The sequence below is a fragment of the Lacerta agilis genome, chromosome 14 (assembly GCF_009819535.1).
Source record: "Lacerta agilis isolate rLacAgi1 chromosome 14, rLacAgi1.pri, whole genome shotgun sequence".
NCBI lineage: Eukaryota > Metazoa > Chordata > Lepidosauria > Squamata > Lacertidae > Lacerta > Lacerta agilis.
In genome coordinates this window covers 37,573,242-37,699,773 of record NC_046325.1, presented here as the reverse complement: position 1 = coordinate 37,699,773, position 126,532 = coordinate 37,573,242, and the positions used below count along the sequence as shown (strand labels likewise).

The window sequence follows — 126,532 nt, the reverse complement described above, 5'->3', positions numbered from 1 at the left end:
TGCAACCCAGGAGGTGAAATCTCTCTCGCTCTCCTGCCAGCCAGCATGCAATCTCTCTCTCTCTCTCAATTTGGCGAGGAGCAGCAGCAAAAAGAGGCGGCAGCTGCTGCTGCAGGAGGAGGAGGAGAACCGCACGGCTTTTGCAAAGGCAGCGAAGATGGGTAGATCGCCAAAGCTGGGGGGAAAGAGGAGGCGGCGGCAGGAGGAGGAGGAGGAGGAGGAGAGGAAAACGCAGCGGCTCGCCCATGCCCAATTGCAATAGCCATGGCCTGAGGGAGAGAGGCGAGGGCGACGCGGAAGGCGAAGGAAATAGCAGAGTCACCTGCTAGCTGGAGAAACGAGGAGCAGCGGCGGCGGCGCCTGGTTAGGATTGGGAGCGCGAGGCCGGCGGAGCGCTTTCTGGGTCTCAAAGCCCCCTGGCTTTCGGTTTCGTGCTGCCATGGCTACTTACTTAATCGGAAAAGGGGCTCGATTTTCCCAAACGGGAACGATTTCTAGATCTATGGGTGGTCAAATGTCATGGTTGCTGGAGCTGAGATTCCTGCATTGCAGGGGGTTGGACTAGATGACCCGCGGGGGTCCCTTCCAGATGTGATTTTCTAGGTTGCTCAGGAGCGCTTAGATATTACAGTTTGGCACAGGGAGGGATCCGGAATCGGGTTCTGCCAGCCAGGACCGAGCCCGGGGGGGGGGGGCGAAATTCAGAGGCCTTGCGCGGTGGGGACGAGGGAGGCGCAGCATCAATGCAATTTTCAGCTATAATCGTTCTCTTTCCGGGTGGGTGGAGGTGGCGGGTGGGTGGGTGCGTGCGTGGGGAATCACGTGGGTTTAGGGAGAGAGAGGGCCGCATGTCCCCAAAAACCTGTCAATGAATGGAGGAGAGCCGCACCGACATTTGGAGGATGCGCGGTTGCTTGCTGGGTGGCGTGCTTGGTCCGGGCGCGACCCCCCCCCCCCCACCTTCCCGCCCCAAATCGTCACCCCACTCCTGCAGGATCCAGATAATGCACCACGGCGGCTCCCTCGAGATGATCGTTTGACCGGCTTCTCCTCGTCCATCCTGAACTTGCTGCGAGAGGCATGGGATCGAGATCGGAGACTGACCCCCAGGAAGAGGGAGAAGAAGAAGCCAATGTTAAGAGGTGTTGCCAAACCGATTTGCATCGGATGCAGCCGACGCATCTGCTGAAGTCCACCAGGGGAGAGCCGTGCTCCCTCTCGTGGCTGCTGGGAGGGATCTCTCTCTTTTCACCAAACTGGAAACAAGCTTCTGAGTCACACAGGAGTCTTCTTCTTAAAAGAGATTTCGACTAAGCATCAGGGGGGGGGGGACTTTCTGTTCGACAAAAGATCGGTCTCCCTCGGGAGGTTGTGGGCTCTCCTTCCTTGGAGGTTTTTAAGCAGTTTGGATGGCCATCTGTCATGGATGCTTGAGCTGAGATTCCTGCATTGCAGGGGGCCGGACTAGATGACCTTTGGGATCCCTTCCAACTCTGCCTTACGAGTTTCCAAGTACTGAAGCTTGCCTTTGTTACGCTAACGCAGGGTCTCCCAAACTTGGGTCTCCAGCTGCTTTTGGACTACAGTTCCCATCATCCCTGACCACTGGTCCTGCTAGCTAAGGGATGATGGGAGTTGTAGTCTAAAAACAGCTGGTGACCCAATTGTGGGAACCCCTGCACTAATGCTTGTTTGCCGGGGAACAAAAGCCCCAAGAGGAGAGGGGGTTGTTTGGTCGCTCGGAGTCTTGCTGGCCAGATTAAAGTAGAGGCATAGTCCTCTAGTTGTTTTCGGTCTACAACTCCCATCAACATTGGCCATGCCTCTGGTACTGATGGGAGCTGGAGTCCACATGGGGAGCAGCAAATTCCCCGGCCACAATTAAATAAACCGTTTTTTTTACTTCGATAGATCCTGTTTTGATGAATCCTGGGGTGTAAGGGGAAGGGTAGTACTTTTGGTGGGGGACACGCTGTGCTCCTTTTTGGGGTAGTTTGCCTACCTTTGGTCCCCCCACCCTGCACTCAGCTCTCACCTGTCAGCATGCAACAGCAGCCACGCCCCAGAAAAGCAGCTTCAGCAGGACGGCTAAACCAGGTGAGGGTAGCCAATGGGTCTCAAAACCCTCAGTGAGTTAAGATACTTGCCCTCCATGCAAAGACTGGCTGCGGCAGATTGAATGGACCAGTTGTGGGTCCGACAGTCAAGAAAGTGGTTTCTGCACATGCTGTGTTGAGGAAAGTGAGGGGCAGATGGGGCTCATCGACCCAGGAAGGTAGCTCTTCTAGGAGAAGGAAGACCCTGATCCTAAACCTCCGCTGCCTTGCGGGATATCCTCAGAAGAAAAGGCCAAGGAGTAAACCCCACACAAATCTGGACTGGAGCCCCTAAGACGGTTAGATGGCGCCTTGTACACCTCCTTCCAGCAACTCCTGCAGCCAAACTGGTGCCAAATGTATTGAAGGGGCATGGATAATGGGGAATGGGTGAACAAATATATTTACCTTTCTGAGTGTAGCCTGAACAGCACCCCATGACTCCCTTTCAAGGTTAACTAGATCCCCTTAATAAAATAAAAAAATCCTTCCAGTAGCACCTTGGAGACCAACTGTTTGTTCTTGGTATGAGCTTTCGTGTGCATGCACACTTCAGATACCACTTCTTCAGACATACTATCTGAAGAAGTGTGCATGCACACGAAAGCTCATACCAAGAACAAACAGTTGGTCTCTAAGGTGCTACTGGAAGGAATTTTTTATTTTATTTTGTTTTGACTATGGCAGACCAACACGGCTACCTACCTGTAACTAGACCCCCTTAAGAAGAGTACAGTACAGAAATGCAGGGCAGTATTTCACTGCAGCTCCCACTTAATAAATTTCTAGCCTTTATGGCTGCGGTGATTGACAATGCTTGGGGTATCACTTTATCTCACAAAGCAACTTACAGCAGCACACATTGTTTGTTGCTTCCCTGGGGGATGATTAAGAAACGGAGCCAAAGTGGAAACAGCTTAATGCCTTCTGAAAACTTTCTGATGTTAGGAAGGTAGAAGAATAAGGCTTCAATATTATATGAAGCTCTTTGATCAGGAGAAAAGGGGGGAGGGAGACTAGAATTGTGGCAAAAAATAAATTGCAAATTATGGGAACTATGTGCATTGGCACATGTGCATAGTGACTAACCTAGACAGCATCTTAAAAAGCAAAGACATCACCTTGCCGACAAAGGTCCGTATAGTTAAAGCTATGGTTTTCCCAGTAGTAATGTACGGAAGTGAGAGCTGGACCATCAAGAAGGCTGATCGCCGAAGAATTGATGCTTTTGAATTATGGTGCTGGAGGAGAGTCTTGAGAGTCCCATGAACTGCAAAAAGATCAAACTTATCAATCTTTAAAGAAATCAGCCCCGAGTGTTCACTGGAAGGGCAGATCCTGAAGTTGAGGCTCCAGTACTTTGGCCACCTCATGAGAAGAGAAGACTCCCTGGAAAAGACCCTGATGTTGGGAAAGATGGAGGGCACAAGGAGAAGGGGACGACAGAGGACGAGATGGTTGGACAGTGTTCTTGAAGTTACTAACATGAGTTTGGCCAAACTGCGAGAGGCAGTGAAGGATAGGCGTGCCTGGCATGCTCTGGTCCATGGGGTCACGAAGATTCGGACACGACTGAACAACAACAACAAATGTGCATTGGCATAATCTGTACAGGTAGCAGAATCCAATATTTGATATAAAATTTCAGGCTACCAATACATGTTAATTTTCATTTTTTAGTGTAAATACATTCATTCCTTGGTGTGTCTCTGGAACAACAAAACACCAGGTAATGTCCAAGTACTGAAGATGCTTTTCGCCCATCAGCGTGCAACATGCAATTCTGTACTTGGTGGGATTTCTTTGGCTCTCACAACTGTGGCTTCCAGGGCCAAACCCTTGTTACAAAACAGTTCCTACTGTTTTGTCTTGTACAGTACTAGTAAAGCTGCAGAGTGAGAACACCACAATTTTTCCTTGGGACATGGTGGTGGGGAGGATGTGTGTGTGTGTGTGTACACACACAAAGCTGTTAAGGGTTTTTTCCACTGTCGTCCAAGGATCAGATATAAAAGGGAGAGCAGAGTGTCATGTCACCCGCAATATTGATGACTCTGCAGCCCAAAACTCTGAATAGTTTTGTGTAGATGTTGTTAGCAGCGTAGAGGGCAAGATGAAATCCTGAACCCACAGAGATTAAGGAGAAGAGCAGTCATCCCCTTTTACCACCTTTTCGGTCCTATCTCCTGGGAATGAGCAGTGCCAACTCAGCGCCCCCATACCTATTCTGCGAGGCACCCCAGGAGGAGTCGGTTCTCTTAAATGCGGCTGAGAGGTCCAGTAGAATCAACAGGCTCGCGCTCCTTCCCACAATGTCTCCTGGTACAAGACATCCTCTAGGGCAACCAAGAAAGTTTCCTGAACCCAGACTGGAATGGATCTAAAGGTTTTCTACCCAGAATCTTCACTGCCACCTGCTCACTTCCCTTGTCCAAAAAGAAAATATTTGACACATGGCGCTGGGCGACAGATATTCAAATCGGAGGGGTCCAGTTATTCTACAACCCACCCCAATGATGGGGTGTAGGAACAATACCCTCCGTAGAAGCACTCCCCACTTCGCTAACTTTTAAGCCCAACCGAGCCAATTTCACAAGTCAAGACAGGCAAGACACGAACAGAAAGTTACGCCTTTGCACTTCTCCAAGAATTCAGCCCACGCCATCATGCTGAAAAATATCCCATAAAATCCAATTAGAAGACTCAATATTGTCTTCCATGACTGCCACCAAATAACCCAGAGTCCAAGTCAGGGTGATTATATGCAAAGTGTGTCGCAAATTGGTCACAGCAGACTTCCAAAGACTCCACTGCCAAGGGCCAAGCTGGAACAGATCCTTCACAACATGGAAAAGCTCCAAAGGATGGCAGATTTAATGTTGCTGGAAAGGCAAGCTTTCGTTCCCCGTCGCCACCACAAAATAGGCCCTAAGCTACGCTTAATCATATTCGTTTTCAGTTTTTCTCTAGTCGTTTGCGATTTCAGTGCTCCTAGAGCCTGCGTAAACAAAGGAGCTCTCCGATCTTTAGCACCCATAGGATGGCTTGTACCGCTCTCAAGGACTTTCTTATTAAAGCAGGGATTTTCAGGAAGATAAATTACAGGCAACTTGCAAGCATTTAAATTGTGCGCATTCAGCTTTATGCACTTGGTAATTTTTTTGTTTTTTTTTAAGGGAGCAGAAAGAGGACAGGCACCCAGGGGGAGAAACTTTGGCAATCCCACCCACCATTGCGGTCAATGTGTTTCGGCAATACGCAATTTTGGCTCGATGCACAATCCCCGCATCGTAACCCCTGCGTAAATAAGAGTCTTGCCTATATATACACATTGCCACATTTGGTACTTTTCCTGCACTCTCGCAGAATATACAATCCGGGATACAGATCCTTGCCACAACTGAAGTTGCAGGCCAATTCTGGAACCACACGTCCTTACACAGTGGGTCTGGAAGACGCCTGTGCGTGAATTTGTTTTATGTGTGTAGATCAGTGCACACTGACCAATGCAGTGTCTCCGCAGTAGGGCTCTGTTCCGATGACATGAAGTAGTCATGACGAACCGGTAGATTCCTATCTGCTGCAGCCTTCATCCGCCTTCACAGCCGTTGTAACATACCGCTTGTTATCATCCGCCTGTTCTGCCGTTGAGGACTTCTTGGATCATTCTTTGTCTAGCTCCTTCCCTTTGACCTTACCGCCTTGGGTGACCCTGCTGGGAGTACAAATTCCCCGACGGCTTCGCTCACAAGGGTCATAGGAACGTGCAAGGTCATCATCACACAAGGTGATGATCAAAAGCAGGGCACATGAGACTGTTGGATAGGAGAGTTAAGAGTAGGGAGCAAACACTTGAATCCAGGCCTGCCGTCCCCAACCCACCCCAGCTTTTGCTTCTAATGCACACTTCATTCTTGCCATTAGTTCCTGCATTTACAATACAGTGGAAGCAAAAAATGCAAACAAGGCACGCACTTAATGGACTTTTGCAACCATCTTTGAATCCCCTGCCAAGTGCTGGCTGCTGAGAAGCAAATTGCTACTTAATCGTGATGTGCAGAAATCCCAACAAGAAGCAGTTAGGAAGGAAGAGGGGCGTGGGGTTGTACGTTTGCAACCCAGAAGGGATGGCGGTGGCTCACTCCCGATAGCCAAGAACTCTTTAACAGCAGAGGAAAAAGCGCTGATGGCTACCAACTGGGCTCCTGCGTGTCCACACGTGTTCAAGGTCAAATCAATGGCAAACTGGACGACGAGGTAAAGAATTTCGTTCCGTTGACTGTACCAAGACAGAATGATACTTGGTAGGCAAGCCTGCTGACATTTTGTCCTGTTATCAAAATGTGTCAGAAATTTAACCTACCATATCTTCTTCATTTCTGCATTTGTATTTGAAAAGACAGATTTGTTATCGGTGTTTTAAAGAACAGCAGCTGGGACTTCAGAGGAGTGTACACTTCAAAACACTCAGTACGGTATCGTTTTGAGCATATAAAGCGTTTCACACGTGCTGTCAATCATCTTTCCAGCCCTTATGAAGATACCCACCCTATTATTCCGATAGGGTGCAAGGCTGAGGCACAGCAGCTTCCCAAAAGCCCACACAGTGAGCTTATGGCACAGATGAGATTGAGAGTGGAGTCTTCCTACCATGTTCTCAGCTGCTATACCAGCACTGTTGCCTGTTAATGCTGCTTCAACTGCAGAGCTGGATAAAAAAGTGCCTGCAGAAGACCGCTCTGCTGTTCCCAGGCAGCCACTAAACAGTTCCCTATGGGCCATTGTCTGAACACGGGACGAGAGTCAATAGCAGCTTGACTCTCAAGGAGGCCATCACTAAGGAATACTGTTGTGAGGAAGTGCAAGGAAGACTTCCTGCTGTGTAGGGAAGACCAGCTACAGGGGATAGCCAACAAAGTCACATCATGCTGTAGATGTTGGGCTTATGTTGCGCCTCTGCAGCTGAAGACAAGAGACGAGTCTTTTTGAAAAAGGTTTTTTTATTTTATTTGTATGCCATCTGAACATCAGATATACCTGGTGTGTGTTAGCGTGAACCATTTGTACATTTGAATTCATGGTGCCAAAACCCTCCCCAAGACCAAAAAAAAAAAAAAAAAATCAGTTCCCCAGAACTTCGGGACTGACTGAGACGGAGAGGAGGATTATAGAGTGCAGGAAGGACAAAATAAAGGGAGAACATTGGGGGGCGAGGGGGAGGAAGATTCAGCCAGTTGTGAGAGATTTCATGCGAATGCAAAAAATATTTTGTGGCATGGGAGTATCGTTTTGCAAAATGGGGGGGAAAAAGTGTGAGAAAGCACAGAAAGGAAATGGGAGATGCAAGACGGTTGCACTACTCAGATGCCGGTTAACACCTTAAATATACTTCATCGTTCAATGACATGCCAGGGTTGATAGCCCCCTGCCTCTTCCACACAAGAACACCACCCTCATGTTCCCCTGGACTTGGAACAAAATTGTGACGTTGGCACTACACTGTTTAGACCTGCCGTGAAAATGCCAGTTAAGTGATGCTGAAGGGGCAAGTTCTGCCACCTGGTCTAGGGTTAGTAACTAGCTTTCCTGGAAGATCACTTTGGCATGGTGATAAAGAGTGGCAAGCCAAGATCTCTCTCTTTCAATCATTCCCCACAGTGGACTGCCACAGACACTGCTTCCTCTACGCACACCCTCTTCCAGGCTGGCAAGCTTTTGGCCCTGGGACCACCACAATTGCTGATCTAGTTTTAAGAGTGCTCACCACATTGCAATCTCCCCATCCCCAGTCCACACCACTGAGTGCAGTGGTGGGGAAACCCTAAGTAACCACACTTGAGTCTTGCGGCAAATCCTCCTAGATCTCAATATATGGATGTGGGAAAGCTGCTATGGTAATATGCAGCATTTGATGGCATCCCCACGGCTGGTGTCATGTGCAGCCCTGACCTCTGCCAAGAACGGCTCATCCGTCTCATTTTGGATGTTCAAGGGGTGGAAAACAGTTTTAAAAGCCTCTGGGTGGCCTAAAGACGGCCAGCTGAAAATAAGACCCATCTGCAGTTTTTTTGTTTTGTTTAAAAAAAGGTTAATATCGTACAGAAGTTCAGTTCTTTCCAACAGCATATCTTCTTGTGAAGTTAAAAGGCAAGTACATTTCTAGCCTTTTTAAAAAAAACAATAATAACAAAGGACAAACGGCATGCAGTACAGAACCAGGAAACCTTCGGGGCCACCGTTCAAAAGTGACTTGGGCCATCTCTTGCTCTTTTTATGACCGTGGGAAAATGTATTTAAGCGGGCTCCTACCTGTTAAGGCCTCAGAATTTAAGAGGGAGTTTTTAAGGTGGCTGGAGGCCTAAAATTATTTTCACTGACATTTCAGCAGTTGTGGTTGTTGTGGATTAGCAAACTGGTCTTGCTTTGGCTGCCTGAAATCTCTGTATTCTGGACACAAGGTTAAGATAACTCCCGCTTTCTAACTGGCCACTTCACAGATGACAAAATTCCTACATGGAATGCAAGACTACGGAGAGAGTTTGTGGGGGAAACCCACACACACAGCTTTTTCTTTTTCTTTTTTTTGCTGTGCGTGCTCATGCTGAGAAGCTGCAATCAGCCATGGCTTCCCAGGGCATGTACACGTGTATAATCATGTTATGCTACGGTGTACATGGAAAACGCCTTCTGTGTAGGAATTTTGTGGATGTATGGAGCTGCCTTTGGCGGCTGGGTTCCTACCAGTGACAAAAGACTTGGCCCACCCTTCTGCCGCCCTCAAGAAAATGGGAAGCACTTCTTTTTTGTTTTTTTAAGGTAGCATAAGCCTCTCTCCTTTTATTTAGGATACTGCCGCTGCTCCCTTCCCCCCACCCCCAAGAAACTCTCCTTTTTATTATTTTAAACATTATTATTTCCCCATCCCAGTACAAAGTTCAGCAGGTAAAAGGTTACATGGAAACTGGAACACACAATCGTATAGACAAGATGGATCAGATGAGGAAGTCTTAAAACTTTCCAAGTGAGAAGTAAGAGCAAAAGGGGGGGTGGGGAACAAAAAACACCCCACCAGTCTTCTAGCCTTTTGTCCCACCCACCCCCCAAAAGGTTTCACGCACCAACTCTCCAAAGCAACAGCCAACAGTTCCCAACTCTGCAAGAAAAAAAAGAAAGAAAGATGGAGCCACGTCATTCAACTGAACGACCCTCTCGGAGGGATGCAAAATCTGTCACAGCTCACACTGTAAAGAGCCCCTCACCTATGTTAGCTTTTTGGCTTTGTTGTATAACGAATCCACTACTTTACTCATATTCTGAATGGTCTCCAGAGCAGCTTCGTACGTTTTGTCTACAGGCGGTTCATCAAAAATAATCAGGACGCCTTCGCCTTGGTCGAGGATCCCTGGCGAAAGAGAAAAGTCCCCATTAGGCCTCTTGAGTAATGTGGCACAAACTGATCTAACCCTCGAGTGGCCGTTCCCCCCCAAGAAAAGCATAAACGCCTTATTTTCCCGTGTATAACAAGCCCCCGTGTATAAGACTACTCCTATTTTTGAGGACTCCCAATTTAAGAAAATGGGGCGAGATGGCAAAGAGTTGGGGAGGATGATTGCCCAGCGTTGTTGAGCTTTTTTGGGGGGGGGGGTGCCGAAAACCATTCACATGACTGAAAGACGCCGACAATCGAAACCGCCTGCCCCCTCGCCACCAGCAGCAAGCAATCGCACGCACAACTGCCACAGCAGCAGCCCATCCTAAGCAGCCCTTGCCGCAGCCACCAGATCACCGCATAGAAGCTCCTGCTTGCGGCTGCAACCAATTGCCTGTCCCCCCTCTGCACTATCCGTGTATAAGATGACCCCCCCATTTTTACATTATTTTACAGTAAAAAACCCGTACATAGAAAAGTACGGTAAGCCAGATATGGAAGGTGCCAGCCTCAACCAGCAGATGTTTTTAAAGATATGGATAATGAAGAACCCCCAAGGGTGTGAAGCTCCTCAGGTCTAATACAACCCCCCTTTTGTTTGTCCTCTGGCACATTTAAGCTGTAGTTCATACGCAGCATGTTCCGGGGAGGGGGGGCGCAAGTCAGGACAAGCAACCCAAGACTGTGGTGGGCCTAACTCTTTCACATTTGGCAAAGGGAAAGGGGTTTACCGTGGAATTTCTTGTCCAGGATCATCTGAGAGAGTTTCCTTTCCACATCGGCCTGAAACAGAACCAGGAGACGATCAGCTTCTTGGAGCCAACGACGGACCGGCTGGTTTTGCCAGCCTGAAGTTTTGAGGTTCCTGGGATAGTAATCTTGAGATAAACCACCTAGAGCAGTGGTTCTCAACCTTGGGTCCCCAGATGTCTTTGGCCTACAACTCCTATCAACCCTAGCTAGCAAGGCTAGTGGTCAGGGATGATGGGAGTTGTAGTCCAACAACATCTGGGGACCCAAGGTTGAGAAAGGCTGACGTAGGTTGCTTCAGTGAGTCACATATGCTCTAGTGACAGCAAGAGTTGCTGCTCTTTTCTCCACACAAAAAACCCCATGTCTCTCACACACTCTTAGCACTGAATTGAACAACAAACGCAAAAGACATTACATATTTCATTCTAATATACACATTCATGACACGCATCTAAACCACACAGTAAGACTGTTAGTTTATGTCTAAATATATTTTCTAAGGCTTAAGGCTCTATATATAAGCTACTGATTATAACAGAAGTAAAAAAGGTTTTAAACAATTCAAGTTTATGTTCTTGTTCCATGTGTTTTATAAAGGGAAGGGGGGATTATCAAATTGTATTCCTTTCCTTAAATGTACCATTTCAATTAATGCTGCCATTGTGGCAAGGTATCAGATTTTATTAAACCATTCTCATTCTGTTAGCACTATGACTGTTTGGCAACAGTTTAATTTTTTTTTGACTAAAATTATGATGTTCTGACCTCACATGTTCTTCCACATGTGCCAAACTTATTATTCAAGGGTTCCTTGGTATGGGGTATCCAGTTATTTCTTGCATACGCTATCTCCCTCCAAAAACACTCAAATCTTTTTGCATGTCCATAAAAGTTACATAATCTGTGACTTGCTCCCACATTTTCTGCATGTTCCACTAATTTATGGGTGTATCTTTGTTAAGCATGGTTAAATACCAGCTGCACAACACACACACACACACACACACACGGTAATAAAGCTGTATTTGTCATAAATATTTATTTTCACTTTTTGCCTGTCACACTTCTAATCTTTTCCCCCACTTCTGTTTCTTTATTGTCTTCATATATATGATAACAGATGTTTATTTTTCCTTTGTGTAATTATTTCTCCATCAATTCAATTTTGATTCTACTTTCTCTTAAGATTTTGTACTGTTATTTGTACACTTCAGCTGAAAATACTGGTGTTATGGAGGCTTACTGGCTTCCAGGCGGTTTGACAATTTATCAAGTGTTAAACAATGACCATTTTATTATGTTGCTTATTATGCCATAAATCTATTATAATCTGGCAACTGGAATGTCACATTATATAGAATAGGTTGAATTTATGACACCCTCAGATGACAGGACTTTCTAATAAATGTCTCATTCCCAGCACTGACTGAATAATTTGATTTATTAAATTTAAGACTCTTGGGATTATTTCCTCCCTATGAAATTATGCGTGGAGGTCATAGCATCATTACAAGTGTCAGTTTTTGTCACATTCACAAACAACCGATTACGCAAGTTTAACAAAACTTTAAATGCAGTTTAATGCCTGCTCTGCTCTCTCGTCCCTGAACTTTATGACAGCAGGTAGGCCTCTTCTTTTTAGCAGCTCCTAACTATTAACAGGAACATCCAGAGCTGTTCATGTACATGCAAGCTTACGTAGTCTGCTGCATCTATGCTCTTACCTTTGACAGCTTGATAAGGCTAGATATGTGTTCAATCTGCAAAAGAAATTGAGAACGAGTGCCAACATGGTTGGAAAGGAGCAAATACACGTGCGATGGTTTTCATTTGCTACACTTAGCTGAAGAGGCAGTCAGCATGCAACAGCTGTGTAGATTCTGACACCTTTTAGGACAGTCTCATGCCAGCAGCCGTTTATACTCATTTTAACTTAACACACAGTCCAAGTCACTCGCACTATCCACTTATTTCCATAGACCTCTTGATTAAATCTGCATTACCTTCTCCAAAATGCAATACTAGATATAACCTAAAGTCCAGTATAAGCCCAGCATCATCCACAGTAAGTGCTTTAAAAAAAAAAATTCAAAATTTTGTTCTTAACATGAAGAATTGTCAGCCAAGGTCTCCAACCCACTCTACGGCCCTCAAATTACCCAACCTGTTTATCAGCAAACCATCTTACACAAGTCATACAAACAGGCTTAGTCAATTCTTAAAATGTAGGGATCTGCCAATTTCAACCATTACCTTTAATAAGAAATGTCACTGGAGAATTTGGAAGCAGCAGAAGTAATCCAGGACCCCTGGAACTATCAATCAATGACTCACCTGAGGTCTCAAACCACTGTTCCCCACTTAGAGTTCTCCCATCTCTCTTTTTGTGCCCTGCAATTCCAGTTATACTACTAACCAATAGTGTAAGAGAATGTTCTACCACACTTTCAAGAAATGCAAGGGAAAGATCTGCACACAGGGTTTTAAAAACAGCCTGCTGTAACTGCCAATAGTTTTGGCACTGGACATGGTAATGGTTGTTTTGAAAATTTAACTGGGAAATTTGAGTAGATGACCGCCAACCTCATGGAGGCCGAAAAGATGAGAAAGGAAGCTCTTCTAGTGCTTCTTACCTGAACTCTGGAGAAAGGCTCAATGACCCGGATCAGGTTTTGTTCCAATAAGTTATCATAGAGTTTGCCCAGATGTGTGTTGATGATGGGGTCATCCCTGAGTTCCACTTTATAATCTTTCAGAGCCTGTGAAAAATTGGATTAAGTCAGCAATGAGCACAGACGACCAGGCTGCAACCATTCTTAAGCCAAGGGAGTGAAGGCTCCTTGGAATCATTCTGAGACTATTTGTGTCTAATATTATATGGGGTTGTGTTTATGCTGCATTTAATAGCACCAAGACACCTGTTTCAAGAAAAGAAGAATTGTGCAAATTTGCAGGTGCTTTGGCAATGTACATTTTTTTAAAAAATGTCTACTAATCTTAGGTGAGAGTGGAAGCTATGCAGAGGCCTGAAACTCCAGTCCTTGACCTTTGGGAATACCATTCACCCTCTGTGCAAGTTTCTTCACAACTAATTTGGACCAAAACGAAATAAAATAAACACACAGCTTGCTCTTCATCCCCCCATGTTTTTACACATCCTTAGCCCAGTTACTGGAAACGTCAGGGAGCAGTTGCCAAGGGAATATCTGGAACTCTTAACACAAAAGAAATGTTTTCACCAAGCAAAAATGTTCCTGTTTAACTAGGCCTTCAGCTGATTTACATGTTACCCTTTTAAAATGTGTTGTGGAAGGAGGAATTATTAGGTTGTTTCTATTATGCATTTACTGTTTTTTATATTGTGATTTTATGTTGTGAACCACCCTGAGATCTACAGAAATAATAATAATAATACAGTGGTGCCTCGCTAGACGAATGCCTCGCTAGACGAACTGCATTCGTCTAGTGGAAGCTGCCCCGCAAGACGAAAAAGTCAATGAGGCTGCTTCGCAAGACAATTTTTTTTTTTAGCGCGAAAACCTCCGCGCTCCATTGCCGCTTCACTAGACGAAAAATTCGCTCTACGAAAAAACTCGTAGAACGAATTATTTTCATCTAGCGGGGCACCACTGTAATAATAATAATAATAATAATTTTAAAAACCTAAATTCCACTCATGCAAAATCCAATCCACCACAAACAACACTACTCTGGATATTTCCACTCTTCCTATTTTCAAGAAGCAAGAAACAAAGCAGAAAAGGTTGAAACTCTACATCCACTTTCCTGAGAGCAGGCACTAACTGAACTCAGTGGAACAGCTGGGTGAACATGACTGGATGAGGCCACAGCCTTTCTTTGTCCAACAGTGGCCAGTCAGATATTCCCAGGAATCTCACAAGCAAGGCCGAGTGAAAATGCCCTTCCCCTCATTCTCCCCAAGTATGCAGAGATCTGCCTCTCCATGTGAAAGTTCAATTTTTTAAGCCTATTAATCAACCATCTAGTCGAAGAATAATTAGCCCATTCCCCATCCTGCCTACTCACCTTTTTGAAGTCATCCAGTGATCTATTCTTACTAGCCTGTGCCACACATTTCAGAGCTTCTGTCTGCGAGGGAGAGAGAAGAGCCAACATTAGCATTTTCTGGGCCACGTGAACGGCAGGTTGCGTTTGCGGCACTCACGCTTGAGGAAAATACTCTCCCACAGCCAGAGCAAAGGACATCAACAAGAACCCTAAGTATCCGTTCTAATTCCATCCTCACTCAAAGCAAAACAGCTGCTGTATCACAGAAAGAAGCAGACTATGCCGCTCTAAAGAACAAGCGATCGAGACAGAAGAACCCCCAGCTTGGACAGCAGAGACCCTCAAGATGCAATTGTGGAGCACCTCGAGTCTCCCAAGCGCTCCCTACTGCAGAGACCCATCTGCAAGGCAGCCCAGTTCACTGAAAAACTACCAGTGGGAGATGGGATCAAAAGACTCGAGGACAAAAAAAGGTAGATCAGTATTTCTGTACCTGTCTGCCTGCATACCGCAGTGCAAGCTTCCCGCTCACCAAGGCCTGCACATCTTCAGGCCTGAAAAGAATATAAAACAAGAGAGATGTTGATTCATCATGTCCCTGGCTATTAGCAGAGCTCATTATAAGCAAGGCACTTATACATCCATTCAGTTAGAAAAACTCTAGTGGACTTTTCACCCTCCCAAGGATCTTCTTCCTTTCAAATGAAGGGAAGCACTGCGTAGCCTCCATAAAGACTAAGAAGGTTTAAGAAATCCAGGCTGCCTTCTTGTGGCAGTGCCATTTCCATGTACCACGGAGGCCTGAGCGAGACTTACAGCAGAGAGAGGCAATGACAAGTATGCTGCTTATCTCCACCCCTCCTATGACCCTTAATCCTTCTTTCTTTCCACTGCCCCCTGCATTCTTGTCTCCCCTCAGCAAGCTTTGACTCTCATGAATTATGGCAGCTAAGGATCTAATACCGGAGCACGCGTCTCGGCCCAAATGACTGCTGAAAAAAGGGGGAGGGCACAAGGGGCTATTTGCGTTCCTTTTGCGATATAATTAGGCACATACAAGTTCAGCATGATCTTGCACAGCAGCATGTATTTCAACGCCGTGATAGCTTTGGGGCTGTCGATGGAATCGTAACCCTCAAATGCCTCGTAAAAATAGGAATATGCCGTCTTCCAGTCCTTTTCTTCCGCTGCGTGAATGATGCCTGTTAGAAAGGGAAGGTAAACACAAGGAGCAGGTTAGAGCACCCGGTTTCGCCGGGAAGGATGGCTGCAAAGTCCTACTTGTCGGTCCTTATAGGGAGAGACTGCCTCAAAGGCTCATTTCTCCCCTGCCCCTCTCTTTCTGACAAAAGAAAACCAATGTTATCAAGAGGGCTGCATCAGTTCAGCCAATCCTCAAATTCTACACTAATGCAAGCTAATCGGCATCCGTTTCCCCTATGCATAATTTCAAGGGTTGCAACTGAACTGGTTTTAGCGGTTGCCCCAAGGTAAGAGGGGAGAGGCACAGCCATGAAAAACTAAAGGACTAACACAGGCACTGGGGAAAAGAGAGAATGTACATCAAAAGAAGCTACATTTGTAAAGGGGGGATGTCCTGATAGCTCTGATTGCTTCTGCATTTAATTACTTCAGCTTAACTCTGACAAAAGGAGAACCGAGGGGCTTTTCCAAAATCTACCAAGCTCTGGCCAGTTTTGCCTTCATCTTGCATGATATTCATCAGTTAAGACAGCAATTAAGACAAGAGCTCATCTGTTTTTGTTTTGTTAGATTTCCCCACTCCTGCATTTTGGGTTTCACCACGGAATCTCTAGAGTGAGAGTTGAAAGAGATCCCGCAGATTACCTAGCTCAGCCACATGGCCTAAGAACTTGTGGCTGCAACACCTAACCAAGCTTCTTTTTAAAACCTCCTAGGGGGAAGATTCTCTAAAGCTCCCTGGGTGGATTGTTCCAGTGTGGGATCTCTTTAATCGCATTTATCTTCTTCTTTCCTTCTGTGGCCTGTCCTATGAGAGACTACAAACTCGTGATCAAACAAGCACAGCGGCAGCATCTGATTTTCGCACAACACACCACGGCTAGTGTTTATTGCACGAGGCAAAGGATAATAATCCCAAACACAGCAAGCATGTATGACACAACTGCTGCCTGCATGGCTTACCTGACTGCATGTCCAGCGCCGCCTGCAGCTTGGGTGGGCAATAGATTGCATTGGCTGTGGTTCGGGCAGAGGTTAATGCTGCTCTTGCTTTTGGCAGGTTGCTCAAGGCATGGTAGGTCTTGCTCTCCAACAGCTGCACTTCCACTAGGAGGGCCTTGTCGTCCATCTTTTTCAACTCCCGCAAAAGCTGTGAGCCTGACAAAAGTCATACAGTGGAGCCGGATGTCTCGGAGAATCCCTTTCTGGAGCCCCCCCCCCCCCTTCTGAACTCTCCAATACTTAAAATTTGTCTTTGCTACTCAATAGAACTTGTGATATCAAGGGAAGGAATTCAGCACTGTGTTCTCCTGATCAATGCAAGACTTTCTGTTCGCCAGACAAAATACATGTGCTGTTCTGGATGCTCCAGAGCTGATCTGGAGGAACAAAAGCCCAGTTAGCTTCTGCTAGCACACCAGGTCAGCTGAATTGAGACTGGTCTGTGGAAAGCCAGTGGTATGCAACTATGTTTTACTCAAGAGTAGACCCACTGAAATTAATGGACCTGATTCATTTCAGTGGGTCTACTGTGAATAAAATATCACCCATAGTGTCCAGCTTTGATGGGAGAAGGCAGGTTCTACCCCCAGTTCCACTATGAAGCAAACTGGGCGTTCTGTCTCGTAGGATTAAGTGACACAACGCTATTAGAAGGCCGAGATAAGAGTTAGGTACATACAAAGCTAACGTATTAAGCATGAAAATGAATCCTGTGTTCTTTGACAACTAACGTGAAACAACACTGCCCTTCTTGCCTAATTAGGTCAGGGAAAATCAGCCGCCATATTAAGCCACTATATGTGCATGCCACCATTAATAAGACAGTTAAGTGACGCAACTCTGGGCATGTGGAGAGTTCAGTGGCGATCTCGGTCAGTTAATCCGAATGTCTCAGGGTCACTATGACACTGAGAAAAGAGGTATGACCTCGCTTGTTTTTAAAATTGAATCTAAAGCATGGATGGGGAATCCATCTAAAGCATGGATGGGGAGCTTTTCAAACTCCCATAATTCCTGATTTCTAGCCATGCTGGCTGGGGCTGATGGGAGTCCAACAACTTCTGGAGGGCAACAAATCAGCCAGGCTACCAAAGTCTTACCCCCTGGCAGTGATAGAAACTGAGTTACAAAAGCTAGGAGCAAAATTGCTCCTGGAACCTGGGTTACAGGAGCAAAAACAGAATGGTTAGCATCAATTTCCCCCCACCCAATGCAGCAGCACTTCCCCCCCCCCCCAAAAAAGCAGGAACTAATATGCAATTCACACCAGTGACATGTTGTTATTATCACATTTTTAATAGCAGTTTTGAATTGGACACCACAAACACCAATGGGGCTCAGCTCTTGCAATAGTTACAAAAACCATGTTATTTGAATAATTAATATTTACAGATACATGTATGGCAACACACACACACACAGAGAGAGAGAGAGAGAGAGAGAGAGCCATGAACACAAACACAAGAGACAGAACTGTGAACTCTGCAGAGAACCGGAAGGTGGGGAAAGGGGGAAACACAGCAAGTGGAATGTGCTGGATTGGGCTGCGATCAAGAGAAAATGACTATCTGGTAGAGAAACACAACTGAGGAGTGCTGCCCCCAATCCAACCCAGAAGCAGACCATTTCATGCCCCCCTCCTTCATGCAACAGTGAGAGAGAGAGAAACCAAACAAATATACAGGCACTTTCCCCTCTCTGTACTACCTGGGGAACTCTCGCCTTCAGGGGGCTCACCTTTCCTCTTCTGCCCCTCCATTCTCTCTGCATTGTATTCAAATGAATCAGGAAACTGCTCTTAAGTTTACTTTGGAGTCCTGCCGGTGGCTTTACTAGTCCTGCACCTTTAGCACCAGACCACAGAGAGAATGGAGAGAAAGGGAGGGAAGGAGGGAGAACAGCTGTTCTACTGCCTTGTGGGATGAGAAGGCCCTCGGGTTGGACGTGAACTCTAATGCAGGAGCTGTAGATGCTGGCGAAGCAGAACGAAAGGGTTGGATCGGGGTGAGGGAGCCTAACTCTTTGAAGTCCGGTCGGGCAGACACGGTCATTGCAATGATAGATAGATAGATAGACACCTTATTGTCATTGTACATAGTACAACAAACGTACAATGAGGCTTCCCTCTCGCAAAACGTGACTGTTTGCATTAAGAGTTTCGAACGCTGCCTCCAGGAAAGTATGCAAGGCGAAGGGTATGTCAAATGAAAACGGAGCACCTTCATAATTTTTATTTTTAACCAGAATCAGGTGAATCAAAGCTTCTATGAAGCAGGTTTAGAGTAAGATGCAAGTGAATACAGTAATACCCCTGCGAACGTCCGCCTTGTCTAGTATCCATTCCGGCAAACATCCACGGCAAACCCGGAAGTACCGAAACGGGTTACTTCCGGGTTTGCCGCTTCTGCATGTGCAGAAGCACTAAATCGTGCTTAGCGCATGCGCAGAAGCACAAACCGCACTTCACGCATGCGCAGAAGCGCAAACAGTTCCACAAGTGCACAGACGCAGTGCTTTGCCCCGTGCCCTTTTTGGCTAGCGGCTGGGGCTCCGGAACAGATCCTGGCCGCAAAACAAGGTACGACTGTATTAAGGAGCTCTATTCCTTCTAGCCAGTATGAAATCAAAACAGGGGCAAAGTGGTGCCCAGCTGGTAATCTACTTACCTAACTGCAATGCTTCTTGATACCGTTTAGTGTCAAAGTACAAAGAAACCAGCCTTGCCTAGGAGAGAGAAAGGAAAATGATGCATTTCAATGAAAAATAACTATGAATGTGAAATACTTACTGTATTTCCACCCTCCAGAACTTGTTGGAATTTAACTCCCATCAGCCCCAGCCAGTATGACCAGTGGTTAGTGATGATGGGAACTGGAGTGCGGCAATAGGTGGAGTGCCACAGACTGCTCGCTGCTGACTCGGGAAGCAATATGTGTGGACCATGGAAGAGGCAAGGCCTTTGCTGAGAGGAATTGCAAGTCTGGACAAGCACGACAATGCAGAGTAAAGTCGGACAGCAGAGAATGCATGGTTGTGCGGTAATAAGTTTGAAGGGGAAGCTGTTCCCAACATAGGAAGAGGCACAATAGGGGAGAAACATGAGCCAAGGAACAAAGGATGTAACCGCAGCTCATTTCCAAGCAACACAGAGCAGAAAGACCGAGAAGCAGAAATCCACAAATACAAGTGTATCTGCAGTCAAATACAAACTTCTCTGCATTGGCTAATCCAGATCATCTTCCATCCCCAAGATCCACAAAACAACATCAATGAATGCAGACAGCGTTGAAAGGCTGGGAAATTTTTTACCAGTCCTATATTACAAGCACAACCGTGGGTGTTAAGAGGGAACACATGTCAACTGTTTGCATCAAAGACAGGGGAGGGAAACTCCCAGAGATGCAAGTCTGCAAAAAGCTGGCATGGAACTATCACACCCAAAACCACCATTTGAGAAACCTGGTAACACATCAGCAATAACCCAAAGAAGCAATGCAACGGAATGTGAATAGATAACATTTGTCTGGGTTCAGTGCCCCGGCGGGTAGGAGGGCAGGCTTCCAAATCCGGGGAATAAACGAGAGACCAATGTGCACAACTTAGCTGTACACATGGATATGCAGCATACCTTACCTCCAGAGCTTGGCGCAGGAATGTCCTCTTCTCAGATTTGGCCCATTCAATGCATTCAAGACACAGGTCAACCTTAAAAGAAGAAAGAAACCACATTCAAATTGCATTTTTTCTGGCTCAGGATAACCTGACCACAGCTGCCCCATGCATTTATATCCTTGAAGGTTGTATTATTGCAAGTCGCTCTATACTTTCTAGAAACAACGGAAGAGATTTTTGTTTTGACAAGCTTTTCCTGATCAATGCATAGTTCTCTGCCTTAGATATGCCTTTTGTATTGATTTTAAGCATACAGTGGTACCTTGGGTTAAGAACTTAATTCGTTCTGGAGGTTCGTTCTTAACATAAAACTGTTCTTAACCTGAGGTACCACTGGGGCCTCCTGCTGCCGCCGCCACGCGATTTCTGTTCTCATCCTGAAGCAAAGTTCTTAACCCAAGGTACTATTTCTGGGTTAGTGAAGTCTGTAACCTGAAGCATCTGTAACCCAAGGTACCACTGTATTTTCAGTTAACTTCTATACTTTAAAAAACCTATTTCCACTTTTTAATATGGTGAATATTGTTTATTTCATTAACCTCATTTTACAAATATCACAAGAAAATTTACAGTACTTGCTCCAGCCCAACCGCCACCCTCTAAAGATTGTCTTTTGTATGAAGTTCTGCGTGCCTTCCTCTGAATAGGATCAGCTATAACAGAACATCTGAAAAGCAACTGCAGACACGTTTACAGTTTTGCTTGAATTTTAATTCTCACCTCTTGTCCTGTTGCTGCCTCCATGTCTAGGAAAAGATCTAGCAGAGACCGAACCAGGCGGGCTGCCTTTGCCTTGCTGATGGAGTTTAAGAAAGGGCGCACATACTTCAGAAGTCCTCCAAGTTCTGCATTAAGAACAAAGTTGTGGAGCACAGTTCAGCTACTGTAGCTGTACGAGAACACAAAACAGAAGCTTAACGGCTCATTCCTGAGGTGGCAACGACCACAGAGTTTAAAATCTAGTGCCAATTATTTCAGATAGAAGAGGAACATTCACACATACTAGCTCCAATTCTCATCATAGCTTTAGTACAATGGTACCTTGGTTTACGAACTGAATCCGTTCCAGTGGTCCATTCTTAAACCAAAGCGTTCTTAAACCGCAGTGTGCGCTTTCCCTAATGAGGCCTCCCACCGCCGGTGTTTGGCTTCTGTTCGTCTTCTGGGGCAAAGTTTGCTAACCAAAGCATTGTCTGAAGCGTTCATTAACAGGACTGTTCACGGACGGAGGTAAAGGTAAAAGGACCCCTGACGATTAGGTCCAGTCATGTCCGACTCTGGGGTTGCAGCGCTCATCTCGCGTTACTGGCCGAGGGAGCTGGCATACAGCTTCCGGGTCATGTGGCCAGCATGACTAAGCCATTCTGGTGAATCATTGCAGCGCACAGAAACGCTGTTTACCTTCCCGCCGGAGCGGTACCTATTTATCTACTTGCGCTTTGATGTGCTTTCGAACTGCTAGGTGGGCAGGAGCTGGGACCGAGCAACGGGAGCTCACCCCATCGCGGGGATTCGAACCACCAACCTTCTGATCGGGAAGCCCTAGGCTCTGTGGTTTAACCCACAGCGCCACCCGCGTCCCAGCGGACGGAGGTACCACTGTATTATTATTTGGGGGGGGATTACCTGTGTGCTCCCTTGTAGCATTTTTTCAGGACATTTTCCATCTTCTCTATGGTGCTAACTGCATGACAAGCGTTTGGGAGGGTATATTCCTTTTATTTATTAACGAACATGGGGGGGAGTTTAAATGCTTGCCCCATATGTCCTGTCCCCACCCCCAGCAGCTGCTTTTTAGTAAAGAAAAACAAGCACACACGGGCCAGCCTTGAGACTACATGTCTAGTTTGGTCTGTAGTGACCAAATCCAAAATTAGCATTCTTCTCTTGTCAAGATACTTTTCCACATGCCACAAATATGACATTAGAGCAGTAACTGTTCAGAGAGCAGTAACTTTTCTACGGGGACATTATATTCTTTTATTCTTTTTCTTATTCGTTATTCACTACCTTTCACCCTAAGGGTGCATGTTACACCATTAAAACACAGTACAGTATTAAAAACAGGTTAGGTGTTATTGAGCTGTTTTAAAAGCGGAATTTACCTTCCGCCTGCCCTGTCTTGGCCAAGAGACTCCCCAGTTCCAGGATGCTCTGCTCTTTGACTTGTACGGCCTCTTCATCATTCTCCTGCACATCACGCTTCACTGGAAAAACAAAAGGTTTTCGGAAGTTAAGACAAGCCTCTGCACCTAATCAAGGATTGAATGCATAATTCGGCTCAATCATTCTATAACCAGTTCTTGTGATCCCATAGCACCTGCCTCTCAGATTATGATTAGGAGTTTGTGACACAGAGTACAGTAGAGAAATTCAGTAACATGAGGCAGCTCAGGAAAAATAATACCTTATACTGTGTTTTGTGTCATCCAGCATATTTGGCATAATGCAATCACAGCAGCGATGTGGACACAGCTACAGCTGTGGAAAACCATCTTCATCGCTCTCTAGCGTGTCACCAGATACTGTAAACAAGCCTCTTCACAACACCAAGAAGAGTGGTTACATCACTAGTTTTAGTGCACTTGCATGAAAGAACAGGCACAAAAAATAGTGGTATTCAGAGAAACCAGCACCGTACCATTTCCTGCAGTATACAATTGCCAATATCTAAAACATCAAGGAATGAAAAACTACAAACCGCCTTTTAAGCATAAAAAAATTGGCTTCAGCAATACTTTTCTCTTTGCCAAAACTTAAAATTTCTAGGATAAAGAGGAATTCTCTTAGTTTAATTGTTCCCAACCCACGAGGAACAGTTTTATTTGACAGTTAACATATGGGAGGTTAACAAGAATCACTTCACTGAGTCAGAAATGTCATTTATTTCAAACAGTTCCCGTCAGCAAGAGTGAATTCCACCAAAACCTACAGAACTAGGTAATTTTGTGCATTTACATGGGACAATATCAAGTTTTCCTTTGCTGTACACATGTTCTGCTCCTACTGCCAATCTTAAGACAAGTGAATCTCCTCTACAGCAGGTGGTGTTCTCAGGCAAATTTTGTCTGGAGAAGGAAGAGAAGTGGTGTCTGGTGGCTTTTTTCATTTAATATGATCTACAGAAATGTAACTCAAGTCTTGAACTTGGAAAAGGAAAGAATATATTTTAAAATGTGGGGAGAAGGAAAGGAGAATTTTGGCAGGCCAAAACAGAGAGGCCCTCATGTTCCCTGGCACAACACCCAAATTATAAGGGCATTCCATTTCCTAAACTTTTTATAGTTGAAGCTTTGTTTCAAAGGGTGTACTGCAGCTAGTCTTCTTTCTGTCTCAGTTTGATTCCCTACTCCGCTCTTTGTGTGAAGTGCACTGAAGGAAGATGATCAACTCTCAGCTGCTATCAACACATGCAAACTGCAAACCTATATGAGAGCAACTTCAGTTGTTCTGACAGTAGGTAAAATGGATTACTACTTCCTGATCCCAAAACCCACCTTCCTAGTTATGCCTTTAGAAATCCCAAGCCATATTACAGTGGTGCCTCGCAAGACGAAAAACTCGCAAGACGAAAAACTCACTAGACGAAGGTATTCGTCTAGCGGAAGGCTGCCCCGCAAGACGAATTTGTCTATGGGGCTGCCTCGCAAGACGAAAAATTTTCGTCTTTTTTTTTTAGTTTAGCGAAAGCGCGGCTGTCATTGCCGCTTCGCTAGATGAAAAACCCGCTAGACGAAAATTTTCGCGGGACGAATAATTTTCGTCTAGCGGGGCACCACTGTACTTATTTGAACAAAGTCCAAATTGTAGAACATCATAAGAAAATCCCTCCTAGATATGAACATTGTCCACATAACCTAGCATTCTATTTCTCTCAGTGGCTACCCAGATGACTCTGAGAAGCCCACAAGCAGGCAGGATGGCAATAGCACTCTCCTGTTGTCGATCTCAGCATTTGGTATTCAGTGGCACATTGCCTCTGAACCTAGAAAAAGTACACATGGTCATTAAGCCTAGTAGCTACTATGACTTACCCATCACAATTTTTAGCAATACAGTTTTAAAGCCACCCAGAAACCATCGCATTTTGACTTGCACATAAACTGTCCTCCTTCCCCTAGTAAAGCAGATATGAAGTGGGGGGGGGGTGTACACAAAATGCCTTATTTCATAGCAAATATCAAGCATTAACCCCCTCACAAGAAGAAAGAAGTCAGACAAGCTCCTGGGGTGTTTTGCCAACAGCCTCACTACACAACCCATGCTGCTTTCCCATGCAATCTCTTCACCACTAACCCCTCTTCAGATTCATCACTCCCAGTTATCTTGCCAGCCTTTGTTCACGCCTACCCTCTTCTACCTCTTACTCCACAACAAACCTCCATCACGTCTTTCTCAAAACTCACTCACTCACACACACACACACACACAAAATAACATCTGTCAGGGAGATTGTCTGACCAAGCATGGGGTGTGGGAAACCTAGCCAGACTACGAGGAGAAGAACTGTGATCTCCCAGAACCAGCGTCACAAAGCATTCCCTTGTTAGCATCTCCACATCCAGTTTCTGTTAAAAGCATGGGAACCGGGATCCATGCAAAACCACCAGGAAGCTTATTGTTGGGCCAACTCCACCCCCCCACTCCCTCTCCTACCTTTACCACAGCCAGGATTCTCATGCCGTCAAATTGGGCACCCTCTCCAAACTTCTATCTTGTTGTTCCTTCTCTCCATTGGCACCACCCACCGAGACAAACCACTTTCAGAAGTCTATGCCAGTCTTTTCTCCCCCCCCCCCACCTCTCCTCCCAACAACTTATCCCTACCTTTCTGATTGAAATCAGATTTCGGGGAGGGGGAGGCGATAGGGTTTGATGGCTGCCTTGTCCCTAGGCTGAGATTTGGGATACACCTGACGAGCAGCTAGGAAAGATTAGGGAGACCTGGCAGCTCGGGAAACCCGAGTCCAGCGCTCTTGCCTCCCACGACAAAGAATAGGCTGGGGATGGGAGAGGGTCTGGGGAAGGAGAAGCCTGTCAGGGGAGCCCTCCCCACTCCGCTTGCCTAGGCCCTTCCGATGCCGACCCCTCGGCCGATTTCCGAGGGGGCCCGGACTCCCCCATTTCCACAAAGCCAGGCCTCCCACCCCCCGCCGCCGCCCCCCCCAAAACATCCCCGCTCCCCAACTCTCCTCCCCGCACCGGCTGCCTTCTCCCCCTTCACAGCCGCTCACGGTGAGTCAGCAGCGGCTCCGGCCGCGAGTCACCCCTGCTGCCGGCCTCCTGCGCCCGCCGGAGCCACCGGCAGCCGGTGGAGGCCGGACGACACTCCCTTCCCTCCGGCGCCTCACCTATGGAGTGCAGGATGCCAATGGAGGCCTCCCGGTCGGTGCTCAGCAAGGACTGGGCGCGCTGGAACTCCAAGCCCGCCGCAGCCGCCATCTTGGAAAAAAAAGCCCAAACTCGCTCACTCACGCCGGCCGGAACCACAGGGCCTCACTTCCGCCGGAAGCCGCTTGCCTCGCTTCCTTCTCTTGGTCTGTTTCCGAGAAACCATAGAGATACGAACGTGCTTTCTTTTTTCCTTCCTAGGTCTATGTCGCTGATTACGCAGCGGAGCGATGCTTGCTGGGAAATGTAGTACTCGATACTGCGCGGTTGCTATGAGACCGGAGGAGGCAGAATGGGGCAGCCTTCTGCTAACTCATGCAAATGGGTCCAGCCGTTGTTGGACGACACCTCCCATCATCCCTGACCACTGGTCCTGCTAACTAGGAATGATGGAAGTTGTAGTCCAACATTTGTTAAGGAGGAATCTATTTTTCCGACTATATTGGGTTTTTGTTGTTGTTATAAAGCCCTGGTGAGAAATGTAAAAGCAAGTGCAAAAAATGTCTCTGAGCATGCACAAAGTACAGCTTCCTCTTTCCCACCTCAGCCCACATATATCACAAGAGTATACTGTGTAACCTGAGCCCCAGCTGCTCTCTTTTCAGCAATGACATCGGAATCCTGTCCATTTCAATGGAAACATACCTGCTTTAAAGAGCAAGGGATCAACTGATCAAACCCTTACTGGGAAATTTCCCGGGGAAATCCGAAGCCTCCCATATTAAACAGTTTTGGGAAGACAGGTCAAATGATATTATATTGGCCGTGGCAACAGTGGCGTAGCAAGGGAGGGGCGTAGGGGGCGCTTCGCCCCGGGTTCCAGGGGAGGGGGGTGACACTTGGCGGTCCCTGCTGCCCAGCACCCCGTCTGTGCTGCTCCACGGACGGACGGGGCAGCCCCACGAGCCGCCGCTCGCCCGGCAGCTCCCCCCGCTGCCCACTCTGCCAATCGCTGCGGGAGCAGCGGCACCGGGCTGGATGGACTGCGCATGCATGACATTTCCACGCATGCGCAGCCCGTCGCAACGTGCATCGTGACATCGCGATGCCCCGCTCCCAGGGGGGTGCCTGCATGCCGCCTGGGGTGGCAGCATGGAGGCTTCCTCCGCCACTGCGTGGCAAAGTTTCTTTCGGAGGTTATAAAAAACAAATATCATTATGTCCTAGAAAACAAAATGACTGCCTTGGTTTCTTTCATCTGCCTGTCTGGTCATTTTAACTGTATCTAGTTTTCAAATTGTTTTGTGGGTCTTTGGACCGCAATGAAGTATTGATTGATACCTGCTTTAAAAGTCAGTGGCTCATAGCTGTGGCGTGAGACACACCACAGCCTACAGACCGCTTATTAAATACCAGTAGTGGGTGGACATAGCAGACGACACAGTGATTTTCAAGCAACTCTCTTTATTCTCAGGCTGGAACAGAACTGAACTGAAGGGCTGAGCCAGCCTGCTTATATAGTATTCAGTAACATGCAACAGTAACAACTCTCTCTCTCTAGCTACCCAAGCTGTGAGCGGCAATCTCAATCCTTCATTTGCATGTGCGGACCTGAGTGAGAACTGCAGCCACGGTAGGCAGAGTGAAACGATATACACGACACCCCTAGTGGCCTAGGGTGAGAACTTCAATACATAACACCGCTCCTCTTTTAAATTATTTCCACAGAAAGTGGCTGGATAACTCAGTTGATAGAGCACAAGGCTCTTAATCTCAGGTTCACGGGCCCACGTTGGGCAAAGGATTACTGAATTCCTGGGGGTTAGGCTAGGTGACCCGCATGACCCCTTCCAGCTCTACAATCCTATGATTCTGTGATTCCCTTTTTAGCGGTGTAAATCCAAGCTTCAGCCCACAGAAGCAAGGAGATATAATAAACAACGCTTCCCGTGCATTATCTCAGTAATTACAGCAGAATGGTGGTAAGTAGGTCAATATTATTAACCCTTGGGTTAAGAATTAAAGCCACCTAAATGAGTTTCAAACAGCATCCCTAATCTGATGTCCTCCAGGTGTTTTTAACTGAAGGAGCGTCTCCACCCACATCGTTCAGCCCAGACACTGAAGTCCAGCTCTGAGGGCCTTCTGGTGGGTTCCCTCACTGCGAGAACCAGGCAAAGGGCCTTCTTGGTTGTGGTGCCCGCCCTGTGAAACGCTCTCCCATCAGATGTCAAGGAAATAAACAACTATCTGACTTTAAGAAGACATCTGAAGGCAGCCCTGTTTAGGGAAGTTTTTCATATCTAATGTTTTACATTTTTTTAAATGCTGTAAGCCGCCCAGAGTGGCTGGGGAAGTCCAGTCAGATGGGCAGCATATAGATTATTATTATTATTATTATTATTATTATTATTATTATTATTATTATATCACCCACCACCCCTAGCTAACAGGACCAATGGTCAGGGATGATGGGAGTTATAGTCAATAACATCTAAAGGGCACCAGGTTAGATTAGGCTGATTCATTCAGTGAGCCGTGAACCAAGCGCTTCCTAGGTTACACACTACTTATCAGTGACAGTTTTGTATTCCACACCATATAGCAGGGATTCAAACAACCTGCTATATGCTTCCTTTCATCCCCGCCCATTGGCCATGCTGGCTGGGGCTGATGCGACTTGGGAGTCCAATTACAACTATTGGAGTCCCCGGCATACATAGTAGTGCCTATTCCAGTGTTTTTCAACCTTTTTTGGGCAAAGGCACACTTGTTTCATGAAAAAAATCACGAGGCACACCACCATTAGAAAATGTTAAAAAATTTAACTCTGTGCCTATATTGACTATATATAAAGTAATTCTCTTGAATAGGAATCAAATAAACACAAAGAAAGTATTTTATAATTACTTTTCAATTTTTCCCACGGCACACCAGGCAACATCTCGCGGCACACTAGTGTGCCACGGAACAGTGGTTGAAAAACACTGGCCTATTCCAAGTTTGCATTTCCAACAATGACATATTTAAAGTGACACACCACAAGGGGAGACTGCAGAATTCGCAGCTTCTGTTAGAATTCTGGTTTCCATGGTGATGCTTCCTCTTTCTTCCGCTGTAAAGCCTAATATTATCCAGAACATTCTTTAAACGACATCACAAAACTGCTCCGCTTTCTCAGTTTTTTTTTTTTAAATAACATATGACCTTGGGAAACACAGCTGTTCTCTAAAAGAGAGATCTATATGCAAATAGGCTCCTTAAAACACACAAACGCGTATTCAGTTCACAAACTATATATTTCCCCCCCTGTACAATGCAGCAGTAGCCTTTCAAGCTGCCTCGTAGCAACATCCCAAATACTGCAGTATGACCATCGCAGACTGCAGTAAACCGACTCTTTACTATAAAGCACAGGAGCAGAACACAGAATTATTGGTGCCATCATTCTACCCAAGCCTTGACCTTCACACACTCCTTTGCGGACTTCCAGGAGCATCTGTGTGGTTATGGCTGGAAAACAGACTGCTATAATAATTTAGAGATTGCGAGCCTGAGGGAAGAGACTTGGATTTTTTCATTTCTAGGCTCTATCTGTGTCGTACATTTAAAAGCATTATTATACCACTTTATAAACAGTCATGACTTCCTCAAAAGGATTTTGGGAGCTGTAGTTTGTTAAGGATGTAGCTGTTAGGAGAAGACCCCCTATTCCCCACGCAAAGCTAACAATTTTCAGATTGGTTTATTAACAACCAACCCCTTTCTCTAGATAACGCTGGGAAATGTAGTTCTGGAAGGGCAAAAAAGGTTTCTTAGCAGCACTCCTTCAGCACCCTTAACAAACTGCAGTTCCCATGATGTTTTGAGGGGAGCCGTGGCTGCTTAAAGTTGTGCAATACTCCTTTAAATTAATAGTGCAGATGGGGCCCTTATACAAATCAGGCATGATAATAAACTAAGATAATGACTGCACAGACCTTGATCAAAGCTCCTTGATCAACAGAACAGTTTGTGAAGGATAGATATTTTGTTGTTTCCATAGTACCTCTGCAGTGTATTTTATAACAATCATTTATTTTATTACATCTATGGTGGTAGTTGAAGGCGGTGTACGTGGTTCTCCTCCTGCCATTTTATTTTCACAACAATCTGGTGAGGTAGACAGTGACTAGCCCAGTGCGACCAGGAACACTTCGAGGGGCAGTGCCTGCCTTTGCTCCTCTCACTTCATACCCCTCCTGGTCCTGGAAGACCAGTGGGTGGGGGAAGAGGAGCTTGTTGCCGCAGGAGGGGGAGACACCCTGGCTTGTTCACCAGCCCAACTCATCTCTGCCTCTTGGCCTCTTTCCTCTGCTGCTCCAGCTTCTGCCTCTGATTCTGAACTGCTCTCTGCCACAGCCTCTTCCTGCTCACTAAACCCTGTTACTGCTTCAGCTTCTGACACCTCCTCCTCCCAATCTTCTCCCTGTGACTGCTCATCATTGTCCCACCACCAATCTCCAGGCTCTGAGCCTTCTTCCCTCGGGGGAATCCCCAACTGGTGCCTCCAGCCAGTCCATGACATAGGATCCGAATGCTGCACCTCTGCACCTGGTGCTGGTGACCTACGGTATATCCAAGAGGCAAGGCAAGGTGACTGCCTTGGGTGGCAGGATCCATAGGGACAGCTGATTTCATGGTAGATTTTTACCCGCCCCCCTTGTTCCTGATGTAGATCTTCTTTCACCTCTTCTTCCCTGGTGGGAAGGGGGGACACCATTTTGTGGTTTGCCAAAATGTATTGGGCCAGCCCTGCCTCTATCTGATCAGCCCCCTACCCACCCAAAGGTGCCTCCAGACTTTGGACCTGATCCTCTAGGGCAGGAGGGGAGGAATTGCTTGCCCTCCAAGTGCTGTTGGACTTCTGCTTCCATCTGTCCCCGCTGGCATGGCCAGTGGTCAAAGATGATGTCTAACAAATGAGGAACTAGGTAGATCTGCAATGTCCTTAGGATTTATTTATTTCTAAAAATTGTAATTGTGCTATTAAATATGTGTATTTAATGAATCTATTTAGTCAATAAATATATGTATGTAAGGAATCTAATGTGCTGCTTTGCTGTGGATCTATTAAACCAGTTATTAAATTGCCAAAAAAATAAAGGAAAATAAAATGCTGGATTGTTTTATTGATGTATATTGGCAACTTTCCCTACCTCCCTGGGGGACATTTAAAAATGGCTTCTCCTATCTGAACCTGGAAATCACTCACACACACACAAAGCCAGATGCGTCTCCCTGTGTAATTATTTTCTTATCTTTGTGGACCAGGCAGTGATTACTAGAGTATGATGTCATTCAGAACAACGGGGCTTGAATGGAAATAGGAGAGGAAGAATTGCTGGTAGTAACAACTGAGCAAGGAAACTGTGGTGCTAACAACAGAGATGAAGCCTGACTGTGTCAGCTGCTCCGTGCGCAAAGACACCAAAAGTGTGGTGAGCTACATACTTTGCATTTTTGCCGGAACAGAACTACAGATCCCATCATCCCTGATCATCCGCCACACAGACTAGGGCTTATGGGAGTGGGAGTCCTTCTTCTGTTGCTTGGGCAACAGGTGTCCTTTCCCCCACCCCATCCCCGGAACCCCCCAAAGAGAGGAGAAAATATAGCAGCAGAGACAGGAATCTCTCATCTAACTAACATTATAGTGTGATTTTGTTATTATAGTGTGATTTTGTTTCCGGAGGTATCCTCCATAGGCAATTTAAGCAGATTGACAGTGTGCAACCTAAGGGTTTGTTTTGTATTGAGCTTTTTTTGGCTGGAAATTTAAATCCAAGCCCGATCTCTGATTTGCAATATTAACAGTAAACTGCATTGCAGGGCTAGGGCTGTCATAAATCCATCTCTTCAGCAGGCCCCTCTTGCAATATACTGTTAGTATAAAAACAGTGGCCTACATTGCAGGGTTGTTGTACACTACATTCTGCAGACTGATATGGCAGGGATAGCGTATCTGAACTTCAGCCCCAACCTGTAATAGGTTCAGCAACTGGACTACGTATCAGGGTTGTTTTAAACCACGCAAGGAGCTTCAGCCTGATGTCCACCTTGCAATATTTAATGTGAGGATAATGGACTGCATTTGTATTGGAATATGCAGTGGCAAGTAAGGTTATTTTTTTAAAATGTTGGAAAACGGGAGCGACCTTCAGTTTTTTTGAGCAAAATGAAACTTAACTCTTAGATTTTACACTGTTTTAATTTTATGTTGGTTGCAATGTATGTGCTATTTTTGGCAAGTCGCTTTGAGTTCCCTTTTGTAAAAAGAAAAATGACTGAAAAGTGCAATTATTATTATTATTATATTATTATTATTATTTTGCACAATCACAGCTATGTCTTAGCTCTTGTATTCCCCTACTCAAAGGTCTGCCAGGATACATTTAAAAATGGCTTCTCTAATCTACACCCGGATGCAGCGTATAGAGAAAATGAGATAGCCGTCTTCAACTTTTTAATATCTCTGCCTCTCTGCGGACGTGTTTGAAGGCTATACTGTAGAGATGGAAAGGAAAAGAGTACCCAACCCTCACTTCTGGTTCTTATTGGAATGCCTCCACGTGCGGGGCAGTAACGCAGAGAAAGAGAAACGCGTCTCTTAAGGTCCACGAGTAAGCTTGCAATTCTATACTGCGCACCCTTACCTGGAAGTAAGATTCATTGAACCGAATGGGACTTACATTTAAGTAGAAGTAACCTTGGTTTTCAAGGTGCCGCTAGAATGCAGGGCTTTGTCTTGTCATAAGCCTGTTGCTACTCTTCGGAGTTCGGATACACTTGCAAGACACGATGGGTCATGGTTTATTAGACATTTCTGCGAAGCAACAGACAATTTAATTTTTTTAAAAAAATTTTTATTTAATACATACTCGTTGCTACGATTAATATATGCATTGTGCAAACGAGAAATTTCTTGTCACCCTGTCTAGTTTCCTTTGAAAATAAATAATAACCTCTAACGTGATACCTCTGCCCTTTTATTTGTTTGCATTCATTTTCCTCCTCCTCGCCTTTTGGTGTCCGCTCCCCAATATTTTAGACGGATTATCTCAGTTTTAGGATTTGCCTATCCAACTCATTGGGATTTTGATCGCACGTTGTTATATTTGGTGTGACCTTTTCTGTGAACCGCCCTCAGACCTCCGGTTATAGGGCGGTATATAAATTCATTAAATAATGATAATGATAATGAATGATAATAATAATAATGATGATGATGATGATGTTTACATTTTGCTTGGGGTTTTATCCCTGCAATTCGAGTGAACCCCCCTTAGCACACTTTTGTCTCCTTAAATACCAATTAACTATTAAAATTAAACAGGGAAATGCCCTTTTTTCCTCCTCCTCCTTGCTTCCTTGTTCGTGATTGCGCGCATCTCTCCTTCCCGCCGTTTAGGCTCAACCACAGCCGGCGCCGCATTGGACTCCCATGCGTGTATGCGGGCGGGTCCCTCTCGCGGCTCCCTTAACTCTTGAAGGCAGACGCGAGAACGAGGCAATTATAAAAGAGTCCGGAAGTGGGAGGGGCGAGTACAGGCCACACCCATCGCGCTCTGCGTGGCTCCGCCTCCTCCCAGCCGGCGGCTTTCCGCGCTCCGCATCTCGCATCTGTCAGTCGCTCCTTCGTCGCCGGCGGAACAAGATGGCGGCTCGGGTGAGTGGACGGCTGAATGACGGCGGCGGGGGGGGGGGGAAGATAGTGACGTGTCAGCTCGGCGGCTTCTGCCTCCCATTCATTCTTTTAGCAGCCCACCGCCCTTCCACCCAGCCCTGTTAGGGAGGCTTCCCTGTTCCCTATGACACTGCTGCGCATATGCCATACATTTTCAGCTCGTCCCACACCCCACCCCTTAAAAAACACCCCCTGGGAACTATAGCCTGTTAGGGATGCTGGGAACTAAGGTTCCCGGGATTCCTAGACCTGGGGATTATAGCCTGTTAAGGGTGCTGGGAACTACAGTTCTCAGGATTCTTAAACCTGGGGATTATCACTTGTTAAAGTGCTGGGAACTACGGTTCTGAGGATTCTCAAACCTGGGGATTATCACTTGTTAAGGGTGCTGGGTGCTACAGTTCCCAGGATTCTTTTGGGGTGTGCTCTTCAAATTCACGGCGTGTGTGCATTTAGGGGAGACCCGAGTGCAGATCCTCCGCCGCAGATCATTGAGGGATGCAGTGCTCTCCCCGTCAGGCTAGCCCACCTTGGCGGGTTGTTGCGAAGGGGCGCGCAGACAGCCTCTTTCTGCCTTCTGTTTATTCTCAGTGGGTCTGCTTGCTGAAAGATAAATGGGTCTGTTCAGCGTGCTGGAAAAAAAGAAATGCAGCACGCCGCTCTCGGAACACATTTCCTTTATGGGCCGTGGTGTATCGCACTGTGTCTCTCAGTCATCTGAGCATTGTAATTGAGACACTGGAGGACAGCTCGTTCTTTTTTGCATTCTTAATGTAAAATGGCTTTCCTCGAAGACGGCTTGGCAAAAATGTGCCTGCCCTTCTCTCTCCATCCCCCCCCCCCGTCCTGTTACTCTTAAATAGGACATTGCAGGAACAAGGGCAGCCTGAAGGGTTAATGCTGAAATTGTTTGCTGTGTCATAAATACTTCTGGGTGACCTGGAGTTAATAAGCTGTTACTGCGTTGCTTCCTCCCTTTGGAACAAGAGTGTCTGGTGGGTGAAAAAGCTAGGAGGATCAAGATGTTTATGCGGTGAGCACCTTTGCTGCAATGCACACTTGGCTCGCAGGCAGAAGACTCTGTCTTCGGGTTGCATATGGACCGAACTCATGGCGATGCTGCTGGTTGCAGCATCAGATTGCTGTCGCTTTATTTTCCCAGTGTCCCCAACATGTGCCTAGTACTTTGCGTCCTCTAGAATGACGGGTGCACTGCAGGCAGCAGGTTAGCAGTGGAGCAGTTGGGGAAAGGCTAATGGATGTACCTTTCTCAGGTTTGTTTATCTTCTGTTACGCAGATACTCCCCAACAACCAAAAAGGCTTATTGGCCTCATGCCACGAAGAATATCCATTTATAGAAGGACGAGTGTTGATTCAGGATCATTTAAAATGTTCTCCCTCCCTGCAGATCGTGGCAGATTAAGGAAGCTTCGGGAGGGATGATATATAGGGGAACAAACCAGGATGTAACCCAACAGGTGACTGGGGATTTTGGAAGCGTAATAGTGCTTTTTCCGCAAAAAGGCACCATCCAGAATTGTAGCAGGTTTGGTTATTCCACTGGCTTGTGGGAATGGTTCAATGAAAAACCCGTTGCCTGAGTTGTGAGAACAGCAGCGTATGCCTGTAGGATTTGGCTTAAAATGCAGAAACTAGCATTGAAATAAATGGCAGTGAGCTCCCTCCATTGGGACACTTCTCAATTAGAGTAAGGAGGAAGTGACAGTGGTCAGGTCTCAAAACGCTCGCGATAACTCTGACCGATAACTATAAAGAATTTTGTAGGCAGAATGCAAAAAGTATTTAAAAGCCCATCCATACTTATTGCTTTCTGGTTCAAGGAAGCAGGCATGGCGCAACAGAAAGTGAACCAAGGATTTAACTGGCCCTTTGTCATATTAACTGGTACATACTGGAAAAGATTTCCTAAGTAACCCCTTCCCATTAGTTGTGTTGATTCTGCTTAATTATTGGAGATGCTGAATGCACACTCTGGGGCGACAATGACATAGGCTCTCTATGTCCTTTCTAACTGCTGTAGTAGTATTATTAATTTATTGAATTTATATACTGCCCTATATCCGGAGGTCTCAGGGTGGTTCACAGAACAGAAGCAAAATATAAAACCACAAAATATATAATCAAAATAAAAACAACAACCTAAAAAAAAAAAAACATTTTAAAAGGGCATAGGATGTCAAATCAATCAAAGGCCTGTTTATAAAGGAATGCTTTTGCCTGGTGCCTAAAGGTGTATAATGAAGGCATCAGGCGAACCTCCCTGGGGAGAGCATTCCACAGACGGGGAGCCACTGCAGAGAAGGCCCCATTCTCGTGTTGCCACCCTCCGGACCTCTCAGTATACAAGACTGAGCAAATGGAGATTGCACACATGACACTATCCCTGTAACTGTGACCAGGCCAATGCTTGGGGTATCCCACACTAAGATTGGCGAGAGGTGAAACGAACAGCAACACCATGGTGAGGATTTAGAAGATGAGGAAGACTAGTCTCCGTGAGTGGAACACAAGGTGGGCAGTCACTCTCTCATATTTGCAGGCCCGGATGAGTGGCATAAACTTCTTGTCAGACACACATAGGCCATCTTTCCTGCAATGAATTATAGTACTGTGATAAATCACCCTCTGCGTTGCCCATCTTCACATTTCAGCAGACACTAAAAGTTGCTTCTTTCCCTTCGTACAAATCAAGGAAGAAGGCCTAATTTATCCATCGCTCATTCATAAGTGATCGCTGACATGCATCTCAGGCACATACATGCTCAGTGACCAATGAAACGCACAAATACCATTTTACAAAGAGTATCGTTTTGGTCTCCGTCTCTGGGTCAGTGGGTTCTCACAGTTGAACTGAGAGGTTCTGCTTGTCGTATGTGGCCAGGCAGGTCTGCGATTATGAGTCCCCTAAGTCAACACGGGTCCCCTAAGGGACGCGGTTGGCGCTGTGGGTTAAACCACAGAGCCTAGGGCTTGCCGATCAGAAGGTCGGCAGTTCGAATCCCTGCGATGGGGTGAGCTTCCATTGCTCAGTCCCTGCTCCTGCCAACCTAGCAGTTCGAAAGCACGTCAAAGTACAAGTAGATAAATAGGTACCACTCCGGCGGGAAGGTAAACGGCGTTTCCGTGCGCTGCTCTGGTTCGCCAGAATCGGCTTTGTCATGCTGGCCACATGACCCGGAAGCTGTACACCGGCTCCCTCGGCCAATAAAGCGAGATGAGCGCCGCAACCCCAGAGTCGTCTGTGACTAGACCTAATGGTCAGGGGTCCCTTTACCCTTTACCTTTAAGTTGACATAGAGTTCTCTGTTTATCTTGCTCCACCATAAACATGTGAATCACCCTGTGGGGTGCATGAGCTCTCAGAAGCATCTGTTGCCCTCAGCTGATATTTGGCCTTGTGTGTGGCAGAAATTATACCTCATGTAGAAGGTGCATGCTCTTAGCTGGGAAGCTATCTTCTTATATAACAATCTACAGCAAGGAGGGGATCCTTTAGCTGAAATTGCCAGGGCAATTTAAATCACCAGATTTCTGGCATCAACACCCTGTCAGCGTAGATGCTATTCATATGTTTTCCGTGGAGTTAACTTTTCTCGGTGGCCTCAAGAACTAGGGACAGGCAGGTATCTAATTCTAGCTCATCTTGTTTTTTCATATGTTCATTTGTGGCTTATCTCCACCCCATTTCTACCTTTATCTGCAACTTTTCTTTTCGTCCTCACAAAAACGTGCATGTAGATGTTAACTTAAATAAGTATCAAAAAATGTGTGTTCTCTCAAACCACACATTTCTAAACATATTTTGAGCGTCATAGTATTTGGGAAGTGTGAAAGGCAGTCCAGAAGTTGCAGATCAGGTCTGTTCTTACAGGAATTCACAATTAACAAATTCCAGACTCAAAGCTTGAGCGAAAAACAATCAAACACATTTCCTATTCAATATGTTTGAGAGTTTTGTTCACTCTTCTTAGGTGAGCATTGAAACCCAAATCAGATATGATTTGTTTGTTACCTGTGATGCCATTTGATACTGTGGATATTTACTGGGTCTTAGAAAGTCTCTCTTCTTGTCCCTGCACAAATGGTTTCCCTTGTTTTCATCTCCCTCTGAGGCACAAACGTGGTTTCATTAATAAATTGTCTTAAGCAGAATTGTTTTGGAAGTAAGGTAAAGGTAAAGGGACCCCCTGACAGTTAAGTGCAGTCGCGAACGACTTTGGGGTTGCTCATCTCGCTTTACTGGCCGAGGGAGCCGACGTTTGTCCGCAGACAGTTTTTCCAGGTCATGTGGCCAGCATGACTAAGCCGCTTCTGGCGAAACCAGAGCAGCGCACGGAAACGCCGTTTACCTTCCCACCGGAGCAGTACCTATTTATCTACTTGCACTTTGACGTGCTTTTGAACTGCTAGGTTGGCAGGAGAACTGTTAAAATCAGCAAGGTGTTTTCTCCCCGTTTCTGAGTAAATATGGATAGGCTTGGGCTGTGAGGAGAGTGAAGGTTGTACTGGTATCTAACTGTAACATTTGACACACAAATTACACAACTCTTGCATAAGGTTTTCTTCTGCAGAATAACAGTGCTTGAAGCTTCTCATTATGGTCACGTGAAGAGCTGTTGTCTTTAGGAAATGCTTCAAGTTCTCCCTTTCCCCCAGGATGCAGAAAAGGATAGATTTCCAGTAATAGAAATAGCCTGTATGTTCGCTCCTTGGGGAGAAAAAACCCAGATAATTCTCCCAAACCTAGGCTGGCGGGGTAGGGGCAAGGGTTTCAGCATCGCCGCAAAACTCTTTCCATGCCATATTGCAATCTGCTTGGAAATCCTTTTGCTTTCAAAGTTCCTTGCTAGGTGGAATGGACGATGGGAGGGCTCCCATTAAAATTACACAAACCAAGAGCCCTGTTTGGGTAACAAGATGGAACTCTGTAGGATGCCAGCAGGCAACTCACAATGGTAAAAAGGTAAAGGAGCCCTGGACGGTTAAGTCCAGTCAAAGGTGACTATGGGGCTGCGGCGCTCATCTCGCTTTCAGGCCGAGGGCGCTGGCGTTTGTCCACAGACAGCTTTCCGGGTCATGTGGCCAGCATGACTAAAGCGCACCTGGCACAACGGGACACCGTGACAGAAACCAGAGCGCATGGAAACACCGTTTACCTTCCCGCCACAGTGGTAGCTATTTATCTACTGGCACTGGCATGCTTTCGAACTGCTAGGTTGGCAGGAGCTGGGACAGAGCAACGGGAGCTCACTCCGTCGTGGGGATTCGAACCGCCAACCTTCTGATCGGCAAGCCCAAGAGGCTCAGTGGTTTAGACCACAGCGCCACCTGCGTCACATGGTGGCAAGCAGTAGCCCACCCATAACTACTCGCCGGCCTTGAAGGCAGGAGTGGCGCCATTGTAGCACAGCGCTCTCAGTCCCCAGCCCCTGGGGCCATGTCAGAAGGATGCTCTCGCCAATGGTATCAAAAGTCTTGGGAGAGGTCAAGGAGAACGAACAGGGTCACACTCCCTCACCTCTCTCCCAAGAAATGTCACCAGCCTGGGCGACCAAGGCAGGCTCAGTGCCAAGACTGGGCTTCACACTAAACTGAAATGCCCCACTTCAAACTGCATACTGTATTTTGCGTGATGGAATGCTCCTTCATACAAAAATAGGTGACTTACGGTTTTTGCCCAAACGTTCTTCGTTTCAGCAGCTTTTAGAAAGAGAGAGAGCTTTTGTTGTTGCTGCTGTTGTTGTTGCTGCTGTTGTTGTTAGTGAGTCACAAATCCTTTCTGTCAAGATGCAGGTTTTCAGATAGCTTCTGTCTACACCTGCTCTTCTGAATATGTGAGTTGGAAAACGCTGTCACCAGCACCAGAACAGTGGGGAAATGAGACAAGAGCAAAGGCAACAGGCACTCGGTTTTCTGCGAGGAAAAGACTATTAACTAGGGTTTTTGGATGGGGGAATGACTGGTTTTTCTCTGTTTTGGACACCTTTTGAATGTCATTCTACCGAGGAAACGGAACAACAGCTGTATAGTAGTTTTATCCCCCAAAACCTGCTATCTTCCTGTCAAACCCAAATTTCTGTGAGTACCTCCAACAGGTGTGGGGAACCTCTGGCGCATGGCCTGAATGTGCGCCCCCCCCGGCTTTCTGTTGGTACTCTCTTAAGAATGGGAAAATTCACAACCCGGGGGCCGGATGCGGCCCAATCGCCTTCTCAATCTGGCCCACGGGCGGTCTGGGAATCAGCATGTTTTTACATGAGTAGAATGTGTCTTTTTATTTAAAATGCATCTCTGGGTTATTTGTGGGGCCTGCCTGGTGTTTTTACATGAGTAGAATGTGTACTTTTATTTAAAATGAATCTCTGGGTTATTTGTGGGGCCTAGGAATTCGTTCATTTCCCCCCCTCCAAAATATAGTCTGGCCCCCCACAAGGTCTGAGGGACAGTGGACCGGCCTCCTGCTGAAAAAGTTTGCTAACCCCTGACTTAGGAGATACTGTTTTGCATTTATGTGTGTATGTGTGTGTGTGTATGTGTGTGTGATGCTCTTCATGTGACATAGGAAAAAGCTTAACTCTCTAATCCCTGCAGAGCAGGTTACAAAATAGCATTTAAATCTCCAAGAGATTTCGTGCCCCACCACTGCCGAACTGTGGCAGCCCTGGGTGACATTTGAAGGCTCTAGGCAGCTTTAAATAATGGGATGCTGATAATTTAGTTCCCTTTCTTCCCCAGGTTTGGCACATGCCGTATTTTTGGCACAACCTCTGGCTTTTGAGACAGTTGTGCTGATAAGCCCAAATTCTCTACCTTTACTTCCAGACTTTTCAAGGCAACCCACCCAAGTCCTTCTCCCCCCCCCCCCGCTGCCTGAGAAGCAGGTTTACAGGTTGACAAAACAATGCATCTGCTGAGGTCCAAAACGCCAGGGCAGAATCTGAGCAGGCCTCAGCACCAAAGGAGCCCAGAGCCCCTCTGCCTGGTGCTTTTTTCCCATTCAGCACCCAAGGCAGTTATTGAAACATAAACAAAGCATCAATGACGTAGCATAACTTAGGGCTGCATCTGCAGATCCTGTGCTTGATTTTTCAGAAGCTCTGTGTCTCATGTGGCAATTGCTAGATCTGCACATTATATAACATGTACCTGGCCAAGAACCGATGTTCATTGTGATTTATTGTACAGCTACAGTAGTGTTGTGATTGGTGGCATGAGAGCTTGGACATCTACCAGATTACTCAGACTATCGGCTTCTTTCTCTCTCTCTCTCTCTCTCTCTCTCAAATATTCTGGCTAAAGGCTGATAAGGTGGACCACAAGCTTTACATGAGTCAACGGTGTGATGCAGCAGCAAAAAAGGCAAATGCTATTCTAGGCTGCATCAGCAGAATAGTATCCAGCTCAAGGATAGCAATAGCACCACTCTTTTATTACTTGGTCAGACCCCACCTGGAATACTGTGTCCCATTCAAGGTGCCACAATTTAAGCAGATGGTGACAAGGTGAAACGTGTGCAGAGGAGGTCAACTAGGATGATCAAGGGTCTAGAAGCCAAGCCTTATGAGGAACGGTTGAAGGAGCTGGGTATATTTAGCCTGGAAAAGAGGAGGCTGAGAGGGGATAAGATAGCCATCTTCAGATATCTGAAGGGCTGTGACATGGAAGATGGAGCAAGCTTGTTTCCCCCTGCTGTGGAAGGTAGGACTTGAACCAACGGCTTTAAGCTAAGGGGAAGAGGATTCCGACTGAACATCAGGAAGAGCTTTCTGACAGTAAGTGCTGTTTGACAGTGGAACGGTCTCGCTAAGGAGGTTGTGGACTCTCCTTCCTTGGAGGTTTTTAAGCAGAGGTTGGATGGCCACCTGTCATGGATGCTTGAGCTGAGATTCCTGCATGGAAAGGAAACTAGATGACCCTTGGGGTCTCTTCCAGCTCTATGATTCTGTGATTCTAAGCTTGTGTAAGTGTGAGAGACAGACAGACAGACAGAGGAGTCCCATATTACAGCTGCTTCTCAGACTGACACCTCTCCAGTTCCCAGGTGGGGTGATGCTAGCATGGAAAAGGTTGGGGCGGGAGGCAGTAGACTAATATGACATACAAAGGTGTGATCGTGTGCGTATGGTCTGCAGTCAGCATGGGAGGCAAGGCTCAGTATGAGCCAGTGTGGTGTAGTGCTTAAGAACGGTAGACTCGTAATCTGGGGAACCGGGTTCGTGTCTCCACTCCTCCACATGCAACTGCTGGGTGACCTTGGGCTAGTCACACTTCTCTGAAGTCTCTCAGCCCCACTCACCTCACAGAGTGTTTGTTGTGGGGGAGGAAGGGAAAGTAGAATGTTAGCCGCTTTGAGACTCCTTCGGGTAGTGAAAAGCGGGCTATCAAATCCAAACTCTTCTTCACATTTCTCTTTATTCAAAACTGGGGTTCTCAAACGGTGGTCTGTAGACCACCAGCGGTCTGCAGGCTTCATTCAGGTGGCCCGCGGCAGGTCTGTGGATTTCTGGTTGAATATTCCACCACATGGCATATTCATAGTGATTTTTAGTTTTATGGCTGCTTTTAAATTGTAATACAATAAGATGCAATCTATGCGGAATAAAAGAAGCCATTAAAGACATCACAGAAACCCATTCAACATCTAGCACGGTGCGTCACCATTGCTAAAACAGGCAGAAAGATCATGATGTGTTCCACCGAGACCCCTCACCCATTTTCAGGTGCTCTGTGGGGAGGGTGGAGACATTTAATAACCCCTGATTGAAAAGCATTTATAATCTTCTTAATACTTTTAAATCTCTAAGCCCTATACAATACCTTTTTACGGCATCATTAAAAACAGAAATACAACCTGAAGCCAATAAAACCACAGGATGAAAGCATCTAAAAACAAATGCCTGGTTAGCCCACCATATATTTTATGTAATCTGAAGGAAATAAATAATAAACTAAACTAAACTGCGTCACTTAGCTTGCCTTCTGCGTTGCATTGTTTTGGAGAAGGCAGATTTACACTTTGCTTCCTGACTGCATGTGGAGATACTTCTTTGAAGAACCTGATGGATCTAACAGGACGAGCCATTAGCATTGTTCCCTTATTTATGTTCCCTACTGCACTTTTGAGGGCACTCTGTTCTTGGCCTCTTCTCTTTTTGGAAGAGAGCTTGAGGCACCCCACGTCCTCAGCCACAGCACGGATTTTCATATTGCTTTGGGTTCACCCGTTTTGCTCCCTGTCAGGCTTCAGATGACTCACAGATCATTTCTGCTGCGCACTCTTGCTCTCTTGTCTTGCGGCAGATCAGTGCCCAAGTTAATCTTGTCCTCTGTGTTGTGGAAATTAATGCCATGGGTTTGCATGCACAATATATGTCAGGACGTGAGGCTCTCCTGACTAGCGGTTCAGAGCCATTTTTAGATCGTAATCTGCTTGCGAAGCGCCAAATTGTCTTATTTTTGCTTGCGCAGCTACATAAGGCACCATGCATGTGGATAACCTGTGATAATTTCTCAGGTCCCAAATGCCTGACTTGTGGGCAGTGTTCGGAACTCTGATACATAAGCTACGTACCAAATGGCTCCTTAAACCAGAGTTAAAACGGAATGCTTAGTTGCCATTTTTGGACCAGACGGCTCAAAAGTCTTTATTTTTCGGTATGACTTGTTGGTTCCTGAAATTCACCCTGATTGCGCAGATAAAATATAATGGGTAGAATTCCACAGGATGTGTTGCTAGTATGTGAAAACAGTCAAGATCCAGGCATCCCCAGGCAGGCATCTCCAGATGGTGGAGATATCCCAGCCTGATCGTTCCCCACCAGCAGCATCCTTTATTAAGAGACCCTTTTTCAAAGACATCTCTGCCACTCTCAACTTGGCTGTGACTGTGTGTGTGTTTCTGTTGGTTGTGGAGGCGGGGTGGGGGTGGGGGTTAGAGACCCACCAGAGGAAGAGGGAGAGAAAGCTCTCTACGTCACCCCCACCCAAAAAAAGCCTCCCTCGCCGTCTCCTCCTGTCTCTGCCTGCTTTGCCCCCCCTCCTTCCCTGGATGAGCCATGCGGCTCTTGCTGTCCCTGCGAAGATGATGGGGGGCGATGGAGCGAGAAAGAGGCACGTGGGTGGGGTGGGGTGGGGTGGGAGTTAAAGGTCCAGGCGGCTTCACGGGCAACCCACGGAGCCCACTTCTCAGTGTTTTTTTCAGATCCAGGAGAACTTTTAAGGGTCTCCGACACGGCTCTCTCCTCACACTTGGCATGCGCTCGGCAGCCGGATGTTGAGGAACGTGGGGCAGGAAGTTTGGGAAGCATGGCTTCTTTCCCTAGCATGGTTCTCCAGCTGCGCGGGCGGGGAGGTGGGTGGGTGGTGGACTCTCCTCCTCTGGCTCCTCCTCCTCCCTCAGCGGCGCTCTAGGATTGCGGAGGGGGAGAAGTTCTGCTCTCCCCAGACTCCAACTCTCCTTCCCGGACACTCAGCTTGCCGCCCGGCCCTGGTTCCCCGTGCCACTGGCGCCACAGGGTAGAGACGTGCCTGGGGAAAGGAATATTCCCTTTCAATAAGGGAAATTTAAGGGATATAAAAAACAGGGATAGCAGCGGGAAACGGCTTGGAATAAGGGAGTTTCCCCGCAAAAAAAGGGAGACTTGACAGATATGATCAGGTGCCAACCTAGTGGTGCCTGGACATCTTCGCTTGGTCGCACGTAGCCGATAGCTAAATGCAAAACGTGCCTGGTGCCTGACAGATTTTGAGTGCTGCTTGTGGGATGTGTGTTGTGGGGGACTCAAGGGGACCCCTGTCTCAAAATTATCATGGTCTGGAGAGCTGATACAGAGCTTCAGAAAAAAGTATGGGGGTGCCTTTTCTTGACTTGTTCCACTAGAAATAACAGAAGCTAAGGAACTTGCGACTCTTCATTTGCCCGCTAAATATAGAAACATTATTCACTTCATCTACTCCAGTAGAACACCTAATAAAGCCACTTTCCATAAACCATTATCTTCAGTTATCCAAAAATAAAAAATAAAAATTCTTAGGCCAATGGGCTTTAGATGCTGCCTCCTGTATCTGTGATAGTTTTGGTTGCTCTTTAATTTGTTTTCTACCTAAGAGCATATATAAATCACCAACTGGCAAGACGAACAGCATGGCAGTGTGTGATAAAATAATTAAAACATAATAAAATCGTAAAATCATAACACGGGGCAAATAACCAACCCTGAATAAAACTCAACTCTCTGTCAAATTAACTCTCTAATTGTTAACGAGGTCTGTTTGTTGTATTTTGTAGCTTGTTCTTTTTGCCACAAAATTCTTTGAGGACTTGTTTTTCGGGGTTTTTTTAAAGATGTGATACAATTGTCTTAAGTAAAACCTCTACAGGATGTTATCTGGGCAGGTTGGGCAATATATTCTTCAACCAGGCCTTTGGCTGATATATATTCTACAGCCTTTAAAATGTGTTTGTGGGAGGAGACGTTGTTTTGTTCTGTTTTTTCTGTTTTAACTATTTAGTGTGTGCTTTTTATCTTGTATTTTTGTCTTGTGAACCAACCTGGGATCTTTTGACGAAGGGGGGGGGGTATAGAAATCTGAATAATAATAATAATAATAATAATAATAATAAAAATCAAAGGAAAGGTTGGCCTTTTTCTTTTCTTCCTTGATGTCCTGGCTCTCAATGTACAAGGACCCTTGTATGGTGAAGCCATACAGTCATGAGAGTCTCGTTCCAAAGCGACACAACCCAGCCAGATGGGCGGGGTATAAATAATAAAATTATTATTATTTATTATTACACAGCTTTGCTTCCTTTGTCTGATTGGTTTCCTTCCTCCTCTCTGTCATGAGTGTCCTCAGAAGCAGGTTCCCACATGCACAACTAACATGTTTGTTTTGCGGAGGTGTCCCTTTAGAGTACAGTGGTTCCTTGGTACTCGAACAGCTTGGCTCCTGAACAAATCGGCTCCTGAAAACCCGGAAGTACGTTTTCCAGTTTGCGTACATTTTCCGGAAGCCGAATGTCCGACTCGGTTTCCGCTTGAGTGCAGGAAGCTCCTGAAGCCAATCGGAAGCCGTGCCTTGGTTTTCGAACGGTTTCGGGAGTTGAACAGACTTCCGGAACGGATTAAGTTCGAGAACCAAGGTACCACTGTACAGTCATACCTCTGGTAGCGTTCGTCACAGGTTATGAACGCGCCGAACCCGGAAATACCGGAACAGGTTACTTCCGGGTTTGGCACGTCGCACATGCGCAGAAGCGTGAAATCGCGCTTTGTGCATGCGCAGAAGCGCCGAATTGTGCCGCGCACATGCGCAGACGCAGTGCTTCAGGTTGCGCGCTGCTCATGTTGCGAACTGGGCTCCGGAACGGATCCCGTTGGCAACCAGAGGTACCACTGTACTAGTATTCTGAATGCCAAGCGAGTGCAGCTGATTTGCCTTTCCCGTTCCCTCATGCTAATTAAAACGTGGACCTTAGAGAGCAAAGCCGTCTTGTATACATGTCCGATGATGTCTTGCTGCTCTGACCTTTCCTTGCGTCTTCTCTGATTCCATCCCAGACTATGCAAGCTGCGAGATGTCCCACGGACGAACTCTCCTTGAGCAACTGTGCGGTGGTCAACGAAAAGGACTTTCAGTCTGGCTTGTAAGTTTTGGTGGTTATCATTCCTCACACTCTAATGGAGAACTTGCCTTTCCTTGCGGTGACTGGGGGAAATAATTTACAGGGACCTGCTGTTTCCTAGAGCCTTTCGTAGCTCATCATCCCCAGAGTATTGCAGGACATTGTCTGGGCAGGTTGGGCAATAGATTGCTCCCAGGTTCCGATCCCCTAAAGGTGGAACGTTGCCAAAAAAGAGAGAAGTCATTCAAATGTTGTTGTTTTAGATTGCTTCTCTTACAGGAATAGAAGGCACTTCATGAAATAATGGCATAAATCTAAAACAATTACCTGCTCCAAGCAATAAACCAATGAAAAATGGAGCCTGAGCCTCATAAAAGTGGAGCACTCATAACCCGCCAGCCAGAGGGCGTAGTAAAAAGCTTTCAGGTGCGAATGTGTGTTTATGTTTCCTGAAAGTGAACAATTAGGCACTTGCAGTTTCATTAGTCTAAAGGTCTACTGCTCAGAACGACTCCAATCTCTTCTAGTGGAGATTTGAGGTGGCGCCTTCTGTTAGGAACGATTCTGCTTTGTAGAAGGCAATGCCACACCAAAAACATTCCCTGAGAAGCTTACAGTGCCTCTAACCCAGTTACCGGCTGCCTGTTTGGTGTGAGAATGTGGCTTGGAGGCACAGAGGATGCATGGACACAACGCTGCAAGTTTCACGAGTCTCGCCTCCTCCAAGGCCTCTGACCTTTATTGCCTAACAAGAAGAAGGGTGATGGGCACCAGCAGTATTCCCCCCCCCCCAAAAAAAACCCACAGAAGGTGAGAGCAGCCGAATTTCTCACCCCCAAAATGAGAAGAACTGTGTCTGCACGTTTTGTCTTGTACTTCAGGTTCTACAACAGTTAGAGACGTCTTTGTTTTTTTAAATGAAAGGTGAGAATCTGGGAATTACATTTCACCCCGGGGGGGGGGGACTGTCCTCCCTCAGCACCCAGCTCCTCCTTCTGTGGCGACAATGTGGTATCAGCCGGGACCTCATAACATCGACGATTGTGCAGCCACGTATGTTTATCAGTGCTGAGAAATGCATGCCGTTTTCCATCACATTCTCATTTGTAGCGACTACATGGATGGTTTTTCTTCAGCACCTGTCACATTTGGGATTAGAAAGGCCCGTGTGGAGGGAGCGTGGTGGCGGAAAAGACGAGGACGCTCCCATGGTAACCGGTGTAAGGGATGGGCAACTCTGCTTTCTCGGTACATTAGTGAGAGAACACTATTTATGTCACTTCCTTATGAGTCAGTGGAGACGTGTGTATGTACGTTTGCGGCTTCCTTTGCGTTCCCAATTTTTCTCTGCAACCGTGAAGGATGACATTCACATTTCATTTATACTGCAGACCAACCCTGGTAAAATCCCTGAAACGGATATTTTCCCTGCAGAAAACTGCCTGCTCAGGCATGCCCTAAAGCTGAAACGTGTGTAGATTGGATACAGATTATGGGCTCAACCATGATTCCACTTGTCCTGCGATTTCCAGTCACGGGTCCGAGAATTTTTAATCCTTTTTTTTGGTCCCACTGCTTTCCCCAGGAAAACCCGCTGTTTACTACTGAATCGAGGAAAAGATATGGATCAGGTTTTCCACAGATAGATGTTTGTCCTGATTCAGCAGTAACCAGCGGGTTTTCCCAGGGAAAAGTGGCGGAACAAGTTTGTTGCATTTTCTTCCCATTGAAATCGGTGGGGCTTAAGTTTGTCATGACTAACTTTTCTCATGGATTTTAATGGAGTCGCCGTGCAGAAAGTTTGGATCCCAGCCTTATACGCTATATGGAATTCTCTTATTCTTTCATGGATGTGTTGTGCATGTCCTCGAGGGAAAAGCTCTATAGCAGGAGCTGCCCCATCCTCCTGGACTAGACACCGTCACTTGTTCTGCTGCTAGATCTGATGGGAAGGGCCCTTGCCTGGCCATGTCCCTCCCCTCCCCGTAGAAGTAATGACACAGACACGTTATGCCAATTGTAACGGGCGTAAAGGCCACAACTTTATTGGTTACGGATGATGAGCGGTATTGGCTTAGGCATTGGACCCTATCGGCTATATCCGACCTCAACCCGTGTGTTGGGAGTCAGTGAAGGGTTAACCACCAGTAAGGAACCCCAGTGATGAACATCTCCCGGAATTCCCCCTGTGTTCACCGTAAGGGGCGTGCCTTAGGCCCTCAGCTCCCCTGGCTTTGGACAGGGCCATGCCCCCGGAAACCTTTACCGGAATCCCCTTCAATTGAGGGGCAGTTGATGGCGCTACCTCCCCTCCCCCTTTCATGTGGAAATTTCCAATGCCTAACCACCTACGCCGCGTGTTCGAGTCGTGACGCCCGCAAAGCCACCTCCTGAAGAACGGAAGTGGGATTCTGCGACGAACCTCCACTTCAGATTCTCCCCTCGTTACTAAGTGAATTTTTAATCAGGTGTTCTGGGTCAAATTACAATGCACCCCACCTGTCCCTCTGAGGTCCGTCTGTTATTTCACTTCCCTTTGATTAATAATCTGGGAATCTCTTAGTAACGGGAGTTTTCCTGTCCAGCGGCCGCGGCCGGTTATATCCTCTGCTCTGGGCTTCAGGGGTTAACCTCTCCTTTGCCTACAGTTCGGGGTCTCTCTTTATTAGATCCCCTCACTATATCAGTTAGCTAAGCCCTCTTAGCAGCTCTGTGGCAATACCAGGGTTTCCGCCCGCTAGCCCCTCCTGAGGGAACTCCAAGACACAAACTATCACCCTTCAGGTTAGTTTTGTCCTTTCCCTGAGTTCACCTCCTCAAGAGCCTATATAACTCGCTGGACCAAATGAACGACGATATTTTCTTAGCTCAACTATAAGAGGTCTTTATTTCTTACATAACATAACGGTTTCAGTGATGGTTCATAAGCTTAGTTTCATAACAGTGTAAACTCTTTCTTTCAGCAACATATACACATCTTCAACGATCCTAACCTAACCTAACCTAAACCTAACCTGGCCCCACACCCTCCTTCTTCCAGTCACCACTCTCCTCTCTAACGGCTGCTCCCTCCTTTTAAAGAGCGGAATGTCCCGCCTCCCAAGGGGTATCTGCCACTCAAACTGGGGAGCCCATTAACTCCTAAAACACCGTGGGTTTCTGAACATCCCCTAACTTAGATCTGATTCATTACAGCTTCCCACGAGGAATTGCTCTTTTATCAAGGGCAAGGCAGCCAGAACTGACACCGGTTGCTCTTCCTGACAGCCAGGATCTGCATGGGAAGAGCTATATAACTGTGGCTTGAAGAACTTGTTTTCTGAGGGTCTTTTTTTTTTTGCCAAGGGGAGCTGCTTTATACTGAATCAGACTGTTGGTCCAGTCAGCTCGATATCGCCTACATTGACTGACTTATCCTGGTTTCAGGTTTCTATCCCAGCCCTACCTGGGAGATGCCAAAGATTGAGGCCGAGACTTTCTGTACGGGGTGTAACAATCCTTGTTCATTTCTCTTCCCCCTTGCAGGCATGTACTTGTGAGGACCTCCCCGAACCACAAATACGTTTTTACGCTAAGAACTTACTCCTCCGTTGTCCCAGGGACCATCGCCTTCAGTTTACCGCAGGTATGTTTTGACTGTTGGTTGCCAAGGGCGAAATGGAACTTCATACTAAAAATTATGGCTGTTTTTGTTTGTCTGTTTTTAAAAATGCAAAACCCGCATATTAAAGTCGGCTTCCCAGGGTCATCTGGTCAGCCGCTGTTGGAATCGGAGCGTCGGACTTTAAAAAAACCTTTTGATCTGATGTGGCAAGGCAATTTAATTTACAGGAAAGTTATGCGGAAAGCAAGATTGCTTGAGAGTAGACAGCTGTGAAGTATCTCTTACCTCATTCCTCAGAAAGGATGGCTGCTGTCATGTGATGCATCCTATCAGTCAGCTGCTCCGAGACCATATAACACCAGTCCTGAAAGACCTACATTGGCTCCCAGTATGTTTCTGAGCACAATTCAAAGTGCTGGTGCTGATCTTTAAAGCCCTAAACAGTCTTGGCCCAGTATACCTGAAGGAGCGTCTCCTCCCCCATTGTTCAGCCCAGACACTGAGGTCCAGCTCCAAGGGCCTTCTGGCAGTTGCCTTCTTGGTGGTGGTGCCCGCCCTGTGGAATGCCCTCCCATCAGATGTCAAGGAAATAAACAACTATCTGACTTTTAGAAGACATCTGAAAGCAGGACTGTTTAGGGAAGTTTTTCATGTTTGATCTTTTATCGTGTTTTTAGTATTCTGTTGGGAGCTGCCCAGAGTGGGCAGGATATTAATAATAATAATAATAATAATAATAATAATAATAATAATGGCCTGCTGCTTGGATCCCTGCCATGGCTTCAGCCCTCTTAAACACAAGCCATGTGGAACATAAGGTTATAGCTTCCCTGGGAAAGCAGTGCTGCTGTTAAATAATCTCCCATTGGTCTGTTACTTGCAAATCTCGACACAGAAAAAAAATCTGTCAAAGGTAGCACCAGCATCACTGGATATTTAGCAGCAACACTTTGCAGAGTGTGATTAATCTCCTTGGCTTTCCTGAACCTCCTGCAGTGTCAGCAAAAACTTTGAACCTGTGAATCTAGCTTGGGAGTGAACTGCTAGATGAGATTTTTTTCCCCTCTCCTCTTTCAACAAAACAGCAAAGGCTGAATAGCCTACAGGGCTGTGAATTGCAAAAGAGGGTTTTCTCTCTGTTTTTTTTTCTTTTTTTATTCAACAACTATGTAATGGTGCTTGCTCCCAAGCTGCAAATCTTTGTTTCTGTCTCCGACTCATCTGGAGGTGTTAGGGAAAACCTCTGTTCCCCTGCCTTGAGGAGTGGAGAAGATAAAGATGATAGCTCTGCAGAACTACCATCAGAGATCATGTTCCTAATCAAAAGGCTTAGATGGGTCAGGCTAAATAGCAATCTGAATAAAACTACTAAGTTTCTAATACAGCTAGGCATTTTGCAAAAAAATTAAAGGGAGATCCTGTTCACACGCTTATGCTGGTAAGCAAAGCAATCAACAGAGAAGAAGAAAAAACCAGGAGAGGAAGCTAAAAATATATATTGCGTTGGCAAGTGCTAACTGAAACAAGTAAGTTTTGAGACACCTTCTTAAAGTGAGGGTGGCGTTGAACAGATTGGATCTCCCCATTTCAAATGTAGGGAACCACTGGAAAAAATGCACACAGTACAGAAACGGCAAGTGGAAATTTGTGGTTCAGAAAGCAGGAATGCAGAGTTTGCGGTGAGAACAAGTTGAAAGATAAGGACAGAGTTCACTTTAAAGTTAATTAGCAGTGCTTTAGACAGAATGAAGGGAAGACTCCCTGGAAAAGACCCTGATGTTGGGAAAGATTGAGGGCACAAGGAGAAGGGGACGACATAGCACGAGAAGGTTGGACAGTGTTCTCGAAGCTACTAACATGAGTCTGGCCAAACTGTGGGAGGCAGTGGAAGACAGGAGTGCCTGGCATGCTCTGGTCCATGGGGTCACGAAGAGTCAGAAATGACTAAGCAACAATAAACAGAATATGATAGGGGTTCAGCAGTCAGTGCAACAATGGAGCAGCGTAATCCGTGCTATGGATTTGCAAACCTAGTTGAACAAATGTGGCTACGAAATCGCTTGAGACCTACTTGCTTGCTTGGCATTGCTCTCTTCCTCAGCAGGCTAGAGGCAAAAACACTCCAAAAGGCAGGGGGGACCTGCACATAATACCTAGCTTTTATACCGCACTTTAGCGTATTCAAAACACATCGCATTATCTTTTCGTTTGTCCAAACAACAACCTTGTACGGTAGGCCAGTGGTGTCACCCCCCCCCCCCCGTTGCATATAGGGTGGTACATTTGGGAGATGGCAAAGTAAAGAGCTGAGACAGCGACTTCTTGACGTTAGCTCAAACTTTTAGCCACTATGCTGTCCGGACTCTCATATAGGCTATAGTCATGTGAGTGTCATGATCTTGTATAGAGGTTATGACTTGTAGCATGCTTGCGAAAAATTGCATATCCTTTTCCCCCTTTTGAATTTTTTTTTTTAAGTTGTGATGAAGAGATGTTTTTTCTCTAGCTCTTACATCTATCTGCCTGTCTGTCTGTCTGTCTGTCTATCTATCTATCTATCTATCTATGTATGTATCATCTGTCATCTATCTATCTATCTCTTTGTTCTCTTTCAGAGAAAATGGGCTGGACTTTCTATCGGGCAAGACATCGATGGTAAGTGTTTCCTGTTAAGTTTGTTCATGGTTTGGTTTCTTGACTGGACTGGCGTAAAAGAGAGCTCAGTTGGAACAAATGTCCGGTTAAATGGGGATGCTTTATGTACTTCTGGGGTGCATCTAATTATATAGCTTCTTTTTTCTAAGTTAGGTATTTGTATCAGTAGATTGCATTGAGTCAAAAGTAACTTAACTTGTCTTGCTCAAATCATTTCTATATTTTGTTTATGAAAGTGGCTTATAGCCTTGTTGCTGTTAATTTGGGGTACCTGATAACAGCTAAATATATAAGGCAATATATAAAATAAATAAATGATGGCCACCTGATGCTAGTGTGTGCTGAGTGAAACAAATAAGGCAGGCATAGGCAAACTCGGCCCTCCAGATGTTTTGAGACTACAATTCCCATCATCCCTGACCACTGGTCCTGTTAGCTAGGGGTGATGGGAGTTGTAGTCCCAAAACATCTAGAGGGTCGAGTTTGCCTGTGCCTGAAATAAGGCTTTAGGCTTTTGGGTTTTTTTTAATAGAAAAAACAGATCTAGCAGATTAAATCTTCCGTAGTGGTGCATTTCAAATACAGGCATGGGGGAAAGGATGCAATGCCGTCAAAACAGAATCTGTGGTTTTGAAATAGTGAAAACAAGGGAGAATGAAACAAAGAAACCAATGAATCAATACATTTTAAAGTTATTGACACGAATGGCAATCCTGTATCCATTTAAATAGGTGCAAGCCCAATTGAATGAAATAGGATTTCTGAGTAAAGGTGCGTAAGGTTGTACTGAAAAGCACCAAATGTGGAAATGATAGGACAATTAACAAAGATAAATGCATAATGGAATGATACGATCATATGAACAGGATAAATAAGTTGAGCAGAGCAACTAAGAACTGAAATAAAAGGTTGAAGATGAGACCAAGATTAAACCGACTAGTGAAGAATTAAAATAATCCAAATGAGAGAGAAACTAGGGACAAACTGAAAAACGAGCCAAATGAATTTGAAAAAGCAGTCCAAATCTTAGATTAAGCAGCAGGTAGCTACAGACTTTACCAAAAGTAGAAATATTCGAAGGAAAAGGAAGAGGAAAATCGGAACACCTAAATTATTAGGAGATGGTGGTGGAAGCAACAACAGATGAACGAGCAATAGGGGAGGAGGGTGAGAGGAAGGGAAATACAGTATTACCTTAAGGTTGAGCTATCAACCCAGAAGAAAAGGAAAAGACGTAGAGAGACCAGAAATTGAAAGATATAACCGAATGTTGTCAGTGTGAAAAAAGATAACTTCAAAGGACCAAATAAGAGGACTAAGAGGATGACGTTATAAAAAAGTATATCAGCAAAGAACTATGTGCAGAAATGCATGCAAAGTGTTCTTGGATAGGAATAAGCAGGGAACATCTGCTCAGAGCAATCCATATGCCTTATTCACTCTGTAGGTACTTAGTTCTGGTGCTGGGAAGCCATTTAACTTGCAGTGAAATAGTTGAATTTATTATCTTCCCACACGCTGAAATGCGCCCCAGCTTTGTGCGTATTCCTACAGAAAAACATAAATGTGCCCTGGAGACAGTTGTCAAACCTTCCCCTCTCCTGTCCCTTATCGTCTAAAACAGGGGTCAGCAAACTTTTTCAACAGGGGGCCGGTCCATTGTCCCTCAGACCTTGTGGGGGGGGGCAGACTATATTTTGAAAAAATATATGAACGAATTCCTATGCCCCGCAAATAACCCAGAGATGCGTTTTAAACAAAAGCACACATTCTACTCATGTAAAAACGCCAGGCAGGCCCCGCAAATAACCCAGAGATGCATTTTAAATAAAAGGGCACATTCAACTCATGTAAAAACACACTGATTCCCGGACCGTCCGTGGGCCACATTGAGAAGGCGATTGGGCCGCATCCGGCCCCCGGGCCGTAGTTTAGGGACCCCTGTTCTAAACGGTGCAATGTTAATAGTGATATTGCTGTGCACTGTCCAAGGTGCTGGAAAAGCAAGTTAATGGAAGCCTAGGCTGCAGTTGGTATAATTCTGGGGATGGGCAGGGGATATACATATGATGGTAAAGAAGCAGGAAGCTGTGGGTTTCCCTGCGTTGTGCAGTAAAAGTAAATTTGTACATTGCCCAGCAATATGAAACTAACAGCACTACAGGGCATTGTATATTGGTGTTTTAGACAAAGCTGTGCCGTCATTAATGATGCCTTGAGAGCGGTAATTACATAAGCTGCACCTTTGGCGTGGCTCTTAATTCTCATTCACTCTGAAAATGAGAACACAGAAGCCCCAGTTGGCATTGCGATGCCTCTCCAATAATTGGAATTTGCGACGAGAAACGGAAGATGGGTCCCAGCTTGCAATGTTTTATCTTTTTTGCTGAGAGCAGGAGAAGGCCAGGGAACTACTCACATAGGTGTAATGACTGTATTCTCTTCCCACTTAGAGGTTTCTTTCTGGAGGTTGGTGCCAGGAAGCAAATCCCCTGTAGGCAGCATGGAAATTGTCCCCTACAAATCAGATGCTTACAACATGTGCACATTATGGAGGTGGCATTATTCTTCTGAGGGCTGAATTATATATCAAGTAGATGCATGAATGTCAAATTCTTGTTTTTTTCACCCTTCAGTGTCCCCAAGAAACAGAAACCGGAGTGCCTCTCTTTTCTTCTCTAGCGGAGGCAACCAGGGCTCCCATCTGCTTTATTTTGTTGTCACAATATTACGGGGAAAATTGCAAAAATTAGACGGACGTAAAAACAAAACCCAAAATAGATTGACCGTGAGACTAGTTAATTTCGTCTCTGAAACAGCCTGATATATTGATTTCATGATTTTCACTCTCTTAATAGTCACCAACCATAAAATCTAATTCAAAGTTAATGGCTTTGGCGCTTTTGGGGGAAAAAATATAACCCCTGTTGCTCATTATGCTTTGATTTCTGCTTACCTCATAAATTTTGCTCCTTGTTCCTTCCCTGATTGTGAAGGGTTTCTGGAAGCCTTCCGCAAGAAATACCTCTGCTCAGTCAGAGATATGTTTACAGTCCTTTATTATATACATATATACAGGTCACAGCTCAGTGTTCACACGTCCGATCCATCGCTCTCAGATCCTGGAAATGGGGGTTTGTGAGTCTGCCTCCAGCAGAGCAACCTGGGTAGCCCCAGTCTCCTCCTCTCCTCCCGGTGTTTCCAGCCCCATCGCTCTTGAGCGGAAGGGAGTGGCATCCCCTGAGCTGAGGTGTTGCTGAAGCTCTTTGCTTGCATCAGAGACCCCTTCCTCCTCTGGGTTCCCTTCCGTTAACTCTTTCTCTCCTGTCTCTCTCCCTTCCTGCCTGCCGCTTTCTAAAGGCTCTTGCCCACTCAGCTCTGACCCCTCCCTCGGCTCCAAGCCGTTCCCTGGCAGCCCCGTGACACTAATGGAGGCACCAGAGCTTCTGCTTGGCTCAAGGTACAAGATAAAGGAGAGTTTCCTCCTCCTCCTCCTCCTCCTGCTCCTTATTATTATTATTCTCATTTTTATACCGCTTTATATTTTTAAGAAAAAAAATCTCAAAGCACTTTACAACACATTAAAAACATCAAGTAAAACAACCCAGAAGAAAACATTACTGTACCGAATAAAGTCAAATACGGTTGTATCTCGGAAGTCGAATGGAATCAGTTCTGGAAGTCCGTTCGACATCCAAAAAGTTCAGAAACCAAGGGATGTCGGCGAATGACCTGAGCTGAGATCCTTCAGCACTCCGCTGAAGTCTGTGGTTTCCCTGCCTCCCATACAGTTTCCGTGTATAACTTTGATAAGGCCAACCAGTGCGTCGGCACGATGACTATTGAGATAGACTTCCTGCAGAAGAAGAGCGTCGACTCCAACCCGTATGATTCTGACAAAATGGCAGCCGAGTTCATCCAGCAGTTCAACAACCAGGCGTTCACAGTGGGGCAGCAGGTTTGTGGTCTTTGTATGCGATTCTCACTTTGTATTGAAACCATTTCTCCCTTCTGAGGACTCCGATCTTGCAAATTGCCAACCGCAATTCACTAGAAAGCAAATCTTCACAAAGAGATCAATTGCACACTCTTTCTTTTAGACAGCAAATGATAAAAAGTTGTTTGTAGGTGGATGGCCAGTACATTTTTTGTAGACAGGACACTTTTGAGGATTTATTTGAAAAGAAGGGGTTTTTTATGACCAGCATTAGACAAGGCTCTTTTTTAGGAGTTCTTGACTCAGGATAATGAGCTTGTATATTCAGGCACAGTTTCTGCAACCACGGAAGGATAAAAAAAGAGAACCATGAAAGCTGAAAATCTGAGTTGCATTAAAAAAAGGTTCTGCACTTGTACCCTTGAGGCTGGAGAAAGCATATGCTCTTCATATGGTTTTATGGCACTCCCCACCCCCCGTCAGATGTTTGGCTTCCAAAAATAGTTTGTGAACCAGAACAGCCACTTTCGGGTTTGCAGCGTTTGGGAGCCAAAACGTTCGAGAACTAAGCTGTTCAAAAACCAAGGTAAGACTATAACAGTAATGTGAGAAATCTATATATGAATTAGCCCATATACCTACATATGCACATCTATATATGCATTAGCCCATATACCTTAGCCAATTGTTAAAAGCCCACCCAAAGAGAAATATCTTAAAGAAGTGCTGGTCGATATTAATAGTTGGACTTGGTCGGACTTGTGAAAGGAAAAGTGCCTTTGTCTGTCTTGGTCTAGTGCAGGCACCCCCAAACTCGGCCCTCCAGATGTTTTGGGACTACAACTCCCATCATCCCTAGCTAACAGGACCAGTGGTCAGGATGATGGGAATTGTAGTCCAAAAACATTTGGAGGGCCAAGTTTGGGGGTGCCTGGTCTAATGAAAGAGCCCATGGGGCAAACAGAGCCAGGAGTTTTAGGACCACGGAGAGCTCCAAGTGAGCCACTTGCTCCAGCAAAGGCTAGAGGTGCGACTGAGGCCTTTTGAGCTTCTGGGTCCAATCTACCGTGCCTAGGCTCCATTCCCTTTGTGAAAACTGCAGTCCTTGAAAGGGCTGGCCTGCAGGGAGGCATTGCCTCTTCTTGCTGTACTGTTGGACCGGTGAGATGGCTTAGGAAGGAGGAACCCAAATAAATGTTGAACTGGAGCTTCATTTGTTTGTTGGCTGCTGCTCTAGCCACGAAAATGCAGGCAAGTGTTTCAATAACCTTATTTTCCTTCACTTGATTTGCACAGCTTGTGTTCAGCTTTAACGACAAGCTTTTTGGCCTCCTGGTCAAGAACATTGAAGCAATGGATCCCAGCATCCTGAAAGGAGAGCCTGCCACAGGGAAAAAACAGAAGGTAAGAACTGGATCTCCCTTTCTGAGGTACCTCAATGAAAATTGCAATGATTGGAAACTGAATATGTGAATAGAGTCCACTATTGTGGACTTTCTGTGAGCACCTTGTCACTCAGTGCTGGACCAACTGTATCCTTGGCCGTATCCTAGCAAGGAGGTTCATCCTGGGTACAGTGATACAGGAATGCTGATCTGCATTGGCTTATTCACACATGCATTTCCCATCTTCATTAGTGGGGAACAAGCAACTGATTAATATCTCCTTTTCATTCTGCAAAATATACAAGCAAAGTCCCAACCCTGGGCTTTCAGGCTAGAATGATTCCGTAATCTCAACCCCACCAAGATAATCCTACTTAACAACCAAATCAATCCTTAAAATAAAAGAGGAGGAGAGAGGAAATGGGGGGCAGGAGACAATGGAAGACTGCTATACCTAGAGTTTAAAAAATGGGGTATGACTCACCAGAAGCTTCTAGGAATTAATCTGAAATCCTCCCAAATGTGTCAGGAGTATCCTTCTGCCAAAATGGGGAACATGCTGCTTTGAATCAGCTTTTAATTAACCAAGGTTCGTGCCAATTCCGCCCTCCCTGCCCTGAAGATCTGTGCTATTTCATAAAGAGGTAAATCTGTTTTACATCTTGGTTTTCGTTGTGCCCACTTTTATATATCGTGCCAGCACCCCGCTGATTTGAGCGAAACAGCATTTCTTCACCTGCCTTCTGTTCTGGCAGCTGATTTCCTTTCCCGGAGCCCTCAAGTCCAGGTCCTTTCCCCTGTTTTCACAGCTTGAGACGGGGGCGGATCGTCACAAATAGGTCTTCTTTGACCTTATGCCGCTAGGAATCTTGTTGAGGCTGCGCACCAGCTGTGCTGGGACGACTTCATATCATGCCGCCTGCTGGTTTCTGCTGCTGTGGAGCTTGTCTTAATGTAAAAATGGGCCCTCTCTTTCCTTCCTGAGGCTCTCCGGGGAGCACCGAGAACGAGTGTCTGTTACTATTCTTCAAGGCTTTTAATTGCGGTTTTCGTTCATTCAGATCGAAGTTGGTCTTGTCGTTGGCAACAGCCAGGTTGCGTTTGAAAAGGCCGAGAGCTCCTCCCTCACTCTCATTGGTAAGTGTGGCCCTCGGGAAGCATTTGCGCACTCCAAGCAGTCTGTTGTCTTCCTTATCGGCAAGTCCACGAAAATTACTAGCACAGGAGAGCCAGTGTGGTGTAGTGGTTAAGAGTGGTAAACTCGTAATCTGGGGAACCGGGTTCGTGTCTCCACTCCTCCACATGCAGCTGCTGGGTGACCTTGGGCTAGTCACACTTCTCTGAAGTCTCTCAGCCTCACTCACCTCACAGAGTGTTTGTTGTGGGGGAGGAAGGGAAAGGAGAATGTTAGCCGCTTTGAGACTCCTTCGGGTAGTGATAAAACGGGATATCAAATCCAAACTCTTCTACTCTTCTTCAAACTCTATTTGCTAGCCTGTCTGCCCTTGCGTCCTTATCTACACCAGTGTTCCTCAACCTTGGGTCCCCAGATGTTTTTGGCCTACAACTCCCATCATCCATAGCTAGCAGGACCAGTGGTCATGGATGATGGGAGTTGTAGGCCAAAAACATCTGGGGACCCAAGGTTGAGGAACACTGATCTACATGACTGTCAAACATAGACCTGGGTTCTTTGTTTGAGTTGCATCTTCTCCCCCTTCTTTATTTTTAGCTAGTTTATACAGTGGTACCTTGGTTCTCAAATTTAATCCATTCCAGAAGCCCGTTCCAAAACCAAAAGCGTTCCAAAGCCAACCAAGGCGCGCTTTCCCATAGAAAGTACAGTCGTACCTCGTGTTGCGTTCGCTGCGGGTTGTGAACGGCGTGGGTTACGAACACACCAAACCCAGAAGTACCGGAAAGGGTTACTTCTGGGTTTGGCGGTTCATGCATGCGCAGACGTGCAAAATGATGTCACGCGCATGCGCAGAAGCACCGAATCGCGACCCGCGCATGCGCAGAAGCGGCACTTCGGGTTGCAGACTGCTCATGATGCAAACGGGGCTCCGGAACAGATCCCATTGGCATCCACAGGTACCACTGTAATGCAAAACGGATTAATCCGTTCCAGACTTTAAAAAAGACAACCCCTCAAAACAGCAATTTAACATGAATTTTACTATCTAACGAGACCATTGATCTATAAAATGAAAGCAGTAATCAATGTACTGCACTATAAAATAAATAAGGCAGGATTGTAGATGATAAAAATTAAAATTAATTTTTTTTCTTACCTGCAGTGATGATAGTCATTGTTTGGATGTGGGGCTTTTATCCATTTCCACAGTCAATCAGTCAATCAATCAATCAGTAGCTGAACTGGGTTCCACACAGTCACAAAAACAAATCAACCAAAAAAGCCTCAAAAACAAAAACGAAAGCATTTCCATTCTTTTATAAAAGAGTCAAAGATAATCAAAGAAACATTTGAACATTTCAGTGTAGTATAGTATCATTTTTTTTTATTTGCATAATACGGATAGACACCTTTTCAACATGAAAGCAAGAGTGTCAAGTGTGAGGGAATTATTCACATTCTTACATATTTGCATTGTTTTATACTTTTTGGATATTATAAGATATCCAAATATTCTGCACTACAAATAGAACTTCTTAGCTTGTTTTTGTTTTCCAATGTATTTCTTACATATATATATCTGACATATTTCTTACATATATATATGTTATATATATGTTATATATATATAATTCTGAAAGTTTGGCCCTGAGGAAAAAAAAGTTAGAGAACCAAAGTTTGGTCTGTTCAGATTAATGGCAGTAGCTCTCCAAGGTCCTAGACAGAGACCTCTAGTTAAAATCCTGTTTAAATCTTGTGGATTCAACCTGCATTCTCCTCGGCCTTTCATTGTTAAGAAAGGAGACGGTGTTTTCATATGTGAGTGGGGTGGGTGGGTGTTTTGGATCAGGTTAGCCATATTGATCTGTATGCTGTTGGTGGATTTTTGTCATTGTCTTGTTGGGCAGTGTGTGTGATAACGGGGAGCCATACCGGGGTGAAGGCGTCTTCTTCTATTTGTCCCCGTGTCAGTTTCAGCTTATTGGTTAATTTTTCTAGTAAGGCTGTTTCCCATACATGAAAAACCACACCCTAGGCCGACCCCAACCTCTCTCACCACCAAAGGAACACGAGCGAACAACAGAGAACCTGCACAAGCAACGCTGACATCAAACCCTACATATATTAAAATAGAAACATCCCCCCACCCCCACCCCCGTCCACCTCTTTCCCCTTTTTCTTCCTAATGCCTCAGCAAATGAAACTGTTTTTTAAAAAGATACATGAAGAAGAAGAAGAAGAGGGGTTTGGATTTGATATCCCGCTTTTCACTACCCGAAGGAGTCTCAAAGCGGCTAACATTCTCCTTTCCCTTCCTCCCCCACAACAAACACTCTGTGAGGTGAGTGGGGCTGAGAGACTTCAAAGAAGTGCGACTAGCCCAAGGTCACCCAGCAGCTGCATGTGGAGGAGCGGGGACGCGAACCCGGTTCACCAGATTATGAGTCTACTGCTCTTAACCACTACACCACACTGGCTCTACATGGAAGAAATACGAGAGAGAGACATTGCACATACTTCTGTAAACCAAGAAATCTTTAATAAAAATACATCAAAGGCTTCCGCCAGCACAAAAAAAGAAAAGAAAGGAGATAGTGCCCCCATCACTGCAAGAGCTCAGTTGCGATTTGAGCACTCTCACCAGCCAACTTCGCCAGTTGTGGTTTTGTGTTGGCTGCCTCAAGTTTTATTCGTTCAGATATATAGGTAGCCAGCACAGTTAAAAAATCAACATGAGACTGCGCAAATGTTCAGCTCCGGAATCATAAATTAACTTCAAGAATTTCCAGACTGTAGGTGATACTCTACCCTTGAACAAAATACTATATAATAGCTTGCATCTACATCTGTCTGTCCATCTATCTAAAGGAATAAGGAATAATTTATTGGCCAAGTATCAATCATACTTGGAATTTTGCTTCGACTACATTGCAATGTAAGAAAATGTACCTCATGCAAACACTATTCCCCTCATGATACAACAGCCCAACAAAGGAACCCCATACCACCAACTGACCTCCCTTCCGCACACAACTACAAATTAACTCCTAAACAGTAAAACAATAAAACAATACCCTAAAAACACCCTTAAACTCTTTGAAAAAAAGCAGGTACTTTACAGAGCAGAAGCCGAGGCAACCCTTCTCGGCGCCATCTTGGACGATGGACAACAACAACTTCCTTCCTCCTTTATATTACAATTACTCCTCACTACAAATCTTCCTTCAGGCTCTATTTGCATTTGCCGAATTGATGAAACACTCAACGGGGGCATGCATGTTGCCCTTGAGTCCTTCTCTAACCATATTCAAATAATATTTAACTTTGTGTTCTTGCTAGAGCTTACCAAGCAGCCCTGGCTCTTAGCTCCATGGATTTCCCTCCCCTTAGTAGTTGCCTGGTGTTACTCTCTCGATGCTCCATTCCTTTCACACCGTGTAGGCAACAGGTGCTGCATGAAGCTGATAAAAGTGGGGCAGGATGGGGCCCAGAGGCAGGGCATTCATAAATAACATCATTTTTGATAACATCATTTACGCACATTTAAAACCGCACTCTTTAACAAGGCAGTATTGTAAAATCAGACTCTGGAATCAAGCGAAGAAAGTTTTTCTGAGCAAATGAATGGCCCCAGACATGTTGCCTTAAAATTTTAAAACAAAATAGAAAATTCTTTCCAGTAGCACCTTAGAGACCAACTGAGTTTGTTCTTGGTATGAGCTTTCGTGTGCATGCACACTTCTTCAGAAATTTTAAATTACCGCCCACAACCAGCATGTGGCAGCAGAGAATCAGGAAAGTAAAAGGTAAAATTAAGCAGTCGGAAGAGGCCAGCTAAGATGTCGTATGATTACAGCCATCCTGCAGGAAACCAAATAAATGAAAACACCAAAAGCCTGCAGACGAAGACTGGCTGAGCTCTTTAAATCAATACATGAAACTCGGTGTGTGCCTCTTTTGGGTCTGCCACCCCTCCTTAGTGTTGATGGATCACAAAGCTACACCCATATAGCAGCCGGAACCACAGCAGGCAGAATTAATATAATATAATAATCTTTATTGCCGTCCAACGACCCATAACATGGATTCAGGATAAAATACAGATTCATACAGACAACCCCCGCAGGGAAGGGAGACCGAAGCGTTATTTGTTTAGTCATGGGTGTGTTGATCTTTGGTTTGTATGACTACTGAAAGAAACTTTACCATGGCCAATGTGATATCGTTGGACTTGTCGTCCAGAAGATATTTGGCATAGTAGGCTTCAGAGTGACCTGGCCGATTTGCCTGTAGTGGTTTAATCAATAGTTCCCTAGCTTGGTCATATTGTCCACAATGCAAAAAAAATATATGCCTCATGCAGTTGACGTCCTGAGAGCGTACACAGATCCTGTTTGGAAAGGGATGCCTCTCAATCTGCCATTTAACACTTCTGATGGGAATACATTCAATCTGGCTTTGGTGGAAAGACGCCGATACGTCGGTACAGACAAATTTCTAAGGTATGCGGGTGTCTGAAAATCGAGCCCATAGTGAATTCCTACCGCTAAGGGGGCCACAGATCACATGAGATTGAGATCGGAGATCACTATGTGATATGTCCCAGAGCCTTTAGCAGGCAGAATTCACTTGTCCAAGTCTAGGCTCTAAACCGCTCTGTATGTGAAGCCTGTGGCCCTCCAGAGGCTAATGGGAATTGTAGTCCAACAACATGTGGAGGAGAATCGCAGGTTCCCCATTCCTGCTGCAAGTCAAGCAGTCCTAAGCCCACTTGGTTGCATGGCTCCCTGGCCCGCCCTCCCTCCCTCCCTCCCGCCAGTTTATACAGCCCCACATGTGTCTAGGTCCTGTGTAGCTCTGCACCAAACCTATTCCCCCCCCCCTCACCGCCTTATCACCTCTTTTTATTTCCATGCCTCCTGCATCCTTGCTGAGGTTCTCCTCTGTTCAGGCCATGGCCTACTTTGCTCCACTTTTTAAGGCCCCTGTCTCAAGGCCGCCTTCCTAACACTCTTGACCCCGTATCATATAAGCCCTCCTGACCTCAAGCACCGCAGAGTTTCGTTGGAGCCAGCTCTCCCATTTGCCCTTCCTTGCCTCGACTCTGTGCCTTTCTCTGCCCTTTTCTTTCTTTCTTTTTTTTTATAAAGAATTTATTGGTTTTTACAAAACAAAGAACAACATAACACATACACCAACACAAACCCAAACACAAACCCAACAATCAAACCATAATAAAAACAAATACAAATCACACCAATCATTCTTTTTCTTGTTTACACAAAAAAAAACTTTTCTTGTTCGAATCAATACTAGGTGACTTCCCCCGTTTTCTCTCCTTTGGTTCCAATTCTAATTTTACTTTAGTAACTTCTCATCTCTAAAATTAAATCATTCAAAAATCTAAACTAAACATACTTCTTAAAATCTAGTTTTTACTCCAAGATAATCTATCACTTCTTAGCTTGAATCAAATCTATTCCAAATATAACTTCATAATAATTAATAATATAACTACATAACACAACACATCTTGTATCAAATCATACATCTTCTTTTTTCACTTAGACTGCTGCTAATAAAGAAATTCAGATATCTCTTCTCTAGTTCAAAAACTTAAAATCTTAACTCTGCCCTTTTCTTTGAGCACTCTCTCTGCCCAACCTCTTCTCCACCTTTCTTTCTCTCTCTGCTCTGTAACTTTCCCCAGCCTTCTTGCATCTTGTCTCCCTGTCCTCTAGCTTCCCTACCTCCCAGTGCCTCTTCCCTAGTCCTCAGCTAGCCCTTGTGTGTGCACGGCTGTAATTACGTAAATCCCAGCCGAGCAGACAACTCGCCCTTCCTTCACAGAAGCTGGACTGCGGTTAGCAGGCCATTCTTTGCTGTTACACCAGCTCAGCTAACCAGGAGGCATCACCTCTGCATGTGCAGGGCAAAGATAAAATACAGAAAGGGGACATGCATTAAGGACCATCCGTGCACATGTTGTGTGAATAGGCCTGCCAAGAAGAGGAAATAAAAATGACTGGTTATTTGTCTCTCCATTGCTCCAATGGTTTGCAAAGCCTCATCCTGGTAGGGAACAAATGGTGCAAAAACACTTGTGTACCATTTTGGAAGAATAAATAAATAAATACAGAAATACAGAAATACAGAAATAATCATAATAATTGGTTATAAACTAGAAAAGGGGAGGCACATGCTGTGCTTTTGTTGGGGCTGTAAATTGGGAAATCGTAACAAAGAAGATAAAAGCAACTTTAAGCCTGGAGAGTAATTTTACGCCCTAATTATTATTTTTTTTTAACCATCCTTTCCAAAAGATGCTGTTTCTCCCTGTTTTTTCCTGATGCTTCTTTTCCATACTGGGTAATTTTCTTCTCTGACCAGAGAATGGAATGGTGGTACCAGAGTACTGTGTTTTTAAAAGATGCTAACTGGTTTGCTTTCTTCAGAAGAAAACAGTACAGCCGTACCTTGGAAGTCGAACGGAATTCGTTCCGGAAGTCCGTTTGACTTCCAAAACATTCGAAAAGCAAGTCGCAGCTTCTGATTGGCTGCAGGAAGCCCCGGAAGCCCTGTCAGACGTTCGGCTTCCAAAACAACGTTCGCAAACCGGAACAATCACTTCTGGGTTTGCGGCGTTGGGGAGCCAAAATGTCCGACTTCCAGGGCGTTCGACAACCAAGGTACGACTGTATTGTTTTCAGGGTTTCTAAGTGTTACACAAATGTGAAACGTTATGCATTCAGTTGAAAGTCAATTCTAAAATGTAGTAGAAATACTGTATATTCTGGCGTATAAGACTACTTTTTAATCCAGGAAAATCTTCTCAAAAGTCGGGGGTCGTCTTATACGCCGGGTGGAGAATCTGCGGTCGAGTATATCTCAAACTCTATATTTTAACTGGAAAAGTTGGGGGTCGTCTTATACACCGGAAAATACGGTATGCCACCGTTATAAGAAATAGAATTAAAATACCAAATATACTGTAATTTTAAAAAGTCTCTTGAGTCTTTTAGGCTGCATTCCTATATTCACCTACCTGAGAGTAAGCTCAATTGAACACAATGGGGCTTGAATGAATGAATAGTCTTTATTACGGTCAGAGACCAGAAAATCAATAAAAATCAATTCGTTTCATAAATAGCATCTATATACTAAAATCACATTTAAATTTTTATAATCAGCACATTTAGACTTTAAAAATTGGTGAGATATCTCACCAATCTGTCACTTTAAAATCATTCCTAAGGGGATTAAGTGGACTTTTTATCACTAATATTTGCTGACATCACGGCATGTCTTAATCTTGACGTGATGTAACAGCACAAAGAAATAAATAAAACAAAAAACCACTTTCCCCTTTGATGTCAGGACTACTGCGGTATTGATTTCTACTTACTGTACTTTCAACGTGAAATCAATTATAGGGTCTAGACCAGGAATGACTGCTACGTGTTCTACATCATCTGTGGCCTCCCTGTGCTGCAGTTAAAAGTATATTTAAAACGACAGGAGTGTAATGGGGTCCTGGTGCTTGGTTTTTTTCTTCTTCTTCCATGGAACGCTCCTTTCCACACCCTCAAGTCAGCTCAAGTATTTGATGAATTGCTTAAATTAATTGCCAGTCATCAGGATTGATGCTTTCCTATGCAATTCTCTCTTCTCCCCACCCCTCTAAATATGGAATGCGTTTAGCTCACATCTTTGTAATCTTTACAACTCTGCAAGGACATCGGGGTTATAACCCCCACGTTAGGTTGGTAGTATGGGGCTGAAGCTGAGATATGGTTGCCTTTCTGGGTCCTTTCAGCAGATCCAAGGCTGAACTGAGATGTGAACAGGTAATTTGTGCAGGGCTGGATTAACCATTAAGCAAAATAAGCATGTGTTTAGGGCACCAAGGGAAGAGGGGCACCACATAAATTTTCCATTGCCAGGTTTTTTACATTAATGGTCACAAATAGCTCATCTGAACGTTCATTTTCTCAGTTGAAGTACAGCCGTACCTTGGTTTTCGAACAGCTTAGTTCTCGAACATTTGGAAGTCGAACATTAAAAATATATTAAAAATCCCAACAGAACAACTGTTCAACAAGGCAGGCTCGAGGCCTTATCTCTATTAAGTATGGAAGCAGATGTGTTATGTAAGATTAGTTTTGACAATCTGAGCACAGACTTTGCAATTAGAAAAAGCAGGAATTTTTTTTTAATCAAATATAAATGAAGTGAAAGTAGACAAAAATACTTTCCATCTTACCGTAGGTTTTGTTTCATTTCAAAAAATAGAACTTTATTTTATGGGTTATTATTTATATTTTGAATTAGATATTGTCGGGGAACTGCCTCCTGGCCCGCTGAGGGGAACGGAGGGTCCGTTAGCATATAGAGAGCCCCGACGCCAATTCAGCAGCAGCACCTCTTCCAGTGGGGAAAGCCGCCACACCTCCAGTGGGGAGGAGAGGGAAGGAACCAGCCAGGCGGGGAGGGGGCTTAGGGATGCCACTGAGAGCCCCAGCGCCTCTTCTAGCCAGGAGCCACAAGCAGGGAGCCTGGGGGGGGGGGAGAGGGCTTGGGGATGTTGCTGAGACCCTGCGCTCACCTAGCCCAGCTGGTCAGGAGGGAGGCACGCCATTTCCGGCACCCCAGTTGCGCAGAGGGGTGAAACGCAAGGAGGGTAGGAGGAGACTTGGGGTGCCGAAGTTATTATGCTGGAGGAGAAGCCGGAAGGGGCCACTCCTGGATTCTGCCAGCGACTGAGACAGACATGCTTTTTGTAGCTCTGCACTGTAAATAGTTTGCACAATAAAACCGCAAAAGACTGTTTGGGCTCCTGCTCCGTTACTCGTGAAGCACCTTCACGCGAAACTTAGAGATATATATATGGAGGCACCAAAATCTTTTAAGTGCTTAGGGTCTCTAAAGGTCTTAATCCTGCACTAAATTTGTGGCTCTTGTTCTTTACCTCTACACACACACACCACTGTGTTCGAAGTTTGCTTTAGCATCTTGCACACAAGAAACAGAACTCTGCAGCATTTCCATGTGCTGACTGAGTTTGTCGTCATTGAGCTGTCTCCTTTCTCCCTTCCCACAGGCAAATCCAAAACTAGGGAAAATCGCCAGTCGATCATCAACCCTGACTGGAACTTTGAGAAGATGGGCATTGGGGGTCTTGATAAGGAGTTCTCTGACATCTTCCGGCGGGCCTTTGCCTCTCGAGTGTTCCCACCTGAGATTGTGGAGCAGATGGGTGAGTACCAAAGCTAAGGGTGAACGAAATCCCACAGTGGTGTATACAAGGGGGTCTCACAAAGGATGGTTACGTAAAGGTAAAAGGTAAGTTAAAGGACCCCTGGATGATTAGGTCCAGTCAAAGGCGACTATGGGGTGCAGCGCTCATCTCGCTTTCAGGCCGAGGGAGCCGGCGTTCGTCCGCAGACAGCTTTCCGGGTCATCTGTGAGCTTGTTGGTTGATGATAAGGGTTTCCACAGCTTCCATCTCCAGATATCCCACCACACGGCTGGCCTGAAACAGGCTTAATCTATCAAGTAGAAAGAGCTGAAGATTTGCTCATCCCCTGTCAGGTAGATCCTATCCATACCTTTCTTCCAGAGAAGGAAGTGGAATTGGTGGGAATACTAGGATCAGACATGGTCTACTGGGAGGTTAATTTGTAGGGCAAGAGCAGAGGTGCAGAATTTATTTAGACTGCATGGACTTGGAATGAGCTTCCCTCCAGTGAACCTACCATAAAAGGTAAAGGGACCCCTGACTGTTAAGTCCAGTCACAGACGACTCTGGGGTTGCGGCGCTCATCTCGCTTTAGTGGCCAAGGGAGCCGGCGTACAGCTTCCGGGTTATGTGGCCAGCATGACTACGCCACTTCTGGCGAACCAGAGCAGCGCACGGAAACGCTGTTTACCTTCCCGTCGGAGTGGTACCTATTTATCTACTTGCACTTTGACGTGCTTTTGAACTGCTAGGTTGGCAGGAGCAGGGACTGAGCAATGGAAGCTCACCCCATCGCAGGGATTCGAACCGCCTTATAATCAGCAAACCCTAGACTCTATGGTTTAGACCACAGCACCACCTGCGAACCTACCATACTAGCAGCCCATTTTCTGATACTTCTCTGTCCATAATAACTTCTTGCCAGTTTTACTGTAAGATGTTGAACTTTGACATTTGAAGATGGAATCCTGATGCTGTTCCAGGTAACATATAAATGAAGCTTTAGAAGCATCCATGTGCACAGTGGAAGTATATGGACTTTCCAATCAATATCTATTCCTGCCAGGGTCATTGTTGTTCCTGCTGAACGCTTGTTCCCCAACATGCTACGGCCCACTTCAAGTTGGACGCTTGCTGGCTAGCAAGTGGAGCTTTTAAGCCTTCCACCCCAGTTCCCTTTCTCTTCTTCGACAGGCCTCCCTTAGGCGAAAGAAGCTTATCTGAAATTTGAAGAAAAGTGCCGCTTCCTGACACTCATCCTTCCCCACCCCCCCGCCACCCCGTGCATTAGTTATGACTTGCTCTTCCAACTATATTTCAGGGCTCAGATGCCAGGTTGACATCTGCTCGGGTCCGCCGTAATAATTCATGAGAGGGAGGGAAAGGAGAAGAAAGCCATTCCTCAGCCCTGCGCAAAGTAGCAGTCGCAGATCTCCCCCCCCCCGAACCCCTTTTGTGTTTTCTCTCTCTCTTGCCTTTCCCTGCTCTTGTGCCTCACAAGTGATCAGCAGTAAATATGCCAGACGCAGCTTGGCATGATTGACCCATCTTGCACTGCTGTTTGTTTCAGCATGGTTTCCACCAGCTCTTATGAAGGGGAGGAGGAGAGAAGGAGTTTTATAAATCAACTTCAGCATGCCGCCTATGGGAGGCGGTGGGGTTTTGGGTTAAACGCGGGTGGAGCTGTGGGTTAAACCACAGAGCCTAGGACTTGCTGATCAGAAGGTCGGTAGTTCGAATCCCCGCGATGGGGTGAGCTCCCGTTGCTCGGTCCCAGCTCCTGCCCACTTAGCAGTTTCAAAGCACGTCAAAGTGCAAGTAGATAAATAGGTACCACTCCGGCGGGAAGGTAAACGGCATTTCTGTGCGCTGCTCTGGTTCACTAGAAGCGGCTTAGTCATGCTGGAAACATGACCTGGAAGCTGTACGCCAGCTCCCTTGGCCAATAAAGCGAGATGAGCATGCAACCCCAGAGTCGTCCGTGTCTGGACCTAATGGACAGGGGTCCCTTTACTTTCCTTTTACCTACGGCCAGTGGAGGTGGAGGCAGGCAGATCTGGCCCCTGGTGGGGTCACACAGCCCCATTAAAATGAACAGGTGTCGTACAAGAGTACGGAGCAAAACTAGGAAGTAACTAAGTTGTCTTGAGCCCCATCCCCAAATTCTAGAAGAGAAAATGTGTAGCTGTGCTTGTTTCTTGTGGCAATAGAATAAATCCATCACGGAATAAAGTTTCATGGACATTGATGACACAGTAGATTTTAGTCAATAGAAGATCTTGCCATAATACGTATGTCAAATATTAAAGGAACCAAAAACCTCTTTGCTGCTTTCCAGATTGGACTTGAGAGAGTGCCCAGAGAGGCATCTTCCAGCATCCATGACTTGCTGGCTTGCTTCTATATGGGGTACATAAAAAATGAATGAAGGAGGATGGATGCCCGACCGTCCTAATTGAACGCATTCAAATTGAACTGGGTAGCAGCCTAAAACTGTTTTGAGCTGGGTGTTTTTGTGCTCTGCCTATTATGGCCTGTCCCATTCTGCTTCCTTCCATTTCAAGTATGGGTTTCCGGCTAAGAACTGGGACATTTGTCCTCATTTATGATAGTGGCTGGTTACAGTGGCAGAATCACTAGTGCTCCATGACCTATCCTAACTAAGTCAAATGTTGACAGCCCTTTGAGTTGGTTCCTGCAGAGATTTTGTCTTCCAGCGTAGTTGCTCTTGCATGTTGTTGTTGTTGTTGTTGTTGTTGTTGTTGTTGTTGTTGTTGTTTAGTCGTTTAGTCATGTCCGACTCTTCGTGACCCCATGGACCAGAGCAGGCCAGGCACTCCTGTCTTCCACTGCCTCCCGCAATTTGGTCAAACTCGTGTTAGTAGCTTCAAGAACACTGTCCAACCATCTCCTCCTCTGTTGTCCCCTTCTCCTTGTGCCCTCCATCTTTCCCAACATCAGGGTCTTTTCCAGGGAGTCTTCTCTTCTCATGAGGTGGCCAAAGTATTGGAGCCTCAGCTTCAGGATCTGACCTTCCAGTGAGCACTCAGGGCTGATTTCCTTCAGAATGGATGGGTTTGATCTTCTTGCAGTCCATGGGACTCTCTAGAGTCTCCTCCAGCACCATAATTCAAAAGCATCAATTCTTCGGCGATCAGCCTTCTTTATGGTCCAGCTCTCACTTCCGTACATCACTACTGGGAAAACCATAGCTTTAACTATACGGACCTTTGCATAGCAAATACTAGACTGGAAGCTAAATTCTATTATCAAGTCAATCCTTTGGCATCTCACCTTTTATTTTAAAATCAAGCTTCTCGCCCTTGTCTGTAATGCTAAGATAAACCCTGGCTATGAGGAGATCATAGCTGGTGTGCTTCTCCCGCAATCCTCTGGCTATGCCACTGGAAGCAAAATTATGGTTTGGCTTCATATATTGTCCAAACCAGGGCTTGTGGTTCACACCCTCCTGGCAATCCACGAGCTGTAAACCCTATAGCAAACATTGGTTAAAGAGGTTCAAAGGCTGCAGGACTGGAGAAGAGACAGCTGTGAACTCTTCTCTGGCTTAGCATTATGTGTGAACCGGCTCCTAGCTCCCCAATGGGAAGCGGGGAGCAGCACATTTTTGTGCAAAGGAGCAGGATCCAGATGTTCAGGGCCTTCCGGGTTGCCTAACCATGGTTAGCCAATTGGTTTGTGTTACGTTGAGCCAGTGTGTCTCGGCGCTCTTGTTCCAGAGGAGATGGAGAAAGAGAGAGGGACTGGATTTACAGCTCTCTATTTGACCGTAAGTACCACATTGGCTGACAGTTGGCCAATGATGAGGGCCAGTCCTGATGCCTCAAATGCTGCCTGCAATTGATGGCTGGAACTTAAGCCTCGGCGAGCTGCAACCCATTCCCATGTTGGTGGCCTTTCCTATAATCTCCAAGCAGCTGTCCAGCCACCTTCTCATTTTCAAGCTCTTAGTGGATGAGGCTGCTGGCATGTCTCCTCTGCGGCTGCGATTTTGCTAAAAGCCTAAAATTACATGATGAAACATAGTTATTATTTTTTTAAGCGAGCAAGCCTTGAGTTCCACTTTTGGGCTCAAAGTTTTTCTGTGTGTGTGTGTTTTTAAAAATGTGTGCAATTTTTACTTCGTAGCCCAGGGCTTTTCTGTATGTGTGTGTTAAGAATGCCTGCTTTAATCTGATCTCCCCCACATTCCATCAGAAGGAGATAATTGTTCTGCAGTTCACATAAATCCTACAGGTCCGTTGGTTCCAATTCATCTTCCTTCTTTGTCAACTTTTCCTGCAGGTGGTCTTAGGATAAAAACATAACACTAGAGGTCAATAGACATTACGCTAAGTGCATGGCAGCCACCAGAAACAGCTGCCGCTCATTCAGTTGTTGTCTTCCTGCTGTATTGTTGCGTAAAACGTGAGCATGATATCACAGCACTGTGGTGTGGTGTGGTGTGAAGTTCCACTTCTTGACCCCTGCCGTCAGACACCAATGATGTGTAATTCGAAAATCAGAACAGGGCACGGAATGGAACATGAATGCAAGAGGGCTAACTGGGATGGTGTTATGGAATGCTCTGGCAGAACTTTGCCATCAGCGCTGGCTCCATTGCTTGGCCCAGGTCAAAGGGTGCTGGTTTTGATCTTTAAATCCCTTTTTAGTTTGGTACTTGGAAGATTACCTCTCCCTGCATGTATCTTGAGACATTTGCAGCCCTTCTTCAAGTGCCTCTGCCAAGTGAGATACGATAGGGGGCTGTGAGCGATAGAGTCTTTTTAGTGGTGGCTCCCAGTTTGTGGAATGCCCGTCTGATACATACTTCTCTTGGATGCCAGGCAAAGACCTTCTTTGCGCCCCAACAGATGGTGCTGCTGTTCTTCATATTGCCTTAGCTTTGCAGGCCGTTCAGTTTACCTGCCCCCTGCTTTTAATTAAAACAAAACAAAAAAAAAAATTCCTTCCAGTAGCACCTTAGAGACCAACTAAGTTTGTTCTTGGTATGAGCTTTCGTGTGCATGCACACTTCTTCAGATACACTGAAACAGAGGTCACCACACCCTTATATATAGTGAGAGAGTGGGGAGGGGTATTGCTCAGAAGGGTGGTGGGAATGGGTGATTGGTGATTGCTTTTAATTGATTTGTTTTGCTCTGGTGTATTAAATGGGTGTGTTTTGTTGCCTTTTATTACGGTATGATTTTTTTTTCATTTGAATTGACTTATTTTGCTCTGCGCACCACCCAGAGAACTTTCTCCTATGGGGCATCCTACAAATGGCATGCCCAAATAAACCAATGATGAGTTCCCTTTTGGCTTAACCCCTTAATTTTAATCCCCAACTAGAACCAGGCTGAAGTTTGCATTTGCCTATATTCAGCCCTTACTACCGGTATATCTTTGACCGTCTCTGCCCCTGGAATTATAGATTATAAATTATAAGCTAAAAAGGCCAGAGGCCCCAACCTCATGAAACTCTGTACAATGCTACATACCATAATGACACTGTCTAAATGGTAGCATCGCCGAGCTTCCCCCTGCCAACCCATTTTATTACCTGCTTTTTGTGGGTACACCTGCAGGTTGATGAAATTATCAAATAAAGTCCGTTCTGTTCCCACTGAGCAACATTCCCAGCCTCCAAATGTCACTTACGCATGCACCTGAGCGGTATGAAAAGACTGGAATAGTCGGTGGCGTAGCTTGGGAGCAGCTAATCCCATGAATGGCACCTGAAGCTGACCTTTACAGACCAGTTTCCCGAGATACAATGCGAGTACGGTTGTCTCCCATCTAATTTGCACCATATGTCAACCTGCTGAGAATTCCTTTGTTTGTGGGGAGCCCGCTATGGTGATGACAACGTTGTCTTTGCCCCTGGATTTATCTCTTGCTCTCTTTTTGTTGTTTGGCTTATTTATTTCCTGTTGTGAGCGGGTGAGCAAGTAATTAAAAGCCTCTCGATAACCCCGGTGTCCTGTTAAAGCGAGTGACCTTTGGTGGGGAATGGTCCTTGCGCTAGACAGAGGCATTTAGAAATGCCCACCCAGAGGAAGAGGGTGAGTTTTGTAAGGTTCTTTGTTAACCGCGCTGACATTTGGATACACTGCCTGCCTTTCTCCCGGAGCGGAGATAAGCTACGAAGCCAAGTGTTGCCTCGCTGCAGGAGGAGCCCACGGCGCAGTCTCTTGTCGTGACATTTTCCAACTTTGTCATCACTTTCCTATTTTGAATGGAAGCCTGTCTCCGTGTTCTCAGTGCCTCCCGTGTTGGCCAGGTGGGCGCGATTTTTAGAAGGACGCTCTCCAGGTGGAGAAGAGGTGAAGGGGTGGGGGAAGCGAGACCAGCGGCAGAGCACATGCTTAGTCTCTCTCGAAAGTCCCAGGTTTAACAGATGGTATCTCTAGCTAAACAAAAGGCGGCAAATCAATTTCACTGGGCCACTTTTGAGTTGTGATGGCTTTTGTCCTCGTAATGCTAGAACTTAGCTGGGGAGGGGAGATTATGGGGCTGTTTTTCTTTTTATTGTGCATTTTGTGTTTTTATATTGTGATTTCATGTTGGAACCACCCTGAGACCTGCAGGTGTAGGGCGGTATAGGTCAAAGGTAAAGGATCCCTGGACGGTTAAGTCCAGTCAAAGGTGACTATGGGGTTGCGGCGCTCATCTCGCTTTCAGGCCGAGGGAGCCGGCGTTTGTCCACAGACAGCTTTCTGGGTCATGCGGCCAGCATGACTCAGCCGCTTCTGGCGCAACGGGACACTGTGGCGGAAACCAAAGCGCATGGAAATGCCGTTTACCTTCCTGCCACAGCGGTACCTATTTATCTACTTGCACAGGCATGCTTTCGAACTGCTAGGTTAGCAGGAGCTGGGAGAGAGCAACAGGAGCTCACCCTGTTGCGGGGATTCGAACCGCCGACCTTCTGATCGGCAAGCCCAAGAGGCTCAGTGGTTTAGACCACAGCGCCTATCCGCATTGTAGGGGCGGTATACAAATATACTGAACAACAACAACTTGGGAGCATCCTGTGGAATTGATTGGCAGTGGGTTCAGGGCAGACAAAAGAGACTTTGCAGTGTTTAATTAATGAATGGCGTTTGTTGCCGCGAAATGTGGCGGTTTCTGCTCAGTTGGATCACTCTGAAAGCGGATTAGACACATTTCTTGAGGTTAATATCTGTGTTTTTAGGTGTTGCACCTAAAACGGAACCTCCCCTGTTCAGAGGCACAGGGACACAGGAAGTTGCCTTACACAGAGTCTGACCCTTAGGTCCATCAAGCTGTTGTCCACGTAGACTGGTAGCAGATCTCCAGACTGGAGCGCCTCTCAGCCCTACCTGGAGACGCCAGAGATTGAAGTAGATGCTCTGCCACTGAGCTATGGCAGTATACCTCTCAGTACTGTATAGCTGCGGGGAGGTTTGTTGCCTTCCTGCCCAGTCTGCGGGTGTCCCAAAGGCACATAGCTGCCATTGCTGGGAAACAGGACGGAGCCTTAGTGACAGAGCAAGGTGCTTTGTGGAAACCTGGGGTTGCTGTTATGGACCGGCTGGATGCAAAGCAGTGGTGTCAGGCACTAGCTGTGGAATCCCCATGGGAATAAGGCTCGGAGCCAGGGGACTGGTGGTGGGACGGCGATGAGTGGTCAGGGGGAGAAGACTGGGAAACGGAGGTGTTGGAAGCTGAAGAGGCAGCAAGGATTTAGTGAGCAGGAAGAGGCTGGGACAAAGAGCAGTCCAGAATCAGAGAAAGGAGGCCAGGAGACAGAGATGAGGCAGGCTGCTGAAGAAGCCAAGGGAGTTTCCCCCTCTTGCTGTGTCTTGCTCCTCTCATATGAGGACCAGTCTTTGAAGTAGACTTCCTTGTGATCGACTAGAATTTCCACTTGCTGACACGTCATCCCTGTGTGCCCAAAGAGCAGTCTCTTACTCCACCAGTTAATTTAGCGCTCAGCGACCACAGTTTTGTATTGTCTGCACTGACCACTCTGTTCCCTATTGAGTTGGCAATGCGGACAGCTGAGGAATAGAGTCCTTTAGTGGTGAAGCTATTGCTGGAGTGAACGACTGTTTTCTGAGAGTACAGGTGTGCGCACACCCCCACTCTGATGCCAAGAGCATAGTCTTGTGATGTGCAAGGAGCCAGTTCTTGAGTATAACCTTTTGGTCCAGCAATGAAGAGTGTGTGACTATGTATGTATGCATGCAGATCAATTCACAATAATTCTTGCTATTGGCCAGTTGTCTGATAATGGCGAGTCTCAAAGCCTTTGGGTACTTCACCTGGCCATGTGGCCTCCCGTTTCAAGGGGGCTAGCATACAGCAGCAAGGGATTACGTCCATCTGGCTTGCCTGACAACAGAAATTCCCTAAACCTGCTTGTGCGAAATCTGCCCCAACTTGCTCGTAGCCTTTCCGTAGCCTCTCTCGTCTCGGCAAGCTGGGATTCCCCTTTGCTGGCATCACTCATCATTCGAATCCCGCCTCACTGTTTTTTTGGCTACACAAGAGATCGTGTTCCCCCAGTATGCTGAATTAACTGGCTCTACCCTGACACTAATTTGACAAGGATCACTTTTAATTTATCACCACCTTGCTGGTTCATGTGTAAAATTAGTCTTTCACCTCCAGTGATATTTTTCTTTCCTCCCCCATTTATACACTGTGTGTATATTTGCTTTTCTGGTTGTCTCTCTCGAATGCCTGAGAGCTGACTAATAAATTTTTTCGTTATCCAACTCTCCATCAAGACAATAGCAAAGGAGAATCATGTTTGTTTTTCTTTTGTAAAAAAAACATCAACAACTCACAAATGTCAACAGTATTATCACATTTGCTGCCGTGACTCAACCCATTTCAGAGCTACACACCGGCCTTTTCAAACCAGGGAACAAGTTTGCCTTAGTTCTGCTCCTGGGAGCTGCAGCGCCGTGAGGTACCATTCCGGGTACCACTCAAGATCGAGTGGATAGCAATCCCAGAGATGGGCAGGGAATAATCAACTGCTGCTGTTTCATGTTTGCTTCAGCGTATTTCTCATGATTCAGCAGTAGAGCATATGCCTTGATCTCAGATTCAATCCCCAGTTAAAGGAGCTTGCAAAGCAGGGCTGCAAAAGATCATAGAATCATACAGTTGGAAGGGACCCCAAGGTTCATCTAGCCCAGGCATAGGCAAACTCGGCCCTCCAGATGTTTTGGGACTACAATTCCCACCATCCCTGACCACTGGTCTTGTTAGCAAGGGATCATGGGAGTTGTAGTCCCAAAACATCTGGAGGGCTGAGTTTGCCGATACCTGATCTAGTGCAACCCCCTGCAATGCAGGAATCTCAACAAAAGCATTCATGACAGATGGCCATCCAACCTCTGCTTTAAAACCTCCGAGGAAGGAGAGTCTGAGGGAGACTGATCCACTGTCGAACAGCTCATATGCCTTTAAGTGGCAGCCAGCATAGTTGTTGCTGGCACCCGTCTGTCTCAAGAAACAATGGGGTGCGCCTCTGGGGGCGAAGCCAAACTGCTGCGTTATCAGCACCGAAGTGACCTCCCCAGGGCACAAGCCTGGGCTGGGTGTATGGAGGTCCTGGGCTGCCCAGACAACAAGACCTCCCTCTCAGCCTCACCGATGTGGTCCAGAGGAAAGCAGAGCAATGCGTTTGGCACCAGCTTGGCTTCAGGAGTTGCTAGAAGGAGGCGTACAAGGTTTATGGGCTCTGCTCCGGATTTGTGTAGGGTTTACTCCTGAGCAGGGCCGTCTCGTCATAGGAGCTGGGTGGCACGGTGCACCAGGGTGCCAGGCCCCCCAGGGGCGCCCCGCGAGCCCGCCGGCATACCGGGCGCTCCCTCCCCAACCCGCGCCTGCCCCCATGGGCGGGTGAGTGGGCGCTCGCGCGCCGGCGGGCGAGTTACAAGCCGGCTGCCCTCCGGAGCCCCAGCTGGAGCGCTGGGAAGGGCGCGCAAAGCCCCGCGCCGCTCCAGCGCCACGCCCCTCATCCCCCGCTCGCCCACCTCCCTCCCGCGCTGGCCGCCCCTCGGGGGATGAGGGGTGTGGCGCTGGAACGGCGCGGGGCTTTGCGTGCCCTTCCCAGCGCTGGGGCTCCGGAGGACGGCTGGCTTGCAGCGCCACGCCCCTCATCCCCCGCTCGCCCACCCCCCTCCCGAGGGGCGGCCAGTGCGGGAGGGAGGTGGGCAGAGAGGCAGCCCACCAGGGGCACCGAGGGATCGTCGCACCAGGGCGCCCGATCCCCTTAAGACGGCCCTGCTCCTGAGCCTTGTCTTCTCCCAAAGATGTCCTGCAAGGCAGTGGAGGTTTAGGATCAGAGTTGTCCTTCTCTTAGATGAGCTACATTCTCAGCTGGATGGGTCTCATCTGCCCCAGGTAGCTAGTATAATTCTGTAAACACTGTCAAGATTTGATATGGATACCAGTTACCAACTCAGCTGCTGTATTTTCTGTCAGTCACCCTTTTCGAACGGTCTTCCTCAGCGGCCCCTTGCAGAATGTGCCATTTTCTTTTGGTTACCTCCGACCAGGAAAGAACTCTTGTTTTGACATTATGATGAGCTGCCCCCTTTCTTCTTTCCTTCCAGGCTGCAAGCACGTCAAAGGCATCCTGTTGTTTGGTCCCCCTGGCTGCGGAAAGACCCTTATGGCCAGGCAGATTGGCAAGATGCTGAACGCCAGAGAGCCGAAAATAGTGAACGGGCCGGAAATCCTCAACAAATACGTCGGGGAGTCGGAGGCCAACATTCGCAAGCTCTTTGCAGATGCAGAGGAAGAACAGAAGAGGGTAAGTTGCCTTTAAGGTAAGGATTTACGAGCTGTAAGGATTGCAGAAAGGGTAATTGGTGTTAGCTTGCCTTCAATAGAGACAATTTATGCTACCCGAGTTAGGAAGAGAGCAGAGAGAATTGTAGCAGATCCTTTACATCCCGGTCATCATCTGCTTGATTTACTTCCATCTGGACGTCGCTACAGGACTTCATATACAAAATCGGCCAGGCACAAGAATAGTTTTTTCCCTTGTGCCATTAAATTGTTAAATTCATAGTTGTATAGCTTAAGGGGAGGTAAAATATGGGTGGGGTTTCTTTGCTTCTTTGTATTGTGAGAGGAACAGTGTCTGTATGTTTACATTGCAATGTAGCCGAAACAAATTCCAAGTATGTTGGAAAATGTACTTGGCCAATAATAAATTATTCCTATTCCTATTCCTATTCCTATTTAAATATATATATTTTTAAATGAAAGAATAAGATGCAATTGTATAAGATTCCTGCTAGAATCAGACATGATGGAGCATTGCTTGTTTCTCTCTTTCCTGTTGCAAAACGTTTGGGGTGACATCAATGCATTGCCAGTTTTCTTGCCCCCACAAGGAGCGGGCAATGAAGTTTAGGAGGAATGGGGGAAACTCACCAGGGTGAATATGACTTGCATTATAGTAATAATGGATGTCATGGGAGGAAAAGAAACGGCAGAGATTGAAGGCTTCTGCTTTCAGCTATCTCCCTAGTGTCGAGCACCAGCTGCATGGTTTGTGGGATGACAGCATGGGAAAGACACTTTGGGTGGTGGTAACCCAAGAGGCCCAGCCCTTAAGCTTCTGCAGTAGATTTCTGTATAGCTTCAGACCTGGGGCTGTTCAAGGGCTTTGCTCTTTGCAAATTCTGGTACCCGAGCCATGGCTCCTAGGCGAACGTGTAAAACAGCTTTCACCAACCTACAGCGGCAGAGCATATGCCTGCACTGCCCAGGGCGTGCGCGCTCCCGAGGGGGCGGTGCACGGAGGGTGCCCTCCCAGGCGCGGGATAGCCACTCGGGAGCATGGAACAGCGCGCGCGCCCTGCAGCCGGGGGTGGAGCGTGCCACCCATGGCAGACATTCGGTGTGCCACCTGCCCGCGACTCCCAAGCCTTCCCCAAGCTGTCAAAATGAAGGGGGAAGGGGGGAATGCTGCTGGTAAAGTGATGCGGCTCCTCCCTTCTGCTGACGGCTCGGGGCAGGCTTGGGAATCACGGGTGGGCGGCGCACCAAATGTCACACACACCCCCCCAGTGAAGACGCCCAGGGCGGTCCACCCCCACTGCACCCCCCTTCCTCCGCCCCTGCCAACCTAGTGCCTTCCAGACGTTTTGGACCACAGCTGCTGTCAGCTCCACCCGGTATGTGCACACAAGGAGATGAAGGGAACAGCGGTTCTCAGTGGCTGTCCTTAGTTCCGGCATTTCCTTCCCCTGTAAATCCACTGAAGCTGTGTGGACCTGTCTGGGCAGAAGGATCTTGAAGCAAAGTGGATTCGTACTACTTTATGCGGCCGTACGGGTGCAGTTTCTGAATGCTCCTCAACATTTTAAAATGTTTCTGAAGAGAAGAGTAGCTCGCTAGGGAACAAAATGGAATTTGATCAGTGTAATTGGGGGTCCCGAGAGTTTTCTGTTCTACTACTCTCAATGCCCGCCTAGTCCTGGGAGAGGGGGGGCTCAGGAATGCTTTCCAAAGACACTGTCAGCTGTCTCTCTCCCAGTGCTTCTTCCTTTCGCTGTTCCTCTCCCAATATTTCTCAGCTTCTCCTCTCTGCAGCCTCTGAACTACGTCCTTCTGCAAACCACTGTTCTAAATCTATACTGTCCTCCTGTTCTCGAGAAGGTTCAGGCGAAGGGGGAGGGGCCACCATTCCTCCTCAGTCCAGCCCCTGACAAAATGTAAAAGTAAATAAACTTTATAACGCTGTGGTGTCCAGTATGTGTTGTGCTTAGCTTGCACAAGCTCTTGCATTCCTGGATATAGGCCTGTTGCATAGAAGTTAGTTCCCCCCTGCCCCACCCCGAAGCTCATCCTGTAACAGATGGGAAAAAGAAGGAGCAGCCCTTTTGGGGTCCATGATCTCTGGCACGCTTCTGTTTTTCTTCTCCACTAGCTTGGTGCAAACAGCGGCGTCCACATCATCATCTTTGATGAAATTGATGCCATATGCAAGCAACGTGGGAGCATGGCGGGCAGCACCGGCGTCCACGACACGGTTGTGAACCAGCTGCTATCAAAAATCGATGGGGTCGAGCAGCTAAACAACATCTTGGTCATTGGTATGAAAGCTCTTTGTTCTGTTTTGGGGTGGGGGACTCTGCTGTAGTTTCCTGTCAGGCGTAGACTCTGCAGGGTTTGTGTTGCGCAGCATTTGCTGTTCGAATGTCTTAATCTTCAGCTTTTAGGGTACCTGAAATACACAAGAAGGTGGCCTTGGGCAAGCAGTTAAATTGGATTATGGCCAAGCTTTGCTTTGGGTGGGTAGAGATTGACTGATATTTACACTCAGTTTAAAAAATGATTTCATTCCAATATGGATTATTCCAATCCCTAGGTTTTTACAGTTCTTGCGGTAGATGATGAAAATGCTTGCCAGTTTTTAAACTCACCCTTTTGACACTTAAGGAGGCATTAGAAGCTTTTAAATTATATAAATAACAGTAAAATCAATGTAAAGCCATATATGGTTTTATTGTACATTGTAATTGTGAATGTTTTAATCTTCTGGTGCAATTGGTTTGTTGTGTGTTTTAATTATGGATGGATTCTTATAGTTGATTTGATAGTTGTAAAGCGCTTAGAAGCCGTTAAAAGTGATAAAACCGGTCCAAAAGACACAGTGAGATTAAAACAGCTTTCAGCCAAAATCTTGATCTACCTTCTGTAATAAATGTTTTCAGGAGCCATCAAAAAAACATCAAGAGGTTTCCTGGTGGCTTCTCTGGAAGGGGAGATCCACAAAACAGGATGCTGTCTCTGAAAAGGCCTGCTCCTTTCAAAATACAGTCATACTTTGGTTCCCAACGCCTTGCGAGTCAAACGTTTTGGCTCCCGAATGCCGCACACCCCAGAAGTGAGCGTTCCGGTTTGCTAATGTTATTTGGAACCCAAACGTCCGTCACTGGTTCTGATTGGCTGCAGGAGCTTCCTGCAGCCAATCAAAAGCTGCACCTTGGTTTCCGAACGTTTTGGAAGTCGAATAGACTTCCGGGACGGATTCCATTCCGATTTCTGAGGTACGACTGTACAGAACCAAAAAAAGATGTGCTGTGTTTAAATGCCTGAATTGTGATCCCCCCCACCTTTCTGATTATTGGGATTTTTCGGAACAGATTACATTAGAAAACCAAGGTTCCACTGTACAGTCATACCTTGGAAGTCAAACGAAATCCGTTCCGGAACTCCGTTCGACTTCCGAAACATTCAAAAACCAAAGCATGGCTTCCGATTGGCTGCAGGAAGCTGCTGCAGCCAATTGGAAGTCGCTGAAGCCCCGTCAGACGTTCGGCTTCCAAAAGAATGTTCGTAAACCGGAACACTCGCTTCCGGTTTTCGATCGTTTGGGAGCTGGAACGTTCGACTCCCAAGGCGTTCGGGAGCCTAGGTACGACTGTATTGCTGGATGTGCCGCAATTTAGCCCTGTGAGCTTGCTGGCTCACACAAATTCTGATCCATAGATATGCACCCACCCACACACCCACCCACCCACCCACACACCCACCCACACACCCAATGTGTGAGCAAAACAATCCCAGCTGTAATGTTTGAAATGGCTCTTGCCTCATCCTCTCGAAGGGGCGAATTCTAGATGGGGATAAGGAACCATTGCACATCGCCATTTGTCCTTGGGGAAATGAGGGCTCTGCAAAGAGGGACCAAGGGGTGACAGTGGCCCCTGGGCTCAAGCCATTAAAGCTGCTCTCGATGCTTTTACTAACGGCTTCTGTCTGATACATAGGAATGACCAACAGGCCGGACCTGATTGATGAGGCTCTCCTGCGACCTGGGCGACTGGAGGTGAAAATGGAAATTGGTAAGTAAGTCGTGGAAATGCTCATGTTCACAGGCTGACGGTGTGAAGCAGAAAGGAACCAAAAGGTTGGTCGATTGTAGCAGACTTGCAAATGAGTACATAGAAGTTATCATTCTCGCCATTTTTATTTATTTATTTATTTTGCTGTCCTTCCCAGCTGCTTTCTGCATGCCGGAGGAGGAGGCTGTAAGCTTCTGTGGTTTTAAAACCTGGCTTGTTCTCGTTAATCATAGTTTAAACAAGCCACAGTTTCTCCAAGTCTGGGTGTCATGGGGAACTGGGGTTAGTTCATCTATTTACATCTCTATACTGCCTGATGTTCAGTGGGAGGTTTACAATACAGTGGTACCTCGGGTTACATACGCTTCAGGTTACATACTCCGCTAACCCAGAAATACCGCTTCAGGTTAAGAACTTTGCTTCAGGATAAGAACAGAAATCGTGCTCTGGCGGTGCAGCGGCAGCGGGAGGCCCCATTAGCTAAAGTGGTGCTTCAGGTTAAGAACAGTTTCAGGTTAAGAACGGACCTCCGGAACGAATTAAGTACGTAACCAGAGGTACCACTGTATTAAAAATGCATAATATAAAAATGAACATCTAGAACAGAGTTAAACACCACAAGATAAAATGACAGAGGAAACAGCAGTGTAAAAGATATTAAAAACTATATATATATATATAAACCATTTCCACCCCACTTCCTTAATTCATTTATTGGGTCACCTACAGAAGGTGACCTTACAGTCTAGGTAGTTAAAAAATAGTGGTTCACAAAATACAAGGAGGGTGAGTGAGCACACAAGCTTGAGACTTGCCAAGGCTCACATGCACATGTCTGAAATCCACCAATTTGACGTTCCATCAGTGCCCTCTGAATGACCCTTTTCAATCTAGATGAAGCTAGAGTGCCACGTGACTCCCTTTCTTCACTCCCGAGAAGCCCATCAGAGCCCTGGGTTTTGGAGAAGGGTGGCTTATTGTGTTGCAGCACCTAGTATTGCGGCCGTGGAACAGAGCATTGTTTCCCAACGCAAATAATTCACAGTGTTGATGATCTCTTTTAGGTTTGCCGGATGAAAAGGGCCGGATGCAGATTCTTAACATCCACACCTCAAGGATGCGGACCCACCAGCTGTTGGCCCCAGACGTTGACATTTCGGAGCTGGCTGTGGAAACCAAGAACTTCAGTGGCGCTGAGCTTGAGGGTCTGGTCCGCGCAGCACAATCCACTGCTATGAACAGACACATTAAGGTTTGCTTCTTCCCACCCCAGCCCTTCAGATGGCATTGGCAGTAAATCCAAGATGGATCTTCTGTTGCCTCCCTCTTCCTCCTCCTCCTCCATTCAATAATGCTTCCAAGCATCACCCCTGCCTCAGTTAAAGAAAGAGGTGGACCTTCTCAGATCTCAACCCAGAGCTTCCCTTTCTACTCCCAGCCTCCCACCCTGGGAGATCTTCCCTTCCCAGCCTCTCACACAGGGTCCTTCACTAGCCAGCCATCGCCTTCAACTGTGCACAGTCTCCTCATTAACCCAGAGTAGAGGACAACAAGTAGGGACACGGGTGGCGCTGTGGTCTAAACCACTGAGCCTCTTGGGCTTGCCGATCAGAAGGTTGGCGGTTCGAATCACCGCGACGGCGTGAGCTCCCGTTGCTCGGTCCCAGCTCCTGCCAACCTAGCAGTTAGAAAGCACGTCAAAGTGCAAGTAGATAAATAGGTACCACTGTGGCAGGAAGGTAAACGGTGTTTCCGTGCGCTGCTCTGGTTTGCCAGAAGCGGCCTAGTCATGCTGGCCACATGACCCAGAAAAACTGTCTGCAGACAAATCCCGGCTCCCTCGGCCTGTAAAGTGAGATGAGTGCCGCAACCCCAGAGTCGTCTGTGCCTGGACTTAACTGTCAGGGATCCTTTACCTTTTACCTTTTTAGGGGACAACAAAACAAAGGAAGATCTAAGCGCAAAAAAAGGAAAAGGAACAGAGAAATTAAAGTAAAAAAGGAGCAAGAAAGTAATAAAGGGGAAGGATTAGGAGGTGGGGAATACAGTCATACCTTGGTTGACGAACGGCTTAGTTGCCGAACGTTTTGGTTTTCGAATGATTTTCGGAAGCCGAATGTCCGGCGTGCCTTGGGTTTTTTTTTTTTTTGCGTGCCTTGGTTTTCGAACCGTTACAGGGAGTCGAACGGACTCCCGGAACGTATTCTGCTCATCAACCAAAGTATGACTGTACCGGGAGCCCTTCCCCATCCCACTGTTCATAAGACATTGCCACATACTTTTTCTCTAAGGAGGGACTAGGATTACATGAGATGCAACTAAGCTTTCAACCGAAGACTCGTTGCTTCTTGCATGTACTGAACCCATAGATCTGCACAGAGGCCTCTTTCTGTGCACAGTTGTGCAGAAAAGTTAAGCACATGTGCCGTGCGCATGTGTTGGTGTTCAGCTCCCGGTGCTGAGATTTGAAGATGGGATGTAATTGGTGTTTGTCTCTTCCCCCTGGTCCCCCCCCCTTTTAGTTGTAAAGGTCACTGTGCCTTTAATAGGAAAGGAGTGATGCAGGCTGCGAAATGTCAGAGTGAGAAGGTTAGAGATTAGCTGGAACATGCAAAATCAGGGTTTGCTATTGAAGAGTGTTGAAATGCTTTTTTTTTTTTTTAAACTTGCCACAGGTGTAGGGCCAGGAATGCACCCTGGAACAGACAGGCGTTGGTGTAAATGTTTTAATGCCGTGCAGTGATTTCGGGGCGGGGGGGGGAAGTGCTGTGGCCAGTTGCTGACTTGAAAAGGCACCCTAAAGATTTGGTGACGATGGGGTTCGGACTCCTGGCTCCACTAACATCTCACCCCCACCCCCCAAAAAGCCCTTCGAGTTTATGTCTGTTTATTTATGTCTGTTATTATTTGTGTGGTGTAAGATTTAATGGTTTGTTTTGTTTTATGTTTGGAATTTTTTTTTAAAAAAAACATAAATTTAATAAAGGTTTATTTTAATAAATTAAAAAAAAGAGTTTGCATTACCCTCTGCAGTTTTGGCAAAATATATAACCTTCTTTCTGGCATATAATGCTCTGCTTCTTGTAATCCCTAGAGGGGGGAAGTGGTAACATGCAGTTGCCTTAATATGGGTAGATTATTGCAGTGCTTTCCATTCCTGCATTCCGGGTGCGTTTCATGCCACCATAATCCCCGACCTGTTCACATTCTCAACAGGAACCACCTGAAGACTGTACACAAATGGGCCTGTTGTGTAAGAGCACCACAGAAAAGAAGTGACCTTTCTTTCCAGTAGGCCAGGAATGGGGGGAACCTGTGGGCCTTCAGATGCTGTTGGACTCAACCCCCTCCAGCCCCAGCCAGCCTAGCAAAGGACCAGGGGATTATGGGAGTTGCAGTCCAGCAACACCTGGAAGACCATAGAGCTCAGGTTGATCATTCAAAGCAGCCATCTTGACAGGTTCTCATCATTAGAGGGGGTCAGCAAAATATGATCGGGTAGGATGCAAAGAGAGATGGGAAGAAAGAGGGAAAGACCCATGCAATTCTGCTTCCAAGATTCTTTTTATCTTCAAAAAGGTCTAAACACATTTCCCCCTTCTGTTTCAATGGAAGCTGAGGCTCTTTAGATTTTTTTGCAGGGCTTCCAAAGAGTCTCGCCTCTTGACCTCAGCAGCTTTCTCTGTGAACACGTGCCTCCAGCTGGCTCTCCCTCTCTCTGGAAATATTTTATATTCTGTTTTACAAATACAGAATTGTAACAAATACCATTATAGCTCCATATAAAGAGACCCCCCTGAATCTCCGGACTTCCCCCCTTCCATCCCCTCCATGGGTCCTAATGTCAGCATTTACACCTGTGTATCAATCCATTATCCACATATTTTATCCATCCGAGTTATCCATAGTCTTTGTTACCTTACAAGTGAGTTTAAAATCCTGCTAATGTTTCCATCTGCTTACAAATGATCTCCTAAGTAAATTATAAATTTCCCCCATTCTTTTTTGAAGTTCTTGTCCTCTTGGTTCCTGAGCTTTCCGGTTAATTTTGCCATTTCAGCATAGTCCATCAACTTGGTTTGCCATTCTTCCCTGGTCGGGATTGTTTCTTCTCTCCATCTCTGGGCTAGTAACATCCGTGTGGCTGTTGTCGCATACATCAATAGTCTTTTCTGGTCCTTTGTGATCTCGGTACCTATGATTCCTAATAAAAATGCTTCTGGTTCTGTCTGTCTGTCTCACTAACATGCCATCTCCTCTTGTGATCAGGCCACCACCAAAGTGGAAGTTGACATGGAGAATGCAGAGTGCCTGCAGGTGACAAGGGTAGACTTCTTAACTTCTCTGGAGAATGACATCAAGCCGGTGAGTGAACCCCTTTTAACCCCGCAGAAATTTTGTGTTGCTCCCCTCTGTCATAGCTGTCAACCTTCCCTTTTTTTGCGGGAAATTCCCCTATCAGTACTGATCGGGGAATTTCCCACAAAAAAGGGAAGGTTGACAACTATGCCCTCTGTGGAAGACCAGAGGCAGGCTGGAATGAACCGACAATGACTTCCTGGCTTTGCATCATCTCCTTTTCTTCAACCTGCAGGCATTTGGGACCAATCAGGAGGATTATGCAAGCTACATCATGAATGGTATCGTGCAATGGGGTGACCCTGTCACTCGGGTGATGGATGATGGAGAGCTTCTTGTTCAGCAAGCCAAAAACAGTGACCGTACCCCGTTGGTCAGCGTCCTTTTGGAAGGTAGGTTTCCCTCTCCACGTTATCTTCTCAGGCAGATTAGGACTGGAAACCCTGATGTCTAATAATAGTAGTAGTAGTAGTAATTATTTATTTATTTATTTATTTATTTATTTATTTATTTATTTATACCCTGCCCATCTGGCTGGGTTTCCCCAGCCACTCTGGGCAGCTCCCAACAGAATATTAAAAACACAATAAAACATCAAACATTTACATAGCTGTCAACTTTCCCTTTTTTGCGGGAAATTCCCTTATTCCAGCGCCGTTTCCCATTGCAAAAAAAAGGGAAAGTTGACAGCTATGGCTGTTTCCCAATGCAAAAAAAAGGAAGGTTGACATCTCTGAACATTTAAAACTTCCCTAAACAGGGCTGACTTCAGATGTCTTCTAAAAGGCAAATAATTGTTTATTTCTTTTACATCTGATGGGAGGGCGTTCCACAGGGCGGGTGCCACCACTGAGAAGGCCCTCTGCCTGGTTCCCCTTCTCGCAGTGAGGGAACCTCCAGAAGGCTCTTGGAGCTGGACCTCAGTGTCCAGGCAGAACGATGAGGGTGGAGACACTCCTTCAGATATTCTGGGTCGAGGCCGTTTAGGGCCATATGATGTCAGGTAGCTGAACATTCAAGCCAGGGCAAGATTCTCTCTTTGCAGGCCTGGCTAGATGCACAGGACGAATTGAGAACACAGTTTAAGTGTGCTCCCAGTTCTTCCTTTGCAACCCAAACTAAGCCATGCAAGGAAAGAGAAAAATTCGTCAAATTAAAAAAGTGCTGTATTTTGCCTGCGAAGGAAAAGCCGGGAGCGAATTTAGAGTGTGCTCCTGAGTCTTCTTGGCTTCCAGTTCAAGACTTAAAGTTTCACAGAATGTTGGGCAGCTTGAAGCTTCATCACACCTGCGAAAGTTGGGTCATCCAAATGGTCTGGTGGGGCTCATTATGGGTCACATGCTGTCCACTCCTACAGGCATTGCAGCAAAATTGCTTGGCTTTAGTACTTTCTAGCACTTGAGAACTCCTGTAATTTGGGTGGGGAAAGTACTGGAATCTTCAAGAGATTAAGCAAAAGCATGTTTGGCGCCCTGGTGGAAAAAGAAGACTCATGTTTTCAGGGAATCAGTGAGCACTGTTCTGTCACTGATTCCCTCACTGATAACTCGCCATGGCTCATGTCGGAAGTTGATTGATGTGATTTCAGTTGACAGGATGTGGTATGTAATCAGCCAGCAAACCAAAATTGGAAACCATGGTTTGAAATGACTTTGCAAACCATGATTCGGACTAACTATGGTTTAGTGGGATGTATGGCTTCAAATAAAGCCATTGCTCCACTGCCGCAGACTCCTACAACCTTGAATTCATGAATCTGGGTGTAGCTCTGAACCATGATTTGCCTTTTGTGCATTTGAGAGCACAAACTATAGATTGGCCGCTTAATGATGGCTAGCGCAGACCATGCTTAGATCAGACCACTATGGCCATGTTTCTTTGGCCAATGGGATGTGAGGCACACAGAGCAGAATCCTTGCTCTGCTGTGAGTACCCATCTTCAAGGACACTCGGAACTGCACATTCAAAACTGCAACACTGCTCAATGCACACCTGATCAGAATAATTTGAGTTGCAGTTCAGGCTATGCCAATATTCTAGATCCATGACAAAACAATAAAAAAAAAACCATGGAAACGAATGGGCATCTTTTCCAAGTGAAATTGGATGGTTTCAGTCTGGACATGCAACTTTTTATTTTCCTTGAGCCTTGCTGAATTTGCTGTTACCTCTTAATCAGTTCTGTCTGTCCCGTGATCCTTACAGGTCCCCCACACAGCGGAAAGACTGCCTTGGCTGCAAAGATTGCAGAAGAATCTAACTTCCCATTTATCAAGATCTGCTCTCCAGATAAGATGATCGGCTTTTCAGAAACTGCCAAATGCCACGCAATTAAGAAGGTATATTTTTGCGAATCCCTTCCACGCCACATTTTTTGTTTGATGTCACGGGCATTGTGTCTTGTTTCCCTATTACTCCGTCTATGTTCTGTGCTACTTTCAAATTTGTAAAATGATGCCGCAAACTATAGAAAGTTGCGTGGCAAGGTCCCCCCACGAGGTTGAATAAAGACCCTGTATCTGACTCCCGCCCGTCTGTGCGGAGCCTGCGAAGGGTTAACCACCAGTAGGGGGAGTCCTGCTGATGCACATCAACTAGGAGCTCCCCTGGGGCCACCGATAGGGGTCGTGCCTTAGGCCCTAGCCTCCCCAGGCTTCGGACAGGGCCATGCCCCCGGAATCCTTTAACGGAATACCTTTCAATGTGTGGGGGAGGTGATGGCACTACCCCCCCTCTCCTCTCTTCTCCAGCAATATTCCTATGCCCAACCGCCAAACCTTACAAAGTTGTGACGATTTGCTAAGAGGTAGGTGAAAACCAAGCGGTGGAGCCAATTTGCCAAGTGGAACAAGTCCTACCAGGCCCCTCAACGGCAACCAACCGGAGTCTACGGCAAGGTCAAGAGATGAAATAACCTAAAGGGCAGGAGGGTGGGAAAGCGAAAAGGGGTGAGATTCCCACCACATCTGTAAAACAAGTAATAAATGTTGGAAATGTAAAGAGAAGGAGGGAATGTTTTATCATATGTGGTGGGAATGTAAGAAGGTGAAAGGCTTCTGGGAAATGATATATAATGAGATGAAAAAAATGTTGAAATATACATTTATAAAGAAACCAGAAGCATTTCTGCTTGGAATTGTAGGAAAAGAGATTAATAGACAAGGTAAAAAATTGTTCCTATACGCAACAACGGCAGCAAGAATGTTACTGGCACAGAAATGGAAGCAAGAAGAATTACCGACGATTGAAGAATGGCAGATGAAGTTAATGGACTACGCAGAATTAGATAAGATGACAGGAAGAATTCGAAACCGACGGGACCAGGAATTCCTGAAGGATTGGACTAAATTTGAGAAATATTTGAAAGACAATTGTAAACAACAAATTACGCTAGTAGGTTTACAAGCAGTTTTGTAAGGTTAATTTTAGGAAATATTACGGAGATAACTTTGGAAGGTAATAATTATTGTGATAAAAAGTAATAGTGAAGTTGGAAATACGAGAAGAAATTAGGAAATTTGAAAATCTTGAGAAGGGGTTGGTGGAAGTCAAAAATATGTATAATAGATGAAAATTATTGGATATTTAAAAGAATATGTAAAATTTAATAAAAAATATTTTTTTAAAAAAGAGATTTCCGCCACATCCTGTTTAAATCAAGCAGGCCACCCACACCCCCAGAGCAATCGGCTTGGTTGCCTGGGCAGTGACACAGGCGGGAATCCCCCCCTCCCCATCACGCAGGGCTGACCACACCCCTGCGCACGTGAAGGGGTCAAATAGCACATTTTAGAATCATAGAATCATAGAGCTGGAAGGGACCCTGAGGATCATCTCGTCCAACTTCTGGAACATGCAGTTGCCCCATATGGGGATTGAACCTGCAACCTTGGCATTATCAGCACCACGCTCCAACCAACTGAGCTACCCGTGAGTGCCTGCAACCCCAGCTCCTCCTAAGGTGGAAGTGGCTTTGTCAGGAGTAGATATTGAGCAAGATCATCTTAACTGATTGCCCGGCTGAATGGAACGCACGAAGAATAAAAAAAAATGCAGTAAATCAAGAGGAAGATACCTTCCATTTCCCTGGCTTAAGAAGGAAATAAAATGCAGTCTGTCTGCATCCATGTGGAACCTTCACAGAAAGAGAGTAAGATGAAGCAAACGTCCCCTAATGGGACGAATACATGGGGCAAAGAAAAGATTTTGACTTCATTCCGTCACTAGAAATCGCATATTCCCCAGAGACACCTGAGCCACAGTTAATTCCAAATGTGGGGAAATGGTTGCTCTTTAATTGCTTTTCACCAGGATCTGCACTGGGGTGGGGTGGGGTGGGTGGAGGTAGTTCAAAAGAACTGAATACGGACAAGCAGAGGGGCAGCTTGGTTTTTCCGAAAAATGGGGGCATTTCCTTTCAAGAATTCCAAATATCTAGCAACCTCTCCAGAGGAGGAGAGCAAAATTGCTGGCAATATATAATGTGCATGATATTTCTTCATTAATCTCCGTGTTTTTTAGAAAAAGACTTCAAAACACCTGTTCTTCAGGCTTGACTGTGCCTGTTCAGGGACAGCAACCATTGCCAAGATGTTGCTCCTGGAATTTGTCTCGCATTCTAAGAAATTTTTTCCCCGCAGCCTTCGAATACGCTGCGTTTTGTATGGACGCCAACTGTGCATTGGGCTTTTGTCTGCTCCTTCAAAGCAAATAAATAAATCAAATCATGTGTTCGTAACTAAGGATTTAATTTCTACCCTTCATGGGTCCCGTCCTCCCTTTAAAGTACGGTCATTGTAGCTAAGAGGTAAAAAAATTAACTTTTCGCTTTCTGAAAAACAGATCTTTGAAGATGCTTACAAGTCTCAGCTCAGCTGCGTTGTGGTGGACGACATTGAAAGACTCCTAGGTGAGAGATGGAGATGACTCTGAGGGGGTCTTGCGTGAGGTGTTTCTCGAGGCAGGGCCTTCCCTTCTGTAGCCTTTCCCCCATCCTAGGGTTCTTGTTATTGGAGCCTGACAGAGATGGCAGTGTGTTACTCAAGTAGGTGGTTGTTGAGGGCAGGTTGAAGCAAAGACCAGGGAAGAGCGTTGAAGGCCCTCTGTGCATAGACAAGAGCCAGTCTCTTATTTCCTTGGGCAAATCTGACATGGAAACCTTTATAGCAGGGCTAGAGAACCGGCAGCCTCCATATAGTTTTGCACTCCCATCGTCCGTGACTGGCAGCCATGCTGGTTGGCACTAAATGGAGAGTTTTGCCGTTGGCATCCGTCCACCTCGAGAAACGATGGGGTGCACCTCAGGGGAGAAGTCAAACTGATGCCTTGACAGCACCCATGTGACCTCCCCAGGGTGCAAGCCTGGGCATTTTGTACTCCCAGGCTGCCCAGATGACAAGACACCCCCTCTTGGCCTCGCCGATGTGGTCCAAAGGAAAGCAGGGCGATACGTTTGGCACCAGCTTGGCTGCAGGAGTTGCCGGAAGGCGCCATTCAACCATCTTAGGGACCCCACTCTGGATTTGTGTAGGGTTTACTTCAGTGTTTCCCAAACTTGGGTCTCCAGCTGGTTTTTTGTGGACTACAACTCCCATCATCCTGAGCTAGCAGGACCAGTGGTCAGGGATGATGGGAATTGTAGTCCCAAAACACCTGGAAGGACGAGTTTGCCTATGTCTGGGCTAGATGAACCTCGGGGTCCCTTCCAACTGTACGAGAGAGACCCAAGTTTGGGAAGCACTGGTTTATTCCTTAGCCTTTTCTTAGCCCAACCAAAGGCAGCAGAGATTTAGGATCAGAGTTCTCCTTCTCCTCGATGGGCTGCCTTCCCAGTTTGATAAGCCCTACCTGTCCCTCTCTTCCCTCTACAGCACATGCAGAAAGAAACCTGTGGCCCTCCTTATGTCCAACAACATCAGGAGGACTGCAATTTTTTTCCAGCCCTGCTGCTGTCTCCACTGCCCCTTTTCCCTTTGGACTACCCAGAACTGGGGGACAGCATGCAATCCGAATGCCAGCATTACGTCTTTGCAGGCCCCACCCAGGCCTGAAAAGAGTGCATGGCGTTTAGCAGCACCGACTCCCAGACACCAACATTTGAAACTGAAGCCGCAATTGAACTCGGCTGGAGCTCAGCAAGTCGCCTTGTCACCTTTCCTCTTTCAGATTACGTTCCGATTGGCCCACGGTTCTCCAACCTGGTGTTGCAGGCTCTTCTGGTGTTGCTGAAGAAAGTGCCGCCTCATGTAAGTCTCCCTTTCCCGCAGCAGAGCGGAATGTTTGCAAACTGCGTGAGGCGCTCATTCAAGGCCAATGGGAAAGCTGAGCAGGACCCATTCACAAATGCCTATCGGTTTTGATACCTTCTGTTGAGGTGGCTCAGGGGTTTCTCTCCTTGAGCACAGGAGGGCCATGCAGTATGAGGGAAACCTTGCCGGACTAGGAGGGCAAGTCTTTCTGAATTTAAAACCTTAAACGGCCTCGGCCCAGTATACCTGAAAGAGCGTCTCCACCCCCATCGTTCAGCCCGGACACTGAGGTCCAGCTCCGAGGGCCTTCTGGCAGTTGCCTCACTCTGAGAAGTGAGGTTACAGGGAACCAGGCAGAGGGGTCTTCTTGGTGGTGGCGCCTGCCCTCCCATCAGATTTCAAGGCAATAAACAACTATCTTACTTTTAAAAGACTTTTGAAGGTGGCCCTGTTTAGGGAAGTTTTTAATGTTTGATGTTTTATTGTGCTTTTAATATTCTGTTGTTGTTGTTGTTGTTGTTGTTGTTGTTGTTGTTGTTGTTATTATTATTATTATTATTAAGTCTTCTGCAGGAAGTGGGACTTCCCTCATGGATCTCAGTCAGATTCCTGCAGCTCCCATACTTTGGTGCAAGAGCCACATACGCACACACGGAAAAGAGTGGAAGATATAATGAAAGGGTGGGGCTATATTAGGGTTGCCCTATTTCAAACAGTGAAAATCTGGACAGAAATCTTTTGCGAATTTGCCCAAAAAGTTGAGCCTTTTTGGAAAATTCTCAAAAAAAAAATCAATTTCTGTCCGGACACTGCTTCCGAATGCAGTATTCTGGATCTGTCCGGGAACCCTTAGGTTAAAGGGTGCAAAGGTTGGTATAGATAAGCTTAGATTTGGTACATCTCCCAAGCTGGGGTGCAACCATGGGCCATCTTGAAGTCTTACAGCCAAACATGAAGGTTGTGGCATCTAGAGCTTTCAAAGCAGGTGCTATATGGCCTACAATTTAAATTTATTTATTTGGTTTTTCAAATTAAAGTTTTACAATCACACAAAGAAGATTCCAAAGAATCTCCTGGACTTCCCCCTCCTCCCCTTTGTGGACCCTATTGTTAGTCATTTCCTCCTGCATCTTTTATAATAATCCAAATCTTTTACATCTCCATTATATCCAAAATTCGCCATTAAACTACAAGTGCCATTCCGATCTTAATAATGATTTTAACTGTTTACAATGTTTTTTCAGGTGAATTATAAATTTCCCCCATTCCTTATTAAAATTCTGGTCTTCCTGATTTCTGATTCTTACGGTCGTTTGTGCCATTTTGGCGTAATCCACCCATTTATTCTGCCTTTCTTCTCTGGAGCAGAAAAAGAAAAGGCTGAATGCTCCTTAGTTTCTTCTGCTTTTGTTACTCATGGAAGTAGAAGAGCACTGAAGCCTCTATCTCAGCCATTGAAATCTATCTGGTTTCTTAGGTTCAGCAGATGTAATAACCCACCTCCTTTCAAGCGTATCATCGCAACCATAAAAACTAGAACCTTGAGGGCTTTTTAGCAAAGGCGGCAATTTTCAGTAAACTTAATTCTGCACAAAAGGGGACGCGGGTGGCGCTGTGGGTTAAACCACAGAGCCTAGGGCTTGCCAATCAGAAGGTCGGCAGTTCAAATCCCCACGACGGGGTGAGCTCCCGTTGCTCGGTCCCTGCTCCTGCCAACCTAGCAGTTCGAAAGCACATCAAAGTGCAAGTAGATAAATAGGTACCGCTCCAGTGGGAAGGTAAACGGCGTTTCTGTGCACTGCTCTGGTTTGCCAGAAGCAGCTTAGTCATGCTGGCCACATGACCCGGAAGCTGTACATGATCTCAGCCTATAGAGCGAGATGAGCACCGCAACCCCACAGTTGTCCGTTTACCTTTACTACCACAAAGCTGCCAAATCGCAGCATATACAGCCCTTCTTCATGGATTGTAAGCTACTCAAAGTTTCTAGGGCAAAGTCTGATATTATTATTATTATTATTATTATTATTATTATTATTATTATTACATTGCCAGCGAACCTACAGAATTTGGATTCCGTAAGGCTCATTCCTGCAGTGTGTGTGTGTGTGTGTGTGTGTGTGTGTAAACTTACCAAAGACATCAGACGGCAGTTTCACCTTTGCATCTTTCAGGCAGAAAGGTGTTTGTGCAAGAGGAACCCAATCAGAGCAGGCACAGCCATGTTTGTGTTACAGTGGTACCTCGGGTTACAGACGCTTCAGGTTACAGACGCTTCAGGTTACAGACTCCACTAACCCAGAAATAGTACCTCAGGTTAAGAACTTTGCTTCAGGATGAGAACTAAAATCGTGGGGTGGCGGCAGCGGGAAGCCCCATTAGCTAAAATGGTACCTCAGGTTAAGAACAGTTTCAGGTTAAGAACGGACCTCCAGAACGAATTAAGTTCTTATCTTGAGGTACCACTGTAATTGCTTGACTTTGACCAGACTATTTCCTATTAAGCTCTGGGCTCTTGAGACCATGGGGATAACCCCACGTAGACACCTCTGAGCCCCTTGAAAGGGAAGGGTTGAGGTACTGGTGTGACGGATAATTAAGTGTATATTATTCCACACGGTGGCACACTTGTCCAGGCACCTCCCCACACGTCACTGGTGAAGCTCCCGTGTGGAAGTCTTCATGCGGTATTTTTGTTTGATAAGCAGCTGAAACCAGCTGAATAATAAAAAAAGCCTAATTTGTGGTGTGACTGCTTCCACGATCCACGTGCCAAGAGATGTGAGACGGTTCTGTATGTAGCGGCTGGGTTTTATTATTCCACGTTGCCTGCCAGTCATGCAGCCTGTCTGCCTTACAGCTTCCTATAAATCCCCTACCCCCACAACACACTTCTCTCACAGGGATAAAATCAGATTCTTTTCCTTCCAGAAACCGTTTTGTTAACCCCCACAGAACTCATTAGGAATACAGTGGTACCTCAGGTTACAAACACCTCGGGTTACAGACTCCGCTAGCCCGGAAGTAGTACCTCGGGTTGAGAACTTTACCTTAGGATGAGAACGGAAATCGCGCGGCAGTGGCAGCAGGAGTCCATATTAGCTAAAGTGGTACCTCAGGTTAAGAACGGTTTCATGTTAAGAACGGACCCCTGGAACGAATTAAGTTCGTAACCCGAGGTACCACTGTATTGCAGCTTGCAAAGAACCCAGACTTCCTGGGATTCTTCAGCTTTGCAAACATTCGGTGAAAAGCCATTTTTTGGGAACCTGGCAACCCCATATTCTGTCCCGTTTCCCCTAACCTGCAAAGTGTTACGATATAAGGCAAGGATGCAACATACGATACAATGCCACGTCTATTGATATGTTATGAATAGTCCAAGGAGAATTTAAAACGTGACCAATTTGGGTTGTTCTTTTAAAAATGTGTTTTGTTTCAAAGCTGTTATGAAATGAAAGGGAATCAAATAAAACTCTTCCTTTCTCCCTGCTCTTTTATTTCAGTCAGGTTTCCCTGGGTTTTTGCGAGGAGAAGAGATTGTCGAGGGGGAGGAATGGTTGCGGCGGGGGGGGGGGGGAGAGGGGAGAGGGAGAGGGGACTGAAAAGCGTTGCCTCAGCGGGGAGCCAAGCCAGAGAGAAAAAGGTTTCTCTGAGAACGGAGAAGCAGCACCTCGCCAAACCGAGAGGCTCGCTTCATCTACATGCAGAGTCACACAAGGCATTGGACGCTCGGGAACCCCATGGAGGGTTCACATGTGGTTCCCTGCTGGTTCCTCTGAAAAAGCTAACAATTGGGCTTGGAGGGTGAAAGCCCCTTGCGGTATCTCTCCCCCACCCCCCTAAAGCTGTCCTTAAGCTGGACAGACAATTTGGTCAGTGTTATAAGAAGTCCGGTGGACTCTTTTGGGTGGTGGTGGTGGTGGGGGGTGCTCCCTAGAAAGGCCTGCTTAAGACTTCTTCCCCAGCTTTGCCCCTGCAAGGGAGGCAGAGGGAAGAAATGAGGAATGGCGTCATTGAGTCAGTCCAAAGTTTTAGTGCAGCGGCAGTCCATCTAAGGACCTTGGAGATGCTAAGGGTGTCGTCCCGTCCCCCCCCAAAAGCTGCATTTGCATGTATCTTTGAAAAACTAAACAAAAACTGTGTTAGGTCCGACCTTTAACTGCTTCCTTCCCGTAGGGTCCGCTCACTTTAAATTCTGCTGCGGTCCTCGCAGTTAAAGTTACCCTGCAGTCCTTTGCAACAGACTTGCGGGCTTCTGTGTCTGGAAAAGCAGCACTCTCTAGACCTGCGTTTTGAAATAAGCTGTTGCCAGGAAATCTGAAGTTCCGCAGGAGCTGTTTCCCGGTTGAAACGCTGGCCTCAGCATTCAGCGCATAGACATTGCCTACGAACTTGTAATCCTGTTCGGAATCTAACAGGACGTTGATAAGCCTGTGAAATCTAGAAACCGATATTGGAAATGCCAAAAGCAAAAAAAAGAAGAAGCTAAACCATGCTATATCGAAGGAAAAGGATGATCAACTATGGTATTTTTTCCCCTGGCGTTTCCACTCGTGTTTCAAAACTATTTGTGCTACGTGCTCTTTGATGAACCCAGATGGGACATGTTAATTGGCTAAATGCTCCTAGGTCTCTGTTTAATATATCATTTCTGTTTATTTGTTCTGCCAGTACTTAGTCTATAGTAATTTAGCTGCCACTGTAATACGAAGCGTTGCTCCTCAAAATTATTTCCAGTACTTTTTGGCCTCTTCATAAGACCGCCAACAATAAATAGAATCACCTGTTCTCCTTCCACAGTTCGAACATAAGCTTCAACGGTCCATGTTACCCTTAGCTGCTATCACTTTCCCCACAGAGTAGATGCAACTGTAAAAGTTATTGTTTTTCGTGCAGTTTGATTTGTTATATTTAGGGTAATGCTGCCTTGGATTTTTAAATCTGTATATATTCCAAACTAGAAAGTGTTCCAGCTTGCCCCAGGCCACTTCCTGTCCAATCACTTGAAAAGCAAACTCTCTAATTTGAAGATACTTTAAAGGGGGGGGGGAGGGAGCAGTTTGGGGTGGGGGGGGGAGCCAATTTCTTCCAGCCCTGTCACAGCTAATTTGACCCTCTTTAACCCAGTCCGTACAGAAGGTAGTACCGAGTTCTTTGTGATTTTATATTTGTATTTTTACGTCCGATCTCCAGATGAAGGGCTGTATAAAAGTTCAGCAAATGATGATTAAGAATAAGGCTCTTGAAACAAGTGTCTTGGGTTGAAATCTAGACCCCAACGTGTAAAGGGCAATGGGAGATATGCTAACGTAAAAGGTTTTCCTGCATCTATCCCAAATCTCCTGTAGCCTGGTCACAATTTCTGCATGAACTGCTGTGGCTTGCTTATGGAGGGACGGAGGGCGAACCTCAGCAGAGCATTTTGGACATGGGTAGGCAAACTAAGGCCCAGGGGCCAGATCTGGCCCAATTGCCTTCTCAATCCGGCCCGCGGACGGTCCAGGAATCAGTATGTTTTTACACGAGTAGAATGTGTCCTTTTATTTAAAATGCATCTCTGGGTTATTTGTGGGTCATAGGAATTTGTTCATCCCCCCATATAGTCCAGCCCCCCCCCCCAGGTCTGAGGGACAGTGGACCGGCCCCCTGCTGAAAAAGTTTGCTGACCCCTGATTTAGGACAACTGTGCCGTACTTAAAATCTGATCATTAGGGTTGATTTTTTTTTTATAAAGGGGGGCGGGAGTCTAGAGAACCCCACAATTTTTTTGCCATAAATAGGCTCCTGTCAGTCACAGGAAAGAACAGGCAGGCAAAGGAAAGTGTGTAACTACTGCCTGCCCCACTGTTTCCCCTGCCTTGATGAAACATGTATGCGTCTGAAAGTTGCTTAGCCCTCTCCACCTGCCTGCCTCTCACCTGTCTCCCGAAGATTGCACCTACTGTTTGGCAGCAAAGGCTGCTGGCTGAGGTTCCCAGTTCTTTATCCCCAAAGGTTTAGATTGGCTCCTTCATTTCACCTTTTTTTTCCATGGGGAAAGAGGACGGGCTTACGATCCTGTGTGAGTTGGACCACAGAGCAATTCTAATAATGTACAGTGGTACCTCGGGTTAAGAACTTAATTCGTTCTGGAGGTCCGTTCTTAACCTGAAACTGTTCTTAACCTGAGGTACCACTTTAGCTAATGCGGCCTCCCGCTGCTGCCGCACGATTTCTGTTCTCATCCTGAAGCAAAGTTCTCAACCCGAGGTACTATTTCTGGGTTAGTGGAGTCTGTAACCTGAAGCGTCTGTAACCCGAGATACCACTGTAATGTTTTACTGAGCACGTTCCCCGTTTGGATGAAGGGCGTGCCTGACAACCCACTCTCGACATTTTTCAGCAAGCGTTTGATAATCCAGCTCACCAGCGGGCACATTTAAACTCTGCGACCTTCCTTCCAGCTGGCACTGCTGCCTCGTTGCACGGGTGGGCTTCATCTCTCGTCGCAGTGATCTCTTTTTATGGCTTTCAGCTTTTCAGCAAGGCTGTTTCTCGTTCGGATGTTTTCCCATTATCCTGGGTGTATAATGGGTAGGAGAACTTGCCAAAGTCGTAGCTCAGGTGCTGGGCTCCTCTTGAGAAACAGGAAGGAAATTGATTTGTGAGAAGGCTGCACTTCTTTCATTATTTACTGGGTTCCCTTCGAGATCTTTCAAGCAGAGGCATGGACTTCTCTTGGGTTATGGCCTATGATCTCCAACTTAGTCCTCTAAATCAGTGTTTTTCAACCACTGTTCCGCGGCACACTAGTGTGCCGCGAGATGTTGCCTGGTGTTCCGTGGGAAAAATTGAAAAATTCGAAAGATTTGTGTTTATTTGATTCCTATTCAAGAGAATTACTTTATATATAGTCAATATATGCACAGAGTTAATTTTTTTTACATTTTCTAATGGTGGTGTGCGTCGTGATTTTTTTCATGAAACAAGTGTGCCTTTGCCCAAAAAAGGTTGAAAAACACTGCTCTAAATGTCTCACTGAGGGGAAAGTATATGTGTTTCAGGATCAGGAACTGATAGAGTTTAGAGCAGAGGTCGGCAACCTACGGCCCATGGGCTGGATCCGGCCCATGAGCCTCCTGGAACCGGCCCATAGCAGTTCCGTGGATCGGCGTGGGGGTTCTGCACATTCCCCTCCCCCCCAAAATTCGGCACCATTTTATTTTTTAGCGCCATTCCCCCCCCTCACTGCAGCAGAACCTCCTCCCTACCTCCTCCCAGTGCAGCCATAGGCCAATCGCCCGCAAAGGATTGAGGCCCCGGCCAATGGGTGGGCGGCTGCGCGTGGCCGAGAGGAGGAAGGGGGCTGGGCTGAGCTGGCTCAGCGCCATTTGCAGCTGAGCAGCCCATGCCGGAGCCTGCTGCTTGCCGCCGCCTCCTGTGCCGCCGTGGCCTGTGCCTCCTCCTCCTCTGCTGCCGCTGCAGCCGCCAGCCAGGCACAGGAGCCGAAGCCCCAGCCACAGGGCGAGCGCTCCAGCCCCCCACCAGAGCTTCCTCCTGACTCTGCTGCCGCCGCCAGCCCAACACAGGAGCCGAAGCTCCAGCTGCAGGGCGAGTGCTGCAGCCCCCTCGCCGGAGCTTCCTCTGTTGCCGCTGCTGCAGTGTGCATAGGAATTCGTTAACCCCCCCCCAAAAAAAAAATCTGGCCCACCACAATGTCTAGGGCCGGTGGGCCGGCCCACGGCTCAAAAAGGTTGCCTACCCCTGGTTTAGAGAAAAGCTTCAACATTTTTAGCCCTTTGTGTGTGCTAGGTCTTAGGACCCTCGTACCTAAGGGACTCGTACCTAAGGGACTGCCTCTCCTGGTATGTCCCGTGTAGGACCTTAAGGTCCTCAAATAATAATCTTTTGGAGGTCCCGAGCAACAGAGATGCTAGTTTGGCCTCAACTAGGGCCAGGGCTTTCTCAGTATTGGCCCCGACTTGGTGGAACAGTCTATCACAAGAGACCAGGGCCCTGTGGGATTTGGCATCTTTCCGGAGGGCCTGCAAGACGGAGCTGTTCCACCTGGCCTTTGGGTTGGTTTCTGTTTGATATTTATGCTTCATTCTTTTATTGGTGGGCTATTTGAAAATGAGACTGCAGTTTTAATTTTGAATTTTTAAATTTGTATTTTAAATTGATTGTTTTTATGTTTTTGCTGTGATTTTAATTAGTGTTAGCCGCCCTGAGCCCGGTTTTTGGCTGGGAAGGGTGGGGCATAAATAAAATTTTATTATTATTATTATTATTATTATTATTATTATTATTATTATTATTATTATGTCCCAGTCTCTGGTTTTTCTACGCAAGAACAACCAATATTTTGTCTTTCTGTGGCTGTTGGGGAACCTCATAGGCAACAGAGTGCGGCCACTTTTCTTGCTATTAAAGGTTAATACAAGCTGCGCTACAGGCATGCATAGGCTGTGTATGGAAATGTTCAGTGAAGAGCAGTTTCAAAATACAGTACTTGGAAATAAATGTAAATAAGCGCAAACTATGGCTGGGTGGTTGTTGCCTTCATATCCATCCTCCTTCAACATTTTTGTAGGTCTCTGGCAGGCTCCTATTAGAAATGGAAGTCTAGGCCATTTATTACTATTACTAATAAAAACAACAACAACAACAATAAATAAATAATTGCATTTGTTAGTTGGGGTTTACCAAAAGGTCTCAAAGCTACTTAGCAAGATAAAATGCAACAGTTGAAAAGTTAAAAGCAGGAAAATTTAAAACAATGTATAATGCTAAATGTCTAAAACGCCTATCCGGTAATACAATAACAATGACTTCCTCATGAATTTTCCCCCCTTCTCTCTCCTCGTGCTCTTTTCAAATGTCCAGGGTCGTAAGATCTTGATCATTGGGACCACCAGTCGCAAGGATGTCCTACAGGAGATGGAGATGCTGGATGCTTTCAGCACAACTATCCATGTTCCTAATATTGCTTCAGGAGACCATCTCATGGAAGCCCTCGAGGTCAGGAGGCAATTGGGAAGGGCTGGGGAAGGGAGCTGAGAGAGGAGCTCAATTTCTTTGGGGCTTTTGGGCAAGCTGAGTAGTTGAGTCCCTGGCTACTGCCTGCAGTAGGCCCGAAAGCCTGCTGTGGAGTTGTGGCGTGAACATTTCAGTATTCATCCTGGTATGGAGAAGGGAAGAGGGGGGAATTGGCAATACATTTATCTCCCATCACGGTCTGGTTGGGTAAACCATCTCCTGAACCATTACCAAATGTTTTTGGGGCATTTACTTGGTCTGATTTGTTAATGCCCAATCTCCCAGCCCCGGGACTTTGACTCCTGTTTTTCCTTCCTGGTCTGCGATTGTGCATGAGTCTCCAGCACACCCACACCCAAAAAAAGGTCCAAGCTGGTTTTGCAAAATATTGGAGAACTGTGCTATATAACACCATGGCTCTGGAACCTGGGGGGTGGGGGGGAAGGAATCGATAAATCAGCTTTGCTACTACTTGTAAAGGAATGCCAATCTCTCAGCTATATGAACATAAGGAGACATGAAGACAAACTTAGGTTTATATAACCTGAAATGAAACTGTTAAGAACAGAACAATGAGTACCAGGACTGTGACTTTTAATCAATTAATTGATGGCAGACTAAAAAGTGCCCCTAATTAGCAAATCAGCATTCAGATGTATGTGATCTTTAAATACAAGTACTTATAAAAACTGTGGGTGACACACTCGATCTTAAAAGAAGCATGTCTCCTATATAGCAAACAGAGCCCTTGTCCTTTACAGTTTACTTCCAAGTTCTGGGTTCTAGCTGCGGAATCTGGAATCATTTGCTATTTCGTTTTTTTTGGGGGGGGAAGCAACCCTCCCCTTCAAAAACCTACCCCTGTTCATTATGCGGAGCCTCTCCAGATAGTCTTCTAAGGACTACATACCATGATGGGCATTCTGCAGTAATAAAACTGTTCGATTTAATGGCAGCACCTAAGGGGGAGTACAGAAACCTTCCCCCCGTAGGTCACCCGCCGAATCTGCGGAGAGAAAAATTGTGGGGAGCAGAGGCACAGCTCCTGTACTCGTAGCTGTGGGAGTGGCTAGTGGCCCCGATTCTTCTGCAACACACAGACCTGCCCCCCAAATTGCTTTGCTCTGCTCTGCTGCTGGGAGCTGCTTTGGTCTGTGAGGAAGTTGTAAATATTAAGAGGCAAGCTGGTTAACCTTTGGCATGTGGATTGCACAGAAGAAGCTCCTGATTTAGGGGCAGGAGAGGAGTTTCCTTGTGGCCCAGGTCCTCTTCTGTTCCCACCTGATGCTGTACTGGACCAATTTCCCTGTCCTTATGGCCTGTGTGATCCGATACCTGTGCACTTGATCAGTAGACAGATCCTTTACAACATTGCCACTCAGTGAAGTAAGAAGCTCTGCAATGGAGAATTTGGTGCATGGAGGATCAGTTTCAAGTTCTGTAGCAGCGTGTAGCATCCTGCCAATGTTACCTGTCCTACTTGCTTGTTAGACAAGGTGCTGGGCTTTTCTTAACACAGCCGGCTTCCCTCTTCTGTCCCCTCGCAGCTCCTGGGCAGCTTTAAAGACAAGGAACGTTCCACCATTGCCCAGAACGTCAAAGGGAGGAAGGTCTGGATTGGCATCAAGAAGCTTCTGATGTTGATTGAGATGTCAATGCAGGTAAGGTCCCTTGCCCTCTGGTCAAGCCAGAGTCTGGAACTGGATTAGCTGTGGGGTAATAAGACACCCACTTGGTTTTGCCTCTCTCAACTCCCAAGGGCTCAAAGCTCTTGACAACCTGAACACCCGCACATTAAAATGTCAGTAATGATTAAGCTAAAAAAAAAGAGCAGCATATACTGCAGGGTTTGCTTCCTAGCCACGATTTAACGGTTTAAAAATTTCAGACCCTGTCCAAGAACTTGTCATCTAGTTTGTGCACATTTTTTCTTCGCTGCAAATTAGATGGGCAAATTGACCATGGAGGACAGGCCGGATTTGCCACTCCCTTGCGTTTTTCTGTAACGTCGGAACAGGAAGATTTCCTTAGCGGGTTTTTGGCTCTCTTGTTGTAGCATTTCAAAAGCAGCTGGAGCCGCAGCTAGACGACAGCTTTGCAAAATAATAACTTGTGTGAAAAGGCTGGTGTCCAAATTAACACATCCTCTCGATGCAAGGATTGCTTCTTGCAGAGCGGAACTCCCTCTGCCTCACCGCTTCAAATCTGCTGTGGAGGAACCCCTAGAGAAGATTTACAAGGGCAAGCAAAACTCCTTGCATTGATGGACCAAGTTACTTAGCACTGCTTTGGATAAAACACAAATTGTTTTCCCTCCCCGTCACTAGACATATATATGTAAGATGGGGAACCTGCAACTCTCTGAACGTTGCTGGATTTCGACTCCCATCAGCCCCAGCTGACGTAACCAATGTTCTGGAATGGTGGGAATTGCATTCCAGCAGCATCTGTAGGGCTGCAGGTTCCCCATCTCTGATAAATATCAGCAGAGGATAGGTATACCGATGGCTGCTTTAACAACAGCTGGATGGAACTGTTCGTATATAGAAGCAGTATAACAGGGAAAGGCTATCCATCATGGCCAAATTCGTGCAAAGCATCTAGTTAGCCACTGTTGGAGTTCAGAATATTGAACTTTAGCCTGGCCCAGCAAGCAGTTCTTACTTGGGGTGGCGGGCTCAGGGGTTCAGTGATAAAGCTTGTGCTTTTGCATACGCCCAATTTCATTTCACTTTTAATTTCTATGCCGCCTTTCGAAATTACAAGGTGCTTTGCAAGCTGAAGAAACAGCTTAAATAGACAGCAAAGATCACACACCTAATGACAATTTGATCCAATACAAAAAAGTCATAATTTCAGGTTCACACCTTGGCTTCTCCGGCTAAGGGATCTCTGGCAGCAGGGAAAGATCTCTGCTTGCAGATCTGCAGCTTGCAGGAGCCAACAAACCTGGGCGTGATGGACCAGTAGCTTCATATGTTTATATTCTCGCCGTGTACAGCACCACCCCTGGTCTGAGTCTTTTGCGGACTCCCGGGAGTTGCGATTTTTTGCCTTCTGTTCTAACTTTGATGGGAGCTCACAGGGGAGGCTATCCCGGCGTATGGTGCCCTCAGTCACCCGCCGGCAATGCCTCTGTACCCTCCTGGGACCGGGCCCTGTCTTCAGGTGCGGCTAAATGAAGAGATTCCTTGCACCTTCCTGGGACAGGCTTCCAGGCGCAAGCCAAGAGGCAAGCAGTTCGGCAATGTGTTGAACCCATCCCCCGCCCCTTCCCTCCCGTGTGGCTCGTTCTCTGCGATTCTGTTGAAACTTGCACAGGGCTGGGGATCTGCTCCGACTGGATGTCACCCGAGGGTACAGAGTCATTTATCTAGATTACTTTCCCCCCTCTCTCTTCCCCTTGACTCTTTAATTCCATACCTACAGGCAAAAGTCAGTAAGTTATTGCTCACACCTATTAAAGTGTATATAATGGGCAGAGATCTGCAAGGTTACGGCCAATTTCACCCTTTACTGGGTGCTTTTTAAAGTTCCTGTTGGATTAGAATTGCGGACGTGCATCCAAAAAAATATTTATCTTTTAGCAGCAGGGTGGCGGGCGGCAGGATTTGAAGTTTAGGGCCTTGTATTTCCAGTATGCAATGTTTCAGAGGTGGGACAGTGGCATTGTGAGAGAAGAAGGGATCTGAATGAAGGCAAGAGACGGAGTCAAATTGTATCGCACGTTCCTTGCAGCTGCAATTGCCTAGTGGTGGAGGTGTTTATTCCCGGAAGGCAGGTGGCCTTCGACTTTCCCTGCTACTCCTAGAATATGTTCAGAAGCCTGCGTATACCACTTCCAATGAGGTAGCATTTCAAAACTGGACTTGAAACAAGACCAAATTAAGTTTGCACCCCTTGTGGTTGGGATATTTTTGAGGGGCTTTAGGGGACAGGGAAAGAAGCATGCTTTTTTCTGCACTGACAAGAAGGAGGAAAGTTGTTTTGTTATATTTGGAGCCACAGCTGGTGCACAGCAGCCAAAATAACTCACATAGCAGGTGATATCAATGGTCCGTCCAGTTTGCCATTGTTTCTTCTGCCCCTGCCCAGACAGATGACCCAGGAAACTTAATAAACCGAGCCTGACGGCAACATTGTCCTATTTTGGGGTATTCCCCACCAGTGAAGAGTGAGTACATCTCCAAAAAAAGAGTGACTACTTTGGGGTGTTTAGCGGCTTCTCTCCCACCTCATCCTCCTTCGCCACAGACTTTGGGTTGGCATTCTCAGAAACGAGAGCAGCAAAATCCTTAAACTCAAGTCGCAGGATCCGAAGGGCTCCCAAGGACTGGGACAATCTGTTTTTGAAAGCTCCCCCCAGCTTCAAAAACATGTTGACTTAAAGGGCTGGTGATAATGGGGTTGAGCACTGCAATTTTAAAAAAATGGGAGCCCCAAGTCCTCTCGGGCAAGTGGAACTGGTTTTGTGGCTCTTTGCATGCTGGCCATAATATTTACTACAAATCGGTTTATCAGAAAAAGCCATTGACTACTATCCTGCCTGCTCATACCACCCACAAGTTGATAGCTTGCATTAAAATGTGGCTTCTAAATAATCACACAACCAATCTTGAATTTCATATCTGGGTCAGAATTTCAGACCCCAAATTTATAGCACCATGTGTATTGGAACACTTTTTTTTTTTTTTAAGATCACCTGCAGATGTTAGATTCCTTACGTTTTTCCAAAGTGAAAAATTACAAAACTTTTTAAATAGGCTGTTGCAAGAACCCCTTGGATTAGTTTGAGGGTGTTAATGGGGGGGAACGACCCCTCATGCTAAGTTTCCCTCCTCCTCACTGGGGTGCAAAAATTCAGTCACTTACTGGCACCTAAAAAAAATGGGTCTGATCAACTGGGTTTCTGAAGGAGGCTGCAACCCTTTGAAATGTTGACGTGCTAAACACTCATTCAGAAGCGTTCAGCATTATTTGTAAGGGGCTGCTTGCTTTCCACTGACAAAACACAGGTTTAGTAGAGATTCCCTGCAGACTCCATATTTGAGGGGAATTTGAAAAATCACACCTCACACCTTCCCTTCCTCTGTCTTTCAAGGTTTTGCCATGCATTGCCTCCACACTTCTCAGGCCCTTCAGCATCTCGGGGTGCTAAATTGTGCCCTGTGCAAATTTCCAGGCTTGTGCAAAGAACCGCAGAATACAAACTTGAGTTTCAAGAGAGGCAGCGCGGTGTAATGGTTATAACTGTTCAGCTAGAACCAGGGCGAGGTAAAAGGTAAAGGATCCCCGCGACGGAGTGAGCTCCCGTTGCTCAGTCCCAGCTCCTGCCAACCTACCACTTCAAAAGCACGCCAGTGCAAGTAGATAAATAGGTACCACTGTGGCGGGAAGGTAAACGGCATTTCCATGCGCTCTGGCTTCCGTCACGGTGTTCTGTTGCGCCAGAAGCGGTTTAGTCATGCTGGCCACATGACCCGGAAAGCTGTCTGTGGACAAACACCGGCTCCCTCGGCCTGAAAGCGAGATGAGCGCTGCAACCCCATAGTCGCCTTTGACTGGACTTAACCATCCAGGGCTCCTTTACCTTTTTTTTTTAACCAAGAACCGGGGAGTCCCAAGTTCAAAGAATAAATAATGAGACAGTTTTGAATTGGTTCAGCCCCGACTGCCCTCACCTGCTCCTTGTCCCTTCAGCATAGGTGAGCTTGCTGTGGTTCACTGCTTGATTTTGTGTCTCTCTTTGTGTCTTCCCTTTGAACTTGCGAAGATGGAGCCCGAGTACCGTGTGCGAAAATTCCTGGCACTTCTAAGAGAAGAAGGAGCGTAAGTGACAGTGAGAGCATCTGACAGGGGTGTGTCCGCTTATTCTTGCCTAATCTGCATGCATGCTTACGAACTCGCCATGTGCCATTGGCCCAGGCCAGAATTTTAGCAAGAGTTCTTTTTGTAAGCCTTGGTTTTACAAAAAGAAAAGAAGGTTCATCTTCGTCCTTGGTGGCTGTTTAAATCACTCCATTCCTGCATCAGCATACTTTGGAGGTTTGGCCTTTTTCTTCTTATTTCAACATTTTGCTTATTCACCACCGACATGAGTGTGTGCGAAAATGTGTTGCATCCATTCATATATATATGAATGGATGTATGTAAAAAGGGAGGGAGTTTTGTGGCTCAAGCTTGCATAGGAACCATATTATTATTATTATTATTATTATTATTATTATTATTATTATTATTATTCAAATGTGTATACCGCCCTATACCTGCAGGCCTCAGGGTGCTCACAACATAAAATCACGGTATAAAAACAAACAATACATAATAAAAACAAAAACAAGAATAACCCAATAATTCCCCTCCTCTCCAACACATTTTAAAAGGGCATTGGATGTCAATCAGCCCAAGGCCCGGTTGAAGAGGAACGTTTTCGCCTGGCACCTGAAGGTGTATATTGAAAGCGCCCGGCAAACCTCCCTGGGGAGAGCATTCCACAAATGGGGAGCCACTGCATAGAAGGCCCCGTTCTTATGTTGCCACCCTCCGGACCTCTCGAGGAGGAGGCACACGAAGGAGGGCCTCGGAAGATGATCTCAGGGTCCCGGTAGGTTCATATGGAAAGAAGCGGTCCTTGAGGTATTGCAGTCCTGAGCCGCTTAAGGCTTTGTAGGTCAAAACCAGCACACTTTGAATTGGGCCCGGAAGCTGATAGCCAGTGCCGTGTCATTTATCCTTTCTGTACAGCCGTACTTTCTGACCCCCCACAAAGCCCCTTGTTTTCATACGTTTTTTGGCTTGGCTTTGACATCATTGTGAGGGAAGGCACTTTGAGCCTGAGCGGCTAAGAGCCGCTGATGCACTGCCTTATATCCGAACCCCTGGCCACTAAGCTGGGTCACCAGCAAGCTGAAACTAAAGATTAAATTCTGCAAGCTGAGCAGCATGTTACCAAAAAAAAAGAAAGCACCGTTCCTCCTGCTCTGCTCTGTTTCAGATTGCAATTGTGGAGGGGATGGTTGTGTTCAGACCCCCTGCACATAGAAAAGCAGCCCACCAAGGAGGAAGCAGAACTAGACCCCTTCCTCCGTCACATGGAGGGAGGTTCCGATGGAGGGGAATTTACAGTCTGTAGATTTAGCTCTTCCACAGCAGAAGCGGTGGTGCCTGGAAGAGCTCCCATAAGGGGCTAGGAGAGAGGCGTAGGCAAATGCGTTCACATGCGGCTTCGTGGGTTCAAGGGAGGAGTTCCCGCAGACCCCTGGTTTAGATTCGGACCCGATTCTGTACCTCTCCAGGGTGAGATAGCGCAAGAGAGATTCTGCTAAAGGCAGCATATGCGTCGTCTGCTTTGCGGGCTGTGCTGTTTCCCCTCAGCCTGGTCCAGTGCAGAGTGAGAGCGCCTTGACCCTCTTTCTTTTTGCAGCTTCGAGGATTAATGCCTGATGCCCAGCCATCTATGTGACTCCGCATGCGCTTCCCATCTCTGGATGCCCAGCTGTGTGTGCCACTCATCATCCCTTCCCCCAAGATATGCCCGCCCCTTGTGGAACCGGTTGCCCTCTTTTTCTTTGCAGTAGCCCGCTGGACTAAGAGTGAAGACCGGAGCCTTGGGCAGAAGCCGGTGGCTGGGGAAGAAGCCAAGGAAGAGCCCACCCCGGCCAGGACCTCCTCCTTCTCCTCCTCCTCTTCCGTGTGGTGTGTCTGGACAAGAGCCTAACGTTCGGCCTCCCCTCATCCCTCCTCTTTGCATGTCGGATGCAGCCGAACACTCCACCCTTTGTTATCTATTGTCCTCAATATCCTGGTGTCTCGTGGCAAATCAAAACACTCTTATCTAGAGTAACTGCTTTCGTATTATGCTGCCTGCCGCACCTGCTCACTTGGTTTTGGCGCACAGGGGGAGGAAAATAAACGTGCCCCATGCAGACCTGTCCATGTTAATGCGCAAGCTGGTGGTAGCCCCAAAGGCCCCAAACACAGGGAAGTCCTCCTCATTCCAGACCCGTGTATGGCCCTTCTTAAAGCTGGTGGTACCCCAAGTTCCCCCTTTCTCCCACACATGCACACAAGCGGTTTGGTCCTTGTGGGCCAATACCGCACTGTGGAGCTTCAGACTCGTCCCACGGCAAAACGGTGAATGAAGTGTTCATCACAAGACCAGGATCCAGAGAGAGTTTTCTTCTTGGATTTTAGGAAAGAGGGACAGTGGTGGCTGCACCCTTCAGAGGCTCGACAACATTAGCAGTGGCTCCGGCTAGTTAATTCCCAGTGGCCATTGCCCACTGGGCGTGGCAGAACCCAGCCGGACTTCAGTGTATTAAGGCAGGAGTAGACAGCGCAGGGCTACCCTGATTCTATTGGACTTCAGCTCCCATCACCCCTGACCATTGATCATGCCGGCTGGGGCTGATGGCAGTTGTAGTCCCCCTGCATGGGCTGTCCCTTCACTAATGGTTTCCTATAAAACAGGCGTGGTCCCACCCATAGATGTAGACAGCTGCAAAAGTTTGAAAACAGCCTGCAGCTTTCTGTTGCAGTGCCCTTCCTCGCTGGAGTCTTGGCCCTTGTGATGACCCACAGATCTATCGCAGGAGGTCTGATGTGCACTTTCTTCCATATGTGGTTGCATTCTGCAGCTTTCTGTTGCAGTGCCCTTCCTCGCTGGAGTCTGGCCCCTTGTGATGACCCACAGATCTATCGCAGGAGGTCTGATGTGCATTTTCTTCCGTACGTGGTTGCCATAGGCATGAGCTCATAGTGATCTTCCTAGGTAACAATCAGACACCTTGGTCTCTGCTCTCAGCTTCTCGCTTTTCAGAGTAGTTGCATCACAAGGGCGGAAAGCTATTATGCTTCTTCCAGAGAGGCTTCCTTTGCTGTAGTGAACTGCAAGAGTGAACCAATAGTCCCATTTGCTCTTGGGAAACCACCAAGCAGCTGGCCCCGAGCAGCGTCGCGCTTGTTTACGTTAGAGCCAGATGAGCTGTTCCACCTATCGCCACCGCCTGGCTGCGTTTTATTGCAGAACTTGCCACCTGGATCCTGCCCGTTCCATTGAGAAGTTTCCCCATTGTATCGGCAGCAATTGCCCAGCTGGTTTGGGAGTGAGGAAACTACCCGAGAGGGGTGAATAGTGCTGAGTTCTGCTAAGCCCATAGGGACAGGAGGGTAAGGAACTAATTACGGAGGTTCTGCTTCCTCTGAATCGGCTCTTAACACTGCTCCGTAGAAATACAGGTGGTTTAATGGCCCTGAATAATCTTCCTCCACCTCATCCGCAATGCAAGTGAGTGGCTGGACCGATCTGCCATCTTGCTGGAAACGCCCCCCCCCCCCTATATATCACTGATGGGGTCCTCATTCCCCGCCTCTCCCAAGTTGCTACAATCAGGCAGATGAAAATGACACTTGACTCCCTTCCACCCTGTGCAGCAAAAGGAAAACAGTTGTGTTAGAAGTTGCTGCAGTGTACTTGAATCACAATGGATGCATTTATTATAACGTGGGTTAGCAGCTTTATCCTCTTTTTTTAGTTTCTTCTTTCCCCCCTGTTATTAGTGTTGAGGATTATGTGAATCCCTGGTGGAGCTGTAAAATCCCCTCTTCAGTTGTGCGATTGCTCTGTTTCCAGCTGCACTTTTGCCTCTACCCCTCCCCCCCGGCCCAAATCTCAACAACCTTCTCCTCTCTCCACCTTCTTTCATCTTCCAGTGAAAGGGAAACACACATGTTGTATTTAACGTAACGTCTTGGAACCAAATGATGTAAAACATTTTTATTGTGGGGTTTTTTTCTTCTTTTTTTGTCCAAAGCTATATTCAGAGAGAGAGAAAAAATACAAATATATATGTATATATCGATTGATTGTATGTTTAAAATGCAGGTGAACTGATGCAATAAAAAGGCACAGATACTCAGGTTTTCGGGTGGTTTGTGAATGGCGCGGCAGATGAGCGAGTCATTCGGCTCTCCTTGGAATGTCTGCCCAATCAAAGACTCAGCAGTGCCACAGAAAGGTTTGAACTAGCTTGTTGCAACGTGAAGCTTTAAAGGCCAGATCTTCGTTCAGCAGATATGTGGCTTGAGAGTGTCCCTATTTTCATCGGAGAAAAGTTGGGAGGGTAGGAGAAGCGCACGTGTACAGTCGCACCTCGGAAGTTGAATGGAATCCGTTCCGGAAGTCCATTCGACTTCCAAAGCATTCAAAACCAAAGCACAGCTTCTGATTGGCTGCAGGAAGCTCCTGCTGCCAGTCGGAAGTCGCGACGGGCGTTCGGCTTCCAAAAATTTTTTGGAAACCAGAACACTCACTTCTGGGTTTCGATTGTCAGGGAGCCGATTTGTTTGGGAACCAAGGCGTTCGAGATCCAAGGTACGACTGTATATGGAAGCAGTACCTGGAGGGTACATTCTCAAGGTTGGGTACCATTGATGCCAGAGATGCAGAGGGTCCTGCTCAGTCAACCAGATGAGGAGCAGAAGGCCAGGATTCTAGGATTTGTACCAGGCCTGACCTTATACACAGGCCTTAAACTGCCTGTCAGTTGCATGTGTTGCTTGCCCCAGTTCCCTTCCATAGCAGAAGAGGGTTCTGCTACCTGAGCATACTCAGTGCCAGGAAATTTTAGGTTAGGACTCAGAGATTCCCATTTCAAACCCACAAGTGCCAGATTGCTTTCCCCTCCCCCTCGCCTTAGTGAAAAATCAAATCCACTGCCCCCACTCCTGCTCTCATTCCCATTAATAATTCTCTCTCTTAAACATTTCAGAATCAGTGCTCTATGCCTTTAGAAGTCGAGATAAAAAGAACGGGGAGCTAATAACTCACAAATTGTAAAAGTCCTCGAGTGCAAATTGCCTCCTCTGTTGTGCCTCGTGGGTTCTGACAGTAGCTTTCTCGTGTCTCTTTTCCCACATGGAACGAGTAATGACATTTTTTAAAATTTCAATTAACCCTAGGCAGCCAACTCCCTCCTTTCCACAACACTTTATGACACAGATACACACACACACACACACACACACCCTGCCTTGCACACTAACACTACAAAAAAACATTCCAACAATTCTAAGGTTGCTTTTAAGTGCCTTTAACTTTATTGACTTAAAGAGGACCAAAGAGAGGTGAAATATATTTCTTCTTCTTCTTCAAATATATATAATATATATATATTTATATAATATATAATCTTAGTTAACTCAAAGGTATATATACATTGTATAATAAATAATTATAAAAAGAGCATTTTCTGAATATAACTTTCAAAAAAGGCTGGAAACCCTCTACGGCTTTGTAAAGAACTTTGGATACAGCAGGTTGAAGGGAGGCTGGGGGGGGGGGAAAACTTAATGTCCCCCAAAAGATGACTGGAATATATAGTTTATTAGTATGCATATGCCTGTACCAGCCCCTTTCTAGTCAAGCATAATGGATGAGAAATCGGGGGCAGGCTGAGTGACTGCAGGGACAGAACTAAGATTTATTTCACCCAGTTTGGTACACACACAGGCTGGGAGCCTCAATGTCGCCCCTCTGGAGGCTCCACCCGGGGCAAAAAAAAACCTGGCTATCCCCCCCTGTAGCTACCACGCTGCCCCTCTGGAACAGATTCCTTTTTTTAATCACAAAAATCAGCCGTGAAGTTAAGTGTGGTTAATGCTAGCCAGGAATCCTCCTAGACAGGATCTGAAGCTTACTGTTGACCGCTGATCAGCATTAACGGGTAGCTAACAATACTGACCTCTTCCTCAGTTGCGGATCGCAGTTTGCGATGCCATCGCCCGCTCCCAGCCGCTCTCAGCTTCAGTGAGAGAACTCCCATGTTAGGTCTACAGCAGCACAGGGGTTTGTTTAGTGGGGGAATTTTGCTGCTGAGTAGACAGCGGGCTTAAATATGTACACTGGCTGGCTTCTGGCTAATGCTATAAACGCCCAGACACTTTGGCTGTGGGTAAAGGTCTACTCAACCAGCATTGTGGAGATGGCTTTAGGAGGTGTAGCAGATGAGAAACTGAGTGTGTCCCATCTCACAAAAGGTCAATACAGTGGTACCTTGGTTCTCGAACTTAATCCGTTCCGGGAGTCTTTTCGACTCCCAAAACCGTTCGAAAACCAAGGTGCGGCTTCCGATTGGCTGCAGGAGTGTCCTGCAGCCAATCGGAAGTTGCGGAAGCTGCGTCAGACGTTCGGCTTCCGGAAAATGTACGCAAACCCAAACACCTACTTCCGGGTTTGCAGCGTTCAGGAGCCAATTTTTTGACAACTAATCCGTTTGAGAACCAAGGTATAAGTGTAATGCAAGTCTTTTATGTTGCCAACAAGGACCCTTGCTTCCAAGAACTGGAAGTTCTAGTATCAGCCTGTCCCAGAGCCCCAGGCTTCAAAAGTGGCCGTCGACAAGTTGGGAAGGATGAAAAGGAGAGCTGTGGAAATGATCAAGAAGGTAAAATCCCCATGAGGAAAGAAATTGTGTCAGTTCAGACCAGGGGAAACAATATTAATGTGGGACAAATCTCTTTCTTACATCTTTCCAGTGTTTTTTTGTTTTGTTTTGTTTTTTAAAAAAAAAATTCAGAGGAATTTTCCATCTCCTTCTGCTTGGAGCTATCCAGTAAGTAAGGCAGGGAGCAGAAACCTGTGGCGCTCCAGATCTTGTTGGACTCCCAACTCCCTTTGGCCCCAGCCAGCATGGCTAGTGGTCAAAGTTGGCGGTAGTTGGGAGTCCTCATCTGCAGAGCCATGGGTTCCCTGCCCCAAAGGCAGCTTGATCTGGTGGTGCTGGTTGCAGTCTTTTGGAAACGGGAGAGACTTCTGGCGCAAGAGGGGAAAAAAGAGAGACATATCTAGGACAAACAGACATAATAAAAGCGATCCTGATTGACAAGATTTTAAGAGAAGCAAGAGGAACGTATTAGCATGCTTGGGGAACCCCAAGTTGCAGAAGTGTGTAACCCATCCACACACAAAAAACCCCACAACCTCAGTGATCATGAATGTTGCAGGGAGTTGGAATACCATGCTTGGAACTCTGAACTCCTTTTGGGAGAGAGGACACATTGCAACGCGTCGTTGCATACTTCACTTGCTCTAACAGCAAACTCCAGTGCTTGAGTCCCTTTCAAAACCACCCCAAAATAAGACGGCGGTCTCTCCCGACCTGCAGAAATACGCGCATTTGCAAATTAAAAGATAACGGCCGTTTCTTTAAAAAATCTGAAAACCTGCCTGGCAGGAACCTGCCTGGGCATCCTGATGGCAGCTGAGCCTGCAGAGAAAAAAAAAACAACGATCTAGAGAAAGTGGAAGACTGGGAGGCGATGGGAGTATTCCAATCATGCCTGCATTTGGAGATGTGGAAGGACAGTTGACCAAAACCCTTTCCCCATCGAAAGGAAAAGTATTATGGGATGAGAAGGAAGAAGTGACTTGCTCAAACCCCTGACAGCTTTTAGTAAGTATCCTAAAATGGGAAGGGAAGGATATGAGTTGGGGGGGTACCTCTCCCATCTCCAGAACTGCGGACCTCCCTCTTATAAAATACCCAGGTTTGGGGGTGACAGCCTTTTAGCATGCTGTAGCATAACAAAGGTAAGCAGGGGTGTGTTTTTTATTGCTTCCTTTCTCCTGAAACTCAACCAACCAACCCTGAGCCTTCACAGCACTACAAGGCTCCCATTCCGTTGTCTGGAGCCATGAACAGGAAGAAGCACTTCTCTTAGGGGACGGAGAAATGCAATGTTTTGTTGCAAGTTCCGCTTGTTTCCTCCAATAGCAGATTCAAACAGCCAAGTGCCTTTATCAATTTGGAAACAAACAAACAAAAAACGAGCAGAAATTTTTACACAGGAAATTCGCTAGGTGTGCAGAAAACCTTTTTTTTTTTTTTGTAAATTTAAAAGCAATAGCCATCGGTCTCCATGAGCTGTTGAGCGTTGGGTGGAGGAAAATGGAAAAAAAGAGAGGAGGGGATTGGCTTATGTGAGCCCCTAATAGCTTATAATATGCAAGAGGCTGGCTGGCTGGCTGGCTGGCTGGAACCCTCAAACGGGAGCGGCAAGGATCCATCTCAACGTTTTCTTGTTGCAGATCCCATCGGTTGCCCTCCTGTTAACTCAGCCTGCTGGGAAATGCTGTTAAGGTTTTGACAAAGGCTTAAATTTTGAAGTAGGGGCTGGCTGCGGCTACTTCCAAGCCCCCCCCCCCCCGCCCCGCCCCAGTTCTTTTGGAATGTGTCCGGGTTATAGCAACACAACTGTATATACACATTAAATAGGGGGTTTGGGGAAACCCCATTGAAAGGAGAATGATGAGACGCTCTTTACTCTCCCCCCCCCGCCCCCTTCAACACCCAAATCAATGCTGCTTCTACAGTGGATGACTCAAAACTCAGGCTGGGCATTCAGGTATGTATTTGGGTGCAGAGGGAAGCTCAAGTGTTTAAGGGTAAGTCCACGTATGAAGCGATTCACAAAACGACTGCAGTCGTCGCTTGATGACTCCGAGGCGTGAGGCGGCCATCACAGGGTAGCTTTTCTTTTCTTGAGCACCACCGACATTCTTTTCCCCGCACCTTGGTAACTGCAGTGAGCAGCTGCAACAATGCCCCTCTCGTCAGTGTCGCTAAAAGCCTTGCTCTTTCCTTAGGGTTTTAAAAAATATATTATATTCTGATATGTGCAAAAAAAAAAATCCTCCCCCAAAAACCACAGACCCCTCCTGTACCCCAAAACTGTTTCGGCTTGAAATCAGGAACCTGTTTTAACAAGAAAGAAGGGAGATGCTGGCAGGATTGGCAGAAGGTCCAAGGAAGTCTTGTTATGTTGGATTCCAACAGGGCGGTTCTTCCACCATTGCCTGCCTTGGCTAAGAAGGAGGGAGAGAAGGGCTCCTGTTTTCTTCTTCTCCATGTTCAGGTGTCAGGGGCTGCAACTGTGGTGTTTCCTGGCAGTCTCTTCACATTTATCATTCCGCTCTATCAAGGGCCTCTTTCGGGGAAGACAAAGCAAGAAAAAACAACAGCATGATCACTGTCAATGTTTGCTTGTTTGTTTGTTTGTTTTAATATATCAGGGTTTCTTTTCTCTTTTTTTATAATAATATTTATTGGAATTTTCCAAAAACACAACAAAAACATACAAAAAAGAAAAAAAATACAAAACTACAAAAATCAAAACATTTAACAAAAATAAAAACAACAATATTCTATTATTAAGAATCTCAACTATCTTAACATCTTTAACTGGACTTCCCCCTGTTTCCCCTTATTGCGTCCATTACAAAATATTTTATGTAACTTCCCAATTCAAATCGCTCACATCTTTAAAAACTAATCCTCAACTAAAAAGAAAAACATTTTCAAAATCTAATTCTAGATTCTATACTCTCCTAATATTAAAGGGTTTCTTTTCTCTGTCCTAACAGCAGTCACCTTGTCCATCGCTGGCTCCCCTGCCTTGATTTTAATTTTTAAATGAAAATCTGCCATAGGGTGGGGAGGGGAGTCAAATTGGGAACATTATGCAGCTTGGGAAGAGCACCACTGCTTTCCTGCTCAAAACGGCTTCCAAAAAGCGTCTGTGCTCCATGGGAGCAAACATCTTCAGAGAAAGGTTTCAGTCAGCACACTAGGGAACGGCCCGTACTGAGTCACCCTCATGCTTACTTTTATTCGATTTAAAAAAATAGAAGGGAGGCCATCAGGACTTCCATACTGTCTTGGTCACAGCTATGCCATACATTTAAAAGCATACAATGTTTAACAGTCATAGAGAATCCTGGGAACTGCAGTTGTTCAGGGTGCTGGGAAATTTAGTTCTGTGAGGCCCACATCCTTAAAAAGAAAACCAAAAAACCTGCAGTTCCTAGGATTCCTTGTGAGGAGGAGGAGGAGGAGGAGGAGGAGGAAGAGGAGAAGAAGAGGAGGAGGAGGAGGAGTAGTTTGGATTTGATATCCCGCTTTATCACCTTTAGAAGACATCTGAAGGCAGCCCTGTGTAGGGAAGCTTTTTTAATGTGTAATGTTTTTATGATGTTTTTATCTATGTTGGAAGCTGCCTGGAGTAGCTAAGGCAAGCTGGTTAGATGGACGGGGTACAAATATTATCAAACCCAGATGCTGCAATCGGCATGCCATCAACACAACCAATAATAATAATAATAATAATAATAATAATAATAATAATAATATACCCCACCCATCTTGCTGGGCCTCCCTAGCCACTCCGGGCAGCTTCCAACAGAGTATTAAAAACACAGCAAAACATCAGACATTAAAAACTTCCCTAGACAGGGCTGACTTCAGATGTCTTCTAAAAGTCAGGGTCCCACTACTAAGAAGGCCCTCTGCCTGGTTCCCTGTAAATTCACTTCTCAGTGAGGGAACCGGCAGAAGGCCCTCAGGGCTGGACCTCAGTGTCCTGGCTGAATGATGGAGGTGGAGACGCTCCTTCAGGTATCCTGGGCCGAGTCTATTTAGGGCTTTAAAGGTCAGCACCAACACTTTGAATTGTGCTTGGAAACATACTGGGAGCCAATGTAGGTCTTTCAGGACTGGTGTTATATGGTCTCGGCAGCCACTCCCAGTCACCATTCTAGCTGCCGCATTCTGGATTAATTGTAGTTTCCGGGTCACCTTCAAAGGTAGCCCCACATAGAGTGCATTGCAGTAGTCCAAGCGAGAGATAACCAGAGCATGCACCACTCTGGCGAGACAGTCTGCGGGCTGGTAGGGTCTCAGCCTGTGTACCAGATGGAGCTGGTGGACAGCTGCCCTGGACACAGAATTGGCCTGCACCTCCATGGACAGCTGTGAGTCCAAAATGACTCCCAGGCTGGTCCTTCAGGGGCACAGTTACCTCATTCAGGACCAGGGAGCCCCCCCACTCGTCCGCCCCCTGTCCCCCAAAAACAGTACTTGTCTTGCCAAGATTCAACCTCAATCTGTTAGCCGCCATCCATCCTCCCACTGCCTACCTTTTTATTTGCACGTGTGGACATCATAAACTCGGATGCATTCCTGGCAGCTGACATAGCAGCACCAGTGGAAGATGCAATGGCACTTCTCCTTCCTCTTCTCCGTCCGGGTGTTGTGGCCGCGGCCGCAGCAGAGCAAGTCGCACCCGTCGATCCCGTGCGAGGTCACATTGCACATCCTGTCTCGGGTGCCGAACGAGCCGGTCTCGGGGTTGGGCTCGCAGAAGTTGGGCGAGTTCTCGTAGTAGACCAAGTCGCGTTCTGTCGGTGGCTTGAAGAGGGCGTATTTCGCACGCAGCGTCTCCACCCACCCGCGAGATTCCCGGTGTTTCTCCACCACCATCTCCGAAGCGCTGTCGTATTTGTCCTTCAAGTAGTCGCCGATGGCGCGGAAATCCGGCTGGGCCCACCAGCATGTTTTGACCTCGCAGCTGCCCGACAGCCCGTGGCACTTACACTTCAGGTGCATGTGGTCCAAGATCGTCTAACCCAAAGCGAAACAACAACACACCAGTCAAGTCCAGAGAAGCAACCACAAACCATCTTCCACCTAGTCTCTATTGGGGCTATGGCCATGGACCAGGCAAGATTATTCTAATAGAGTGTCACCTCAGTTCTCGAATGTCTCCTTCGATGAACGTTTCAGAACCCGAATGCCGAAAACCCGGAAGTAAATGCTTCCGTTTCCGAACGCGCCTCAGAAGTCAAATGGCTTCTGCTGCGTGTTTTTCAATTTTCTCAACTGAATTTGCATGCAGCCCTTTGCGCCTTGGTTTTCGAACGTTTCAGAACTCGAACGGTCTTCTGGAATGGATTACATTCGAGAACCGAGGTTCCACTGTGTATATATAAGATTACAGCGGCAAGATTGTTATATGCACAAGGATGGAAGGATACAGTCCTGCTACGGAGGAATGGTTGATAAAATGATTGGACTGAGATGGCAAAGTTGACGTGCTTAATTAGAGAGAGAAAATCGTTGACATTGATTAAGGATTGGAAACTTATTGTGGTTTTTTTGCAGGAAAGCGAAAATGGACTTGTAATATATGGATTTGAAGACTGGAAAAATATTGGCTTATAGAAAATAAAATAGCTGTATGTTATTGAGTGAATAACTATATTGAGATAACAGACAGAGAACAGGAAGTCTTTTATCCTTTTCCATTTCCTTTTCTTTCTCCCTCTTTCCTTTTTCTTTTAAATTCTGATTTTATAACCAAAGATTCCATTAACTAGATGTAGTAGTGAAAATTTTGAGTTTTGTGTTTGGTGGTGGTGGTTGTTTGGGATTTCCCAACAATATAACACATGATCAGCATGCAAGTTAATTGTACAGTTGTTTCAGCCTCAACTTCTTCAGTGTTAATATTTTGTCATTTGGCCAGGGTTAGCGATTCTAAAGCTATTGAGAAAAATAAAAGGGATGAAGAGACATCTTTGCATAGTTCCTTTTTAGTGGTATAATTTTTTTCCCTTGAAAGCGAACTCTGCACTCAAATGCTTCTATGCAAATTTCTCTCATTAGACTTCTCAAAGACTTCTTCATTAAGGAAAAAATGTTACCAACCACTACTTTGCTCCATGAATTGTCATTCAAACCTTAAGGCCTTGATTTAATAAGGAAATTGGGTGGTAATTATGATAGAATAGTAAGCTTTTTAAATAGCGTTTTAGATTGTTCAGCCCTGCAAAGGCAAATTTATTTTATTATCCCCCATATTGCTGATGGGCACTGAGGATGAGAGTAGTTTGTCTAAGGGAAACTAATGGCAGAGGTCAAATTATTTGCAGCTCAGCCGTTTAGCTACCATGTTACACTGTATATGATTCCTGTCTTGCTAAATCATATCTGCATTTTGGCATGATTTCAGCACAATCCAATGCACATTTACTTGCTATTAAATGCAGACAGCTTTCAGCGGCTTCTTTTTACCTCTTCTCTGTTGACCAAGGCCTCCATCTCTTCTGTATATTTCTCCCATACTCTTGGATGTCACATTTACTTAACCCAGTTCTGAGTAATATTTCTGAATTTTTATTGGGTGACTATAAGATCAGTTCATAGGTTACGCTATGTCAACCCATGGTTTAGTATGAATGAGCAGATGTGCAACTTTCTGAGGAGAAGATAGTAGTCACTCCTCTCCCAGTACCACGGTCACTAGACTACCTTGGGCTAAACCATGGTTTAGCTTAGCATTGTGTCTAAACTCTGGCTTAGACAAACCACAAAAAGTAAACCAAGAACAAACCATGGTTTCAGCTCCTGGTTTGTCTGAAGCAAGACAAAATCAAGATAAGGGAGACAGACGTTTACTGTCCTATTTTGAAACTTGGAAAAATTATGTTTAGCATTTGGTGGTTTACTGTAGTTCTTTGCTGTTTTTTTATGAATTAGAAACATGCAGCTTTCCCCATGAGTTCAAGTACTGGACCGGAACGTGACCGCTTGGGTGCTTGGAATAAACATTTGTGTCCTGCGGCCCCAGAGGGTGGGACTAGATCCAATGGGCTGAAGTTACAGGAGAGTAGATTTGAACATTATGAGAAACTTCTCGGCGGTGACAACACTTGGGACAATGGGGCCAATTACATAATGGGTGGTAAGCTCTCTGTTGCTGGAGGTTTTCAAGCTGAGGCTGGACAGCCATCTAACAGGGATGGCTCTGGGTTTTCTACATGGTTAGACAAGATGGCCTCCTTAGGCCTGGGTTTAGTCACATTTTGGATTTCTCTGTTCATACACCAGAGGACTTTCCAGCGAGTAAGCTAGGCAAAACGGGGCAGGATGCTGTCTCGAGAGAAGGACAAAGAGGTGTGAAGGGGCACACTCACTGTTCTTCCAGCTTCATTATTGTGCCTGTTCATGGCGGAGCGGGCATCCGGGCGATTTTCTCGGGCGTCGGCAAACTCCCTCGAAACCAGCACGCCAAAGTCGGCGTCCTCGCTGCATCCTCCCCATTTCCAGCCTTCGCCCGGTGGCCCCTTGTGATGCGAGTCGCAACCGCAGATGGTGGACGTGCCTTCAGCACAGGAGCGAGTGACGGCAAAGGCCACGCCGGCTGAGGCGATGGCGTGGACAAAGGCAGATTCTCGCGTGGCTGCGAACAAGAGGCAAGAAAAAGACCCGGTTATTTTGCATGCTGTGAACTTATCATTTGCCTTCCTTTTCCCCTGCCTTATGAAGCAGCTATGGCTTTTGGATTTGAAAGTTCAGGTCCACAATCATAAAGTCCCCTCTTTGTTCTTTTTTTTTTAGCAGAATTAGATTTCTTCCAAGTTCTGCCTCCTGCTATCTGCCCTTTTAGTATTTTTTTTTTTTTTTAAAATTAGATTATGCACCATCTTTTGTTTTGTATGAAATATCACAGAGAGCTGCTTTGAGAGTTTGCGTCCAACAGTGAGGAATAATCCATCGCTGAGCTACGCTCAGAACAGGGACTGGGGCAGAAATGGAGGGGTTGGGCTCTTTGGAAAACGTGACGTTGTCCATTCACAAACTCCGGCATAAAGATTTAATTTCTTTTCTGTTTGTAGCTGCACCACATCTAGTAACAGCGTATCACTGGAAATCCCAGGTGGAGCTACCTCTTGAGACTGGGTTCAACAAAATTTGGGTTATAGCTAGTTCAGAACAACTGACCTGGCTTAGAAGAATTGCAAATGGGTTTATTATAAAGGAGAACATCTTTGATGAAACCTGGCCTCCCCTTTTTTTTCATACATAAGGGAAAAATAAAATAAAAGTTCTTCCACCCACCTCCCAAACCTGTCGGTGGAGAACCTATATGGACTGCCAACGTTTTAAGACCATGTAAATGATGCCATAGGCTTAATGCTGTGTTCTTTTCTTTGCTACGACTGTACTGTTTATATATATTTTTAAACTCCAAAAGCAAACGCTTTTCAACTGTAAAAAGAGTGCGCCTTCGATTTTAAATCTGCAAAACAAGAGTGCCTCTTGCCTTGGACGTTTTGGAACCGACTCGTGCTGCCCTCAGGAAGGTTGCCTTAGAAAACTAAACTAAGATTTGGCGTGTGAAGATAAAAAACTCTGAGGGGAAAGTTGCTACCTCGAAACCGACGGAGGCTTCCGAAGATTTGGGAAAAGGCAGTCTGGAAAAAAGCCCAACTCTCCACCCCACCCCATGAGGCATTTGGGGGGGGGGGGGTTGGGGTTGCCTGAGAGAGATTTCCCAGTGGTAAAATTGAAAGTTCCCAGAAGCTCTGAGGGGGCCGGGTTGGGGGGCAGAGCCTGGGTGGATTAGGGGCTCTTGACAGAGCTCCACTGTAACGGTCTCCTATCCAGACCCCGTTACCTGCTGGGACACTCAATTTGCCATTGTCTGCGGAGTGTCACACTGTATTACCCACATAATGTGGAATGTTTCTGCCAGGCCCGGCAGTACCCACGCTGGCATTCCCCGCGGCCACCCCTTGGCAACGGGGCCCGCGACCGCCCTGCCCTGCCATCCCCCCGCGAGCCCACCAGTCAGGCTAGGAAATCTCTATTGAGACCTCTGGTGCCGCCGGTCCTCCCCTCCTGGGCTCCGGGTGGCGAAAGGGCGTGTGAATGGCGCGGGGTTGTGAAACAGTTCAAGGTCTGGAACGATATCCCCCTGCCCCGGTGCACAGTGGGGATGGGAGCTTAGCTCTTTTCTCCTGGATATAAGCTCATTTTCTCTCCCTCCCCACCACCCGCCGCTGCCTTTAAATCTCCTGCGTTTATATCCAGTTCCCCCTCTTTAAATGCAAATTTGTCATCTGTGTCACAGCTGAGGAACACTGCTGGGTTATCACAATGCTGTAGGGCCATTTTGCAGCCTCCGGTTTCCTCAGCCGAGGCCCTGGAGATGCGGGTTTTGTTTGCCACATTTGTTCCAGGGAAATGCAGTCAGCCTCTCTTACACAGAGAGTCATTTGCTACGGCTCCCTGAGGAGGTAGCCTTTTCAGACCTGCGGGGACTCACCTTTAACCATTCCCCACACACCCCCTCAGCCTTTTAGAAACCTTTATTTATTTTTTAGGCCTTGAGGGGTGTTAAAAGCCTGTGTCTGGGCTGTGCTACTTCAGGCTGTGGGTGATAGCTGTCAGACTCCTCCATGTAAAAAACACGCACAACGCACTACACTTTAGGCCAGTGGTTCCCAACTTTTTTTTTTTTGCCATGCCCCACCTAAGCATTTCTAAAATCCTGATGCCCCTCCCCTGTGACATATAATTCTTATTATTCAGAAATAAGAAGATTATTCAGAAAGTGAACTTGTACTCACATGGAGGAAGCCTAAAAGGCCATTAACTTGGTCTAACTCATTCTCAAATTGCCCCCCCCCCCAAAATCAAATTGCCCCCCTGTGGGGCATTGGGAACCACGGCTTTAGGCAATGAGATATTCAGAAGATTGAACGTCCCCTAGCCTTTCTGCTGATATGCTAGTTTTCTATGTCAAGGGAAATGTCTTCCTGGGGGAGCATTTGATCATGTGTCCTACCCTCCGCAGCCTAAAAGGGATGAAGCCAAGACCAGGAAACAGGATTGTTCTTCCACTTTCTTGGTCTTCCTTTAACATGAAAATGCGGTACAGTTAATATGGCCCGTTTTAGGCGTGGCACTAAGTTCAGCTCAAATTTCAGATTCTGCTTCACCTTGGTTTTATTTATTAAAGTTAAGCTGCTTGTTAGCTTGGGCTTGCATGCATATGCAATTCGTATCCTCCCTGGTTCCTTCTTTCCAAATTTATCAATCGTGGGGTTACATCAATCATGTTGTTATGGCTGCCTGGCTAATAAATCATGACTGACTGATACATTAATCACTTCTAGGCAGAGGGAATTTTACCACTTCCCCAGATTTTTGATTATTCAGATGTGGAGTGAAATTCTCTTCACTTTGTGGGGAGGTGCCCATTTATTCCAAGTTGCCTCTTGGTATAAACTGCTGATCTGAAATTTAATGAGATGGGTGGGGGGCAATAAGAGAAAACGGGAATTAAATAAACAGCTCCGCAGGAGAATGAAATATCCATAAAAATGGTTTTTTTTTTTACAACCACAAGTTGTCACCTGTCTCCCTCCCTCGGAAAATAAAATGTACAAATTTAATGGTATGTGTAAATCCCAGCGGGCCTTGAGCATGATCCACTGGGAAGGCCACCTGTCCAATGAGATGGGTGAGAAACTCTGCAATGGCCTGGTAGGTTACTTTCACAGTTTCCCATTCAATTCATTGGGGTTTCCACAGGAGATCTGATTGCTGGATGGTGTGTATTGTTCCACAAGGCCTATATCGTTCTCCTGTGGGCTGTCTCTGTGCATAGGCTCGGTAATTTGTTAATCTGCACTTGCCCTTAGACAGAGAGGATGTGAAGTATACCTATATGTGAGATCAAAGTTCTGACTTACTGAGCAACTTACATGCTTTTTTCCCTTCCCTCCCTCCCTGTAAAATTATATCAGGACAACCTATGCAGCCGCCCTCTGTTGTTTGCAACAAAGCTGTAAATATTTTTGTAAAAACAAACATTCCCAGCAACATATAATTTGGCGTTGAAATCAGATGTATTTTTTTTTAAAAGGAGAGTGACACACACTTTATTTTGCAAGCCAACACTCCACATTAATGCCTTTAAGGTGTTACCATTAAATTTTTTTAAAAAATTCAGCTGTAATTTTTTAAAAATTAAAACCTTTTAAAGTTTGCACAAACTGGGTGCTGGTTATTGGCATGTTCTATACGATAATCATGAAGCTGCCTTCTCCTTTCGGCTCACTGGGTCAATGCCTCTCAGCCTAACCCAACTCACAGGGCTGTTGTGTGGAATAAATGAGGATTGGGAGAACCTTGAGCTCCTTGGAGAAGGAAAAAGAGTGGAGGGGGGGGAAGCAATGCATAATAATGAATAAAATGTGCTCCACTACTGGCAAGCTATGGGTGCCCCTCCTCTAACCCAGCTTGTGCTGTACCTTTATCGAGAACAGGCCCGAAAATGGCCAAGCTGTCGTCGATGGTGGTGCAGTTCCAACGGCGCCCTCGGAACTGGTGCTGGCATTCCTGGATTCCTAGCTTCACACCCTCGGCAACACTGGGCATGATCTCGATGTAGTTGCGGCAGAACCGGAGCTGCTTGGGCACTAAGCCAGGAATGGAACCGCACAGGATCGGCTGGGAGCCCAACGAGGTATATTGCTGGCCTAACGCGAGGGACCTGCAAAGGGAGAACATATACAAC

The 126,532-nt window shown here is 46.3% G+C and overlaps 3 protein-coding genes across 7 annotated transcripts in view; 1 reads left to right on the top strand and 2 right to left on the bottom strand.

Annotated features, from left to right (window-relative positions):
- Positions 1-8,902: 8,902 nt before the first annotated feature.
- Positions 8,903-25,684, bottom strand: PSMD11 (proteasome 26S subunit, non-ATPase 11). Its single transcript, XM_033169206.1, has 14 exons — positions 25,536-25,684; positions 22,290-22,391; positions 20,905-21,029; positions 20,146-20,217; positions 19,179-19,236; positions 16,474-16,668; positions 15,365-15,509; positions 14,801-14,861; positions 14,326-14,388; positions 12,912-13,037; positions 12,003-12,038; positions 10,257-10,308; positions 9,356-9,498; positions 8,903-9,249 (listed from the first exon to the last, which is right to left on the bottom strand). Exons 1-13 carry the CDS (start codon positions 25,624-25,626, stop codon positions 9,356-9,358), a joined length of 1,269 nt encoding a protein of 422 aa, XP_033025097.1. The 5' UTR covers positions 25,627-25,684; the 3' UTR covers positions 8,903-9,249.
- Positions 25,685-33,117: 7,433 nt separating this feature from the next.
- On the top strand, positions 33,118-112,245 carry NSF (N-ethylmaleimide sensitive factor, vesicle fusing ATPase). Of its 5 annotated transcripts, none has more exons than XM_033169374.1 (21): positions 33,118-33,223; positions 45,824-45,909; positions 49,414-49,513; positions 52,108-52,147; positions 55,939-56,105; positions 57,381-57,488; positions 58,531-58,606; positions 67,708-67,863; positions 78,450-78,649; positions 80,780-80,945; positions 82,626-82,700; positions 83,765-83,952; positions 86,970-87,065; positions 87,295-87,451; positions 89,265-89,398; positions 91,902-91,968; positions 93,225-93,304; positions 102,176-102,310; positions 103,876-103,989; positions 108,102-108,157; positions 109,903-112,245. In XM_033169374.1, the coding sequence occupies exons 1-21, from the start codon at positions 33,212-33,214 to the stop codon at positions 109,916-109,918; spliced, it is 2,229 nt and encodes a 742-aa protein (XP_033025265.1). In that variant the 5' UTR covers positions 33,118-33,211; the 3' UTR covers positions 109,919-112,245. The 5 variants fall into 5 exon arrangements, with proteins under 5 accessions (XP_033025265.1, XP_033025266.1, XP_033025268.1 ...); XM_033169375.1 differs by having other exon boundaries at positions 109,752-112,245; XM_033169377.1 differs by having other exon boundaries at positions 108,102-108,167.
- A 4,966-nt stretch (positions 112,246-117,211) lies between these two features.
- Positions 117,212-126,532, bottom strand: part of WNT3 (Wnt family member 3) — a 9,344-nt gene continuing 23 nt past the window's right edge. Inside the window, exons 1-4 of the mRNA XM_033170688.1 lie at positions 126,267-126,532; positions 122,139-122,404; positions 119,301-119,784; positions 117,212-117,313 (exon numbers count right to left, since the gene is read on the bottom strand). The exon at positions 126,267-126,532 is cut by the window's right edge and continues 23 nt beyond it. Of these exons, the coding sequence (XP_033026579.1) occupies positions 119,305-119,784; positions 122,139-122,404; positions 126,267-126,525 (1,005 nt within the window). The 5' untranslated portion in view covers positions 126,526-126,532 and the 3' untranslated portion in view covers positions 117,212-117,313; positions 119,301-119,304. The remainder of the gene's footprint in view (positions 117,314-119,300; positions 119,785-122,138; positions 122,405-126,266) is intronic.

Coding starts and splice junctions, on each gene's coding strand:
- PSMD11 (XM_033169206.1), bottom strand. CDS start 25,626: ATGGCGGCTGCGGCGGGCTTGGAGTTCCAGCGCGCCCAGTCCTTGCTG. Junction 15,510..16,473: donor GGCGCTGGACATGCAGTCAG/GTAAGCCATGCA, acceptor CCTTTCTAACAG/GCATCATTCACGCAGCGGAA. Junction 9,499..10,256: donor CCTGGACAAGAAATTCCACG/GTAAACCCCTTT, acceptor CTCTTTCGCCAG/GGATCCTCGACCAAGGCGAA.
- NSF (XM_033169373.1), top strand. Junction 93,305..102,175: donor TGAAGAAAGTGCCGCCTCAT/GTAAGTCTCCCT, acceptor TCAAATGTCCAG/GGTCGTAAGATCTTGATCAT. Junction 103,990..108,101: donor TGATTGAGATGTCAATGCAG/GTAAGGTCCCTT, acceptor GAACTTGCGAAG/ATGGAGCCCGAGTACCGTGT.